The 120,984-nt window shown below is 44.4% G+C and overlaps 3 protein-coding genes across 7 annotated transcripts; 1 reads left to right on the plus strand and 2 right to left on the minus strand.

Annotated features, from left to right (window-relative positions):
• Nucleotides 1-1,202: 1,202 nt before the first annotated feature.
• On the minus strand, nucleotides 1,203-28,233 carry Htr3b (5-hydroxytryptamine receptor 3B). Its single transcript, XM_052728840.1, has 9 exons — nucleotides 28,194-28,233; nucleotides 22,712-22,872; nucleotides 12,811-12,855; nucleotides 12,427-12,536; nucleotides 11,637-11,806; nucleotides 10,861-11,018; nucleotides 2,678-2,888; nucleotides 2,377-2,559; nucleotides 1,203-1,604 (listed from the first exon to the last, which is right to left on the minus strand). The coding sequence occupies exons 1-9, from the start codon at nucleotides 28,231-28,233 to the stop codon at nucleotides 1,372-1,374; spliced, it is 1,311 nt and encodes a 436-aa protein (XP_052584800.1). The 3' UTR covers nucleotides 1,203-1,371.
• An 18,601-nt stretch (nucleotides 28,234-46,834) lies between these two features.
• On the plus strand, nucleotides 46,835-107,698 carry Usp28 (ubiquitin specific peptidase 28). 5 transcript variants are annotated; one of them, XM_052759836.1, is made up of 27 exons: nucleotides 46,903-46,996; nucleotides 55,454-55,597; nucleotides 65,792-65,869; nucleotides 66,846-66,978; nucleotides 68,134-68,239; nucleotides 69,235-69,394; nucleotides 73,698-73,784; nucleotides 74,394-74,531; nucleotides 75,813-75,886; nucleotides 76,816-76,892; nucleotides 82,023-82,171; nucleotides 84,046-84,173; nucleotides 85,735-85,830; nucleotides 90,541-90,720; nucleotides 91,822-92,042; nucleotides 93,048-93,118; nucleotides 94,515-94,743; nucleotides 96,641-96,835; nucleotides 97,571-97,710; nucleotides 97,895-98,080; nucleotides 98,962-99,057; nucleotides 100,514-100,692; nucleotides 100,802-100,880; nucleotides 101,853-101,932; nucleotides 102,447-102,570; nucleotides 103,695-103,890; nucleotides 106,551-107,698. In XM_052759836.1, exons 3-27 carry the CDS (start codon nucleotides 65,801-65,803, stop codon nucleotides 106,724-106,726), a joined length of 3,369 nt encoding a protein of 1,122 aa, XP_052615796.1. In that variant the 5' UTR covers nucleotides 46,903-46,996; nucleotides 55,454-55,597; nucleotides 65,792-65,800; the 3' UTR covers nucleotides 106,727-107,698. The 5 variants fall into 5 exon arrangements, with proteins under 5 accessions (XP_052615786.1, XP_052615806.1, XP_052615816.1 ...); XM_052759826.1 differs by lacking the exon at nucleotides 55,454-55,597 and having other exon boundaries at nucleotides 46,835-46,996; XM_052759846.1 differs by lacking the exons at nucleotides 55,454-55,597; nucleotides 97,895-98,080 and having other exon boundaries at nucleotides 46,835-46,996.
• Nucleotides 107,699-113,345: 5,647 nt separating this feature from the next.
• On the minus strand, nucleotides 113,346-116,003 carry Cldn25 (claudin 25). Its single transcript, XM_052728851.1, has one exon. It carries the CDS (start codon nucleotides 114,109-114,111, stop codon nucleotides 113,422-113,424), a length of 690 nt encoding a protein of 229 aa, XP_052584811.1. The 5' UTR covers nucleotides 114,112-116,003; the 3' UTR covers nucleotides 113,346-113,421.
• Between the last annotated feature and the right edge of the window lie 4,981 nt (nucleotides 116,004-120,984).

Consider the following 120,984-nt stretch of genomic DNA (forward strand, 5'->3'; position numbering starts at 1 on the left):
TTTTTTAAGGCAATTTTAGTCCTGGAATAGGTTCCTAGAAAACAGCTTTGGACTTTCATGGCCTGTGCTGGCAGCATCCGGGTGGATGACCGTCTCTAAGCCTTGCTCTGTCTTTCTGCCCACCAGCCTCCTGAAGATGACTACCCTCAGTGAGGGATAGAGATGGGAATGACTACCCTCAGTGAGGGATAGAGATGGGAATGACTACCCTCAGTGAGGGATAGAGATGGGAATGCCCGGGGACTGGATAGTTGACCTTGGGTAGAATTTTGTCCCTCTGACTTGGGAAAGCACATCAGATATGAGTCCATCAAGCGGTGAGCTAGAATGAAGTGCTTTGCAATTATTACTGCAGAACCCCGACACATAGAACTCTATGGACTGGGGTGGGCTAGCTATGGGAGAAAAGAGAAAGATCAAACAGAAAGCCAGAAGCCCACATTCACACTAAAGTTCAGACCAGAATCCATCTCTGTCAATTGATAGCAGGCAAGTCTCAGATTTATTTTTGTCGTTGATGATTTACTTTTCAAAATGTTGTTGAGTTATTTTGCTCTCATTATTCTATGATATGAAGAGAGTAAATATTAACAGCCCCTACTTTAAATAAGGCAAAATGAAGTCTGAGAAGTGAAGTTTAAGGTCTCCTGGGTGAACAGTGACAGAACCAGGCTCATCGTCAGGTCTGGAAGCATGTGGTCTATTGGGTAATCTCTGTCTGTCTGTCTGTCTGTACCTCTTCCTCCTCACATATACACATGCATTAAAGAGGCTATCAAATATTTAAAGGGAGAAGGACATAAGGTAATATGAGACCAAAGATAGAATGGAGGAGACAGAGCCATAGGTTGATGATCCTGGAGGAAGGAAGCTGTTTTTAGCAGGGCTCGAGGTTAAGTTGACACATAGACTGTTAAAGCAGAATATATCAAATGGAGCTGGGCATGGTGGCACAGTATGTACAATCTCAGCACTTGGAAGGTAGAGGCAGGAGTATCAAGAGTCATCCTTGGCTGCATAGTGTTCAAGGTTAGCCTAGACTACAAGAGGCGTCGCTTCAAAAATCTAAAACCGAACTTTTTTGCTTAAGCCTAAGTATGAATGGTCACTAATGGTGGTTCAGGGAAAGTGATAGCTTGCTTGTTACTGTATACTCTATTCTCTTTATACATCTTTATTATGAATATGTATGTTTACTGGTTCTGTCAATAACCAATAAGATGCTCCTCTGTGTAGTCACTGAAAAGAGACAATGGAGTCTGGGAGACATTTTTTAAACCAACTCACTCTTTCCCTTTCAATCCCTCTCCAAACACTGTTCAGCTTGCCCTAAGTGTTGTGACCCCATAGTGAGACCAGCAGTCTCCATTGTCATATGCTCCACAATGCCCAGAGAGTGCACAAGGTGACAGTATAGAGCCCCAGCACAGCAAGGTAGATTCGGAAGAGCAGCTGATCGAAGTGGTACAGGATGGCCAGCCACTCCACCTCCTTCTGGTAAACCTGATCCCGAGTTCGGAGGGAGTTGTTGATGGATTGGAGCTGGAGCCAAACTTCCTTCAGGGTATCTGGCTGAACCTGGTGCTCCTGACGGACTGGGGGCTCTGTGAGATGGAGGAAAATGCTCTAGATGAACTGGGAGCTACTTGTTCTTACTCTTTAAGGAAGGGTCTTTGCTAGAGTTGGGGACTCTCATCCTACCTGCTTAGGAGAGGCACAGCTGTGCTGAGGGAAGGCCCAGATAACATGGCAGAGCTGTACTGTGTTGAGAGGGGTGGGTGTAGGCTAAATCTATCTAGGAGATTTCCTGAGCTAGGATGGTTCTTAAACTCCTTTATATAAAGCAGACAGAACCCAACTCTTCATACTCCTCCCCACTTTTGTATTTGTAGCGTGTGTGTAATGTGATGTGTGTGTATAGTGGAATGTGTGGGATGTGGGGTGTATGTGGTGTGATGTGTGTAGTATAGTTGGATGTGTGGAATGTGTAGTGTGTGTGTGGTGTGATGTGTGTGTGTATATAGTGGGATGTGTGGTGTGTGTGTATAGTGGGAATTGTGGGATGTGGTTTGTGTGAGTGTGAGTGTGTGCACATTTGCTTATATGCCAGAATTCTACAATTTTGGAGTTCATAGCTCAGTCACTATGGTAGAAATGAAGCAAACTAGAGGTGACTGAAGACCTGACCTTCAAGCTAAAATGATCTCCAGCAGGAAGTTGCCTTCACTGTGCAAAAGAAATATCAAACATAGAACAGGGGCTGAAAAGCAGGTGTTTCCTTTTATCCACACAGTCCAGCCATGGCCTGCTGCTGCCCCAGTGGACCCAGGTGCCGACAAAGCAAACAGGATGGGGATCTCAAGGCTTCTCACAAACCTGTTGTCTCAGCACTCGGAGCCCTGGGGTACAATCCAGGCTCATCAGCATCAGCGTCTCCTCGAAGGCAAAGAAGAGGCCGTTCGTGCCCACTGTGTCGCTCCTCGTGGAGGAATTTGATCAACAAGATGGACTTGGATAAGCTGAGAACCAAAAGGGCCATGCAGACTGTAAAGAAGACCCCTGGGAAAGGACCGGAGCAGAGAAAAGGGATTTAGCAATAGTCTACCATCTACGGGCAGCATCAGATCTTGGCCAGGAGTGGTCTAGGAGGGTGTCCGGTGGCACTGGGGCTGTTTACCAATGAGAGACGTGCACCCTGCGCTCCTTGGCACCTCATCAGACATGTTGACCCTGAAGACTGTGTAGCCCACCAGCACATTGGTCTTGAACACAATTCTTGCACGGCAGTTGGGGGGCAGGTAGAAGCTCCCCAGGTCCACAAGCATCAGGAAGATGCTGGGAATCAAGAGGCTCACAACATAGGCCAATGGGCATCTGCGAATCACCACCTGGCAGAAGACAGGGAAAATGATCAGTCTAAGCAAACGGTCTAACACTTGGCTGAGTCCATAGTCCTGAAGTCCCAGCCCTGTGTGTAATGCAAAATGGCTACACAGTTTATAGTAGAAATGTATTTGAGGCAGCTGGGTGTGCTGGTAAATGCCTGTAATCTCAGAATGTGGGGAGCTGAAACAGGAGGATTGCTATGAGTGGGAAGCCAGCTTGGACTACATAACAAGACCTGTCTCCAACAACACACACACACACACACACACACACACACACACACACACATGAGGCTATTTTGTGGTTCAAAAAGATGAAAAGTTTTCACATAGACTAATAATGTTTTTTGTGTGTGTGTGTGTGTGTGTGTGGTTGTACAAAGTTGTAGATATATTAAAAGACAGGAAGAGTGCTCTAAGACCAAGGATTTCTGGCCCAAGTACAGAGTGTGTCTGTATGACTTTTGCGCACAGGCGCATGTCCATTTATACGCATGCAAAAACCAGAGCAGGATGCCAGGTGTCTTCCTTTCTCATTCTTTGCCTCATTGCCTGCTACAGGGTATCTCTCTAAACCAGAAGCTCAGTGCTTTGGCTAGGTTGGCTTGCTTGATTCTCTGGATCTGCCCATCTTTGTCCACCAATGCTGGGCTTATAACTTGGAGTTGTAGCTCAGTTGATAAAGTACCTGCCTAACATGTACAAAGCCCTGGATTCTATCCCCAAAACTGCATAAACTGGGTGTGCTGGTACACACCTGTAATCCCAGCATTTGGGAGGTAGAGGCAAGATCAAGGTCCCATCTCCAAAGTGGTGATTTCCCCTCAGAGTTGATAGTAAGACCTCTCTTGTGGTGTACATTCAATAAAGCCTGACGGGGCAAACTGGTATCCTGCTCCCTTTACTGTTGGATTTACACCAGCACACTGCTTAACAGCTCCCATTCCTTGGATTTGCCAGACAATGTGACACTTGACTACTTGCTATGTGTTAGACCCTGTGCTGGATGCTTTTACATCTATCATACCATTTATCTTATTCTCATTATCAACTTGTTGGATAGATAACATCCTCCATCTCATAGATTTTTCAAAGCACTGCACCTTTAAGTAAGTTGAGTCAGTGGCCGAGCTGTGATGTAGCCCCACATCTTCTGATCCCTGGTGCTCTTCTGCTACAGCCTAACTACAAGTCTGGATCTGCCTAGATGTGAGAGAGGAGACATGTATTTTTTTTTCTTTTTCACCTCCATGTCTTGCTCTGGGAGAAAAGTACAAAGAAATGAGCACACAGAGGAGGTATAGAGGCCAGTGATGGAGTGGGGCGGGGCAGCTTGGCTGGGGAAAATCACACACCTTGTTGATGAGAGCTGAAGCTCCCTAGGCATCAGATCTGGGAACTTGTCCCGACTCAGTGGAGCTTGGCACACCAGAGCTGTTTGGTGGATTGTAGTATGGCTGTTGTCTTCCACATTAAACAAAATTGGCTGCAAATATCTACACCAGTGCAACACACGTTGCTTTGCAATAATTCGGTTAGAACACATTTCTACCAAAGTGCAGCCAACAAGAGAAAAAAACAACACAGTGAACTATCATCAACCTGCATCGCTGTTGGGCTGTGATGGAGATAGTTGTGGGAGGTGGTGGTAGGAGGAAGGGCATTGAGTGGCCAGAGCCCCTGGGAGGTTTATGTTGTGATCCAGCTTGGGATGCTGGTGATCTGGTTTCTTAGAGTAGAGGTTGGAGGGATCATCCATCCTGATCAGGTGGGAGGAAGAAATGGGATCACCCTTGGAGACTTCATAACAGAAATTGTATGAGATAGGGTTATGGAGGAGTCTATGAGAATCACCCTAAAGAAAAGCACAAGGCATGTTGGTTAAGGGGGAAGGGCCCAGATCTGTAGTCAAGGAAATAGAGCCTATGTATGTAAATCTATGTGATCCTGTGTGGGGCAGCCAACCTCTCCCTGCCTCAATTCCTTCTTCCTTTCTTTTGTATGTGTGTGTGTAATGCATGTATATATGTGTGTTTAAGGGGGGGTTGTGTGTACATATGAATGTGTGCATGTGGAGGCCAGAGAGAAACTTTACGTGTCATTCCAGAGGAACCATCCTCATTTTTTTTAGACAGTGTCTGTCATTGGCTTGAAACTTACTAAGTAGACTAAGCTGACTAGCTAGGGAGCCCCAGGGCTCTGCCTGTCTGTACCTCCCCCGTGATGGGATTACAAGCACATGGCCACACCAGCTTTTCATGTTCTGGGGACTGAACTCAGATCCTTCTGTTTGCAAGTCAAGCACTCTACCAACCGAACTATCTCCCCAGCTCCTCTCCACTTCTTTTAAAGAAGCAGTATGCTTGTGCTTTGCCAAACATCCCAGGTACAATCAAGCTGTTGTGCTTCAAAATAGAGTTCTGATGTAACAGCACAGGTAGAGATGATTCCTCTCCACCCAGATGCAGACCTGAAACATAAATCTAGGCTGAAACCAAAGGTGAGTGGTGTGGTTCCTCAATGATCCTGATTTCCAAGGAAGTATAGATTTATCAGGTCAAAGGTTCCCAAGGTTTCAGGGGTTGAAAGAGGTCTAAGAAGAATTATGAGGTTCATTGGCTTTTGACCTGTGCATCTATACATGGTCCTGAACTTGGAAGGACCTTCACTGGATCTCAGTAGATGCTGCAAGCAGAAGGCAAAGACACAGGTAGCCCGTTAGGTAGTTAGCTTCTGCTGTGACATAAAACACAGAAACTCCCCTAGTCCATCTGTCTTACAAAACTGGAAAGCTGACTACGCCTTCTAAAACTACCTCACGTATATTCTCCTGTCTTTAGTAAGGATGTTACCATTCTTAAGAGACGCCAAGTAGTAGCACAGTTTGGGGTTTCTTCTAGAATAAAGGACCCACCTTTTTCTTTGTTTTAGAGGCAATGCCTTCTAAGGATTAAATTAATGTTCTCTACAAGCCTGGCACAGCCAAAAACAAAGACAACAACAACAACAAATGAGCTAAAAACAAAACAAACCTCTAATTTTATTTTTGCTTTCTGAAACTTTTATTGTTATCTCAGCCAATCTTCAGCTTTCTTTTTCTTTGTTCAACAGACATGGAGCAGGAAGAGGCTGCTGACACACTACTGTAAATACTAGGGGCCTAGTGCCATGAGTAGGGCAAGTCCCTGTCCTTGCCTGGTCTTAGGAGTTCAGGAGCCAGACTCTGGTGGCTGATGTTTGATAAGTCTATGGGGCAGAAAGAAACCTTGCTCCAGAATGAACCAAAACCAGAGTCCCTATCTCATTTGCATGATGCCACTAAAGACTTCCTAAGCTTAGCTGCTGCTATTCTATGCAGAGATTGAACCTAGGGCTTCCTGTATGCTAGAGAAATGCTCTACCAACTGAGCTATAGCTCCTTGGGCAGATCGTGATATCTATGACAGATACCAAGAGCCTTTCTTTCTTTTTTTTTTGTTTTTTGTTTTGTTTTTCAAGACAGAAGCCAGCCTGGTCTACAGAGCGAGATCCAAGAGCCTTTCTTATTCATCTTTGTACTTTATATGTCTGTCATTGTCCTTGTTAGCTTAAATAGTCAATTTGACACAGCCTAGAGTCATCTGAGTGTAAAACCTTGACTGAGGAAATGTCTAGATCAGGTTGGTCTATGGGAATGTCTGTGGGAGATTGTCTTGATTATTGCTTGATGCAGGAGGGCCCTGTCCATTGTGGGTGGCACCATCCCTAGGCAGGTGGTCCTGGGCTGTATAAGAAAACTAAGCATGAGCCTGGGATTAAACAAACTAGAGAGCAAGCCAGCAAGCAGAGTTCCTCTATGGTTTCTGCTTTAGTTTCCTGCCTTGAGTTCCTACCCTGACTTCCTTTGATGATAGATTGCAACCTGGAAGTATGAGCCAAATAAACCCTTTCCTTCCCAGGAGGCTTTTGGTCGCAGTACTTTGCCCCAGCAACAGAGATCAAACTCTAACAATCATTGATGCTTAGAAGATGTTCACTGAGCTACATCAGAATCTGCTAATAATGCGACTTTTAGCTTCAATAGACTGGAGATATGAGATTAGCCCAAATTGGGGAGAGGCATGCCATTGGGTCAGTCTTCATATGGGCCTCCTCTCATAGATCACATGAGAGCTAATGACTCCTGCTTCTGCTCAGAGGAATGTGTCACCTGCTCAGTGTGACACTGTTCTCTGTAAGCCTGCCCTACCCAGAGCCCATCATTCCTAATGGACTAGAGGAGCTGGTGCCTTTAAATTCCACAGAAAAGGAAGAAAAAGCACTTTAGTTTCAGCCCGTGTTCTCCATTAGACACCCTTCAGGTGTTAGCAATATTATGCCACAATTTCATTATCCATTAAAGCCAGGTAATAATAAGTACACAAAGGTATTTGGAGCCTATTGATGTTAATGAAAGAGATCAATCTAATTCAGAATGTGTGTGTGGAGAGCTCCTTGGAGATGGAATAGGCCCCAAGGTTAGCCTCTAATTGCCTCCTTGATGGTAGACCCCACCAGTACTCAATTTTGCATGACCGTCTTTATGACATACTTGGAATTTTGACGCCCAGACTCATGCTCCATACAGAAGCCCATTTTCCTCCCCTCCCAAGTCCCTCCTAACACCCCTGGTTCAGAAGGAATGGGAAAGTTGTTGCCATTTAAGTGAGAGCCTTATACCAGAGTGAGGGCTTTGGGGATGTAGATTGTGGGTTGGGCTGGATTAACAGAAAGTTTGTGATTCCTGTATTCCTTGAGCAACCTTAGGATGATTCTAGAGTTTAAGATTTTCCCCCTCCCTCCCTCCCTCCTTCCCTCTCCTTCCCTTCTCCTCCTTGGAAGGCTATCCTGTCAAGTATGAGCTGCATTCACATTATTGATCAAGAGTTTTTGAAGGACATCAGAATGGATTCAATGGAAACCTCAATAAATTGCCCTAATCTAGAAAAGACATAAGAATCATGATAGAAAAGAGATTGAGCAAGGCGTCTCTCTTTCTCAAATCTCCTTTTCATTTCCTCAGTACTCTGTGAGTTTCCAGTGCCTGGTGAGTCCCTCACTCATTGTCAGTGTATCTTGATTGGCCCTTTCCATTCAAAATGACTTGTAGATTTTCTCCCTACCTCTGCCCACTCCTGCAAGGTCATACAGAAACTGAATGTCCATCCTGCTGTTTTCTGGGAACCAGCACCTCCAATAATGTATTGGAAGAAATCTCCCCTCCTATGGCTGTTGGATTGGGTCCCAGGCTGTACACAAACATCCTTGCAGAGAGAAGAGCTTTGTCTAGGCCCCCTATGGAATGTAGTTGGATTGTAAACCATCAGTGGTACCCTGTGATAAGCAGCATGTGTCCAAGCACCAGTGACTGTGATTGTGTTAGCTGGAGCTAATGGTATCCCAAACATTTGATGCCAGATAAATGGTAGCCGTTTGTGTTAGCATGGGATGATGCTGTGTTTTGAAGAGGATGTTGTCTCTCTTGCCTGCTCCAACTATCCCAGCTTTGGTCTGGGACACAGCAGGTGATTAGATTAAGAGGAAGATGGTCCTTTACCATCAGGACACCAGCAAGCACACTGTTGGCACAGAGTTGGACTCCAAATGATACAACACTGACCAAGGGCTTTTGAATGACACCAGGATACCTTGGGTGCTAAATGCTGAATGTCTCCTATGGTATGAAAACAATGAAGCCAGGAATGGGGCACGTGGCAGCCATGGGGAAGGTGTGGAGGTTGGGAGATGGAAACCAGTGAGTGTTCTGGAACATGAGAGTCTTTCCAGCGTGCCTCTGTAGAAACACCATAACAGAGAGGAATGTGGTGATGAAGAGGGCAAAGGAACTGGACCATGGTTCCTACATGGAGGGATGCCTCCCATGAAGCAGTGCTTACCTTCTCTCCTATTCCAAATGGACCCAGCTGCTCTCAAGAAGACAAGCTACTATATAGGAGAAGGGATGACACGTAATTGCAGAGGGAGAGAGAGAGAGAGAGAGAGAGCGCACACAGGGATATAGCCATGCTCACACCTCACACTAACGTTTCCCGCCACCTCTTGCCTTTGTCTGTCTCCGTGCAGTGTAGGTAATGATGTGTGCAGCACTCTGTGGAGCGCTTGGTAGGTGACTGGTTCCACCTTGCGCGTGCCGTTCCCTCACGTTTCCCTTTAATGCTCTCCATTATTTGGGCTGCATTAATAATGTTTGCAGGCTGATATCTTTAAAATTAATGAGGTGTTTACTCTTAGCCAAGAAACTCATTGAAATTTAAAAAAAAAAAAAAAAAAAAAAAAAAAGCTTTCTTCCCCCCTACTCTCTTTCTCTTACTGAAAACAAGTGGACAAGAACTAGGGATGTGGCTCAAGGGTAGAGTGCCTGCCTAGTGCGAGCAAGGTCCCTGTCTGAGCCCTAGGATCACAAAACAAAGAAGAAAGAGTGGGCAGGCAGGCCACAGGCCACAGTGAACACCTCGTTGAATTCTAAGTTAGAAAGAATTCCAGTCCCAAATCCCCTGCTTCACAGGCATGTTTTTTGATGGGCTGCTAACAAACAGGTAGCTGTGAGGGAGGCTCCAACCCCAGTGCTTAAGGCTCTGGTTTAATGGGAGTTCTTCTAGAAAACATACACCTTTCAGCCAATGGAGGCCACTCATGCCCCTCAGGAACAGCTAATCTCACTCTGCACCAGCCCTCAATCTTGTCTGCAGGCACCTCATTCCCAAGGCCTGATTCTGGAGGAATCCATGTCACCTGCACTCCTGACCTGTTTGCAGTTTCTAATTTTCAACTGGATTCATTCTTTGTCATGAATACCACCCTCTCACCCTGTCACCAATACCACCTTCACGTTGTGGAGTGAAGCAGGGCTCTCTGCCGAATTCTAGCACTGAGAGTCTATTGCTGATGTGAACCTTCCCGTGACCACGGCAGAGTGGTTTGCCAGGAAAGCCAGAGGAGCAGAAGCTTGGCAGGAAAAGTGGTGAGCACCACTGTCCTTCTCCCAGAGCCCCTCAAGCCAGATAAATTTCTCTGGGCTCCGTTTGGCCAAGAGCACTCCCAGGGGTGTATCAGGGCATCATGGGTTCCACCATGCCCTGGTTAGCAGCTGTTCCCTCTGACCCTGAAGCCACAAGTACCTTGCTTGTTCTGTGTCTGTCAGTTTGTCTGTCTTCCTTCCTTCCTTCTTTCCTTCCTTCCTACCTCCCTCCCTTCCTCTCCTCTTTCTTTCTCATTTTTCTCCCTCCTTACCTCCCTCCCTCTCCTTTCCTTTTTTTTTGTCTTTTTATGAAATAGGATCTCATGCAGCCCAGACAGGCCTCCATCCCCCTAGTGCTGGTATCACAGGTGTGAGGCGCCATGCTTGGTGTATGTGTGCCAGTGATCCGCCCCAGGGATCCATGTAAGTTACCAACTCAGCTACATCCCCGGGCCTACTCGTTGTTTCTGTGGGTCATGCAGATGACTATCGGGTCATCCTTTCAGATATTCCAGTTAGTGATATGATCATTTTATGCATCTGCATCTGAAATTAATTGATAATTTTCTCAATTAAAAATGGGACAATTATGCTGATGAGACATTTTTTTGTTTTGTTTTGTTTCCAATTCATTGTAATGCTGATGGTGTGTACATCGCTTTGGGCTTTATTCTCAGTGGCAATTAGAAGTGATAACGTTTGTGTAAGCCAAAAGGTTTGAAGACTTCTGCTGTGAGGTGAGCCAGATCTCTGGAGTTCTGGACACCACTCTATCTGATTGCCTTGTAAATTATGGTGGTAGCTCGGTAGCTCAGGATCTCTGCTCTCAAATACTGCAGCACAGGGGAATGGGCAGAGCCATCTCCACACACTGTTCTCAGGTGACAATGACAATATGCAATAGAGCAGATTCCACGGCTCAATAGTGAAGGCCACGGACTGCAGAGCCGTGGGTAACAGGTAGGAAGGAGAACCTACGTTAAACCGAATCTGAGCGAAGTTTCCAACGCTGCTCCGCAGGATGTGGTATGTGGAGGACACTGACAGAAGTTGCCACTCACTGTCATTCAGAAACACCCGTTTGTCATTCTCGATGTCTTCTCTATTTCTCAGGAAGCCCAGGTCTATGTCTTCCACTAAAAAATAACAGTAACAATGGACTTCTAGGGGGAGAAACAGGAGCCAGCATCCCCCCACTTTCCCAACCCCAATTTGAGCCCTTCCTTTTATCCTGACTCACATACAGTATTATCAGTATTTGAGTTAGAGAGTAGAGGTGGGGGACAAAAATATTCCTAATCTTTTATTAGACTATCAATTTAGAATTGGAGCCTGCTCTCCACAGTGTATGAAGAGTGTCCTGTAGCTTTTAGAACATTCTCAGTGGTGATAGAATCCTGATATCATAATGACAAATTAACAGCTCTGGTGGGTTATAGCATTGTACCTTGTCTGAGTTCTAGAAACACCCACTACCACAAGACATTTTTCTTTTGAGGCAGAGTCTCATGTGTTCCAGCTAAACTAAAGCTCTCTCTATAACCAAGAATGATCTTGAATTTCTGATCCTCCTGCCTCCACCTCCAAAGTGATGCTGGGATTTCAAGCATGTACTACCACATCCATCTAAAGTTTAGATTTTTAAACAATCATGTGTAAGAGTAAAATAGATCTGAAGTTAATATCATTTCACCTATGTATGCCCACACAGCATAGGTATTCCCAGCAGACTGTGTCTCTTGTGGTTTATTTACCTGTATGCAGCATGCTATTGAAGGTGAGACTGCAATTCTGGATATCAAAGGGAAAAGCATACGTCTGCAAACTGCATGCAGAGACCACCTGGATGGGCTTGTGGTTACTAATGGTTCCAGAGGAGTTCACATATACATAGGGAAGGTCAGGAGATCTTTCAAGGTCCACACTATATGAAACATAAGAAAACCTGTTATGGAGAGGACCTTAGTTATTTCCAAACACACACAGAACTGACTATGAGGTGGTAATGGCCATGAGACTCAAAGCTAGACTTAAGAAAAAAAGGATAGAGTATTTACCATGAGATGACTCTCCTTGACACACACTCTCAGAAATGACAAGTCTCATCAACTAACTCACCTGCTACAGCTACAACATAAACAGTAACTCCAAGCACCAGTAATCAAATATGTATCTTTTTCTAAAGTATTTTATCTTAAATTATATGTATATAGGGATAGTGTGCTCACATGAGTGCAGGTGCCCACAGAGACTAGAAAGGGGTACCAGATCCCCAGGAGCTGAGTTATAAGAGGTTATGAGCTACCCAATGTAGGTGCTGGGAACTGAACCCCTGGTCCTCTGGAAAAGCAGTCTCTCCAGCCTTCAAATCTGTATCTTAAATGGTGTCAACTCATGGCAATCCCATCCTGAATATTCCCAGTAGTATGACCCCAGTAACCAGAGAAAATGAAAAGTATAACAACAACGACTGGAATTAAATGGCGTTTGGCCTGAACAGGTGAACAATCCAAAGATCACAGAAATACACCCCAGAACACTCACAACTCATTGATGATGATATCAGGGGCCCAGATGGCACTGAGAGGGAGAGAGATTTCTTGAATCTCATCAAACAGGCTAGAGTTCCAGGACAAAAACTCATCATTCCAAACCTGTTAGGAGTAGCCAAGTGGGAAACAACATGAGAAAGCTTAAGTGCACTGATGTAACTGAGTACTGATCCAATTCATCAGCCTCATGATGTACTCTACTGGGGGAAGGAAATCCTGTCTATGGTTCCGTCCTTGCATGGATTCTGATAAACTAGGCCTGCTCTGAGCTAAAGGACTATGCCTAAAGGCAGTACCTCCACCTTAGAATATCCACGTTTTGCCGTAGATCCCCATCAGGAACCCAGCATGCACAGAGGGAAGGAGAATCAGTTACCTCTCGGTACCACACACTTGTCTTTAATTTTTGATTCTGTACATCCTGCAGAGAGAAAAAAAATAGAACATCCACACAGAATCTGAGCACATGAGCAAGCAAAGGCAAGTTCAAGAGCATCCCCGCGAAATCTCAGCACATCAATTATCAGAGGCAAGCGCAACCATCTGACAATTTAAGAGGGAGGAAAATCAAACGCAACCAACAAATGCTGATTTTAAAAACATTGCCTAGCTTCCTTGATACCCGAGTATTCTCAGTTCCCGCTTATCATGCACACCTGTGGCTTTGAATGTTGCTCTATTATCCAGGACAAAATAGCACTCTAACTGCACTTAACATTTTGAGTGATTTTCTAATCTCTTTTCCTGCTCTAATTAGTTACTCTGTCATTAATCAAACTAAAAAAAAAAAAAATGATATGTAAGTCTTAGCCAATATTGAGCTGAAAAGATGAGACCAAACTTCTACTTCTAATCAAGATATTATTCATAATCTTTCAATGAAATCTATCTGCACTGACACATGCAGCCATTTCTGTTAAGTTACTTTGTGTTTAAATTTATCTGCTTATGAAACAGACTGATGAGCTCAATATAGGTGAGGTGTACTTCCTTGGCAACAGATGTGATTTTCCACGTCCGCAATAACTCGGTGAATTTTTTTTTAATTAAAGAACGTATTTTATGCGTATGAGACTTACACCTTCATGTATATCTGTGCACCATGTTCATGCCTGATGCCCGTGGAAGCCAGAAAAGGACATTGGACTCCCTGAAATTGAAGCTACAGACGACTGTGACCTACCATGTGGGTGATGGAAATCGAACCCAGATCCTTTGGAAGAGCAGCCAGTGTTCTTAACCATTGAGTCACCTCCCAAGCCCCTTGGTGATTTTTTTTGTTAAGGATCCTCCCCAAACACCAGATGATGTGGAATATTAGTTGAAGATGTGTTATATTTGTTTTTGCTGTGGAACAGTTGTTTAATGATAAAAAGATGTGTTACATTCTTTTATGTCATATTTGTTTAACTCTGTGAAGCTGTGTTACTTTGCGTCTCTAAAACACCTTATTGGTCTGATAAAGAGCTAACTGGCCAATAACTAGGTAGAGTGGAATAGGCAGGGCTGTATACAGAGAGAATAAATAGGAGGAGAAATCTGGAAAGAGGGTTTGGTTCAAGAAACAAGAAAAGGAGGAGAGGAGAATTCCAGGGGCCAGCCACTCAGCTACACAGCAAGTCATGGAGAAAGAAGTAAAGAAAGGTGTATAGACTAGAGAGAGAAAAATAAAAGTCTAGAGGCAAAAGATAGATGGGATAACTTAAGTTAAGAGAAGCTGATTAGAAATAAGTCAAGCTCAGGCTGGGCATTCATAAGAAAGAATAAGACTCTGTGTGGTTATTTGGGAGCTGGGTGGTGGGCCCCTCAAAGAGTAAAGAGTAAAAATAACCAACGACAAGCAACAGCAGTAACAACAAAACTGTTTTTACCAAGACTTTTCATATCTAACCTAGTAGAGGACATTCCAAAAATAAGATGTTCTTGGGGATTAAAAGAGAAGGATTATTTCATCCATATAGTATCTAACAACTATTAACTATAAAAATGAATCCCTGCTGTGGATATCGCTCTGTATAAATAAAATGCTGATTGGCTAGTAGCCAGGCAGGAAGTATAGGCAGGACAAGCAGAGAAGAGAATTCTGGGAAGTGGAAGGATGAGGCGGAGAGACGCTGCCAGCTGCCACCATGAGTACCAACATGTAAGATACTGGTAATCCACGAGCCATGTGGCAAGGTATAGATTTATAGAAATGGGTTAATTTAAGATATAAGAACAGCTAGCTAGAAGCCTGAGCCATTAGGCCAAACAGTTTAAATAATATAAGCGTCTGTGTATTTATTTTATAAGTGGGCTGCAGGACTGCAGGGGCTTGGCAGGACCTGGAGAGAGGCTCTCCATCTACAAATCACAAGCCTGAATGTTGGAGCTAAGACTAAAAACCGCAGACTCTTGGGGCTTTGAATTAAGCAATGTTTTCTTAGATATGAGAGCAGAAGCAACAAATGAAAAAAGTGAGATTTTTATCAAAATTAAAAACTTTTGTGTGGGATAGAGAGATGGTTCAGCAGTTAAGAGCACTTGCTGTTCTTGCAGAGGACCTGAGTTTGGTTCCCATATCTACATCTGGCAGCTCACAACCACATGTGACTACAGTTTCTAGAGCTCTGATGGCCTTTTCTGGCCTGCATAAACACCTGCACACATGCAGACGTGCAGGCACACACACATACATAAAAATAAAAATAAATACTCTAGGACTGGAGGGATGGATCAACAGTTAAGAGAGCTTGTTGCTCTTCCAGAGGACCCAGTTCCAGGATCTAACACCCACTTCTGGATTCTGAGGGCATCGTGTACATGTGGTGCGTGGACATATGTGCAGGCAAATACCTGTACACTTTAAATAAGATTAAAATTTTTTTAAATTTATAAAGGCAAACAAAGTTGACAAAATGAGGCATTATAACATTTAAATATCATTATCATCATCATTTTTATTATTGTGTGTGTTGTGTGGGCATGCATATACCATGGCACACGTGTTGAAGTCAAAGAACAACTTTCCATAGTCAGTTCTTGTCTTCCACTGTGAGTTCTGGGGGTGGAACAAGTGCTCTGACCCACTGAGCCCATCTCACCAGCCCCAAGATGTTACAACACATACCAAAGAAACACAAACACAAACACTCCTAAGAGACTCTATGAACAACTGCATACCACAGTATAGGAACACCTAGGGCAGATGGGTGCATTGCCAAACAAAGTATCAAAGGTGAACCACAAGCTCACCAAAACCTAATTAGAGTAGCGCTTGGCGATCCACTCCTTGTGGTCCCATCACTTGCAAGGCAGAGATAGGAGGACCCAGTATTCAAAGTCCTCCTCAGCTGTGTAAGTAGCTTAAGGCTTGCCTAAAGTATGTGAGACCATACTCAGGCTTTAAAACTTAATCAGGGAGCTGGAGAAATAGCTTAGTGGTTGAAAGCACTCTTGCAGAGGACCTGAGTTCAGTTCCTTCTGCCCCATCTCCACAGTGCTGGGATTACAGGCATGCACCACCATGCCCAGTTTAAGCCAGGGTGAGAAAAAGAACAACCCAGGGCTTCCTGCACACTAAGTAAGCATTCCTCAGCTGAGCCACCTCCCAAGCCCTAAAGGAAACACAATGAACTTTTGGGATCTAAGTTTCCCCTTTTACAGTCAAGAAAGTGGGTTGTTACCGAATATGCATCTCTAGGTACAGTGGGAAAGAAGAAAGTGAGCAGACAAGGAGCCCTGTCTCCAGGCTCCACAAAGGCTGTTTTGAACTCACTGGTTCTACAGATTTTTATGGACTTTAAATAGATACTTGAGAGAGGCAGGTTTTTAAAGTGGTATGCAAAGTGAAAAGATTGAATTCACAAATATTTCCCCAAGGAACAGCTTGTAGAAGGACCAGTGGGGACCCCCAGCCAAGATTGGCTCAGCGGGGGGTTCTGGAAGTTTGGTTGTTTTTGTTTTTTGTTTTTAAGTCTTCTATTGAGAGCACAAGATTAGAGGATACCACTTACTTCACTTCTTTGGGAAACGTATGAGCCAAGTGATTATAGAATAGGTCATGCCTTACTCACCCAAGTAATGCTAGGCTTAGTTACAATCAATGAGGATTCCCTACAAATACTATTTTTAAAACATCCAACATGCAGTTTATACTAAGGGAAACAAAGCCGTTAACTATGCTCACGGGAATACTTTTTTTTTTATTTTAAAATTACATTTATGTTTCTGTGTCTATGTACACCCACGCATGTGCCGTAGTGTGAGTGCGGAGGTCAGAGGGCAACCTCAGGACTGGGTTTTCTCCTTTGTAGATTCTGAGGCTGGAACTCAGTTCCTCAGGCTTGGAGGCAAGCTCCTTTACCTGCTGAGGATCTCGCAGGAATATGATCTTCGTTTCAGCAACTCCTTTGTTGTTCCTGACTTCTCCGTCACTGTCTTAGCACCCTATAAACGTCTCATTGATCCGGATAGCTGGGAAGAGGGTCTCTCTGTTCCGATGCCTCCTTTGATCCAGCTGACCATGATTGCCAGCCATATTGATACTTTCTCTCGTTTCTCTCTTCCTGCCTATTGCTTTGTTGTTTTATACCTACAAATGATGTTTACACAATTCTTTTTGTCCTAGAATTTTATGGGGGTGGCTAGGAAGATTCATCATTCAGTCCTAAAGAATGCAATGTCAAAAAGTAGTTTGAGGCTAAAACTAACAATCTTTTTTTTTTTCCAAAGAAACAAGTTTCCCAATGCCAGCTGGTGAGTGTAATTGGTTCTCTGGTGGCATTATTCACAGCTTTTCCCTCTGCGTGCCTCTCTTTTTTTTCTTTCGATACCTTCCATCTTGCTTGTTAAAGCAAAGGATATTTCCGAGAATTGGAATTCATTAGTCTTCCTAACAGAGGGAGTCTATTTAGATCTAAATTGGTGGTTAGCAAATATACAGATAATTCCCTCACATTCTTATTTATCTTTCCTAGTTCCGGAGACTATGGAAACAGATGCCTGAACGTCTGGCTGGGAGGCTCCAGTCAATGGACTGGAATACAAAGGTATCCGGGATTCAGAATTGACAAAACTCAATAGAAACAAATTGAAACTCTTCCCTGTTGAGTAGATTATCTCTATAATCAGATTTCCCTAAGGTACTCATAATACTCAGAAATTCGAAGACAAGACTGTAGGCTTTTCCATAAACAAAACAGGAGGCAAAACATGAGAAGGGAGACGAGGGGCTGTGATGGGAGCCGGGCTGGGAGTTCTTCATTCAAACACAAGTTGCTAGCAGTACAGCTGCTGGCAGAGGCAGCCGACAAGCTCGCTGTTCACAGTGGGAGCATCCTAGTCTGGACAGAAGCTGAGCGATTTTATCAGATCCTTCAGAACTGTTCCTAGGGTTGCAACTCACTTCGTCTGGCTCTTCTAAATATAATAGTGAGATTTGTAAAGTGCCTCTGGAATAACCTGGTCATCCATAGAGATAAACTTAGAATTAGTGTTTTTTAATTCACTAGCTATTTTACAGTATTGATCGAGCATCTTGGAAGTAAAATATACTGCAATGCATGTGGTGGGAAATAAGAATACAAGCAGCAAAGACCTTCTGTCAAGAAACTTATAACAAATTAGAGAATGTATAGATGTAGTGACCCATGCTATAACCCTAGAACTCAAAGGGGTGGGTGTTGGAACAGCTCAGTTCAGGAAAGTGCTTGTCTGGTTGTCATATAATTTCTGTCAACTTGACACAAACCTGGGCATGAGAAGGGGGGAATTTCAGCTGAGGAAATGCCTCCATCAGATTGGTCTGTGGACATATCTGGGGGAGTGTTTTCTTAATTGCTAATTGATAAAGGAGGGTCCAACCCACTTTGGGTGGTACCATCCCTGGACAGGTGGGCCTGGGCTGTGTAAGAAAGATAACTGAGCTAGGCATGATGGAGCATGCCTTTAAACTCAGCACCAGGAGTCAGAACCCGTTCTACATAGTGAGTTCCAGGACAGCTAGAGCTGTGCAGTGAGATCTTGTCTAAAAAAAAAAAAAAACAAGTAGAAGAAGAAGAGAGAAGACAAGAGAAGAAAAGAAAGAGGAGAAAAGGGAGAAAAGGAAGAGGAGAAGGAAAACTGAGCAAGCCAGGCAAAGCAATCTAGTAAGCCTCGGCTCCTGCCTCCATGCTCCGGCCTCCATGCTCCTGCCTCCATGTTCCTGCCTCCATGTTCCTGCCTTGACTTCCCTTCTTGTTGGGCTATAATCTATAAGCCCAACAAACTCTTTCCTCCCCAAGTTGTCTTTGGTCAATGTTTTATCACAGCAACAAAAAGGATGCTTGTGAACATAAAGACCTGAGTTCGATCCCCCAGAACCTATGTTTGAAAAAAAAAATGCGGGCTGGAGAGTTGGCTCAGGGCTTAAGAGCACTGGCTGCTCTTCCAGAGGAACCAGGTTCAGTTCCCAGCATCCACATGGCAGCTCACAACTGTCTGTAACTTCAGTTCCAGGGAATCTGACACCTTTATACCAATGCACATAAAATAAATTTAAATAAATTATATTAAAAAAATGCTAGAAGCAATGGCTTGCACTTATAATCCAAGAGCTATGGAGGCAGAGGCAGGTGGGTTCCTAGGGCTTATCGGTGAGCCAACCTAGCCTACTTGATGAGTTCCAGATCAGAGAGACTCTGCTTTAAAAAGAAAGCAGATAAAGTGACGGCATTTGAGGAATGATAGACAGCTGGGCACCTGTGAGATGATGCCTGCCACAAAGCTGGGACCCACATAACAGAGAGAACTGACTTACACTTGCACATTGTGGCTCAAACACACACACACACACACACACACACACACACACACACACACACGCGCACGCACACGCACACGCACACAGAGAGAGAGAGAATGAATAAATAAAAACATAATTCTTACATAAGGAATGGCAGTGAGGTTGCTACCTGGCTTCCACAGGCATCCACAGCACCCACACACAGATTTGCATGCATGAACATGCTTGAACATACACATGCAAAAGAAAATTTACTCTATCTAATCATGAGATACACGTAACCTAGTCTAGTAACAAGCAAGTATGTGTTACAACATGGGGCGGGGGACCCGTATCTTCAGTGTTTTCCTTACCTACAATAATAATAGGACTTTGCTTGCTTTTACCAAGGCAGGAAGAGTTAGACTTTAAAAGTTCGACTTGACATGCTGGTTCCAAGGGAGAATATTAATCTAAAGACTTTATTTCTTTTCTATATTTATCTCTGAGTAAGTCTCTGAAGTCAAAGCTGAGCAGTTCTACTTTATCTTAATCAATAAAAAAAAATCAGAAGAAGAAGGTGAAGGAAGCAGCTGAGAGCCGTCCTAACCCCTTCTCAGGGCTCATTATCCCCCTGCTCTGGGGGCCCATAGCATAGCATAGCTCTTGTTGTGTGCCATTTATTTATTTGTTTGTATCTGTTGAGATAGAATTTCTTGCCATCTCTCAGGTTGGCTTCACACTCACAGAAATCCTCCTGCTTCAGCCTCCTGAGTGCTGAGATCACGGGTGTACACTACCCTGGCACTCATATCGTGTGTCTTTATTAGGATCATGTTTAACACTAGACTTTAGGAAGCAGGATGGCTATAGTAGCCCACCGATGACTACAGGGTGAGAAACTCAATCTCTCCTAGCCAGGAAGTGTCAGCCACAAGAAATTAAGTCTCCAAAATTCTAGTTCAATATCCAATTAAAAAGAGACTTTAAAAAAGAGACCTTAAAGGGGTTATCTATTAGAAGTGTGTGACACTAGGCCTTTTATGTGGCCTAACTCCTGGCATAAAATTAAACAGTCCCAGCTAAGATCATAGGCTGGTACTTCTGCTATCTTATGGGAAAGTCAAACTGAGAAAAATGAAATTTGAGGGCTGGAGGGATGGCTCAGAGGGTTAGTGCAGGTGTTGCTCTTCCAGAGGACTTGGGTTCGATTTCCCTCACCCACATGGTGGCTCATAAGTGTCTATAACTCTGGTTCCAGAGGATCAGATGCCCTCTTCTGGCCTCCATAGGCACCAGGTTTATGCCTGTAATCTCAATACTTGGGAGGCTGAGGCAGGAGGATTTGTTAAGAACTGGAGCCCAGCTTGGGCTACATATTGAGACCCTGTCTCTAAAACAAACAAAAACAAACAAAAAACCAAATCAAACAAACAAAAGGTATCAAAGGTCAAAGGTCATGTATATGTGGTTCCATGTTTATGATTTTCTTGAAGTATAAAGGCTGAGTTGGGTTGGGGACACAGTTCAATTACAGAAGAGTAAGGATCTGACTTGGGATCCTAGAACCCACATAAAGCTAAATACATTAGCAAGAATTGTAATCCCAGTTTTCCTGTGGTGCGATGGGGCCAGAGAGAGGGGAATCCCCAGAAGCCCAAGGGCCAGTCTGGCATATGCAGAAATGAACAACAGAGAGACCCTGTCTCAAACATGGTGGAAGGTAAGGACCAATACGCAAGGTTGTCCCTGGACCTCTATACACGAGCTGTGGCATGTATGCATTTATACACACACACATACACACACACACACACACACACACACACACACACACACACACACTCACATGCACACAGGAAGTTTGTAGACAGCTCAGTGGGTGGCATTTGTAGGATTTACTGGGAAAAGAGATAGGGATACCAAAAACACCACCAGAGAGCCCTGGGATGATGGTACACCGGTACAGCTTTGATATGGTGGTGTCTGCACAAAGAGGACAGCTGAGGTTTAGACATCCGGTGTCCTCTCAAGGACAGTGTGTGTGCTGGATAGTGTTATGCCAACTTGGAACAAGCTAGAGTCCTCTGGGAAGAAGGAATCTTAACTGAGAATATGCCTCCATAGTATTGGCCTGTAGGCAAAATTGTAGGATTTTTTTTTTTATTGATGATTGATGTGGGAGGGCTCAGCCTACTGTGAGTGGTGCCAACCCTAGACAGGTGGTCCCGAATGTTTAAGAAAGCAGGCTGAAAGAGTCATGAGGAGCAAGCCAATAAGCCGTATTCCTTCGAAACTTCTGCATCGGTTCCTACCTCCAGGTTCCTGCCTGCTTGAGTCCCTGCCCTAACTTCATTTGGTGTTGGGATGACCTGGCAGTTGCAAGATGAAATAAACCCTTTCCTCTCCAACTTGCTTTTGGTCATGGTGTTTTTATCACAGCAATAGAAACTCCAACTAAGCATGTTGAAGACTGGGTCAGCAGTGTGGTGCTATTGAAAGGTCATGGTGGGGCCTGGGAAGAGGTCTCTTCCTCACTGGGATATGCCACTGAAGAGGACCTGGACCCCTCCTGCTCTTCTCCACGTGAGGTTAGTGCCTTTGTTCTGTGGTGTGCTCCTGTGGTATGTGCTGCTGAAGGCCCCAAAGTAATGAAGCCCACTAGCTGAGGAACACAACATCTGAAAACATGAATTGAAGGAAATCTTTCTCTTTGTAAGGTTTTGTTTTTGTCTGTTTGTTTTTTAAAGATTTATTTACTTATTATGGATACAGTATTCTGCCTGCATGTATGCCTGCATGTCAGAAGAGGGCACTAGATCTCATTATAGATGGCTGTGAGCCACCATGCGGTTGCTGGGAATTGAACTCAGGACTTCAGGAAGAGCAGCCAATGCTCTTAACCTCTGAGCCATTGTTCCAGCCCCCTGTTTTTGTTTTTGTTTTTGTTTTGTTTTGTTGTTATTTTTGTTATTATTGAAGAAGGTCTCAAATGAGTCCTTCTTCCCATCCTCAGCAAACAGTCTAGAAAAGCCCTTTATACGTTCACGATAACCAGGGCAGAGATTTTTCTTTTTTCCTTTTTCAGATTTCAGACAGTAAGTAGTGGATCTAGCAAGCAAACCCTTTCTCAACAGGCAAGTACTCAACCACTGAGCTGCAACCCCAGAGCTGGATGTCTACTTTAATATGCCATTACCACTAACAATGGAAAAGATAAGTAAATCCACCCCATCTCCAAAAATGCAGACTCTGCCTAGTGCCAGCAGTTCAACCAGCATCTCAGGAATAGAACTCTGGACAGGTTTCTGCATAAAGCACAGAGCTCCACAAGAGGTTGGCTGTGGAGGTCTACACCATCGGTCCCAGTGCTCAGGAAGCAAAGGCAGAAATATCAGAAGTTGAGTGTCATCCTTAGCCACATAACGAGTTTAGGGCCAACCTGGGCTACATGAGACCTGTCTCAATCAATCAATTATTCAATCAGTCAATTGATCAGAACAACACGAGCAAGCAAGGGTAGGGTAGTCCTTACCACATCCAATACAGCATGAACACAAAAGTCCAGGTAGACAGTGGTGGCCTCAGCCCAGTTGTAAACTGGCCTGACATCCTTGTGATACTGCTGTAAGAGCTGCCTGGTGAGACGATGCAGAGAGGAAGCCTTCGGATGAGGTGTCGCGGTGCCTGGGACACCTAGAAAAGAAAGCTGTCACTGTGAAGACGAAGATAATGAGCTTCTTTAGGGAGCTGTAGACTGTCTGGGACATGGTGGCTTTTTGTGAGCTAGTCAGCTGACTCCAGTCTGTGTAAAATCACAGCCAGCTGGTGGGCTCTCTAGCAGACATTTATTTAACATAAGCTGCCAGCCCAAGTACCCTGTGGTGGCTAATCTTGGTTGTTGGTTTGAACTTACAACTGAGGAATTGCCTCTGCCAGACTGGCTTGTAAGCATGTCTGCGGGGGGTTGTCTTGACTATTAATTGATGCAGGAGGGTACAGTTCATTGTGTGGGGGGTGGGGGGTAGGGAGGGAACTAGGCCATATAAGAAAGGCAACTGATCCAGACCCTGGGAGCAAGCCAGTAAACAGTGTGCCTCCATGGTATCTGCTCCAGTTCCTGTCTTAAGTTCTTGCCTTGACTTTCCTTGATAGTGGACTGTAACCTGTAAGATGAACAAGCTGTTTTTGGTCATGGTGTTTATCACAGCGACAGGAAAACAACCCAGGACAAGCCCTCAAAAGAGACTGAATTGTAAAGATACATAAGGCAACTTCATCTTCAGGAATGCACACTGTACCAAGAGCTCCATTTCACACTGCTCCTGTAATGTGCTCTGCTGGTATGATGAAAAACTCACCCACACCCTTGGCCCAAACTTAACCCCCACGTTGGTTTGTGTATGTGAGTGTGGGCAGGTGCATGTACCCACATGGAGGGCACTGGGTGTCCCAATCTATCACTCTTTGACTTACTCTCCTGAGAGAAGATCTCCCACTGAGCATGGGGCCAGGCTAGCAACCAGCAAGCCCCTGGGATGCTCATTTTTTGTCCCCTACAGTGCTGAAGCATACACAGCCATGCCCAGCTTTTTTCATGGATACTGGGGATTCAAACTCAGGTCCTCATGCTTTTGAAACAAAACACTCTTACTCACTGAGCTACCTCCCCAGGCCTGTGTTTTATTTTTCCTTTCTTTCCTTTGATTTCCCATGTGTAATGGACAATCCATTGATCCCAGAGATCTGCATGGATTTCCACATAATGAAATTAATGAGAGTTCAATTCATGCTCTTTTGTTTCCATTGAAAAAAATCTATTTTCTCACACCATCTGTCTTTGAATAAAATGTGCTTGTCAGAAAATGAGATCTTTGCTTTGGGAAAATTCTCCCTGGTTTCAGGAAACAATCATTTCCTCTGATCCAGGCATCTTGATTTGTTAGAGGAGTCATGATTGGTGTCGAGGCAGGAGAAAGCAAACAAGAGAAACCAACACCAGGGATTGGAAGTGACAGATTTGTGAGGGCGCTCCCTGAATTGCAAAAAGATATTTTGTTCGGAAGCTTTGCCAACCCTTGGGGGACTTGAAGCTTCGATAAGTCATTGGACTGTGGCAAATTGCACACCTCCTGACACAGTGCAGAATGAAAGTGTCGCCAGTGTCCTTCGTCTGGATTGGCCCTGTTTTGATGAGCCCATTTAGGTCTGAGAAATCCAGTAGGAAACTGAATGACATCACTCCTCCTTGTGCAACAATCCTGTTTGGACCCCTTTCTTTATGAATGAGGTCGTGTCACCTGTCACCACAAGCAGCAATTTCTATGATTTGTCAATGTCGGGGGGGGGGGGGGGGGGGGGGAGGGGACCCAAAACGGCTAATGACGACGATGCTAGAGTTGTCATCCCAGGCTGGTAGCGGGCAGCGGAACATTTGCTTTCATTGCCGTCAGAACTGCGAACGTAATGAGCATTTTAACTCCCTGACTCTTCACCCATGGAGAAGCCTGGGATGGGATCAGCTATTTGTGCGTGCAGGACGAAGGTGGGTGGCTTGCACGGGACATCGTTTTTTTAAGGTTTGTGTGAATTGTTATTGTCAAAACATGCAGTGTGACTCTCTGTCTGAGAACATGTCTCACTGTTGTACCCCAGGGAGGGAAGTCGGGAATATCAAACCAGGCTGGTCCCATGATCTCCCTACAAAGTTTGCTTTGGGCAGCAGCTTTTTTTAGCCTCTCTTGGGAATTCCCAATTCAAGTCTCAGTTGGAGAAATCCTGAAATGGGCACGATTCAACCCAGGAAATCAAGATGGACTTAAAATACAATGCCGAAAGGTGAAGGTGCGTTCCTTGTACCCTCTGCTCATAAGAAGTCAAATCTTTCTCTGTCTCTGTCTCTCTCTCTCTCTGTCTCTGTCTCTGCTATCTTATCGAGGAAATAGTCCATAGATCTCCTGCGAATAGACCCATGCTTTCCACAATGTGTCAAAAGCCTAGGTAAAAAGAGAAAGTTTTGGAGGCTAGGACTAGGAACAAAGAGAAAAAGCAAAAGGAAATGGAAGTAAGCTTACATGTACGCAAGAAGAACAGAGTTCTGGCATGAGCTGGGAGGAAATAATAAATTGCATTTCAACTATGAATGCAAATTTGCCCAAGGAGAAAGATCAATTACAGGAGAGAGATTAAGGATTTAAGTGACCATTAATTAGCAGCAAATGATGCCCCCTTGAAAGCTAATGTGACATTCACACAGCACTAAATGACTCAAAGTTCAGGGCTGTTTCCATAGACACTGATGGAAGCTATCGTCGGGCTCAGGAGAGATTCCTGGTCAACCCTGCCTCCTCAGAGCCGGATAACCAGCTTCTGTTAAGTCACTTGTACTGTTTCTGAAGAGTAGAATGTGTTAGGGACTGAGCGATGAAGGATTTGGAAGGGAAGAGATTTAAAAAGACAGTAAGACTATGAAGGCAGGCGTGGTGGCTCAGGTCTGGAATCCCAGCCCTCGGAGACTGAGGTGGCGAATCACAAATCTGAGGCCAGCCTGGACTACATACTGAGTCCCTACTCAATAAATGAAAACAGAAAAGCGTTCTTTCTTTTTCACTTGTTCTTTTCTGTTTGTTTGTTTGTTTGTTTGTTTGGATTTGGGGTGTGCGTGTGCGTGTGTGTGTGTGTGTGTGTGTGTGTGTGTGTGTGTGTGTGTAAGATGGCACAATTACTACAGATTCAGTGAAGGTCTAGATGCCCAGGGCCATAGCTTACAAATTAAAGGCTGGAGCTGAAGCACAACTGGTCTGCATTCAGAGAACAACCTCGTAGGCATGACACTACAGTGACCTGGTTGTCTAAAACTATTAGGACCAGCAACTGAGTAAGCCATCAGAAGGAAAACCGATACACCCAGCACAGTGTCTATTACTGAGCAGAAGCAGCCAGGGGTGTTTTCGGAGCCTGCGCTTCCGGGTTGATAATGTCTTACATTTGTGTTGCACATTACACTTCCACATTCTGATCTTCATGAATACCCAAAATAAAAATCAACTTAAGGGTCTGAGGGTGAGGATCAGTGAATAGGGTTCTTGCCTAGCATACATGAAGGCCTGGGTCCCTCCCTCAGCACCATATACACAGGGAGAGATGATGCACAGCTGTAATCTGGAATTTGAGAGGTGGATGCAGGAGGATCAGAGTTGGGCGGTTAGTTACACAGTAAGTTTGAGGCTAGCCCAGCCTACCTAAGGCTCTGAAACACTGCCTAAAGAATGAATGGACTTATTTGGGTCTTGTGGCTAGTGACTAGTGAGGCTGGGGTGGACTCATCCCTAGCACACTCTCAGCACAAAGGAAAAAAATAAATCAGTTCTGCTATTTACAAGTTCACTTCGTATTACCTTAGCAAAATGTCAGATTTCTTTGGCACGAGCGCCCTCAGTGTGATTTATGAGGAGGCCTCGGTCATTAGACCCTGTTAAAACATTGTTCCTACCCCACTGAGAACCCAAATCAACATGAGTACAAAACATCAGAGGGAAAGCTGGTGAGAAAACTCTCCCAAGTTTTCTGGATGGCAGTTTTCTATTTTTCTTAGTTTCATGTTGATAGTTATTTTCTGCAAAGAAATCCACTTAGCATTAATGAAATTTCCTCTATTTTACTCTTAGAGTTAAGATAGGCTTTTATCTTTGACGTTAAATGTCCAGGACATCCATGGCTATTTTTCTTCTCTACCGAGTAGAAAAACCATTTCTGGTGTTTTCTTCCTTTCTCTGTAAATTCCCAGCTTTCTAGTTACCAAATTTCTTTCTTTCCTCTTCATAACTGACTCATCCCACTTCCAGTCATATTTTAAATTTTGAGAATCCAGACCCAAGTTCTAGGAGAACCCTTGAAGAGGTAAGGTATAAAGAGAAAAGAAAGTAGTGTGTTAGGAATCACCAACAGAAATAGAACTTTTCTCTCTCTTTTTAAGCACGGTTGGAGTGTAGGAAAAGACATTTTTAACAGATTGGTCCCGATAGTTGTTAATCTTCCTAGAACTGCAACCCTTTAATGCACTTCCTCATGTTGTGGTGACCCCCAACATAAAATTATTTTTGTTGCTACTTCATAACTGTAATTTTGCTACTGTTATGAATCGTAATATAACTATCTGATATGCAAGATGGTCTTAGGTGACCCCTGTGAAAGGGTTGTTTGACACCCCCCCCCAAAGGGGTCACAGCCCATGTGTTGAGAACCACTGGATTAGAGAATTGGATTTAAGAAAAAGAGAATGATACATACCCACGTGTAGGTATGGGCCAACCATAGATTCTTGATTTATATACTTTTTAAAAAATCAGTTGCATCCTAAGTAAAACAGTTTAATTCTGTATAGTTAATGTTACCATGGAAATATCATTTCATACATTAAAACACATATAATCTCTAAAGTATTTTAAGAGAAATCATATACTCAAAACTTGCATGTTTTTGCACCTGCCGTTCGAAATGTACTAGCCACGTCTACAGTCTCTGTAAAGCTAGATTTAAACACAGTGATATCAAAATGGTATACAGGAATCTACAGCTGAGACAAATCCATGGCACTCTTCCTCTGCTCTGCCAAAGGCTTATAATAATGCCAAGGCTATCGGGGATCCTAAAACACCTTATTCGTACATATCTGAAAGAGATTACCCCATACTTAATTGCCACAGTGAGCTGGATTTCCTCAGAAGTGAAGATTTTCCCACCAATCATAATGTTTTGGAATGAATTTTCACCTGTATAAAAAGCTCCAGTGCATGACGCTGTACAGGTATGTATGATTGTGTGTGTATGTATTAGGGGGGTGGGTGGGAGCGGGGGCGTGTCAGAAACATATCACCAGTCTCTGCAAATCTTCATAGGACTAGCATTAAACAGATTATGAATAAAAAAGAACGAACCTGAGATGTTCCCGCACAGTGTGGACACCACACTGTGAGAGCTAAGACACAATGCCCAGCCTAACCATTGACAGGACTTACCTACAGCAGCCACCAGGAGGCAGGACCACAGAAGAATCATTGCACTTTCCAATTGTTCTGGGGCAGGCACCAGAGAAGAGCAGTAACTACTGGGTGTGCTGCTGCTCAGTTTTGCATCACTCAGCACCCCTCCACCCTGTTCTTCTCCTTGCTTTCTTGTGGTAACCTTGGTGCTATTTTGTAAACATCCCACTGGACCAAGGCGTACAAGCACCACTTGGAGGTTTGGAGACTGATGCCTTCGTGAGCCCTACTAGCTTCTCCATTTGGCTCTGCCCTAGGATGATGGCCGACAGTCCATCTCCCTTACAGGAGACGGCTAAGTGAATAATGCAATATAAGAGGAGCCCCTGAGGAGAGGAAATTCCTTGCTAATATGATTTCCTTTACAGCCTTTACCTAAGGCAATGTTCTTGCTGGCGTTCAGGACCCTAATTTCATTAATAATTGAGGTCCAGATAGCTGTCTTAAATCAGACTCAGGCAGTAACGTCTCCAGTCTTTGGGAACAGTCACTGGGCTCTTGAGTTACAAGCAGCTAATGGGAACCTGGTATTGTCTAATGAACATCAACTATAAACAATACAGCGGAGAGAGTGCTTTTTGTTTCTGCTAGGCCCCTTTAATTAAGAGAAACATTGATTTTTGATAAATAGGAATGCTTTTTAAATTTTCACCAAGCACGGTCCACAAAGTAACTAAGATGCTTCTAGGCTTCTTGAAGATGAGAACTATTAATGTTTAACATCATTCGATAAAAGACTTTTTTAATGTCCCTTTTAAAAGATATTTTTATTTATTTATTTTGTATGCAGGGGTGGGGTGGGCATTGCTGCAGGGTACATGTAGGGGTCAGAGGACAACTTTTGGGAGTTAGTTCTCTCCTTCCACTGCATAGGTCCTAGGGATCCAACTTGGATCTGTCTCAAGGGAGGAAGTCATGGAGTGATAGAGCAGGCGTCCTCTGGCATCTACATACCTGTGCACACAAGTGTGCAGACATCATTTGCATATACTCAAACAAATAAATTTTTAAAAAAAGTCCTTGTCGGGCCCAGTGTAGCAGCTCACAATTATAACCCCAGCATTTGAGAGGAGGAGGCGGGACCAGGAGTTCAAGTCCAGCCTTAGCTATGCACCCAGTTTCTGGGCCAGCCTGAGCTAGATGAGACCTTGTCTCAAAAAATAAGAAATGAGACAAAGAAAGCAAACACCCCTGCCCCACTAACAAGCAGACTGCCATCTTTGCTGTGATATCCACACCTGAGCTAGTCCAAGGTGCAGTCAACTGGTTAAGAGTTGTGTCGGTGGGGGTGGGAGAAGAGGGCTGTCTCCACCATCCTTCTGGGCTTTGTCATACATGTGAAAACATTTCAGCAGAAAAGCAGAATTCAACCTGCTGGAGGTTAAATCTAGGAGGTTTGTTTTCCTTGGTTTTGTGTTTGAGAAGTACCTGTTACAGACGTTGGTACTCTGGGCTTCAAGAGATTAGCTCCCCTCCCTCCCCTCTTGTGCCAGTTCTAAGAATCCGCTTTTGCCTCTGAGGAGAATCTGAATGAGAGGGAGCACATCTGTGGGTAGCACCTCCCTTTGTGCAGAGGTTTGAACTGAGATGGTGATCCGCATGGTATCCTGCCACACGTTCTCGTGAGCCATGACTCTGTCGGACCCTTCTGGAACGTTCTTCCCTCCCTTTTCTTCGCGCTGTCTCATGTGCCCATCTGTTACTGCAAGGCCGTTGCTAATGATGTGTAATGTAGGCACATTATGACCTTCATTAGCTGATTTAATGGCAGTCTGGTGCTGCTACCTGGTACGGCTCTTGGCTGCTGCCTCCTGCCAGGAGTTTGTGTGAGCTCCGTGTCTTTAGGGGAGTGTGTGGCCACGTACTAGCTCAGCTCTCTTCTCCATGTCACCCTCCTACTAGGGTTTAGTTTATTTACTCAGTGGTTTTAGATTGCTATCATCTTACCGTATAGTTCCGGCTGGCTTGGAACTCATTATGTAGACCAAGCTGGCCTCCAGCTCACAGAGATCTGTTTGCCTCTGCCTCTGCCTTCTGAATGCTAAGGTAAAAAGTGTGCACAGCCACACCCAGCTCAACGTTTCATTTTTTTTTTGTGTGGAAATTGTCTCCTCTTACTCTCCTTAAAGCTCTCCCTTCGAAGCCACATAGCTTTTTACTACCAAGGGCTTTTATGAGTCCTCTTAGAACACTTCCTAGGAAGGATAAATACGGGCTTGAATTGCAGTGAGGTCTTTCAAGCAGATTCGGTAGATTTAATTTTTTTCCGGTTATTTTTATTTTCTGTGTATGAATGTCTTGCCTGTATGTATGTATGTATGTATGTATGTATGTATGTATGTACACTACAGGCATGCCTAGTGCCCACAGACGCCAGAAAAGGTGTTGCATCCCTGGAACTGGATGGTTGTAAACTACTTTGTTGGTACTGGGAATTGAACCTGGGTCCTCTGCAAGAACAACAGGTTCTCTTAACCACTGAGCCATCTCTCCATCCCCCCAAATCAGTATATTTATGATGCAAAGCTGGAGTCATGAGTGGCTAAACATCATGTTTCATGTGTGTTGTTGTAGACGAATTTCTAAATAGTCTTATTAAATAAAAAAACATGGAGCCAAATATAGGGGTGAAAGCCTTAGATCAGGGAAATAGGAAAAGCCACCAGCCAACCTTACCTCACCAACTCTGCAGCTTCCAAATGCGAGTTACTTCTTGTCTATCCACGCCTTTATTGCCTTGCTGTTCTGCCCTCTCATTGGCTATCTTAGCCCAGCTACCTCACTTCCTTTTCCTACGCAACTCTGTCACTTTTCTGTCTGTCTGTACAGACCTCCAGGTCTCTACGGTTGGTACTGGGATTAAAGGCGTGTGTCACCACACTTGGCTCTGTTCCCTAGTATGGCCTTGAACACACAGAAATCCTGCCTGCTAAGGGATTGAGGGCATGTGCTGCCTGACTTCTTGTTTGCTTAAAATGGCTGGCCTTTTCCCCTTGATCTCCAGGTAAGCTTTATTTATTAACACACAAATAAAATATCACCACATTTCAGCACAAATAAAATATCACCACGTATGTGTTGTGTGTGGTGTATGTGTGCATGGTGTGTTGTGTTGTGTGTGTGCTGTATGTATTGCATGTGTGTATTGTGATGTGTTGTGTGTATATTTTGTGTGGTGTGTGTGTGTGTGTCCGTACCTCCTGCCTCAGCCTCTGCTGATGTTACAGGCCTGTGCCACTGTGTTCTTCTCCGGATCCTCAGTTTTCGGGAATAACACCTGGGCAAAGTGAACCAAAATGTCCAGTGAGGTTTGTGTGTACCATTCTCTAACCGCAACTCAGGCCAGGCCCACCTTAAGAGAGTTGCTAGGAGAATATTTTTTTCAGAAGCCCCTCTCCACCACCCCAGAAAATCCAGTTCCATGCTCTTCCATTTCCAAGTAAGATGTGGCACCTTTTAGATGGACCAACGTCTTCTGGAAGAAGCAGGGGTAGAGGGCTTATTATGCAAACATAATAAGGAAGTGTTTATTATGCAAACGGCAACTGAGTTATGTGTCCTTTAAGACTACTAAATAGTTTTTAATTACTGCTATATCAGTAAATCCCATAAATATGCAAATGCAATTAGTTCACAAAATAGGCCTTAAATATCTTTATTCCTCTCCAACAAAGTTCTTTGAAGTTAATCGCTAACTCTCTTTGTTCAGTCCCTTGGCAGTTGTGCTCAAATTGACAGGAATTTTGACAGATGTACATATTCAAGGAGAACCAAGGTTCCTGAACACATCTGGTCAGGCTGGATGGAGGAGGAGAGCAGATCAATGCTCTAACCAAGTCAGTGTCCACTGAGTACACCCCCTCCGGCAGTTTGTTTTCTGAGCTGTTGCTTTGGGAGACAGAGTCTCAGCCTGTAGGCACTGACCTCATAGGGATCCTCCTGCTTCAGCGTCCCTGAGATTATAGACATGTACTACCTTTCCATTTGTGATTCGTTGACTTGTTCATTTTATTTTTGACAAGATCTTGTGGAGCTCAAGCTGGCCTGAGGATGGCATTGATCTTCTGGTCCTCTTGACTCTGTTTCCTGAGTGCTGAGATTACAGGTGTGCTGTGCCACATCTGTTTGTTTTTTGATGGTGCTGGTGACTGAACTAGTGATTTGTGTCTGCTAGGCAAGCACTCCACCAACTGACTTACCCCCAGCCTCCAGCCCATATGTACTTCTCATTACTCCAATGTAATAAATATCAACCCAAGTACTGAGGCAGCTCTTCCAATCCAAGCTCACACTCTGATTTCCCTTTAAATTGGGACTTGCATTTGATAATGCATATTTTCTGGTCATTAATTAATCAGTTAATTAACATGGGCAGTCATGATGGCTCGTGTGGATAGTCACAGTCCTTGGGATACTAATGCGGGAGATTAGAGTGAGTTCAAGGCCAACCTAGGCTACAGTGCCTCTTAGGACAATACCCACAGGCCAAATCAATATAGACAACCCCCTACTGAATTGAATCTCTCTTCCCAAGTGAAGCTAGATTATGTCAAGTTGAGAAGTGGAGCTAACCATCACACCATGGATATTGTGAAGGTGGTCTTGTTTGTCTCTGTGACTCCAGTACAGAGCTAGTGAATGCTTAGCAAATGTTCAGAAGGATGGAAGGAAGGAAGAGTGAACAAATGAACAGAAAGGATTTTTTTTTTTTTTTTTGGCTTACACAAGAAAGAGCATCCTTAGAGGGGTCCAGCTTTCTCAGGCCCACACTCAAGATGATATCTTTTTGCCACCATCTCCTAAAGCACAGTGAGGAGGATGGCTTGGATTTGAGCCAGACTGCTGCTATTTACTAGGCTCAGTAAGCAAGTAGTACACAGGGTAATAGGCGCAGGTGCAGGTGGATACTGCTTCTCTTGGGTCTCTGAGATTGCCCACAGTCCAAGATCTTGTAAGCCCTTGGGAGTAAGATAGACTCCACGACGCAGAAGGAACAGAGCCAAGTGTGGTAACTCACATCATTAATCCCTGCTGCTTGGGAATGTAAGGCAGGAGGATTGGCATGAATTTGAGGCCAGACTGGGCTATGTAGGGAATTCATGGCAAACCAGAGCTATCCAGAAAGACTGTCTTAAAAGGTGACATGGGGGAGAGGCTGAAGAGTGGTCTGTAGTGTGAATTTTAATTGGTCTTAATAATAAAAACCTGGAGTCAGATATCAGTGTGAAAGCTGAAAGATCAGAGAAGCAGAGCAACCAGCCACTCGAAAGACTTCTTCTTCTTTTTTTTTTTTTCTTTTCTTAGAAAGACTTCTTACCTCTAGGAATCCTCAGACCAAAAGGGCCGAGCTCCTGTCTCCATCCGCCTTATATTCCTGTCTCCACTTCCCTAGTAATAGGATTAAAGGCATGAGCTTCCACTCACTGGATCTGTTTCTCTTTTAGACTGGATCAATCTCATGTAGCCCAGGGTGGCCTTGAACTCCCAATCTTCTTGCTTCCTCCTCCCAAATGCTAGGATTAAAGTGTGTGCCACCACTGCCTGGCCTCTATGGTTAACTAGTGGCTAGCTCCACCCTCTGGTCTTCAGGCCAGCTTTATTTGTTAGAGCACAAACAAAATATCACCACAGTGGTCAGTAAAGTGCTTACCAGATGTGGTGGTTTGAACAGGATTGGCCCCACAGGCTCATCTGTTTGAATGCTTAGTCAGCAGGAAGAGGCACTATTTGAAAATGATTAGGGGGATGTGGCCTTGTTGGAGAAAGTGTGTCACTGGGGGTGGGCTTTGAGGTTTCAAAACCCCATGTCAGGTCCAGTCTCTTTCTCTGCTTATGGGTCAGGATGTAGCTCCAGTGCCTGCCTGCATGCTGCCATGGTCCCCACCATAATGATAATGGACTAAACCTCTGAAATTGTAAGCAAGTCCCCAGTTAAATGCTTTCTCTTATGTAAGAGTTGCTGTGGGGGTTGGAGAGATAGCTCAGAGGTTAAGAGCACTGGCTACTCTTCCAGAAGTCCTGAGTTCAATTCGAAGCAACCACATGGTGGCTCACAAACATCTGTAATGATATCTGGTACCCTCTTCTGGCATATAGGCATACATGCAGGCAGAACACTGTATTTCAAAAAAAAAAAAAGAGTTGCTGTGGTCATAGTGTCTCTTCTCAGCAACAGAACAATGACCACTGCAACTATCCAGGCCCAGAACCAGGGTTATGAGCTGGCCCACCCCAACATCCACCCCATCTGTGATCTGCTGGAGCATGAGAAGGGACCGGTCCTGCAGACCCAAAGTTACAGGATCTCCATGACACAGAGCAACAACATGGATAGCCAAGAAGAGTCCCAGTGAGGGCCCAGCATCGATAGTGTAGCAGAAACCAGGGGCCTCGAACCAGGCCAATGACTCTTTGCAATGAACACTTTCACATAAAGATATAGGGAGCCACTGCTGACTCCCCATAGGAGGCCTTACCTTGTTGGAGAGGGAATAAGGGGTCGGTTGGGGAGGAAGGCTGGGGAGCGGGAGCTGTGGTTGGTGTGTAAAATGAGTAAAAATTTCTTAATAAAAGAAAAAGATATATGGAGCCAGGCAGTGGTGGTGCATGCCTTTAATCCCAGCACTTGGGAGGCAGAGGATCTCTGTGAGTTCGAGGACAGCCTGGTCTACAGAGTGAATTCCTGGTCAGCCAAGACTACACAGAGAAACCCTGTCTTGAAAAACAAAACAAAACAAAAATGTATAGATAAAAGGGTTTACTTTGTGACTTGCTATGTCACACTACAGCCTCCATGAGGAGATTTTTCCCTCATATTTTATTTCATTTTATTTTGAGGGGGACGTTGCGAGGGCAGAGGGTGGACACAAAGGAACAGGAAATGAATGGGATTGAAATGCATGATGTGAAAGACAGAAAGAATAAATAAAAAGAAAGTCAGGGGGAAAAAAAGAAAGAAAAAGCAGGTTGAGCGAGCCATATGGGGCAAGCCAGTAAGCAGCATCCCTCCATGGCCTCTGCACCAGCTCCTGGCTACAGGTTCTTGCCCTGCTTGAGATCTTGTCCTGACTTCCTTTGATGATGAACAGTGACATGAAAGTAAGCCAAACAAACCCTTTCTTCTCCAAGTTGCTTTTGGTGATCCTAAGACAGTAGTCCAGGCTGTCTTCAAACTCATGGCAATCCTCCTGCTGCTGTGGGATTTGTGTTGTTCTGATTGATTGATAAATAAAGCTGTATTTGCCTATGGCAAGGCAGCTTTGAGGCAGGCAGGAAATTCAAGCAGATAGACAGGAAGAAGAAAGGAGCAGCAGAGAGGAGATGCCAGCCGCCACCAGAAGAAGCAAGATGTAGAAATACCAGTAAGCCACAGCCACATGGCAACTTACAGATTAATAGAAATGGGTTAAGTTATAAGAGCTAGCTAACGAGAAGCCTGAGCCATTAGGCCATACAGTTTGTAAATAATATAAGCCTCTGTGTGTTTAATTGGGTCCGAGTGGCTGTGGGACCAGGCGGGACACAGGAAAACATGCATCCTGCCTTAGCTGCCTGAGTGCTAGGATTGAAGGCATGAGCTGTGACACCCAATTCAGAAGCTGTTTTATTTACTTGTCTATTTCTATATCCTTACTGTGTGAGGAAGTGTGCTGGACATCAGAAATGGAAAGATAAGAAAGCACCAGGGCCCTGGGGTGGAAGTTGAAGATAAATTTTGAGGGCTTTTTCTCAACCAACAGAGCAGAGGCAGCCACCCTCCTGGATTCTTCCCTAGCCAAGCAGTAGTGGCACACATCTTTAATCCCAGTACTTGGGAGGCAGAGGCAGGAGGATCTCTGAGATCAAGGCCAGCCTGGTCTACAGAGTGAGTTCCAGGACAGCCAGGGCTACACAGAAAAACCCTGTCTTGAACCAACTCCCCCATCCCCACCCCATCCCCCACCCCTGCCAAGAAAAAAAAAAGACCAAAAGATGGAGAAAGCAGATAGGATGAAGCCAGACAGGGCAGAGGAAAGTGGCCTTTGTAGCCAGGCTTGGTGGATCAGCGCCCCCCCCCCCCTTTTCCAGGGTTCCTATGAGGAGGAGAGAGGAATAAGGAATATTAGGTAGAATGATAGACCTAGCCAAGAGGAAGAAAGACAGAAACCAAGAAATAGCTTCAGGAGGACCTGGGTCGATACCCAAGGGCCCAGAACTTTATTCAAAGGGGCTTTCTATAACAATGCCAAGGGGTGGTGCAAAAGGCCTCCCCCTTCTTAGATACAACCAAGTGTAGACCCTTCCAAACACCTGGGACCCAGGCCCGTGGTCCAATCATCCTCTTATGCCGTCCTGCTGGGTAAAGCAAGCTCAGATCTCACTAGGAAACCTCTGTGGGCTCCCACATCTAATCCCAGCCTTTGGGAGACAAACGCAGAAGGATCAGTGAAAGTTTGAAGCTAGTTTAGTCTATAAAGCAAGTTCAAGGGCAGCCTGGGCTACATAGAGAACATAAGGCAAGACCTTATCTTGGGTGGGGCAGTGGCCAGGAAGCTAGAGATATAGTTCAGTTGGTAGAGTGATTGCCTAGCACATACAAGCCCTGGGGTCCCTCCAGGACACTACAGAAACTAAGAACTGTTTATAGCGCATGCCTATAATTCCAGCATTGGGTGGTAGAGGATGGAGGCTCGAGAACTCAAGGCCACCTACAGCTGCATAGAAAGTCGGAGGCCAGTGCAGGCTAAACAAGACCTTGGGCTTTTTGTCTTTTTTAGTTTTTGTTTTGTTTTGTTTTTGTTTTTGTTGTTTTGAGAGCGACCTTTGTCCTTAGTACAGGTGACATAGCCATAGAGAGCAGGGCAGAAAGATGAGCTCCTGGTGCCTTCCATGGGCCACAAGCACACTGGGAAATTGTGGGCAGATAATTCCACACTCACACGAGTTGAATAGATTCACAAGTTCATGACACAGAATGCTAACGGGGCTTAAAATAGGAAACCGAAATATTGTATAAGTCTGTATAAGCTCTGTGATTATAATGCTGTCTCCAAATGGCCTGTAGCAATTATTCTAAAAGGCACAACAGCTGTATTTGTCCCCTCCTTGCCATTGCTGAAATTGACACTGTCATTGCTTCAGGAGGAAGGCTTGGCACTAATGATAGGGGGGCTGACTATGGCTGGAGTGTGACAGACCTCTAGTTAGGGCCCTTAAAGACTGAGCAAGGAGTAAAAGAATAAAGCTCCCAGGAAGCAAGTCTTGGGCGATGGATGTAGTCAGAGCGCCACCGTGTGGCAGCCCTTCTGCTTGCTGTAACAAATTCTGTGTAGTGAGAAAACTATAACCAACCTATTTTGAATTATTCATTCATTCATTCATTTATGTATTTATTTGCTTATCTTGGCTTTTTGAAAAAAAAGTCTCACTGTGCAGCCCCTGTGTGGCTGCGAACTTGTGGACTCTCTTGCCTCTGCCTCCCAAGTGCAACAACACACCACTCTTTAAATGATGCCTGTTGTTTATTGAAGGGAGGTAGGTCTCTTGTTGCCCAAGGTGGTCTCAGTAAAGGAGGATGACCTTGAGCTCCTGATCCTCCTATGTGTACCTTCTCAGACTGGGAATACCGGCAATGCCCACACTCAGCATTAAACTATTGAATTTTTCACATTTATGTGTTTATTTGGGGTGTGTGTGTGTGTGTGTGTGTGTGTGTGTGTGTGTGTGTGTGTGTATGTGTGTGTGTGTGTGTCTGAGCACATGCCATAATGTTCATGTGAAGATCAGAGGACAACCTTCAGGAATTGACTACCCCTTCACTGGGTGGGTCCAGGGGATCAGGTTGTCAGGCCCCTTGGCAGGTGGGTGTCTATAAATGATGAGGCATCCTGCCCACCCTAAACTTTATTCTTTATTTTTTTAACATAATTTCTTTATGGATTCTTTGGGAACTTCACATTATGCACCCCAATTCTGCTCCTTACCCAGTCCTCCTATATCCACCCAGTCCTCCCATATCCCCCCTTCACCCTTGCTGTGTTCCCTGCCCCACCCCCTGCAATTTTAAAAGAAAAATTAAAACCAAACAAAATCAAACCAACCAACCAAACAACAGCAATAAAAACAAAATAAAGCCCTCTTGGCTCCTCCATCCTTCCCTCCTCTCCCACACCTCTTCATTCCTTCTGGTGACATTGGGAGCCGAGGTGTGTCACACAGTGTACTTTGGTTCAGTCAACTTTATTTGCAAACATTCATGGCAATGAGTCATTGGTCTGGTTTAAGGCCTCTGGTTTCTCCTCCACCAGCATCACTGGACCCTCAACTTTCTTATACACTGAATTTTTAGATGATTTGAAAGTCATGCCACTCTTCAATTTGTTCATCACTCTTTCTTTGCTCTGAATTTCCCTCTTGGAGTTTCCTAACACCAACCCACACCCACCCGTCCACTCTGCTCCCTCTCAATGGACAACTGTCAACTAGATACCCACCCCACACTAACCCCTTCACTCCTGCTCCTTCAAATCTTGATTCAAAGGAGCCTTCCAGTTTCCTTAAGCGACTTCTTCAGAGCAGAACTCCTAAGAAGAGGAATAAATAAAGCCTTGGTTTCCCACCCCTGAAAAATTTTGAAACAGAGCTCAGAGTACAAGCCTGTAATCCCAGCATCCTGGAGGCTGGGGCAGGAGGACTGCCAAGAGTTTGAGGCCAGCATAGGCTACACAGCAAGACCGTCTCAAAACAAGCATAAAAGTTACAATATTATTGAACAATATTATTAAATTCATATTGAGTTTTAGCATATGTTATGAGAGATCAAATTCTATAAGGTCTTAGAAGTTCCATGCCATCAGGACCTGGCTACAACTGATTTATTTCATTTACACAATAGAAATCCGGAAATGGAAGGGATTGAGGGGAATCCAGCCATGAAAGCTGGACAAGGGGGCTGCCTTGCACACTGCCACTTACCCCACTGGTGTAAGGGATCTTTGTGGTCTAGGATCACAGGAAGGAGGGGACTCCCAGCGGTTTCCCACTTTTTTCCTGGGCAGACAAAGCTTTATTGGTCCAAGAGAGGTTTCTGGCAAAAGTCAGCTGTAGGCCTTGGCAGTCAGAGCGCACAGAAGCCCAGTGGAAGCATAGAAACTGTACCAGGGGTGCAAAAAAGACCTGCAGATATTGTGAAAGGTGCTCCATTGCAGAGAACAGCAAGATGTACTGGAGGTGCAGAGTTCCTAAGTGTTCGACACTATGTGTCGAAGATGAACTTCTGTGATCCTCCTATCTCTAACCTCTGGAGTGCTGGGATTACAGGAGTGACATCATGCCCGGTTTATTGGTCCTGGGATTGGAACCAGGGCTTCCTCCATGCTGGGCAAACACTCTTCCAGCTGAGCTACATCCCAACACCCAGAAGACAGTTAAGTTCTAAGGAACCTAAGGCCTAGCTTTTTCAGAACTCAATCATGCAGAAATGCATTTAACTATTTGCAAATCAGCATTACCCCCACCAGAGGATGCTCTTCTCTCTCCCAACAGCTTTGAAGATTTTTCTATAAATTTTACCATAGGCACATGGTCCATGACCTGATCACATTTTTTTTTTTATTGTGGGTCACTATTTCAGAGTTACAGTTCACTGAGGCTGAGAAGGCACAGTGAGAACATAAAACAGAAGCAGACATTCCCAAAGAAGATTTTCATATGCATTAAAGCAGAAGTTAATCATTAGATGGAAATTCATCCTGGCAATATACCAGTGAGTCTGTTTGCTTTTGTTTGAGCTTCTTGTTTGTAGATATGGCCACACATGACAGTCACCATGGAGTTTCAAACACATACTAGTGTCTGTTCCCATAGCCCATGACTTCAGAGGCGGTCAAGGTAAGCCTCGGTCATTTTGTGTCTGTGTATGTGCATGTGTGCATGCATGCAGGTACAAGTGTGTTTGAGTGTATGTGTGCAAATATGTGTGTTCACATGTGTGTGGAAGCCAGAGATCAACATCAGGTCATTCTTGACTTTTTCTTTCCTTTTCTTCTTTTTTCTTGTTTTTAGTCAATGTCTTTCACTGAACCTGAGGCTCACTGACTACATAGGCTGGACAGCCAGTAAGTCCCTGGAGTCTTCCTGCTGCCACCATTGGGAATCACACACACACACACAAACACACACACACACACACACACACACACACACACACACACACACACACACACACACACAGAGTATTGCTATGTTGCCCAGGCTGACCTCAAAATCTCCAGCGATCTTTTTGCCTGAGGCTCTCAAGTGGCATGTGCCACCACATCCAGCTAATCTCCTCCTCTCTTCATTCTCCTCTTTTCCCTCCCCACTCTCCTCCTCTTCTTCTTGAGACTCAGTTTCATGTAGCCCAGGCTGGCCTCACATTCTGTATTTAGCAGGAGATAACCTTAAACTCTCAATCTTCATGCTGGGAATACAGGCATGCACTGTCAAACACTGATTCATATTTTGCTCTTAAATGATATGGTTAGAAAAGCTGACATGATAGTTATACCTGTAATATCTATATCAGGGAAGCTGAGGCAGGGGGATTGCTTTGAATGTGAGGTCAACCCAGGCTACATAGCAAGATCTTGTCTCAAAAATCAAAACCAAAAAGGACTTCCAAAAACCCTCAGCAACCAGAGCCATGTCCCTAGTTCTGGTGATCAATGGTGATTACCTTGTCTGTAGACCCGGGGATACGGACTTCACCTAGAAAACTGAATGGCACACAACTTTGGCTGTGGCCATCACTTCAACCCTGAGGCCAGTGTAGAAGGTGCTTGCACATACTACCCAGGTGTTCCAGTCTTTTATGATGCACTGAGGGTTGGCTCAGTGACTGCGTGTTTACCTTCCATATACAAAGCCGTCCTTAACATCACAAAAATAGAAGATATGTCTCATCCTCCTCCCATCCCCAAATACATCACCTGAGTGGGTAAAAGTCCTTGCTAGCAAGCCTGACTAGCTGGGTTTTGAGGCCTGGAACCATTGGTGAGAGGAGAGAACTAACTTCTGAAGGTTGTTTTCTAATCTCCACAAATGTGCTTGTACACACACTAATAGTAGTAATAATAATAATAATAATAATAATAATAATAATTTGTAAAGAATAGTGTATGTCCTGGTTAAATGGAAATACTTTCTCCAAGGCCATATCCTATCCTGGGGTGGCTTACTTCCTGTGGGTATTGTTATGGCCAGCTCTCTCTCTCTTCCCACTTAGGGCTAATCCAACACCAACAAGGTTCCGCTGAGGTCGTTACCCTATCTTGCAATTCAATGTCTCCTTTTCAGTCTTGCTTCTCTTCCTTCTCTCTTGACCCCCAAAACACTCCTCAACAGGATTTCCTTACACACGGCCCTTTGTTTACTATTGATGTAAATTGATGCCAATAGTGATCCATGATAACAGATGTCACGATGGGACTCTGCAGGTGGACAGCCGGAGGTCTAGCTAGCAGGAGGACACCATCATTGTTAATAGTGCTCACACCAAGAAGAAGCAGAACTCTGCCAACGTTGCCTGGTGTTGCATTTGAATGGCATACCGAAGGAAAGAACTGGGTTGCTAGCTAAGTGCAATGCCTCAGATATCTGAGGTTTGTTTGTTGCACTGGTTTTTGTTCCTTTGTTCATCCATTTCTGCCATTTTGTTTTATTTTAGATAGTCCAGCTTCAAAATTAATAACTGAGGATGACCTTGAACTTCATTTTTTTTTTAATTTATTTATTTATTTATTTACTTTGGTTTTTCGAGACAGGGCTCCTCTATGTAGTCCTGGATGTTATGGAACTCATTCTGTAGACCAAGCTGGCCTTGGACTCAATGAGATCCGCCCGCCTCTGCCTCCCAAGTGCTGGGACTAAAGGCTTGCACCACCACTGCCCCATTGGCCTTGAACTTCAGATCTTCCTTCCTCCACTTCCTGAGTACTGGGATTACAGGAGTGGTCTTTAAAAGACATCGAGTGTCCTGGTTTAACCTAACTAAAGCTCTGGGAAAAAATAAGGAAAAACGGAAAACAATTAACCAGCAGTTAAAAGCTTTGTGTGAATGTAGAGAGCCTCTAAGGTGGTGGGTTAAAGATCATTATCTTCTGTGGTCAAAGGTAAATAAAACTGAGAATCAGGACTTAACCAGCAGACTAGCCGTGTTCCCAAGAAGTCAATTTCCCAGCAAAAAAAACTGTTGTAAGTTCTTGCTTTTTAAATGCCAATTCATTAAGCTCTTCCTTTTAATTAGAATGTTTGATTCATTAATATTTAAAGTAATTATTGTCATTAACAGATTAAGATCTCTCATCTTATCTGCTTTCCAGCTTGCTGTTTGTTTTTTGTTTTTGCTTTTTTGATTTTTCCAGACAGGGTTTCTCTGTGTAGCCCTGGCTGTCCTAGTACTTGATCTGTAGACCAGGCTAGGCTTGAACTCACAGAGATCTGCCTGCCTCTGCCTCCCGAGTGCTGGGATTAAAACATCACCACCACCAGGCTCAAGCTTGCTTCTTAGTGCTTTTGTTTTTTCTTCTTCTTTTGATTTTTTTTTTTTTAAGTAGGCTGACATCAAACTCAGTACACAGCTGAGGATGACCTTGAACTTCTGATCTTCCTTCTTCCACTTCCTCAGTGTTGGATTACAGGCACAGCACACCATCATGCCTGGTTTAGGAGGTGCTGGAGTTTGAACCCAGGGCATCCTGCCTACTAAGCAAGCACTCCAGCTAACCGAGGTACATTGTATATCTGCACTGTTTATAGCGTGCTAAGAATCAAGCCTAGGACCTCCTACTTGCTAGGCAAGCCTACTAAGGGAGCTATATCCCTAAACTCCTGCCTTTGATTTGTCTACATTTCTCTCTTTATTACCTATTAGCTTTATAGTTACAGGTTTTGCTTTTTTACTTAGTAGTTATTGGGATTTATACATATACTCTTTTTCTTTTCCTTTCTTTCTTTTTTTGTTTTGAAACAGGGTCTTAATAAAGTTCGGGATGATCAGGTATCACTATTTAGCCCATCCACACTAGCTTGAAATTTGCAGGAATCTTCATGCCTCTGCTTCCCCAGTGCTAGGACTGCAGGGTGATGGCACCATGGTCAGCCATTCTTCTCATAGTCTATAGCATCGGTGGATCTGGTTTGTAGTTTTCTGTCTTTCTCATTGGCTTACATACCTCCCTCACTTGTGTGTGTGTCTGTTTTTAAGCCTTGGTTCACAGTTCCTAAAGCTAGAGGGCTGGATGCTTTTTCAACCACTAGTGATACTGAGACTGTGGCCTGCTGTTTTTGAGTAAAGCTACAAAGAGGGCACGCGCCCTTTGTAGAACTTTGGTTTCTGTTTTGATTTCCTTTTCAAAACTGTGGTTGATCTCTGGAGCCTTTGTTAGCCTGTAGGCAGGTACTTTTAGAGGTAAATACCCATGCTTCAAGGGTAGGGTATGGGGAGAGGGAAGGCTGCTGCCCCTGTAAAGGACTGATTACGGAGTCTTCAAAAGTGTTCACTGTTGTTATTTCAGATAACGGCCTCCTGAGAAACAAGGAGCCAACTAAAAATAGCTGGTTCATTTGGATTTACTCTTTTTATGAGTCCTAGGATAAACTTTGCTCATTATAATACTAAATTCTCTACCCAGAGGCTTTCCTGTCTGCCTGTGTGTGTGTTTGGGGTGGGGGAGGGTTTTGTGCACTCCCCTATGTGTGTGAGAGAGACAGAGAATTTTTATTATTACATTTATTCATTTTTGTGGATGTGTGTGGGATTATGTGCTGTGTGCCATAACAAGTGTGTGGAGCTCAGAGGGCAGCTTGCAGGGGTCTGTTCTCTCCTTCCATCATGAAGGTCTTGGGACTCTAACTCATGTCCTCAGGCTTGGCAGTAAGAGCCTCTACACAACTGAGCCATCTCTCAGACCTCTGCCATTGTTTTGAACATGTTGTATGAGCTCAAATTGAGCACACTCAGGAATGTGCTCAATTCTGAAGGTGATGTATTTTTTCAATCTGAGTATGTGTATTTTTTTCCAACAAAAGCCTGTTTCTGCCAGGGCTGATGGCAGAGGCCTGTAATCTCAGCAGTGGGAGGCTGGGGCAGTAGGATCAAGAGTTGAAGGCCAGCCTAGGAAACACAGTGACACGTTATCTTAATAAAAACTGTTCATAGAGGCCTTACTTTGAACTCCAGTGCATATCTTTCTTGTTTGTTGCCATCTGTCCATTCTTTGTCGAGATTGGCTTTTGTTTATGTATCCCAGGCTAGCCTTGGGCTCACTATATAGTTAGTTCTAGTCCAGTCTCAAATGCATATCAATTCTTGCCTCAGTTTCCGAAGTGCTAGGATTATAGGTATGCACCACCACACCCAGCCCTCCTTTCAATCTCAACCCAACTCCCCTGTTTTTGGTTTTTGAGACAAGAGTCTCACTGTGTAGCTTTGGCTGTCCTGGAACTCACTATGTAGACCAGGCTGGCCTTGAACTCACAGAGATCCACTTGCCTTTGCCTCCTGAGTGCTGGGATTAAAAGCATGGGTCATTTATGCTCAGCCTTCCCCAGCTCTAACACTATCATTGATGTATACTATGTGTTTTGACCATAGTCACCCTATTACCCTCTCTTCTCCCACTCTCACTGAACCCCCCCCTTTTTTTTTTACAACAAGCCCTCCTCCTAATTTCATGTCTTACCATTCTTTCAGTGGTACTGTGTGTCACTATTTCTAGGGAGATGTAAACAGACATGCCACACAGAGAACTGATGACAGACCATAGCAAGAATACCAAAGTCACACTTGGCAAACCTCTGAGTTTTATTGGGGTTACTTACAGGAGTGTGAGTGAGGGGCACTTATAGGAGCAGAAATAACTCACCAATAAAGCCCATGCCAGCATGGGTGACCGTCCAATAAAGCTGGAAACCTGAAGCACACTGTACACCTTGCAGGCAGCTTGACAGTTGGAGTGGGTCTCTTTCCAGGCAGCTCAGCTTACCTGAGAGCATCTCTTAGCAGTTCTGTTTATACATGCTTGGGGAGGGTGGGACCTAGCCAATCTGGTCAGTTTCAGGTAGCTTCTGAAGCTATCCGAAGCCTTTGAGTTGTTTACTTCCTGAACTTAAGGAGCTACCCTCCAAAGTAGGTTTCCTTCTGAAGGAAATGGCTCCACAACAGTGACCCACAGAGCTCTGTCAGGGCTGCTTACATGGGAATGAGTAAGGGGTTACTTAAAGGCACAAGAACAACTTACTGACTACATCACCGAAGAAAATGGCTCTTCTGGGGGCTGGAGAGATGATTCAGTCGTTAAAAGCATATAATGCTCTTGCAGAGGCCCTGGGTTTGAGTCCCAGCACCCATACAGTAGATGGCTTACACCTGCCAAGGCAGCTTCTGTTTTGGGATTTGGCTCTCCCATGTGTGCAGACACTGGAAACACCTCATCTTTGATTGTGTAAGTCAACCTAACCAATCCCTTTGTAACTTTATAAAGCGTAATGGTTCTCTTCCTCAGAGAATCCTGACAAAGATGGACCTGGTAAGCACAGTTCCCAATTCCCAGGCACATAGGAGACTAAGGCGGAAGCACAGAAAGTTCAAAGTCACCCGGGGCAACTTAATGAGACTGTCTCAAAGTAAAACATCGTTGAGCATGACAGTACAGACTTCCCATCATACACGACCAGGTGGAGACAGAGGATCAAGAGTTCAAGGTCAGCCTTGGCTACTACTGAGGCTACTATTATTAGCCACGTGAGGTCCTGTCTCAAAACTCCAAACCTAAACCACCAACAATAAAACCCTCCTCCCAAACATTAAGAGGGGTGGGGTGTGGCTTAGTGCACTAGGCTCCACACAGCTTACACACACAGGGCCTGAAAACGGGCAATTAGCACATTTGGCAACCCTGTTTAAGATCAAAGATACCATGCTGAGCTCTGTGAGTGTCCTGGCCCGCTCAGGCTCAGTTGTCTTTACAGAGATCACTGGAGTCAGCCTATGTCTCTCCTCGCGTCCCCAGACTAAGAAATGGCTCGAAGGCCTGGTTGAAAAGTCTGTCAGCACAGGGAACCCAGCAGCCAGCCTCGCAGGGCCTATGGAGACCTGGGGCCGGGCCGGACGCGGATGCGAGGCTCGGCCATCGTAGGATGGAGAAAGAGGGAGTCCTGGAGACCGAGAGGCCTCGCCGCCCACTTCCTGGGCACCAAATGCGGAAGTGGCAACTGCGGGCGACGCGACGCTGACCCGCTAGTCAGTGCCCGGCTGCGGTCACGTGGGCCGAAGCACGCGGAGAAGCTCCGCCCTGGGCTCACGCAAGCCGGGGGCGGGCCTCTGGCGCACGCTGCGGGCGTGACAGAGTGTGTGGGCGGGGCCTCAGGGGGGACCTCGGGTGTGAGGGTGGGGCGTGTGGGCGGGGCCACCGGCGCCAGCGGCTGGAGGGATGGGAGCCAGCGGGCGGGGGTGTGGGTGTGGGGCCTCCCGCGCGCGCCGTGGGCGGAGCCTGTGCCGCGTGCTGCGGGTGTGGGGGGGGGAGTGTTGGGAGCGGGCTGGTGTGGGCGGGGCCTCCAGCGCGCGCCGCGGGCGGGGGCGGGACGTGTGGGCGGCGCCTCCCGGTACTCCGGGGCTTCGGGGGCTGCGGCGGCGGCGGCGGCGGCGGCGACGACGACGAAGAAGACGACGAGAGTAGGGCTACGCGCAGAGGGGCGCCACGGCCATGACTGCGGAGCTGCAGCAGGACGACGCGGCAGGGGCGGCGGACGGCCATGGCTCGGTGAGCGGCGGGTGAGGGTAGCGGGGCCCGAGCTCCGGCCGAGAGGGGCGCGGCGGGCCAAGCGGGCGCGGGCCGGCGGAGGCCGGGGCCTGTGGGCTGAGGGCGGGAGCACCCCCGGGTCGCCGGGGACTTGCGAGGCCGGGGTCGCGTGCCGATGTGAGGTTGCCTGGTTGTATGGGCCAACTCAGGTTCCGAGCGGGATCGAGTGCGGGACCCGGTTGCTGGGGACCCTACCGAGAGGGGTTGCACGTGAGGTCGTGGGCATCGGGGTCACCCCGAAGTGTGCGCCCGGCCCTACCTAGGAGCTACAAACTTCCAAAAAGCTCGGTTGCAGTGCCTTGTTCTGACTCTCAAATCAGTTTTATGGCAGTGGCTTCCCAGAGGCTTAAGCAGACTCAAGTTATCTCACTTAAAGCCGGCGTTTATCAACAAAGTGCAAACAAGACCTGGAGCCCCACTCCTCCCTCTTCCCGCCCGGCTTTTCGTTCAGTTCTTCCTTTTCTTTCGGAAACAAATCAGCTTCCCCAATTACCTCATTGATCACTATAGATTTTGAAGGAGGGGAGAGGAACAGCACAATGAATAAAAAGGCACACCGATTAGGTTCCTAATATTTAAGAAGGTTGAAAAACATTACAAGGATCTTTGGGCTGAGATGGTGAGGGTTCACAAACGCTGGCTTGGAGAACATTAATAAAAGGCTAATAATGTCTCTTGAAGAAACTTGGAAGGTGGGCAATTTGAGACTGTCATCTTGGGTTACAAAGTAACACTACATCCTCACCCCTCAGGAACTGCACTTTTTAAAAGACAGAATGGAAAATCTGTACCAAGTATTCAAATACCGTGCTTTTAAGCGAGAAAGTTCATAAAATATTTAGAATACGAAAGTCAGTTACTGCTAAGAAACCCCTTATATCTTCTTAGTTTTAATTAATTTGACGTGATGGGGGTCAAGCCTGGAGCCTATCACATGAAGTGGGACAAGTACTACACTCCCAGACTAGGAATTTAAAACATAGGAAGCTCTTTAAAATTTGTGCAGAAAAAAAAAAAGATATCTCTAAGACTTGGGCTGGGAAATGAAAGTAGGTGGATGGTTTTTTTCTGTGATCAGATAAAATTGCATTGTTAGATACTCACCAATGTCTTTTGGATGGTAGGGTTCATATTTTTCTGTTTTTTCTTTTTTCTTTTTTTTTCAGAGAATAAATCTTACTTGTTTGGGGGACAGTGACTTAAAAACAGGTGGTGAGATTTGGTTTTGAGACAGTCGTATTGATACTATTTTAAGGGAGAGCAAGTCATATTTAAATTTGTTCCGGGCTCCGTCATTTAAGACCACATGGCTTTTAATCAGTGGCATCTTCGTTTACCTCTGCCACAGTCTGAGTAGTGACCCCTCTTTCAGCACTCCCTATTGGAGGGTTTGTATGTGAGGTGTTTGATGAGCATTGTGTATAAAGTCATAGCTATTTTGGGAAGGCTTGGCACTCCCAGGCTGTGGCTGGCTGCAGTAGCATGATTCCTGACGGACGGACGACCTGCAGAGTGATGACATTTACTGGTATTCCCAGAGATTTTGCCCCAGGCTGACAGATGATAAGCTCTGAATGCTTGATAACTGTTGCCCTTTTTGCTCAGGCTAGGTAGGATGAAATGCTTGAAGGCACACACTGGTTGGGTTGAAGGAACTTAATATGTGGAGCATAACTTTTACATTTCGGGAGAGTATTAATAACTTCTTCCTCTTGGTGAGTTCAATGTAGGATGGCTTCTTTTCTTTTGAATTCGTGGAGGCATTCTGCCTTCCCTTAAAAGATGTTTAATGTAGTTGAGAGGCGCTATCCTCCCCCGACACTCGGGAGCTATTTAAAACCTACCATGCTTTCCCTGCCTTCCCCAGTTGGTCATCTGTACAAAGGACAGACCAAACTATGTATAGGCTCTCCAGGGTTTTAGTGAGTGAAAAATACAGTCTCTGCAAACATGCTCTGGAATCGGAGTGGACCCTGAGTTATCTCTAAACCCCTTAGACTGGTGAGTTAAGGACAGCTTCTTGTGTTTTAATCACAAGATTAGCTTAGATAAAAACCAGCAGGAAAGTTTACTGTTAGGGTGGGATAAGCAGCTTGATGTCAGTTTGCTTCTTAGGAACCTGTCGCCCTTGGCAGCAGCACTGAGGATTCACATCACACGTTCCCCTCCCCTTCTCTCCTACTTGGAACCCAGGGCCTTGTGCATTCTGGGCCAGCACTTCACACCACTGAGCTGTATGCCTTGTTCGCTTGCTGTCTTTTGGTTTATTGACTCCTTATTTTCCTTTCCTCCATGGTGTCTTTGTATTTTTTTTTTGAGACCAAGGCTGGCCTAGAACTTGAAGCAGTCCTACTGCCTCGGTCTCCCTGGTGCTGAGGTTAGAGATGTGAGCCTCTGCACTCAGCTCCTATTATGCTGTGATTTTTGGAGTGTTAGAAAGGTGTGACTTGGCTCCATCATTCTCCTGCTCTTTCAGCTGAAGTTATTGCTCACACTGAGAGTTCAGTATCTTGAACTCGTTAACAGATAAGCTCTTATCAGGTGGGCGCTCTGTGTTCTGTTTTCATCAAAATGACTTTGTGTGTGTGTGTTTTTGAGACTGGTTTTCTTGAAGCCCAGACTGACCTCCCAATTTGTAAGGGAGGATGACCTTGAACTCTTGACACTCCTGTGTCTGTTTTCTAACTAGTGGGATTATAGGCTTGTGTGACAGTGTCTTGTAGTCAAAGAAAATTTAAAAAAAGATGCTAACAATACAAGTAATAGCTAACTCACACTCTTTCTCTATCCACCGCTCCCCTTCCTCCCTGTAGCCCAGGCTGGCCTAGAACTCTTAACTCCCCTCCTGTCCTCCTGAGATCAGGGATTCCAAACTTGTGCCTTCATACCCAGGTCAAAGTTCCAGCCTCCCCTAGCCCCCTGCCTTGGCTTGTTAGTCCTCACTTCCCACCTTGTTTGAGACAGGGTCTGTCTTCTTTTTCCTCGGAATATGGCAGGCTAGCTGGTCCTGCACCGGGAGGGATTCTTGGCCTCCCATCCTTCTGTAGGTAGGAGTGCTGGGACGACGGGTGCTCCTGTTGTGTGTCCAGCTTTTATGTGGATTCTTGGGAATCAAACTCAGGCCCTTATGCTTGTGTGGCGAGTATTTTTACCACTGAGCCATCTCACACACCCTTTTAGAAAAAGGTTTACTTGTCTATTTTTACTTACGTGTGTGTGTGTGTGTGTGTGTGTGTGTGTGTGTGTGTGTGCGCGCGCGCGCGCACATTTATGTGTACCATGTGTGCAGAGACCAGAAGAGGGCATCAGATCTCCTAGAACTGGAGTTAGAGGTGGTTGTGAGCTGCCTGATTGTGAGGTGCTGAGAACTGAACCCAGATCCGAAATCTGCAAGAGCAGTAAGTGCTCTTAACTTCAAAGCCATCTCTCCAGCCTTCACCTCCATTTTGAGGACATGACAGGGTTTTGGTTTTTGTTTTTAGCCCAAGCTGGATGGAGCTCAGTATCTTCATGCCTCCTCTTCTGAATTACTGGTGTCTCAGCTGTGTCACCGTATTTCTCCCAACCCCCTTTTTTTTTTGAGAGAGGGCATAGGGTCTCACTATATATCCCTGGCTGGCCTTGAACTTGTTAAAGACCAGTCTAGTCTGGATTCACTGAGATCTTGGCCTTCTTACCCTGGGAGTATGCTACCACACCCAGCCTCTTTTTATATTCTTGTTTTGTTTTCCCAGACAGGGTTTCTCTGTGTAACAGTCATGGCTGTCCTGGAACTTTGTAGACCAGGCTGGCCTAGAACTCACTGAGATCCCTCTGCCTCTGCCTCTGCCTCCCAAGTGCTGGGATTAAAGGTGTGCACCCCCACCCAACCACCACCTGGCTCTTTTTATATTCTTACACTTGATGGCTTTCACTGTTGTTTGGTCTTCCCATGCAACCCAGGCCAGCCTTGAACTCGGAATAATTCTCCTGCTTCAGTTTCCTGAGTGCTGGAAATATCTTGTGTCTTTACTTTGCAGCAACTGAGCATTTTCTGTCAGGGCAGCTGTACTCCAAACTGGGGCTTTTGTTTTTTGTTTTTGTTTTTGTTTTTGTTTTTGTTTTTGTTTTTTTTTTTTGGTTTTTTCGAGACAGGGTTTCTCTGTGTAGCTTTGCTCCTTTCCTGGAACTCGCTTGGTAGCCCAGGCTGGCCTCGAACTCACAGAGATCCGCCTGGCTCTGCCTCCCGAGTGCTGGGATTAAAGGCGTGCGCCACCACTGCCCGGCTGGGGCTTTTGTTTTTGTTTGAGGTAGTCTTTTAGTGTAGTCCTTGGCTGGCCTGGAACTGGCGTAGGCCAAAGTGGCCTTGAACTTACAGAGATCTGCTTGCATTTGCCTCCCAAATGCATTATTGCAGGACTGTGCCACTTTGCTTGACTCAAATTGAGTATCTTTACTTTGTTGGTGTGTTTGTGGTGCTGGGGATCAAACCCCAGGCTTCCAGCATGCTAGGCCAGCCTTTTACCCCCTGCTCTGTCCCCATTCTCATTGGTTTTTCTCCCCCCTGCTTTTGTTGTTTTGTGTTTTGTTTTATTTTGAGACAGGTTCTTGGTATATAGCTTTTGAACCTTTGGTGATCTTCCTACCTCAGCCTCCCGGATCCCAGCACTGCGGGTGTGCCCCACCACACTCAGACCTGCCCCCACAACTTTGCTTTCCCTCCCCTTTTCTCTCTTCCCTTCCCCCTCTCTCCCCTCCCCCCTCTCTTTCTTTCTATTTGCTGTTTGTTTGGTTTGGGTTTTTTTTGGGGGTGTGTGTGATGCTTTTCTTCATTGAAATAGGCTATCATGTAGCCCAGTCTGACCTTAATCTTACTACCTAGTTGAGGATGCTGAGGATGACATTGAACTCCTGATCCTCTTGCCTCTACCTCCCAAGACTTGAATCATAGGTGTGCACCACACTTGGGTTCCGTAGTTCTCTTAAAGCCTTTTCTAGAACTCTTCTAGTGGTTTAAACTTTGAAAAGATTAATATAATTTTTTAACATATTTTTATGGGGGTAGGGCAGGGAGGGGCACAGGCATCCACATGGAGGTCAGAAGGTAACTTGTAGGAGGTGGTTCTCTTTTTCCTGCGTGGGTGCTGGGATTGGGCTAGGGTAGTCGGGCTTTGCAGCAGGTGGTGGTACTTGTTTTCCCAGCCCTACGTCTGTCCCAGTATTTAGTTTTCTCCAGTCTAAGAGCTGTCTGACATTTTGTTCACGCCATTCCCCAGCATCTCATCTCTTTATTTCCACGGAAAATTATACCTTCTTTCATCCCCCTTGTTCTTAGAGGCAAACCTCCATTAGGGGGCCTCACCAGGGATAGTTTGCACTCCAGGAGACATTTGGCAATACCTGGAGGATTTTCTTTTTTGGTTTTTTGAGACAGGGTTTCTCTGGATCTCACTCTGTAGACCAGGCTGGCCTCAAAGAGGATTTTCTTTTTAATTGGTTTATTTTTAATTTATGTATATGGGTGTCTCGCCTATACGGATGTCTGCTCCATGTGCATGGGTTGTCCACAGAGGCTGGAAGAGAGTATCAGATCCTCTGGAATTGGAGTTGTAGATAGTTGTAAGCGGCATCGTGGGTGCTGGGAATCAAACTTAGCTGCTCTTAACCACTGAGCCATCTCTCCAGCCCTGGAGATGTTTTTGATTGTGACTGTAGGGAAGGGTACTGCTGGGGTGTAGTGGGTACAGTATCTTACCTGGTACAGTTTAAGCCCCCAAAGAGTATTAGGTGGCCTGTTACGTGAACAGTGTAGAAACTGTAGTCTTAAGTGATGCCAACATTTTAGCTCACCCCTGAATGATAAAAAGGAAAGAAAAGGACACGACTACTCCTAGATATGGTGGAAGAGAAAGTTTATTATAGATATGTGGGAGAGCATGGTCAGAGGTAGGGATATCTAGAAGAGTCCAGAGTAGACATGACCTGACTGAGTTGGACTATATGGGAGAAGGGGAGGAGAAGGGAGAGGGGAGAGAGGGGAGCCAGGTGCAGCAGCCAGGAGGTCAAAGGTCCAAAAGGGAAGGGTAGCCAAAATGTCTGGATTATATAGGGAAGAGCCTTTGGGGGAAGGGCAGTCCAGCCCCTGGACTGGAGAGTTCAGGGTAGAGGGCAGGGTATGCAAGTCATACCCCGTAACAGGTAGGGACTGAGGGATGCCGGAAGAACCTGGTGGCCAGGTCCAACTTTGACATGTTAAGTAGGCACCTGGGCTGTTTGTCCCAGACCACCCCCACAAACCTTCACTGACTTCACTGTTACCTAGGAGGACCAGCAGCTTCTGCCTACTGGGAATTTAAACACGTAGAAGTCGGTGTGTGAGCTGGCCAGTCCTGCTTTCCAGCTATTGTCTGTCCAGCTCTGCCCAGCTCTGTTCAGTGGCCGTTGTTGATAGGTCAGAATACCAGGATGGAGTGTTGATTCCCGTGGAATCAGGTGTATTGAAGGTCAGGACCGGCATCCGGACCTCCGCCTTAGACCTTCTAAATCAAAGTCGGCTGTGTTTTGTTTTGTTTTAGAAAGGGATTTACTCTTATCCCAGCACTGCCTGGAACACATTATGTAGCTCAGGCTGTCCTCAAACTCACAGCAGTCCTCCTGCCTCAGTCTTCCAAGTGCTGGGATTACAGGTGTGGGCTACCACACCTGGTTTGAACAGTGCTAGAGATCAAACCCAAGGCTTCATGCAAGGCCAGCACTCTACCTTCTGAGCTACATCCTAGCCCAAATTCTGCCTTTTGATTCCGTCCCCAGGGAACTAACTCATTTGCACATTAAACTTTTAGAAGCTTAAGGATAGAATTCCCATTCTGCTGTGCATAGGAGCCCTTAATCCTGAGCACAGCAGCAGCAAACCCTCCAAACACCATGTCAACAACATTTTCTGCGGCTCCCACTGTCCTGAAAGCACACCCACCCACCCCCCACCCCACCCCACCCCGTGCAGGTGGAGTCTCCTTCACTTAGATTCCAGATCAACCTGTTGTCGTTTTCTTTTTCAAATGAATAGAACCTCATGGTTTTATTGTCTTCTTTTCTCATCTTAGAGCAGAACCCTTCCTCCTCTTCTCTCTCCTCCTCTCCTCCCCCCTCCCCCGGCTCTCTTCCAAGCCAGGTCTCTCTGCCTTAGCTCTGCTGACAGGCTCAAAACAGTCACCCCTCAGCAGTCTTCTTACACTTGTAGTCTTTTTCTAGAAAATAGGCTTAGTCTGCCCACTTGCTGCCAGAATTCCACTTTCCTGGTCACACAGAGAGGCACTGTGTCACTGTGGTGCTTGCCACAGTCTTACAGAAAGTTGGGAGAGTTTTAGAAATGGTCACCATTTTTGCCAGAGTGCCATCGACATTAAAAACCCTTTTCTAAAAGCTTTGCTGAAGCAGGAGGATTGCTGTGAGTTTGATTCAAGCCTGGGCTACATGGTGAGTTCCAAGCCAGTATTGGTGACAAAGTGAGACCCTGTTTCAAAAACCAAGCCTCCCCCCTGCCCCCCCAGTGACAGTATGATTAAGAGTTAGTGTAAAAAACTTGGAAAATACGGGTAAGCAGGATTAACTAAAGCTAAGAGGAGACAGGCAGGTGGTTTCCTAGATCCTAAGCAAGGATGGAAGTGGCAAGTGCAGCTTCTTAACACTTGTCATGTGGACTGGTCTGGGCTCCAGCAAGCCCAGAGCTGTTTAACGGGCCAGGGGCTTGCAGAGAGCCTGACCTGGGAGCAGCAGTTTGCAGGCAGTTAGTGGTTTACCTAATCAGCATCTGCTCGGTGCCTGATGGTGAGGCTTGCCAGAAAGCCTTTAAAAACAGAGACTATCCTTGTGTGCATGCTTGGTGGGTGTGGGTGGCGGTCAGAGGGCAGCTTCGTGGGGTTGGTTCTCTCCTTCTCCCTTTATGTGGGTTCCAGGGATCGAACTTGGGCTGTCGGGGTTGCTCAGCAAACACTTCACCCGCCAAGCCCTCTTGTTGGCCCAAGTGAGGCTTTCAAGGAGAATTTGATTTGTTACTTCTTTGAAGCAGGGGCTCTCTGTACCCCAGGCTAGCCTTCACTTCACAGCAGTCCCTCTGCCTCAGCTTCCCTAGTGCTGGGATTACAGGCATGGGCCACCACACTTGGTCTGCCACTGTTAGTTGTTTTATTTCTTTATGCCCCCTCATTATCATGTTTTAAACTGATACTTGTTGTGGAGTTTGAGTTTATTGTTTTCATGAGTTATTCTACTTTTTTTTCTAAAAACTCCCACTATATATTTAAATCACTTGCTGTAGTCTCTTCACAGACAGAACTCTTAAAAAATAAATATTAGACCTGGAAAATTAAGTTTGGATTCAACACATTATGTATTCTTGTTTTGTTTTTTGCTTTGTTTTTTGAAACTGTATCTTTTTAGCCCAGGCTGGCCTCACTTGCAGCAGCCCTCTTGTTCCCACTGCCAAGTGCTCGGATTGCAGGAGTTCTCCACCAGGCCTGCCTGCCTAAGGCTGTTTCTTCTGTTCCTGGGGGTTGACCCTAAGGCCTCCTGCATGCTAGGCAAGTAAGTAGTGGTCCAGTGAGCTACATTCTCAGTCCTTTGCCCTTGAAAATACAGTGCCTGGTTTAGGGAGTTGATTGGCTCCCTATTGCACAGTGAGACAGAGAAAAGCCTGGCCCCTCTATCTATGCATCTGTGTGGTCTTAGCAAGCTTACTTCTTCTCTGCTCTCTTGAATCATTGGGCCCTGCGTATTATTCTGGTCGACACTTTTCTAGGGACTGTTTATTAACTGAGTCTAAATCTGTGTGTTTCTAATCCTTAGTTGCAGTTAAGTCTACTCCATTTACAGATCTGAGGTACCAACCTCTTTTACTGTGTACCTATTCTCCTGAGGGTTATTATAGTAGGCATGGAATGCTTACTAGTGTGTGCTACCTGCCACTTACTACTGTAAGCACATTTCTGTATAGCTTTTCGTGTGTGTGTGTGTGTGTGTGTGTGTGTGTGTGTGTGTGTGGTGTAGGTGTGTAGGTGTAGTGGTGGTGGTGAGGTGATTGTGCTTGTGTATATACATTCTCACCTGTGTATGGGTGCACATGGAAGCCAGAGCAATGTTGGGGATCTCCCTTAAACTTTTCCCAGCTTATTCATTGAGGCAGGGTCTCTCAGTTGACTGATGGCTAAATTGGCTAGCCAACTTGCTCCAGAGATGCCATCTCTGCCTTCTGAGTAACTGCAGTTAGGTGGGGTTTCTATTGCTGTGAAGAGACACCATGACCACGGCAACTCTTTTTTTTTTTTTTTTTTTTTTGGCTTTTTGAGACAGGGTTTCTCTGTGTAGCTTTGCACCTTTCCTGGAGCTCACTCTGTAGACCAGGCTGGCCTCGAACTCACAAAGATCTGCCTGCCTCTGCCTCCCGTGTGCTGAGATTAAAGGCGTGTGCCACCACCGCCCGGCCAACTCTTATAAAGGAAAACATTTAATGGGGTAGCTTATAGTTCAGAGGTTTAGTCTATTATCACCCCAATGGAAAACATAGCAGCATGGAGGAAGACATGGTACTTGAGAGGTAGCTGAGAGTTCATCTTGACCTGTAGGCAGCAGAAGGAAACTGTGTGCCACTCTTTAATGGAGTGGCTTACTTACAGTTCAGAGATTTAGTCCATTATTATCATGGAGGGAAGCAAGGTAGCATGCAGGTAGACATGGTGCTGGAGAGAGGAAGCTGAGAGTTCTTACATCGTGACTCATGGGCAACAGGAAGTGGTCTGTCTTATTGGGCATGGCTTGAGCATATATGAGACCTCAAAGCCCACCTCCACAGTGACATACTTCCTCTAACAAGACCACAACTCCTCCAACAAGGCCACACCTCCTAATAGTGCCACTCCCTTTGGAGGCCATTTTCTTTCAAACCACCACCACCTGGGAAATTTTAAACTGATTCCTTTACCTACATACTGCACATGACTGACATAGCCTAGCCTAAGTTCTGAGTTGCAGAGCTCTAATGTCAAAGAGTTTCCCCCACTGTACCATAAGCCCCTCTAAAAACAAACTTCTTGATGCCCACTTGGTCATAAAACACTTGAACTTAAATTCTCATTTGAACCTGCTTCATACCTATGAAGTCAAGTATGTCTAGAAAATAGAGTTTTCAGAGTGACACGTCTAGTGAGTAGTAATGCTGGGCCTGTAACGGGCCCTGTTTTCTAGGGTATCAGTGTTCTTACTACACACAGGAGAAGACTGTAGTTGGACAAAGGGGTCACATGGCAGGTTGTCATTTTACTGACCATGGCTGTGGGTGTTTCTTTATTGACATCTTGCCAGTGCTGTCAGAGTGGGTGCTGTGGACCTCATTTTCCAGGTGCAAAAATCCAGTGAATGCGTGGGAAGGTTGAGATTGAGAGGTGAGTCTGTAGCAGTCTGGGCTGCCTTTCCACATGGAAAGGAAGGTCAGAGTATCAGTCAACCCAGCCTAAAGGAATTTAGGAGTGGTACCAGCATTAGGCAGTTTAAATTTGAGTCTGCTGAGCAATGGTGGTGTACACTGTCATTCCAGCACTCAGGCAAAGCCACCCTGTGTCCCAGAGCAGGACTCTGTCTTATTTATCTTTTTTTCCCCCAAAGTCTCCAAAATTTGATTATCCTAAAAAAATTCCGTATCCATTATGCTGTCACTCTGTTTACCCTGCCCTTAATATCTGGCAGTGCCAGCTGCTTTCTGTTTGAGATGTATCTGTTCTGGGTGTTTCATGGCAGTGGACTCAGGCAGCGTTTAGCGTTGTGTGTATGGCATCATTGGTGTTGGGCAGTGCATTTGTGTGTATACGCGCAGGTGTTTAGGAGTGTGCATGTGGAAGTTCAGGGTGGGCATGTCTTTCCTTGGTCACACTCTACTTTTATGTTTTCCTGTTAGTATTATTGTGTGTATGTGTGTGTGGGGTGTGTGTGTATCTGCACACCACAGTGCACCTGTGAAGGTCAGAGGACTACTTTGTGGAGTCCGGCTGCCAACATTTGACTTAGCTTTGTCCCCATTCTCTGAGCTGTTCAAGGTATGTTCTACCTCCTCATTGCTCCTACCAGCATCCTGTCCCTCTCCTCACTCCAGTTTGCTCAGAAGCCCTGGGACTCAGCGATAAGGCCTTCTTTCCCTAGTCTCACCCCACTTTGACCATTTGTTGACATGGGCTGTTTAAATACCTTTCCCAAGGGCTGGAGAGATGGTTTGGTTAAGAGCACTGGTTCCTCTTCCCAAGGACCTACGTTCAATTCCCAGCACTTACAAGACAGTTTACAACCATCTTGAACTCCAGTTGCAGGGGATCGTATGCCTTCTTCAGTCCTCATACATGCAGCCAAAACACCAGTACATATAAAAATAATAAATAATCAAAATATTTTTTAAAAATTTGCCTTATCTGAGCTGCTGAGATGGCACAGCGAATACAGGTGCTTGCTGCCACACCTGACAGCCTGACCTGAGTTTCATCCTGTGACCCACACAGGAGAGAGCCAACTTCCACAGCTTGTGCTCCTACCTCCATGCATATGTAACAGAGCATTTACACACACACATCCAAACACTTGTGCACACACAGCGTCTTCACCCCATCTGTTCCCTGCCCTTCTGTCATCACAGCAAGTCTGAACTCATCCTGACTTTAAGCCTTCGGGACCCAGCACCATACCAAGGGACACCTAAGAATCACATTTTACTGTGCCTAGATTTCTAAAACTGGGCAAAGAAACCTGATGGCTCAGCTTCCTCTCCTATTTTGCCCTCACAGTACATTGTTGAATGGTGTTTTTCTTAGGTTTTGTAGGTGCGTCCACACAGCTGAGTGATGGCTTTGTGCTCGTCTTTCTCATATTTGTTTGGATGTGTACTGAAAGAATGGAGTGTTTTCTCAGGTCTTGTAGAGTAAGAAAGAAGCAAGGTGTGTAGTATGATAAATACTCATGCTCACAGGGTCCATAGAGATCATCAGGGTAACCCCCAGGGGTTGGGTGGGGAGGAAGAGGAGGGCAGCTCCTTTTTATTTTAGGTTCTCTTGTGCTTTTGGGACTTCTTACTCCAGGGTTGTGGGGAAAAGTAAGCTGTTTAATAAGTAATAAGTTCTTTTTGTTTTGGGCTGTAAGCTAAATTATTAAAAAAAACCTTAATTATAAATGCTTTAAATTGTAATTTATTTGTTATTGTTGTGGAGGTGATCCATGTGGGGTGGTGCATGTCACAGTCTGTGGCTATCAGAGGACAACTTGTGAAGTAAGTTCTTCCTTCCAGTTGTTGTGTGTGTTCTGGGGGCCAAACTCTTACCAGATTTGCAAGACAGACACTACCAGTTGACATCCCTGGGCCTCGGATGTCTTTCAGTTGTTCCCTCCCTCCCTCCCTCCCTCCCTCCCTCCCTCCCTCCCTCCCTCCTTCCTTTCTTTTTTTTAGTGCAAGCCAGATAATTTCCAAAACAGGTATATTTCATCCCATTTTGACTTTTTGTTATCCCTGTATGACCTAGCCGAAATTTTCTTTCTTTATTTCTTTTGTTTGTTTTTTTGAGACAGGGTTTCTCTCTGTAGCCCTGGTTGTCCTGACACTCACTCTGTAGTCCAGACTGATCTCGAACTCACAGAGATCTGCCTGCCTCTGCCTCTACCACCACTGCCCAGCTGAAATTTTCATTTCATTTTTTGAGACAGTGTTTTATAGTCCAGCCTGGCTTTGACTTTAGCTAAAGCTATTCTTGAGTGCCTGATCCTCTTGCCTCAACCTCAAGTATTGCTGTTACACGTAGGTACCCCTACACACCATTGTAAAGTTTTGTGTGTTTGGCTGTTTGGCCTACGTGTATGTTTGTGTATCATGTGTGTGCAGTGCCTAAGGAGGCCAGATGAGGGCATTAGATTCCCCGGAATTAATAGATGGTCCAAAGCTGCTATGTGGGTACTGGGAATTGAACCTCAGATCCCCTGGAAGAGCAGTCAGTATTCTTAGCTGCTAAGCTGTATCTCCTGCCCCAACTTAAAAAAATTTTCATTATTCTATATTAATTGTATGCAACAATGGGTTTCATATGCATATATGTTTGATCATATTCATCCCCTTTATCCCCCCTTGTTTCCTTCTGACTCCTGCTGATCCCCCTTCTACTTAGCAACTAGTCCTACTTTGATGTCTTTTTGGGGACCCCGTGGGTTTAATTACAATTACAGGAGCATGGCTTAGGGGTTATTTACTGGTGTGTGGACAACTTACCTGTGGCTATACAACTGAAGGAAATGTCTTCCTCTCCCAGCAACCATTATCTGTACATAGGTTTTGGGGGAGGTAGGCCTTGAGCCCTTCCCCTTGTTTGTATTTTAAGACTAGGTCCCAGCAGGTAGCGGCGCACGCCTTTAATCTCAGCACTTGGGAGGCAGAGGCAGGCAGATCTCTGTGAGTTTGAGGCCAGCCTGGTCTACAGAGCAAGTTCCAAGACGGCCAGGAATGTTACACAGAGAAACCCTGTCTTGAAAAACAAACAAATGAACAAATAAAAAGACCAGGTCCCTTCTCTGTGGTTAGCCTAGAACTCATTATGTAGCCCAGACTGGTCTGGAACTCACTATGTAGCTCAGGCTAGTCCCAAATCCTCAGTGATCTTCCTGAGCAAGCAGTTACTGGCTTGCTCCAACATGCCTGCCCACTTAACTCCACTTCTACTACCCACTCTTAATGTTTGCACATTGGATGTCTGTAGGCCAAGGTGGGCTGGTCCAAACTAATTGGCCCTAACATGACTGCCAGAATGAGCATCAGACAACTTCTAATGCATTATGTTCCTGTCTGCATGCTGAATGATACTCCAGCTCTGTGGAGTAGCTAGATGGCAAAGAATTATGAAAGGAGGGAAGCGTTAGTCCCCAGTTCCCAGAGGGTCTCTCCAGTCTCAGAAAAGCCACGAGTTTCTCTTTATTATCATCCTTTGTTAGGTTTTTGTACCCCAATAATAGGTTTCTCCCCTGACACAGTAATAAGCCAGATCAAGCCAAATTAAAAAGACCAAGTTTTTTGAGACAAGCACTCTCGGTGACCTTTCCAGCCCCCAGAAGTGAGGCAGGGAAAGGGAGCAGGAGAAATCACAAGGCAGTTCCTGAGGAAGGGCCTTAAATACCCCGTAGGTACAGTCTTGAGCAGGTAGCAGCTTTGGGGGAGGAGCCTGGACTTCCATAAGGGTCAGGGTTTGGAATGGGGCCGAACTAGAAACTCCAGCTGAACACCCTTCCCATTCATTCCTTTAATTCTGTGTCGGTACGCTTCTGACTCCCAGCACATAGGTCCAAAATTCATGTGAAGACTGTCTCCTACATTAAGACTGCCTGTACTGCTTAACTGATATTGCCTTGTTATTGACTACAATCTCCCAGAGGAAGAAAGACTCAGTTTTGGGTTTAAACATTGGTAGTATTTTACATAATTTATATAAACGATCAATTAGCTCATATCAAGATATCATGTCATAATGACTATGTTAGGTTTCTTCCCATGAATAAATTGAAATGCTATGGAAGTGTTGCTGGAAGAAAAACAAAAGTAAGTTGCTGGTAAGTTTTTGTGGAGATTAGAGAGTTAATAGCAGTTTCAGTGCACTGTTAATAAACTTGGGTACAGAGGTTTAGGGGTACTGCTTTTGCAGAGGATCTGTGTTCAGTGCCTAGTACTTACTCATGTGGGGCAACTAAAAACTATCTGTAATTTCAGTGCCAGAGGTTGTGACACCCTCTTCTGGCCTCCAAAGGTACTGCACACATATGCACAAACTTCTACACATGTGTACATAATTAAAAATAAAAGCAAAATTAGTCAAAAGAAACTCTTGTTAAGACAACTGTTCACTATATCTACTATTTCAGTAAGAACTGTTGACACACACACACTGTTTTCTTCAGTACTGTTATTTTTTATTATTACCTTTTATTTATTAAGTATACATGTGTGGGTGTGGGTAGATGTGCACAAGCTTGTTATTGCTGGTGCTTTTTGATACAGTCTCTCCATTAACGCTAACTGGCCTCAAACATAGCATTCTTTCTGCCTCAGCCTCCTCATGCTGAAGTTGTATATGAACCAACACTTCAGCTTACTTAGTTGTAAATTAAGGTTCTCGTACTGGACAAGGTCGACCCCACTCCTGTGACATGCGTGTGTGCTGGCACTTAGACACATGAGGTGGGGAGGAACTGGGAGGACTTGGAAGGGCAAAGAATATGATCAGAGTATGTTGTATGAAAAAAAAATTAAAATGGTTGGCTCTCAAGTCACTGTGTGGCTGAGGTCTGCAATTTGCTTTCCCCGGAGATGGGTGGGTCTGTCTCTCTCTGCCTCTGGGCAGGAAAAGAGAAGGCGTTGTTTGTGAAAACAATGGGAATTTAGTCAAGGAAATGCAAACCTGTTGGTTCTTGCCATCATTTGACTGCATCAGGACAGAGCCCAGACTTTGTCTTGTCTGTACTCCAGTGTGTACTTTCTGTGGTGTGGTGTAGAGTGAGTGAGTTAATATTCAAATCTACTTTCTGTGAAGTGCCAGAGAGGCTTGAGTTGGGGATACTGTGGGAGCAGCATGATGACTTTGGTTTGCCATTGTCAAAATAAAGTCTTGTTCAAAGGTGGTGGAGCATGCCTTTGATCCCAGCAGCACTCAGGAGGCAGACAGACAGAAATCTTCTGCCTCTGTCTCCCAAGTGCTGGGATTCGAGTTAAGAGCCATCACACCTGGCCTTGTAAAATTAACATTGAAGGAGCTGGAGAGACGGCTCAGTGGTTAAGAGCACTGGCTTCTCTTTCAGAGAGCCTAGGTTTGATTCCCAGAACCCAAATAGCAGCTCACACTGTAATTTCAGTTCTAAGTGATGTAATCCTTCTTCTGACCTCCCCAGGCACCAGGCATGGACATATAGACATGTAGGCAAAACACCTGTACATATAAAGTAAAACATTTACAAAATTAACACTTAATTGAATTTTGTTAATGTTTTGGGGTTAGAAATGAACCTTGGTTGGTAGACTGCTTGTCTAGTTTTCATGAAGCTCTGGGCTCAATCCCACTATCATATTGTTATGAATAACAGTCAAGTTGTACCCACTGTTATTCCCTACATCATTTACCAGCTGTTTAAAATGTCTTTTAGAAGATTGCACTGTGATTTAGCATAAAAGCAAAAGAGAAAAACAAAACTTGTGTGTGAAGGAATGAGTGGGAAGCAGGCCCACTTGTGTGTGTGTTGGACTTCCTGTGAGACAGAACACTTAAAACACTAGAGGAGCGACCTGCAGTGTGAATTCTCGTGCAACACTGCAATCAAATGCTTTATGTTCCGGAAAATAGAAAGGTGCCAGGAGTGGGTTCAGCCATGTGTAGTTTTGTTGCTGAGAAACATGCAAAAAATTGCCTGTTGAATGCCAGGAAGTACACCTGGAATTGCTGGGTTCTTCAGCATATGGGAGAAAGTTTCAGCTGCAAGAAGCTGGGGTAAGCGACTGGGACTGTCAATAGGTCCTGGCATAATTCCAGTGGTAGCAGGGTTTCCTCTGGGAGTAACTGATGGCACCTTTGAGTCAGTCAAATGCCACAGTATTGATCCTCCTAACGTCCTGATGATAGATTTTTAGAACATACTGTACTTACTACGTAATCAACTATTGATAGGATAAAGGGTGGCAAAATTTTAAAAATAGAAGTTTATTACCATGCAAAGTTCAAGGTCACAATACGGGAAAAATGTTTTTTGAGGGCCTTTGCTCCTGTCTTTGTCTCCTTAGAGGCCCTTCGAGCACACCCACCTCAGCAATAACTTTGTGTAAGTTATTTCTTACACGGGTTTCTTAGGAGGGTTTGCTGTGATAGTTGGGTGAAATCAGCATCATTTAGTGCTTGCAGACCCTTGAGAACAGCACAAGGCTATAAGTAAGTGGTTATGTTAGCAAACACTTCTTGCTGAGACTGTTACTGTCTCTATGCATCATGGTGGTTGATGGCGCTCAGCAATTCCAGATTAAGTTGTGATTGTTGGGATCTGTTTTTCATTTCTGCCTTTGTTCTAGTTTGATATTATCAGGCTCCTCCTGTCCCCTCCCTTCTTCCGTGACTTTGGGGGTATGCTTGTTTTTCTTTTTTTTTTTTAATCTTTTTTTTTTGGTTTTTTTGAGACTGGGTTTCTCTGTGTAGTTTTGGTGCCTGTTCTGGATCTCGAACTCACAGAGGTCTGCCTGGCTCTGCCTTCCGAGTGCTGGGATTAAAGGTGTGCACCACCGATGCCCGGCGTGAGTATGTTTGTTGATTTTTGTTTTCCAGAAAATTTTGTAGACTCTAGATTCATAGATTCACACACTTTTTTTTTTGTTTGTTTTTCGAGACAGGGTTTCTCTGTGTAGTTTTGCGCCTTTCCTGGAACTCACTTGGTAGTCCAGGCTGGCCTCGAACTCACAGAGATCCGCCTGGCTCTGCCTCCCGAGTGCTAGGATTAAAGGCGTGCGCCACCACCGCCCGGCCAAACACTTTTTTTAAACATGGTGAAATCAATGGAATTAGAATTCATCTGGAAGGAAATTAATGCCTTATTTAAAAAAAAAAAAAAAGCTTACATTTTCTGTTTTTTACCAAGCCTGAACCTCAGCCCCTCTGGCCTGATAACCAGCCCATTTTTGGCGGCTGGGATTGTCAGGACCCATAGTATTGAAGACTGCTGCCTGAGTGGGAAGAGTCATTTCTAGCTTCTGACCGGAGAATTTGTGACCAGAGAAAGGCTCTGAGCCCCTTTCCAGTCCAGTCAGTTGTTTCTAGTTGTGGTACTTAAGTGTTGCCAGCGGGCCCTCAGCTGTTGGAGACCGCAGGACACTGTTTCGGTTACAGCTGGCAGTAAATGGAGCCATGACTGAGTGACCTTCCTGGTGAGGCCTGCAGTGTTGTTCTGGCACAACCGTAGTGCGGAATAAATGAGATTGTTGCTTACTGGCATAACCTATAACTGTTCCGTTTCAGTGTTGACTGAAAGACCATCGTGTCTCATGTTGGCCAGCCCGTTGTCTCTGTTGAGCTGTCCCTGTCCGTAGGTGCTTTGTATTGGCTCTGACTGCTAAACAGGATGGAAGTGTGAGCACTTAAGGCCGAGAAAGGGTTTTAAGATATTCTGTGTGGCTGGATGTTAGTTAGGTTTCTCCGTGGTTCAGACTAATGGAAGCATTCATTCCATAGCTCATTCTTCTGGAATTATACGTCTTACTTGATAATTCAGAAAGTGCTAGCTTTAGCTACACTTCCTTTTTAAGGTAGTGGTACCAGCCATTTGTTAATTACATGGTTAGAAGCTTATTGTCAGTGAAAAATGACACACACACACAAATGGCATCCACAGTAAAGCTTAAAATAGCTCATCCGCACATCCATGCAGATTCCCTGGACTCCTTATCTGACCTACTGACGCACTGTCCCAGGGAGGAGAGCCCAAGGCTCCTCAAGGCTGCCCAATTTCGACTGTCCCGTCGGTATTTGGAGTTTTCTGTGGAGTCATATTTCTCTTGTAACTGCTCAGAGTATTTTCTGTGACAGAATGATAGAGTCTGCATTTTAGAACGTGTCTGACCATCAGTAACTGGCTTGTGGAGCTTGTCAGCGCTTTAAAGTGTAAAACGCAAGACTCGGGCTTGTCTGTCCGAGAGGTACCCAGGTCTGCTTTCTGACTGATATGATTTTATTTGTTTCTCAAAAACAGAGCTGCCAGATGCTGTTAAATCAGCTGCGAGAAATCACAGGCATCCAGGATCCTTCCTTCCTTCATGAAGCATTAAAGGTTGGTTTCCAGTCCCAGCTTAGCCGACAGGCTCTGAAACAGCTTTCCACCTCACAGGTGTGTCAGTTCAAGCTATTTTTATACCAGGCCAGAACGTAGGAACAGAAACCCTACAGGTCAGATGGTTAGTTTCCTCAATAGAGAAATGTTAAGAAGATGGTGGGAACTTAAAGTTGGGGAAGCCTATGGGAATCTCGTCATCATGTGCTTCGTGTGTGTAGACCTTATATGGATCCTCAGTGCAAACAAAAAACTAAAAAATATTCCAGCAGAGAAGTTGACTGCTCTTCAGGTGTGATGTTGTTATTCGTAAGCATTGCTGGTTATAATTTGAAAAGATACATTCTAACTGTTACCCAAGGAAATGGTAAGACACTTAGCTTCAGAATAGCCAGCAGGTGTAGGCAGTGTAGATAAAGCATGACTGGCTGTGACTGGAGAATGTTGAGGGCAAGCAGTGGGTGTAAGAGGTTCGGTTCTTCATTCTATTGTTGTACCTTTTCGAATATTTTCCTGGTAAGAAGTTTGAAACGGATATGCCTCCTTTATAAAATACAGTGCCTACTCATGACTCTCCTGTCCAGGCTGACTTGTCACCTGTGTTGGCTCCCAGTCCCCTTTTGTGACTCACTGTGCCATAACTGGTCTGTGAAGTTAGGCTCCTGGAGCCGTGACTGCACCATCCATGGAGGCTGTGGTTTGCTTTCCTTGTTGTGAAAATGCGAGCACCTTGAGTCCTGTCCTGTCACTTGATGGAGCTCCAGGTGCCTCAGGCTTCCTGCCCTCACTGTCTTCCTGCCCTCACTGTCTTCCTGCCCTCACTGTCTTCCTCTGCTCTCTGCCCCGGAGCCATGCCTAGGCTGACTCACTGTGTCACCATGGTAGTAAAAGAGTAAGAGTAACACCCCAATGCTGCTCACTGCCAGTTCTGCCATGCTTTCCTTTTGGATTTTGTGATTATTTTTCTTCCTCTTAGGCCAGTAATGGTGACATCACCCAGGCTGTCAGCCTTCTCACTGACCAGAGAGTTAAGGAGCCCGGTCATGACCCAGCTGCTACCGAATCACCTGAAGGTGAAGGGAGCGCTACCAACAAAGAACTGCTAGCAAGTAGGTCTCGCCTGTCCTGGTCCTTCTTTGTACTAGCAGAAGATAGTGACTGTGATTCCTCATTTATCACACTGACCCTTTGACTAGTCACTGAGCCCTTGCTGAGAGCCAGGCCTGAGTTCAAGCTTTGAAATGGTTTCTCTCTTGTTGTTTCACTGTGTAACCCAGGCTGACTTTACATGGTTTTTCCTTCTTGACTAGTTTTATAGTTTTAGTATGCTTACTAGGTCATAGGTCAACTTCATAAAGCGTGTCCTCCGTTCACTATAGAAAGCAGTTGACTATCCTTTGCTAGGATATTTTATATGTAGCTGATGATGTTTTAAAATGGTAAAAGTTATTAACCTCGAGATACAGAAAGTATTTTTGAGTTTGTGGAATGTTAGTGAATTTTATTTAGTACGTGCGTGCGTGCGTGCGTGCGTGTGTGTGTGTGTGTGTGTGTGTGTGTCTGTGTGTGTCTGTGTGTGTCTGTGTGTGTTTGTAGGCCAGAGGTTTACTTCAGATGTCTTTGTTTATCACATTCTACCTTATTTATTTTTAAAGTTCTACTTATTTTTATGTATATGAATGTTTTGCTTGTGTGTACATGCTGAGTGCTCCTCAGAGGCCAAAAGAGGGTATTGGATCCCTAGAACTGGAGTTACGGATGGTTGTGAGCCACCATGTGGGTGCTGGGTCCTGTGCAAAAGCAATAGGTGCTAGTAATTGCTGAGCTCCAGCACCTCGACATTATTTATTTTTTGAGACAGGGCTGCTCACTGAACCTGGACTCATCAGTTGGCTAGGCAAGTCCTTTTGGAATCCTACTTTCCTTGCCTCCCAGGACTGAGATTGTAGGCATGTACTTAGCATGCCTATCCTTTTCCGTAGATGCTGGGATCTGAGCTCTTTCTTTATGCTTAAGCAGCATGCACTAAGCAGAGATCCATTTCCCAGTCCCTGATGCATTGTATTAGTCGCTTACTTCTGAACTGTTGGGGAGAGTAAGATTACAGTTCAATGATAAGTTGTTTGTTTGACTTTAGACAGTTACAGGATTGTGTTCAGAGGAGCCCCTGTGGTGAGACCTAGGGAATATGTATGATTTAGAAAATGTTTGTATCTTTTCTTACTTCCTATACACAAACTAATCACATTTCTATTTCCTAACAGAAGTGATAGACCTTACTCATGACAACAAAGATGACCTTCAGGCAGCCATTGCATTGAGTCTACTGGAGTCTCCTAAGATTCAAACTGATGGCAGAGAACTTAATAGGTTGTTGCTTTAATTTATGCTTTTTGTTCCCTGTGGTTTGTTGCTTTGTTGTATTATGTTCTGGGAAAGCTACTCACTCAGGGGTCATTCTGTTCCTTTATTGCACCAAGATCAAGTTTCTTTAAGGAGCAATTTTAGCTTATTATTCAGTTGTCATCATCGTTGTCGTCCCCCCCCCCCCCCAACAATCCGTCTATCTGCCTGTCTTTGTTTATTTGTTTTTGATTTTGAGTTTCAGAGTGACCTGGAACTTATGACCCTTCTCCCTGATCCTCCAGTGTGCTGGGATTCCAGATGTGTGCCACCACTCTGGCTTTTAGTTCACTTTGAAAAGCCAAGCATGGAGGATTTTGAGTAGAAGCCTACAAAATTTTGTTTTTTCCAATTACTAAGGAAAAACAACAGCCTAGCCTAAGTGCCTGATAAATATAGCCACTGACAGGCTGAGGGCTATACCGTTGTCTCAGGTGAGCAGAGGATATGATGTTAGCATTGGCACTGATATGGTACTTGTCTTGTGTGGTTCACAGACATCCAACTGTAAACTTGCTTTGATTTCTGGACTTGTTTCCTTATACCTCTTGAATTTCTTTTTCAGAGAAACATAGAACAGAGTATTTTGTGCTAGGCAGTTTGGAGGCTCTTAGCTTTTGCACAGTGCCTCTTTCCCCCTTTCACTGGCAAGCCCTTTTATAGGATATCATGGTTGAATGAAAACCTTTAATGTGGGAGGCTTGAATAGCCTTGAATCTCAACTCATTTTCATTGAGGATCTTACTAGAAATAGTCTCTGTTAAGGAAGGGCTTCAGTTTGAATTTAAACCTCGATTTTTATGTACATGAGGAACTGTTATATAGCCAGTGGTTGTCCACTGGATGGTTTTTCTGGCATTTGAATCATCTGCAACATTACCAATATCATCCTCTGTGCAGTAAATCACTCTTTAAACTGTTTTTTTTTTTTTCTTTTGATATGTGGTGTGGGCATACTACAGAATGCATGAGACAAACTCTGCAGAAACTAAACGCTCAAAGCGAAAACGCTGTGAAGTTTGGGGAGAAAACCACAATCCCAATAACTGGAGGAGAGTGGATGGTTGGCCAGTTGGGCTGAAAAATGTTGGCAACACATGTTGGTTCAGTGCTGTTATTCAGGTATGGTGTTTTTAAGAGCTATTTTCTTCTGGATATAATTTAGTAACTTGCTGAAATGAAAGATATGAAGTATGACTTCAGAAAGTTAAAACAAGGCTAGCCAGATGGTTCAGTGGATAGAGGCACTTGCTGTCAAGCTCGGTGACATGAGTTTGATCAAGACCCCACATAGTGGGAGAAAAGTACTGACTCTTGCAAATTGTCTGATCTCTACTTGGCATACATGTATAAGAACACACTGTAGTTACTTTTGTGTGTTTTGGATTGCGAATTTATGATGTCTAAACTGGGAAGTTCTGAAATACAAATATATTAAGTGTTTAGGGTCAGCAGTTAATGAGTACTGTTGAGGGTAGCCTGGAGTAGAGGCATAGCAGATAGGTATCCTGGAAAGAGAGAAGTAAAAAGACTCTGTCATTATGTAGCCCAGGCTGGCCTTAAATATGTGATTCTTTGCCTGTGTCTGCCAAATGCTGGTATTACAGGGATGTACTACCATTATAGGAATGTACCACTATGCCAGCTATCTGCATGAATTCAGTATAAATACAGGTATAGACACATCCATCTATCTACTCCAGGGTGTTGTGTGTGCTAGACAAGCACTCTATTACCGAGCCACATCCTCAGCCATGTGAAAACACTCTTTTGGGGGATAAAATCCTGCAAGAGAAGAATGAGAAAGATTGCAGGGTCTCGCTGGAATAACCAGGTGGTTGAGTGCTGTTTGACATAAGAGGAGTAGTTTGTGTGTGCTGGAAGCTGCCAGTAAGGCTGTGGATGTACTCAGTTCACGATGCCTGTGTTTTACATCCTTGTATGAGATGCTACATAGGAGTTAATTTAACTGTATGCATTTCTAGGTCAGAAAAGAATACTATAAGAGTTGAAGTAAAGCCAAGCAGGTAGGTGAATTTCCTTAGAGAGAACTAGCTATCAAGAAGTATTTCCCATGGCTGGAGAGATGGCTCAGCAGTTAAGAGCACTTGTTAGTCTTGCAGAGGACCTTGGGTTTGGTTCCCAGTACCCTCATGGTGTCTCATAGCTATCCCTAACTCCAGTTGCAGGGGTACAGTACCCTCTTCTGAACTCCATGGGCACCAGGCATACACATGGTACACATATATTATATGCAAGCAAGACACTAATGCAATAAAACAAAATGCACTTAAAGTATTTCCCAAGCACCATAAGCTTCATGTGACCACAATATCATTCCTTCTCCCTGACTGCAGCCTTGTTCATTAAATGGTTCTGTGGCATCCAACCCACTGCTCAAAAGCCAAAACACTTCAAACATAGTTTACTGTGTGCCTGGCTCTGATTAGGACCTGGGAAACAGAAGTGACTAAAACAAAGCCCATGCTCTCCTGGAGTTTACTTAAAACAGTGGGTTGATCAGTCAACAGAATCAGGCAGTGATAAGTGCTACAAAGGCATTGTGAAGGAGAGTAAGGGTGCCTCAGCTAGAGAGTCAGCTGCTTCTGTGGCTTGGTCAGGGATGGCTTGACCAATAAGGAGACTTTTAAGCAGAGGTGTGACGATGGCTAGGGTTTGGGTCATATAGTTAGAGAACATTTGTGAGTAAAAAAGTAGAAAATAAATAACCCATGTGAGAGAGCAAGACTGCTAGAACTGGCTGGTTAAGAATGGAGAGTGGGGGTGGGTTGGGAGAACGGACTCCTGCAAGTCATCCTCTGACTTCACACACATTACCTGATGTGTGCGGACTGCTTCCCTAGCCCCCAGTAAATACGCACTTGAACTCAAAAGCCAAGTGTGTGTCATGGGGAGCAAAGCAGGTGAGGTGGTACAAATCTAATCAGCACGTTTGAGGCTGAGGCAGGAGGATTGCTGCAAGTCTAAGGATCAGCCAAGACCTATGCGACCCTGTCATTTCAAACAGACAGACAAACAAACAAAAAGGTAGAATTAGGACTCTCATCAGTCAGTTACTTCCTGCATCTATCTTATGTATGTGTGGAGACAGACACACACTAGATTCATAATGCCATTAACCTTTACTCATGTGAGAGATGCTGAACAAGCTTATGTTTTCTTTATGAACTGATTTCGGCCATATTTTTTTCTTTTGAGAAGTTGGTGAAATGACAGATGGATTTTGGAATAGTTGTTGAAGGTTATAGGAAAACCAGTTGACAGTAGGTTATCATATACAAAACCCCCAAGTGTTTCAGACTTTGGAATTAGGGACATTGAACTGACAGTTTATGTAAGCATTCTAAAGTAGGAAAGACTGCAGTCTAATCCTGACCTATGAGTTACTGGGGTGCGAAATCAAAGAATAGAGGGCCAGTTTAAGGTTTAAGGTGGGTGACTGAGAGCCATGCATGGTGGTACACACCTACAGTTCTAGGACTCAGGAAGCTAAAGCAGACACACACACACACACACACCCCAGAATAAAACTGCTGTACTTACAACTTGGATAATAAGTGAGTATTACAAGGACTAGAGAAATGGTTCAGCAGTTAAATACACTTTACTGTGCAATTATGAGCATCAAAGTTTGGATCCCTTGTAACAGGCCAGACATCTAGCACATGACTATAACCCCAGCTTCAAGTGGGTGGAGATAGGAGATCATTGGGCTGGCTGGCTCCAGCCGAGCTTAGAAACCATGCTAGGTTCCAGAGGAGACCCAGACTCTGGGGACTATGTAGAGAATGGTAGAGGGGAACACCTAACACTTTTTATGGCCTCTGAGTGTGCACTGGGACACACATGTGCAGGTCATTTTAAAATGAGTATTATAAGATCCTTGTGCTATTGATTGAATCCTGTCTGTTAGCACCTTCTGCCCCCACAGACCTAATCATACATGTGTATAGCCTTAAACAAGGTATAGTTTTATGTTCTTAAGCTTAAATGGAATTATACTTTTTCTGTAACATTTATGGATTGATTGATTGAGGCAGAGTCTTGCTATGCAGCCCAGGTTGGCCCTAAAACTCACTGTATAGTCCAGGCTAGCTTTGAACATGAGGCAGTCCTTCTGATTTAGTGTCCTGGGTGCTGAGATGATAGGCCTGAGCTTGCATGCCCAGCTTCTGTCACCTGCAAGAAAATGTATTTCTGAGATTATTCATATTGATGCACATATTTTTGTCAGCTTAATTTCCTGCAGCTTAGTAAGTAAATTATGGATGCATTTCTACATCTTTTTTTTTTAAGGATTTGTTTTTATTTGTGTCCATGTCTACATATGCATACCATGTGCATGCAGGTGCCCAAGGAACCAGAAAAAGGATGTTGCATTCTCTGTAGCTGTAGTTCCAGGTGGATATGCAACATCCTTTGTGGGTGCTAGGAACCAAACTTCAATCCTCTGCAGGATTCAAGTGCTCTTAACTCCAGCTTCTGCAATATCTGTTTTGGGGGGGGGGGGGGTTGGTTTGGGGGAGGGGATATTTGAGACAGGGTTTCTCTGTGTAACAGTTCTGACTGTCCTGGAACTCATGCTGTAGACCAGGCTGGCCTGGGATTCACAGAGATCCTCTTGTCTCTGTCTCCTGAGTGCTGGGATTAAAGGCATGTGCCACCACTGCCCACCTACAGTATCATTTTAATGACATAATTTTCTTTCTTTTTTTTTTTTTTAGTTTTTTGAGATAGGATTTCTCTGTGTAGTTTTGGTGCCTGTCCTGGATCTCACTGTAGACCAGGCTGACCTCGAACTCACAAGATCCGCCTGCCTCTGCCTCCCAAATGCTGAGATTAAAGGCGTGAGCCATCACCGCCTGGCATAATTTTCTGTTACTAATGTTTATATCTATATGTATTAATCTAGTATTGTTTATTCCTCTTTTTAGGCTTTGTTTTGTTTTTTCACCTAAAAGAATTAATGTTTATATTATTTTTTGTGTATAATCATTTTCTTAAAGAAAATTGCTGGGTTGACAGTTATGCATACTTTTAAAAATGAAAGAAAATGTTTATTTATTTAGAAACAGGATTTCACAGTATAGTGATTGGCTTGAAATTCAGTATCGCAGGATGGTCTTGAACTCGCTGTATTCCTTTTGCCTCAGCTTCCTGAGTACTGGGGTTATGGACTGAGCTACCTGCCTGGCTTTGACATCTGCACTTCTAATTATACATGCTATAGTCTCAGCAGTCAGAAGGCTGAGGAAGGAGAATCAGGAGTTTAAGGCCAGCCTAAATTATCTAATAAGATCCTGTTAGTTAATTTAAAAACAACAACAACAACAAAAAAAACCACAACAAAACAAAAAACTATAATTGTTTTAGAAGAGGCTGAAAATGAATTTCTTTCTTTTAGTCTCTCTTTCAGTTGCCTGAATTCCGAAGACTTGTTCTCAGCTATAGTCTACCACAGAACATACTTGAAAACTGTCGAAGTCACACTGTAAGTTGGCTCTGAGGCAGATTCTATGTTGCTGGACTGAATGTGCTGACTGTGATAGACTTTGGCTTGTGCTGATACTCATGTCATTGTTAAGTCTCTCTTCCCTCCTTTGTGTAAGGATAAGGGTTTAGGAAGGTGACCAGTTAGTAGGAATACAATTAGGAAAACAGTCCCAACAGCAGTGAGGTACTGTGCTGATCTTAGTGCTGTGCTGTGTCCTGGGGACACTCAGAACCTCTGTTCCAGATGCTACCCTCTCTTCCGCCATTGGCTGCTGAGGTAAAGGGATACAGAGCAGAGGCCTGGCCCTTCTTAGAGACTTCAGTGTGCTCTGATTGCATTCCTCTTACCACCTTGCTGTAGTGCATTCTCTTAAGGTGGTGGACAGCTCAAATATCAGAGTATTCTGTCTGCTCCACAGCATGTCCCCTGGCTTCTTCCTCTTTGCTCTAGAGTAACACCTTGCTGTCCTTATCTGGCCCCTCTTTGTTAGTCTAACTGACCTAGAGCTTGGTAAATGTGAATTAGAGAGTGGTTATTGATAACTGTTCTCTTTATTTGTTCAAACTTTCCAAATGAGATCTTATAAGGTGACTGTGTTTTCTATAGGAAAAGAGAAATATCATGTTTATGCAAGAGCTTCAGTATTTGTTTGCTCTGTTGTTGGGATCAAATCGAAAATTTGTAGATCCTTCTGCAGCCCTGGATCTGCTGAAGGGAGCCTTCCGGTCATCAGAGGAGCAGCAGGTACTTGGTAGTTTTGTTCTCTTGTTTTATTTCAAGCCTGAGTATTTGAAGTCACCCTTTGCTAATGTGATACTGCTGTTTTCATTATTATTGTGTGACAGGCTCTGAACAAATCTAGGCAGGATGCTGCAAGTACCTCATTTGCCCTTTATTTTACTCTCAGAAAATGTGCTGAGAGAGAGTGAGTGCATGCTGTGTGTCCGTGGGCATGAGTGAGAGGTAACACGGGGTTCTGGCAGTCCATGGCATGAATGAGAATTACACAGGATACTGGCACTGCCGAAGGAGGAAGAAATGGTGGGAGAAAGAGTAGCAGCCTAGCTGGGCTTGATGGGTCATGCCTGAATCCCAGTCCACGGGTGTCAGAGGCAGGAGGAGATTACTGCACTTTGGCAGCTAACTTGGCCTACACAGTGAGCTCTAAGCCATCTAAGGCTACTTAGAAAGATATCTCCAATAACCAGGGGGATTAAAAAAAAAACAAACCAGAGTTAACAGAGGCTGTTGAAGCAGGAAGAAATTTGAAAAGTAATTCAGTGAACCATAGCAAAGGATAATTGAGAAAAGTCAAGTCCTTTGTCTGATGGCCCAGGTAGAAATCTTAATTTGGTTTGGATTTTGAGACAAATCTCAGTATTGAACCCAGGTGGACTTTGAACTCCTGATCCTCCATCAAGTCTCAGCCTTCTGAATATGGAATTACAGGCTTGCAACATCACTCTGGGATAGAAATCCTTTTTCAAACCACCTAAAGCTGAATTCTGCAGCTTTTCTGAGCAATCTTCTCCTTTAGTCATGGAATCTTTACTTTCTCCACCTGCCACTAAACTCCAAGCTGTTGCACTGGCCTCTTTCTGCATATAGTGTTAACCTGCTCTCCAGTTAATGGCCACGTAGTGAACCAGCGTTCTCAAGACAGTGTGTAAAGCTGCCTTTCTCCATCAGTTTTCATAGCATTCTAGAGGACTCTCGTCTGCTCTTTGGGTCTTTTTAAAAAATACCTAATAGGAGATGGTGTTTATTTTTCTGTCACACACAGATGTGGCCAGCCCTACAGAGTTCCACTTCCTTCTTGACCTAGCTTAGTCAGATCTCACTAATGCCCTGCAGTTTGTCTCTAGTCACTGGGCTCCCCTGTTCCTGTGTCTTATGCAAGTTTGGCCCCTAAAAAGGAAATTATGTCATAGGAGTAGAATCTTTATTGTGGGCTTAAGGGCAAACCTTCGTTTCCCTGAGTACAGTATTGCATCTAACTTACTGCAATTTGTGCCTCTCTTATAGCAAGATGTGAGTGAATTCACACACAAGCTCCTGGATTGGCTGGAGGATGCGTTCCAGCTAGCTGTTAATGTTAAGTGAGTGTTGAGGGTTTGTCTGCACATCCTTCCGACTCACATTGACCACTGAGAATTATGGTGGGGGAAAGTCACTCTTCTCAAGTAGAAATTGCTGGTGTTTTCCAAACCTCTTGGTGGCCACTGAGCTATTCCTCATTGTGTAGTCCTGTTTTGGCTTTCCCTCCAGTGATCTAGATTGTCCCCTTAACCTGCAGCCTTTTCTTCCTTTCTCGTGAAAGATCCCCAACTAACTGAGTGGTTATAAGATGTGATTAAAAGCAGGTAAATGAGTCCTAGATGTGGATGTGGTGTATGATATGGAACCATTAGATTTAATGTCACTCACCTGTGGCATCTCCTTAGTATTCACGGAGAATTGGGGTCATTCACCCCAGACAGGGCCACAAGGACATGTATCATTCTGATGTGGCTGCCAAGAACCTGCTTTTGAAAATAGTTTGAAGTCTGAGGTTGGAGAATAAAAGTATCATGAAATAGTTTGCAGCTGGGAACTTGCAGAGTCACTACAATGTAAGATAGGCTTTAGGAAAAGAAAATTTGCATCCTAATTCTATTGTACAACTCTGGGGAGTCCATTCCTTACTACTCAGCTATTATCTACCTTATATATACATATCATCAGGCATGGGTGTCTATCTCAAATGTCTATAAACATTTGTATAGATACATTTGTCACCATGTGTGACTCCCTAACATCCTAAAGACGAATACTTTGAAGGTCAGGGTTCACACATTGCATTTCCAGCACAGTGCCAGGCATCTTCTTGTCAGTTAGTGTCTACACTGAACTAAGTAAGCCCTTGCTTCCTTAGCTGCCATGTGGCAGCCTGTGGTTAATGAAAGTAGACTACTGTTGTTTCTGAATACACTTGGGTTTTGTGAACATGTATTTATTCAGCTGACACAGAATTGTCTCTCTCTCCCAGCAATCCCAGGAATAAATCTGAAAATCCCATGGTGCAGCTGTTCTATGGTACTTTCCTGACAGAAGGGGTTCGAGAAGGTAAAGTCTGTCCTGTGGGTTGGTTCTTATCTGTGACTGGTCCTTACTGCTGTGTCCTTTCAGGGAGACAGGATAGATCTGAAAGTCCCGCAAACCCTGGCCTGAACAGTGGCTCTGCTTTTCTCTATGTGACTATGGACACACAGTCTGGAGCTCCAGCATCCTTAGTCTCATCTGTGCAGTGGACACAGTCTTTGTCCTAGAACTGTCATGTTAAATTGTGTGACATCTGTGTTGATGGCAGTGATGCTACTTAATTTCTTCTGTTGCTTTTCCTGATGGAACATCTAATCTCAGATTTTATGGAGTCAAACTGCCAGAAATGCTTGTCTGCACTGAATATTTAGGTAAACTGTTGGCTGGGCACATAACTTTTATTTATTTGTTTGTTTATTTACTTATTTGGTTTTTCGAGACAGGGTTTCTCTGTGTAGTTTTGGTGCCTGTCCTGGCTCCTGCTCTGTAGACCAGGCTGGCCTCGAACTCACAGAGATCCACCTGGCTCTGCCTCCGGAGTACTGGGATTAAAGGAGTGCGCCACCATTGCCTGGCAACTTTTATTTTATTTATTTCTTTATTTGTTATTTATTTATTTATTTTTTAGTTGCAGGATTTTGACTATGTACAAATTGAATGGTATCAAAATCTCTGAATTCAGCAGCTTGTGAACCCACAGCCAACCATTCCCTGCATAACCTCTGTCTGCTCTTCTCCCTCATTTTTATTCATTTTTGATGTTTGGTGTTTTGATGTGGTTTGTTAAGAGTGTGTGAGGTGTTTTGTTGCTGTTGTTTTTATTTCTTGAGACAAGATCTCATACATAATGTAGGCTAGCCTAAAATTTACGTGCACCCTAGGGTGAGACTTCAGATCCACACCAGTCCTCCTGCATCAGCCTCCCATGGGATTCCCGGCCTGCACCACCACTGAGGCTTAGTTTTTAAATGTATTGTTTGTGTTTATTTTTGTTACTGGGACTTGAACCCAGAATTTATGCTGCATTCTTACTGCTACACCGACGGCCCCTGATAATATTAGAAACATAACCCAGTACTGCCATATATTAGCATTACTCTATTGCTGTGATAAAAATACCATGACCATGGAAACTTACAGAAGAAAATGTTTTGGCCTATGGTTCTGGAGGGTTAGAATCCATAATAGTGGGGACAACATGGCAGCAGGAAGCTAAGAGATTACACCTTTTTTTTTTTTTTTTTTTTTTTTTTGGTTTTTCGAGACAGGGTTTCTCTGTGTAGCTTTGCGCCTTTCCTGGAACTCACTTGGTAGTCCAGGCTGGCCTCGAACTCACAGAGATCCGCCTGGCTCTGCCTCCCGAGTGCTGGGATTAAAGGCTTGCGCCACCACCGCCCGGCTGAGATTACACCTTTAACTGCAAGGCTGAAGCAGCCAAAGCAGCTGGAAGCAGGGAAAAAACTGTGACCTCTTAAAGCCAACCTCCAGTGACGTACTTCTAACAAGGCTATCTCCTCGGCCTCCCCAAACAGCACTACTAACTAGAGTCCAAGTGTTCAAATGCCTGAACCTGTTGGAGACATTTCTCATTTAAACTACATTCTACTCCCTGGCTCCTAGAGGTTCATGGCCATATCATAATGCAAAATGTATTTAGTCTGACTTCAAAGTCTTCTATAGTCTTTCACAGTCTTCAACACTATTTAAAAGTCCATAGTCTCTTCTGAGACTCAAGACAGTCTCTTAATTGTAACCCCTTATAAAATCAAAGGACAAATTACATACTTTCAACATATAATGGCACTGAATACTCATTCTCATACCAAAAGGGAGGAATGGGGGCATAGTGAGGAAATACTGGATCAAAACAAGACCAAAACCCATCAGGACAAATGCCAAATCCTGTAGCTCAATGTCTGGTGTCTGAGACTTCAGCTTTAAAGGGCTTAATGTCTTTCAAGTCAGCACCACATGTACAACAGCTATCGCCAAGTTCGGCTTTCAGATTGGGATGGATCCTTGCCTCCTTGAATCACCTTAGCAGAGCTTTCGTTCTTTTTGCTTTCTGGGAGCTCTCTGTTACAAGTTGGAAGCTTGCTGGGCAAGGTCTTGCCCTGAAGAAGCCCTTCTCTTTGTCCTAGCACAGAGCAGGCATCTCCTTAAAGGCATTGATCTCCTAACAATTACAGCCTTTCTTCCAGCATGTACCTTGACTGTAATTCTCCAAACTAAACATTTTGTATTCTTTCTGCCCCACTTTTTTTTTTCACAGTAGACCTGTGCAAGCATTAACAATAATAAGCATGCCATAAATTCAGCATTATGCAGTCTTGAAATTTTTTTCTGCCAAAGAAATCAGTTCATTACGCTTTAATTTTGCCTTGGGCAAGTTCCTAGGACAAGGGCAGAAGGCAGCCTAGATTCTTGCCAAAATATCACAGGACTGGCCTCTGGGTGCTGTTCGTCCTGGCTTCCCTCTGAAACCTCTAGAGCCAAGCCTCCATAGTCCTCATTACTCTTAGTACTATAGTACTAAGCTCTGCCTGTAACATTCAACACTTTTTAGTTCAGAGTTCCAGAGTCTTCCACATTCCTTCCCAAAACAGCATGGTCAGGTTCTTATAGCAATAAGCCAACAAGATAGCAACTTTCTGGTACCAAGTTCTGCATTAGTTACTTCTCTGTTGTGATAAAATTACATGACCAAAGCAAATTATGAAGTTTAATTTTGACTACTGTTCCAGAAGGATAAGTGTCCATCATGGTGGGAAGGCTTGGCAGCAGTCAGCAGCAGGGTGGCAGGAACAGGAAGCTGAGATAATATTTTTAACTGCAGGCTTGAAGCAGAGAAAGCAAACTGGGAGTAAGATGAGGCTATGAACTCCATAAGGCCACCTTGGATGATGTGCTTCCTCCATCAAGTCCTAAACCTACAATAAACAGTGCACAAACTGGGGAGGAAGTTCAGATTCCTGAGCCTGTAAGGGACAGTCCTCATTAAATCTCCACATTCGAGTTCTCCAAAAGTGAGCATTTTAAATGTCAAATATCTAGTTATTACTCAAATTCTCAATTTATATACATAATTTTAAAATGTCCTTGTCGGGCTGGAGAGATGGCTATGTGCACAGGCTGCTCTTCCAGAGATCCTGAGTTCAATTCCCAGCAACCACATGGTGGCTCACAACCATCTATAATGAGATCTGGTGCCCTCTTCTGGCATAGAGGCATATATGCAGGCAAAACATTATACATAATAAATAAATAAATCTTTAATTTAAAAAAAAAAAAAGCCCTTAGCTAGGGTTACTATTGCTGTGAAAAAAAAACACCATGACCAAAAGCAAAAAGTTGGAGAGGAAAGGGTTTATTTTGCTTTACACTTCTACATTGGCAGTCTGTTACTGAAGAAAGTCAGGACAGGGCTGGAACTTGGAGGCAAGAGTTGATGCAGAAGCCAAGGAGGGATGCTGCTTACTGTCTTGCTCCTCATGGCTTGCTCAGCCTGATTGCTTGCTTGCTTTTTTTGGATATATTTATTTGGGGGCTGGAGAGATGGCTCAACTGTTAAGAGCACTGACGGTTCTTCTAGAGGACCCAGGTTCAATTCCCAGAACCCACTTGGCAGCTTATACCTGTCTGTAACTCCAGTTTCAGGGGACTCAACACCCATGGCAAACACCAATGCACATAAAAATATCTTTAAAAAAAAGATTTGTTTATTTTTATGTATATGGTGCTCTATCTGCATGTACACCTCCTTGCAGAAGAGGGCATCAGATCCCATTATAGATGTCTGTGAGCCATCATGTAGTTGCTGAGAATTGAACTCAGGACCTCTGGAAGAGCTGCCAGTACTCTTTACTGCTGAGCCATCTCTCAAGCCCCTGCCTGTTTTCTTATAGAACCCAGGACCACCAGTGTAAGGATGGCACCATCTGAAATGCACTGGGCCTCTCTCCCTCATCAGTCACTAAGAAAATTTTCTACAACAGGATCTTATGGAGGCATTTTCTCAATTGAGTTTCCCTCCTTTCTGATATCTCTAGCTTGTGTCAAGTTTTCATAAAACTAACCAACACAGTCATATTTTTTGTGAGACTACCCCCATTTGAGGAAGATGCCCCAAGTCAACTTGATAACACATGTGCCTGCATGGGTTAGTAAATCCACCCCCCCACACACACATACTCCCATTCCCCCACACAAAGGAGCAAGGGCTGACCTGGAACTCTCATCTTAACCTCTGAGTCTGTTCTAATCGATACTGAAATTCCCTCCCTTTGGGAATGCAACCCAGGACTGGCCATATTGAGTCAGTGGTGTCCACTCAGCTACATCCTCATCCTCCAAGTGTGATTCATGTATGACTGGTTGGCAAGTGTCATTTCAGTATATGTGGGCTCCATTTAAACCCTTTTTTAATTTATGCATTTTATGTATATGGCTACTTTGTATGTGCATCTGCACACCAGAAGATGGCATCAGACAGTTGTGAGCTGCCATGTGGGTGCTGGGAATTGAACTCAGGACCTTCAGATCAGTAAGTGCTCCTTACCACTGAACCATCTCTTCAGCCCCATCCTTTTTTTTTTTTTTTTTTTTTACTTGAAATATTTTGTGTTAGTGTTTCTTTGAGGCAGAGACTTATTATGTAGTTCAGGATGTCCTTGAAGCCTCAATACTCAGCCTTTCAAATTCCAGGATTGCAGGTGTGTACCGCTATGTCCATATTGAAACACATTTTTTAAAGAAACATTTGTTTGTAATAACCCCAGAGCTCCCCCAGTCTGAAATTTACTGTTTACACTTCTAGCTTACATACTTCACATTTGACGTAGGCCTCTCTGCCCCTCTTGTAAAGTGGTTGAATCTTCTACAGTCTTATTCCAGCCCAGCTAAGACTCTCTTGATGAAGGCCTTTGATTGGGAGGTGTGTGTGCATTGGGTGGCTTTACTTTTTGCAGAATTAGTGGTTGCTCATTGTTCATGCCTGGGTCCATTGGGTCGTTGGTGGTTACCACTCTGGCTTAAGTGTATTTCTAACCAGTTCTCAGGAGACTACTGAATTCTAGAAGGTGCTGTCTTAGTGGAGCCAGAGAAGTAGACTTTAAGTGGTGTAGTGACACTTTAACACCCACCTTCTTTGCCTAGGAAAGCCATTTTGTAACAACGAGACCTTCGGCCAGTATCCTCTCCAGGTAAACGGTTATCGCAACTTAGACGAATGTTTGGAAGGGGCCATGGTGGAAGGTGACATTGCGCTGCTTCCTTCCGATCATTCGGTGAAGTATGGACAAGAGGTAAGGTGTATATTTTTGCTTGTTCTGCCAGAGACAAAGCCACTTAAGTAGGATTGAACTTTTAGGCAAACAGGTTTGAAATACAAATTAGGTAACGTGAACAGAACTTGAATCTGTCTTTTCTCTTTCACCAGTTGATGTGAATCAGTGAGTCTTCATGTTTTGATAAAGATCTTTGCTGAAACTGAATTTAGGTTACTCATGTAAAGGTTTATGCTGCTTCTGATATTTCCAGTATGATCAAGTTTCTCTCTTTCTGTTGAAGCCTACCTGTACCTGAGTAGGGAGAACGCACTGCCTCCATATTTTTGGAGGGTAAAAGTGATTAACTCCTATGGTATGCCATTTAGAATATTTTCCCCATTATAGTATTTATTGTTCTCAGTTGTAAATTCTACCTTTGCTTTTACATTTTTAAAATTTAATTCATTTATTTATGTGGGGTTCTTGTTTTTTGATGGATTGGAAAGTGTGGTTAACACACAGATAATTAATATTTGTTAGGATAGTTAGTAATTAGTTCAGTTAGGCAGGAATTAGCGAACAGCGTTGTAGCATAATTGTCATTATTGCCTCGTTTGGTTTATTCCCCTCTCATACATTTTGAGGCAAAATTGTGGCTTGTGGAACTGTCCAACTCAAGATTTATGGTAGGAGAAATTGACTTGAACTAAAATAGGGTGCGTGACATGAGCTTGTGGAGGTGTGTTAGCTCTAGAAGGTGCTGGGATATGGAGAGCTTCCTCCTCAGCTTCTCCAGGAAAGAATGGATTCCTGGTGCTTCCTAGCAGGAGTCATACCATGTGGCCAGTTGATGCTTTCTCTCCTATTGTTTACTACTTACGCAGTATCCAAGGATGGGAAGTCTGTAAAAATAAAACCCTAGCAGAAGTCATTATGCCTTGTTTAGTTAGATTTAACCCAGAAGAGCCAAGCAAGGTGGTTCATGCTTGTATTCCACCACTTAAGAGACTGATTAATCAGGATTGTTGCAAGTTCAAGGCCAGCTTTGGCTGCTTAGTGAGTTCCAGAGTGCGACTGTCTCAAGAAGCAAAGAAGGAAGATAAAAGATTCAGGTGTGAGGTAGTCAGTCTATTCACCTGGTACCATCAGGGTCCCTGAAGGGAGCACCACTGAACCCTTGGTAAAGGAATGTTTAAAACCACCCTCGGAACCTCTGGCATGTGAGTGAACTGAGCGAACTTCCTCTGCTGGTGCAGCTTTTCCTGAGCTGTGGTCAGTGTGTTAAAATGGGTTCTTTTCATTCTATGAAGCCAGTCGTTTGCTACTCTGGAACTCTGGGTACCATTGTAGGTTCACTTGACTGGCTTTCTTCTCAGAACTCTGTACTGGAAGACATTATTTTCCTCAGAAACACGGGGAATTACAACTTCCTGAGACTATTATAAATTTCCCTTTTATACATAAACAGGATTTAAACAGTAGTTAGCTGTGAAGAAATAGTACATGATATATTTATAGTATTTGTCTTTTTAGATGATTATTGGCTGCAATTATCTAATTATATGCTTTTGGGATTGTAGTTTCTAGTTCTTTGGTTAGGCTGTTAATGTTGAATGGCTGGTGTTTATGGAGTGATTTGTGTTGGTGCTTGGTTAGTTCTTCTGTTCCTCAGTGGTTATTTCTAAGGATGATGGTTGAATGCAATACTGGTGACTAGGTAGTAAATTTGGAGGCTGAGGAATGTTTAACCTTACTCGCCAAATATGATTCTAAGTATTTAAGGTTAGTATGTGAGATAAAATGCTGTATATTAATTTGACTTAAATATAAATTCCATATCAAAAAAAGTTTGGTGAAGAATATTTCCTGAAATTAATTTTTTTTTCTCCATGTTTCTACCTTGGATATAGCGTTGGTTTACCAAACTACCTCCAGTGTTGACCTTTGAACTCTCAAGATTTGAGTTTAACCAATCTCTTGGGCAGCCAGAGAAAATTCATAATAAGCTGGAATTTCCTCAGATTATTTATATGGATAGGTGAGTCTTGGTTCGATTGACTTTGTGATGTACAGTGCAACAGTAGAAATGACTCTATTTGTGTATGGAGATCACCTGGACATCAGGATAATGTGCACAGTTCGATTCTGTGAATCCAGGTTTGAGTTTTATATTTCTGAGAATCTCCTAGAATAATGTGATTGAGTAGCTAGGCATAAGTCTGGGTTCAAAACATTTATCTTATTTCCATGGATGCTGTAAACCAATAGCGTAAAGAATGCAAAACACGGGCTGGAGAGATGGCTCAGAGGTTAAGAGCACTGTCTGCTCTTCCAGAGGTCCTGAGTTCAATTCCCAGCACCCACATGGTGGCTCACAACCATCTGGAATGAGATCTGGTGCCCTCTTCTGGTGTGTAGGCATACATGCAGGCAAAACTCTGTATACATAATAAATAAAAAAAAGAATGCAAAACAGGTGCTAGTTTATATTATCAAGGTAAAACTGTATATAGACAAACCCATAGGACTATCAACTAAATTTTGTTTGGTTTTGTTTTTTGAGACAGGGTCTCTATAGCTCTGACTGTCCTGGAACTCGCTCTATAAACCAAGCTGGCCTTGAACTCACAGAGATTAAATGCTTACACCACCACCTCCCGGCTCAACTAAGTTTCTAGTTATACTTAGGTTTCTGTTTCATCCAAATGGGGAACAAAATTTCCTTTAGCTTTGACATAAAAAAGAAGGCTGTCATTCTCCAGCCACCATGTGGAAAATGGATTTTCTGAAGCTTTTCTAATGAGGACCCACTTGTGTTGAGAGAGAGAGAGAGAGAGAGAGAGAGAGAGAGAGAGAGAGAGAGCGCCCAATATTATCCACGAAGCAAATTGATCTCAGATCTCATTCTCATACCCCCTGAAACTTTAGGCATTTTTTGTTGGTTTAGCGCGAAAGAGAATCTGCATACTGTCAGTGGCTTCAGCTTCAAAACTGATTTGGCTTTTTGGCTCCTTGCATTTCCATAGAAATTTTACTGACTTGCTAGATCAGGGATTCTCATTTGGTTGGATAGTACTTCACGTGTAAGTCAGTGACGTCTTAATGCTGTAGAGCCCTTCTGTATGTATGATTAAGTTCATCATTAAATAAATCATGCCTTTGATATTAGGAGTTTTTGAAACTGTACTCTCTGTTCTCTTTGAGCAGATAGAAATAAAGTTGGTTGTATTGATCACTCAATGGACACTGTATCTTCTGGCTGTGCTAAAGCTCACTGATCTGCTGTGGTCTTGTGGAGAACAGCTCCGCTTCCTGTGCTGTCTCTGTCCCTTTGTTTCTTTGTCTTACCACACCACATCAGCTTCCCCTTCAGTCCAGCGTTCAGTAACAGTGATGAGAGGGTGGGCAGCCTCGCCTCATTGCTCAGAGGGGTTGGAGACCAGTGTGAGCTGTGAGATTCTGTCTCAGGTCAAAAACCAAAGTAAAAACAATATATACTATTGGTTATTCTGTGACTGCCTGTTTGAGGAAGTCTTCTTCACTGAGAATTGTCATTAATATTTGCTAATATTTCTATCCATGGGTTATCATTTGCTTAGGTACATGTACAAGAGCAAAGAGCTTATTCGAAATAAGAGAGAGAGTGTTCGAAAGTTGAAGGAGGAAATACAGGTTCTGCAACAAAAATTGGAAAGGTGAGTCCGTGGGTAGTTTTATGCTTAGAAACATAAAGCAAATAAGAGTAAGATCAGAGATTGTGTTTATATTTAAAGTTCAGAGCTAATAACTAGTGTTTCATGAAATAGCCAAGACCTTCATTTTAAGTGTAAAGGAGTCTTCAAGGCCAGCTAATAAGATCTGTGGGTAGGTGGTACCGAGGACTTCAGGGACTCAGGCATACCATAAATGAAGGGAACCCCATCTTTGCAATGTCTGGCGTTTTGATCTTCTCTGCTCCTCCTGCTCTCTGACTAAACAGACTTGAGAGGCAGTGCTCTCCATATTCCAGTCACTTGTCCTTTTTGTTTTTTTGGAGACAGAGTCTAAACTCAAAGAGAGTGACTTTGAACTTTTGATTCTCCTGCCTCTACCTCCCCAGGCTTGGGATGGCAATGGCCACTGTGCCTGGTCATTTCACTTGTGAAAATGGGCTTGGGAAGTGTTGAGATGGTGTGGTGCTGACTGAGTACATGTGCTAAAGCTTCTGATGTGTGCTGAGTTCTTCTGGAGGACTCTGCTTTCTTTGTTTTGCAAAATCATCCAGATCTCCTTGGGCAAGGTCAGCCTGATTTCTTCTCTTTTTTTTTTTCTCAATAAGCAACCTTTATTGATTCTTTGCAGATTTCCCATCATGTATCCCAATCCCACTTATCTCAGTTGATCTCTTCCTAGTCTAGGTAGATCCATTGGTCTAACATTTACAAAGGAAATCCACACACTGTTGGTGGCTTCCCCTCCCGCTTCGTCTATTAGCAGTCTCCCTCCTACCGCCATCCCATCTGACCCACCACGCTGCTGGGTCATTAATTTCTCCAAGGTGCACAAGTTCCACCCAGATCCAAGATTAACACTTAACATTATTTACTCTGGGTGGGATGTGGGGTGAGAGAATGAGAGAAAAAGAATGAACATGTGCCAGATGACAGCTTGCAGAATCGATTCTCTCCTTCCACTGTTGTGTGGATTCTGGACCTCAAACGTAGGTCACCAGGCTTGCAAGACAAGTGCCTTTTTCTGCTGAGCCATGTCACTGGCCCAGTTATCATTAGAGAACTTAAACCAAGAATCCGTGAGACGATGGGAGTATTTTCCTTAGTGTAATATTACTTTCGATTTTTTTTAAAGATTTATTTTTAATTGTGTGTGTCTCTGTGTGATTATGTGCACCTGTGAGTGCTGGTACCTGTGGAGGCCAAAAGAGAACCTCAGCTCTGGAGGTAGAGTTACAGACTGTGAGCCTACTCACACTGCTGGGAGTGTAATTGGGTCCTCTGTAAGAACAGTATGTTCTTTAACTACTCAGCCCCTACTCTGGCTTGAAAATCAAAAGGTTTTGCGTTTTGGATAACTTAAAATTTTTTGGTTTTACATTTATTTACTTACTTATTTTGTGTGTACGTGTGTGAGCACATGTAGAGGTCAGAGGACACTTCTGGAGGTGATTCTCCTTCTGCCATGTGGATCCTAGAGACCAAACTCAGAGTATCAGGCTTGGCAGCAAGCAGCTTTCTCCACTAAGCCATCTCACTGGCCAAAGTTTAACTTTCTGGATAGGATTTTAAGACTAAGGAGGGAGAAATGATTCAGCAATCAAGAGCATTTACTGCTCTTTCAGAGGACCTGGCTTTGATTCCTAGCACCCATGGAGCAGCTCACAACTACCTATGGCTTCACTTCCAAAGAATCTGATCCCCTCTCTGACCTCTAGAGGTTCCCACACACAAACATGCAGGCAAAACACTCCTACACATGCAATAAATGAATAGATTTTTTTTTAACTTACACAGACATACTTGTATGTTTGTATGTGATACACTGCAAGGAAAATATCCAAGAACTTATAAATATACTGTGAGATGCAGAACTGAGGTGGAGTAGGTAACTTTCATGGTTTTTTATATAATTTGTATTTGAATTTTCTTAACACACCCATACATCACTTTCAGTGTATAAGTCTAAAAATAATTCAAGGCTTTGTAACCAGTAATCTCTATATTTCGGAGGCCAAGGCAAAAGAATTGAATGAGTTTGAGGCTGATCTGGCCAGCCTGGATGGACTGCAGCATAAACTTGACCTCAGAAAACCAAAAAGGTGGGGTGTGATAGTGCATGGGTATGGTCCCAGGATTTAGGAAGTAGAGACAGTAGGATCAAGAGGTCTAGGCCAACTTTGATTGCAAGTGACCTTGTCTCAGAAAACAAACGACACGTTTACTTTTTCTCGTCTCAAATAGCTGTAGTAGGATATTGCAAGTATGGTTTCTTCTATACAGAATAGGCAGACAATACTTCTGAAATCACCTTTGCTGTGTTGTGTTTTGTTTTTCCCTGTGCTGAGACTTGAGTGCCTGTGCACAGTAGGCAGATGCTCTGCTCCTGGACTACATCCCATCCTATCTCTTGCTCTGATCTGAGTTGTCAAAACAGGTGCTACCTTGTATGCAGTAGTTGGCTCTAAGAGCTGGAACTCAGAAGTGATTGCCACAAATACACACAAGTTTCTTAGAGGAAAAACTTCTCTGGGGTTTCATATAAGTATTCTATTAAAAAGTATGTTAGGTGGAAGCTGGTGCCTTATTTCCTGTGCCAGGTTATCAGTTCTGCTCTATGAAGTGTGGATTGACAGAGTCTGATAAGCTTGTAATGGAAGAGCACGTCAAAGTGCGGGCTAGGGATTGAACAGCTAGCTAAAGCTCTTCCACCCTGGCTGGCATCTGTCACTTCTCCATTAGTGACTTCGAGGGGACACATAGTTGGTACCAAGCCTCTGCCTCGCCTAGAGCAGCCTTTGCTGTCCGCCTCTGTCATTTGTCTGGCTGAGTTGCAGTGCCCTTTAGTTTCTACTCATATTTTCATTTTCCTCTTTGTTGTTGTTGTTAGTTTGAGTTTTTGAGACAACATATCACTACATAAGCCTAAACTTGCTATGTAGACCAGGCTGGTATTAAAATCATGACGATTTGCCTGCCTCTGCCTCTCAAGTGCTGGTGGAATTACAGATGTATGCTACCATACCCTGCTCATTTAACTAACACTGTCATTGTGGTTGTTGAGATAGGGTCTGCTGTATCCCAGGGTGTCCTCAGATAGTATGTAGCTGAGGAGGACCTTGATTTCCTCTCCTCCTGCCTGCACCTCCTGAGTGCTGGATTTAGTGTTAGCTCTCCTGGTCTGTGTAGCGCTGTGAAGCAAACTAGGGTTTCATGCATGCAAGGCAGGCAGTCTCCCCACAGCCGTAGCCCTAGTATGTTTTTGTGATGTCGCTTTGGCTACAGAACTAGATGGTTTTCTTAATCCCATGTGTGAGTGCGTTTCTTTTTGCGGTGTTTAGGGAGAAGAGTGGTGAAACGCCTGTTTTCTTTTGTAAGATGGAAGTCCAGAGCAGTGGAGTTACCTGTGGGAGCCGGTTAGGTTGACTGTCCTGCCTTTAGATTCTACTGTAGTGAACTGTAGACTGCATTGAACCACATCTTCATAGTGAGTTGAAAGTGATGTGCTACTAGTGACAATATGAGGTGTTGTTAAAATAGTTTGTTTAGAGGCTGGAGAGAAGGCTTAGGGGTCAACAGTATGTGCTGTGCTTGCAAAAGACCAGAGTTCAGTTCCTGGCACTCGTGTCCTTGTGACTTACAACCACCTGTTACTCAAGATCCAGGGAATCCAATGCCCTCTTCTGGACTCTGAGCACCTGTGTGCACACATGCACACACGCAAACAAACACACGCGCACACCAGTGTAATTAAAAATAAAACCTTAAGGAGCTGGAGAGATGGCTCAGCAGTTAAGAGCACTTGCTGTTCTTGTGAAGGATCCAGGTTCAGTTCCCTGGATCCACATAGCAGCTCATAATAGCTCATAACTCCCATTTCTAGGGGGTCCTACACCTTTTTATGGCCACCTAGGGCACCAGACATTCATGTGTACAGGCATTAATGCAAGCAGAATACCCACACACATATCTTTCAGTCACATATTTGAGAATATTATTTACTCTTCCTGGAGAAATCATAAATTATTTATGCCTGGCCTATGCTGTCAAACACATTCATGAATAATAAGAGTATGTGAGACTCTACAAAAGGAAGATTGGCCAGTTTTCCTAGGCTCTGGCCTTCTTTAATGTCTAATTTCGATTTCTGGATTTCTCTCACTCTCAGTTATGAAGCAGTTTGTCCAAAAAGGCCAAAGAAAATAGTCCTGAGTACTAACCACCAGATGCTTTTTCAGTTGTAGTGTGGAACATGTCTTTTCCTTTAAGAAAGAACTAGGTTTATGAGCACAGCCTGACTGGGGCTGACAGCAGAACAGAGCAGGGGCTGTCTGAAATGGTCCCATGTGGTATGAGGCGTCAGACTTCTAGCAGTTTTTATTGTTAGAGCCTTTTTTTTAACCTTATAGATCCAGTAACCAACTAAATACTATATATCTTAGGGATAATGTAGATTTTCATGATGTAAGATTGAGATACGCTCTCACTAGGTTGCCCCAAACTTACTCTGTAACCTAGGTGGGTCTCAAACTCTTGGTGATCTTTCTGCCTCAGCCTCCTGAGTGTTAGGATTACAGGTGGATATTAGCACACCTGAGTCTTCCATTGACTGCATGATAAGGTTTTTGTTAGCAGTTCTTACCATGCATGTACAGTAAACTTGGGCAGTAGTGTTCCAGTGTCTTTGTCTCTTAGGTATGTGAAGTATGGCTCTGGCCCAGCTCGGTTCCCACTCCCTGACATGCTGAAATACGTTATTGAATTTGCCAGTACAAAGCCTGCCTCGGAAAGCTGTCAATCTCCACGTGCTGAGCATATGACATTACCACTTTCTTCAGTGCACTGCCCTGTTTCTGACCTCACATCCAAGGAAAGGTAATGGAAGAAGATTTCTTCAATGGTTTGTGGTGTTTTTCCAGTTTTATTTTTATTTCAACCATTTCCCATCTTTCACACATGCTGAGCGCTCACCCCAGATAGCTCAAGGGGTGAGCTTTGTCTTCAGGGAAGGGTTTTGTCACTACCCCAAGTGGCTGTGTTCTGAGTACTTGTCTCCAGGAAGCATGCTCCTGTTGCAGAGGCGTCTCACTGTCCACTGCCTGAATCAAACTCTTCAGAACTGCTTCGCTCTGAGCTAACTGCCCCAAAAGGCCTTTCTCAGAGCCCTGTCAGGCCCTGGTCTTCCAGGCATCTCGATCTATGCTTCATCTGTGGTGAAGGAGACATGGCTGAAGTAAACAGCAAGGAAAAAACCCTACTCATTAGCACAGAGTTACCCAAGGAGGAAATGGCTAGAATGCTGAGGACAAACCTAGAGGAGCTGGGCTCGTGAAGGCACAGGGAGGCCAACCAGGATCCTCTGACTATGCCCATTCAGCCAGCAGTCTTTATAAAAGCCTGAAGGTGCCAGCAGGTCATGGTACATTTGTCCCCCACAGAGAAAAGCTTATGTTAAAAACCCTTTTGTTAGCCAGGAGGTAATGGTGCATGACTTTAATCCCAGCACTTGGGAGGCAGAGGCAGGCGGATCTCTGAGTTTGAGGCCAGCCTGGTCTACATCGAGTTCCAGGACAGACAGAGCCACACACAGAAACCCTGCCTCAAAAACAAAAAAAAAAAACCAAAAAAACGAAAGAAAGAAAGAAAGAAAGAAAACAAACAAACAAAAAAAACCCGAGTTGTTGAGACTAGAAAGAATGCTCAGCCATTAGGAATGCATACTGTAATTACTGCTTTCACTAAATAGTAGCTGTACCTGTCATAGAGTGGCTGGTTTTCTGAAATGCAGTAGTTTAGGTCAAGTTGATTTCTTCCTTCTCTTTTGAGAAAGGCTCTTCACTATACCACGTGGACTCAGAGTCACAGCAGTCCTGTGTTAGCCTCCAAGGGGTGACAGTACAGGTTTCTGCCCCCATGTCCAGCCCAACTTGCGTTTTCGGTATGACAGAATGAGTGTCGTCTTTTGTCTTCCCTTAGTTCAAGTCAAGAAAGCTGTTCTCAAGATGCTGAAGGCACTTTTTCCTCTCCTGAAGATGCTCTGCCCAAGTCTGATGTAATGAATGGGCTGTTTACCTCTCCCCACTCCTCTGTGGGAATGCCTGCACCCCCGGCTCCTCGGACAGTCACAGATGAGGAGATGAACTTTGTTAAGACCTGTCTTCAGAGGTGGCGGAGTGAGATTGAACAGGATATACAAGGTTGGTGCTCTGAGAACTTGTCAGGTACTCCCTGTTTTCCTGGCTGTTTGGAAGCTAGGCACCCTGGGTATTCATGCTGTCAGGCCTGGCGACTGACTTGCATTTCACCTGCCTTGTAGGCTTGGTCCTGTGGAATTCTGCCTCTCAAATTGCCCCCCCCCTCCCCCCAAAAAAAAAAATTTCTGGCCATTCTAAAAGTTTTACAATCATGGGAACCTTTGCTGAGATCAAGCAGTATGTGTTCCTCCCCTCCCTTCTCTCCTGCTCTTGCCCTGCCCCTCTGAGGCAGGGTCTCAGTACTGACCTTGAGTTCATACGCTCTTTCTGCTTCCAGCTCTGGAATGTTGGAATAATCAACGTGTACTTCTATGCTGGCTTAGTCTGTTTAAATGTGAAGTTCGTAATTGATAGTAAAGGGGATAGTAACAGTGTTCGCCTCATAACCAGGCTTTGTTAAATGAAAGTTTGCTCTAATATCTTTCTTGCTATTTTTAAAGATATGGTCTCTCTTTTATCACCCAGGCTTGTCTCAAACTCACGATCCTCCTGCTTCAGCTTCCCCAGTGTGGGGACAGTGCCCACAGCTGTGGGCATCTTGACAAGACTGCTGCTTCCTAAACAGCAGCTGCCCATGCTCTGCTCTTGCTTGCCCTACCTCCAGGGCTCAGACAAGATAGGCATGTCCTCTGCTGCTGAGCCCAGGTTTCTCCTCTGATTGCTGTTGTACTTCCTCTGAACTCTTGCTTCAGGTCATGCAACTTTTTCCTAAATCGAGACAATTTCTTTAAGAAATTTCAGTGTTAGACCTCAGTATAATTACATGGAATTAAAAGCCTTTATAACTGGAAGCACTTGTCACTTCCGCCTGTACCACGTGCTGCCTTGTGCTTCCTGGCAGGAAGTAGAGGTCTTTAGAATGGGACGCAGAGAAGCAGTGTGCACATGGCTGGTTATGGCTGGTAGGCCCTGCACGCAGGTGCACTAACAGTTTTTCTTTCTTAACAGATTTAAAGAATTGTATCTCGAGCACCACCCAGGCTATTGAGCAGATGTACTGTGATCCTCTTCTTCATCAGGTAGAATTAAAAGTCATGGAAAACAGGCTGGTGCTAATGACAGAACATAATACCACAAGGAAAGAACTATATGGGTATCTCCCTAAGACAAAAGCATATTGTTCTCTTACATCAAGTTGAAGAATTCAGAGTGTCTTCTATGTACATTGAAACCTAAAACATCCTTTTTTGGATTCTGCCATGTGGTATTTTTCCATATAATGGAAAGATTTGCTGTGAGTGGCTGGAGAGATGGCTCGGCAGTTAGGAGCACATGCTGTTCTTGCAGAGGACCCAAGTTCAGTTCCCAAAACCACCTATAAGTCCCAATTCTAGGGAGATTCAATACCTCTGACCTCTGTGGGCACCTGAACTCACATGTGCACACTCACATGCATGTGCACACACATAATTTAAAAAAAAAGACAGGCCGGGCGGTGGTGGCGCACGCCTTTAATCCCAGCACTCGGGAGGCAGAGCCAGGCGGATCTCTGTGAGTTCGAGGCCAGTCTGGGCTACCAAGTGAGTTCCAGGAGAGGTGCAAAGCTACACAGAGAAACCCTGTCTCGAAAAACCAAAAAAAAAAAAAAAAGACAATCTTAAAAACAAGGTTGCTTTTAAATATTAATAAAAATGGTGTCCAAGTGATAACCAAAGCAGTGCAGGGGAAACTGATTAAAGACCAATTCTGCATCTCCAGAATACTGTGAGGCACTCTTAGTAGGGTCCTACTGCTTGATTGCTCTAGTAACTGGAAACTCCAAAAGGGAGCCATTCAGACAGAAATCTTACCGTCGGCACTGCCATGGACATGGCAGTACAGAGACAACTCTGTGACCGACTCATGGCACAATGGCACAGCTCTGCTCCCAGCAGGGCAGTAAGCATGGTTGTGGTGTGGAATAGGAACAGACCGTGCGACTCTTGGCTTTCCTTCTTGTCTCTTGTGCTGTTTCAAAAACAATCTGCACCTGAATGAAAGCATAGTAGGGTACTGAGCAGAACTCAAGACTGAAATGAAAGAGCCTGCAGACGGGTCTGGTTTAACTCTCTTATTTTTTAAGATTTATTTACTTACTGTGTATACGGTGTTCTACCTGCATGTATGCCTGTACACCAGAAGAGGGCACCAGATCTCATTATAGATGGTTGTGAACCACCATGTGGTTGCTGGGAATTGAACTCAGGACCTCTGAGCCATCTCTTCAGTCCTTAACTCTCTTATTTTAAGAGCTGTGGGATTGATAGCTTCCAAGGCTGTATTTTTATTGGTCTATCCTGAAGTAGTAAAATGCTTAATGTGAATTAGTGTGTCATTTCCCTTCTACCTGGTAGCTGGGGATGTTTTGAATTCTCGTAACATAAACATCATCAGATTTCTTCACTCAGCCTGAGAACCTTCCTTTCTGTTTTGCAGGTGCCTTATCGTTTACATGCAGTTCTTGTTCACGAAGGACAAGCCAATGCTGGACACTACTGGGCTTATATCTATAACCAGCCTCGGCAAATCTGGCTCAAATATAATGATATCTCTGTCACTGAGTCTTCCTGGGAGGAACTTGAAAGAGATTCTTATGGGGGCCTGAGAAATGTCAGTGCGTACTGCTTGATGTATATAAATGACAAGCTACCCCACTTCAATGCAGGTAAAAATGGCTGAATAGAATCCACAGTTGAGGGGAAATCTAGTCCCTGGGGGAAAAACAGTCTCATACTTACGTTGAAAACATTTAAACTACAGTTTATTTTTATGTAAAATGTTTTCAAAACATAAAAATTGTAAGGAATAAAAAGAGAAGATAGGTTTACTTTTTTCTACTTCTGCTTTGACCATCAACCCGACTCCCCAGCAAGTCCACACTGTGATGTTTCTATGTCATCCTCAAGACATGGTCTGTGTGTATGTAGATTTTATGTGTCTATTTTCCTTCCCCATTTTTTCCTCTCACTGAGGTATTTTTCTATTCACTTCTACCCATTTTTTTATTAATTGAGAATTTAGCAAACTTACTTTTTCATAAATAGAACTTCCTTAAGTGGGTGTGCTGGCTCGGGCCTGTAATCTCAGCATCCAAGAGGTAAGGCGGGAGGATTACAGGGCCAGCCTGGGCTTTAAAGTAGGACCTGCCTCAAAAAGTCAGAAAACAACCGCATATATTGATGGTGTAAAGCCATAAACAGTGGCTGTGGGGACTGTGGGGGATTGTGATGGCTCTTGGTTGGCTGTGAGTTCTTTGTTACTGCCTACCTTTCTCGTTCGTGGAGTACATGGAGGGCGGGGCTCTTGATTGTGTAGAGTGCTTGCCTGGTGTGCGTGAAGCCCTGGGTTTGATCCCCAGCACTTTGTAAAAAAAGTGTGGTTGTGCATGCTTGTAATCTAGCACTCAGGTGGGAGTGACAGGATCAGGTGTTCAAGGCCAGCCTAGGCTATAAAAGAGCCTGACTCAGAAGGAGCAAGTGGACTTTTCACTTGCTTCATGAAAAGGCTAATTAGTGGCAACTAACAAGGATTTTGCTCTTCTGTTGTAGAGTCTTTATTGATTTTGATGACAGAGTTAGAATTTAATGTGTCCTTGGTATTTCTGCCATTTTTTTATTAAAGTTCTTAATGATTCTTAATTATGCACCATTTATCCAATATTGCATCTTGATTTCTGATAGCACGTAATTGTGTGGAATTTGAGGAAGTATAAGTACTTGACTCTTTTCTTTTTTTCATTTCTTTTTCTTACTGAGATGGGCCTTCCATTGCCTCCAAAGTGCACTCAGATCAGTACCTTGAAATTCTTACTCAACTGATTAAAATAGGTGAAAGTTCTTTGGTCTTTCTAGATAGTGACTCATCTAGCCTGTTCTGCCTCCCTGGCTCCTGCGCCTCCTGCCTTCCCTCTCTGGTGCTGTGCTGAGATTATAGTTGGGTGCCACCATGCTCAGCTGGGACGAAGGCTCAGATGCAGTAGTTAAATTGATACAACTGTTACTTTAAAATTTCTTTTTCTTTTCACTTTTTTTAAAAGATTAAAAAAAATACTTCTGTGTATGTGCCCGTGATTATGTGTGTTTGTCTACCTCTGCATGCAGGTACCTGTAACTCCAGGTACCCTGGAACTGGAGGTACAGGTGGTTATGAGCCATCCTACATGGATGCTGAGAACTGGACTTGGTTCTTCACAAGAGCAGCACACACTCTGAACCACTGAACCGTCTCTCCAACCCCCTAGCTTAAGATTCTATCACATCCAAACCTGGGTCCTGTGCAGGAGCAGCCAGTACTGTGAGCTGCTGAGCTGTCTCTGCAGCCCCAGCAGACACATACCCAGCACCTGCCTCCTGCTGCTTCCTCAGGGTTCCTGATGGGTTGTGCTTGTTAGCCTCATTGTCTGAGTTTTGATAGAATTACATGTGTAAGTAGGAGTGTACATGTTTGTATGTATGTCTATTTAGAGAGAAACAAGAGAAAAGCTGAAGTGTGCTGCCCTTCCTTCTGTGAAGGGCTTTTTGGTTTCTTTCTGGATGGCACTCCATTTTAACTGCTTTCCTCAGAGGCAACTCCTAACGAAGCTGATCAAATGGCAGGAGAAGTAGAAGCCCTGTCTGTGGAACTCAGGCAGTACATTCAGGAGGATAACTGGAGGTTTGAGCAAGAGGTGGAGGAGTGGGAAGAAGAGCAGTCCTGTAAGATCCCACAGATGGAGTCCTCCCCAAACTCCTCATCACAGGATTTCTCCACATCTCAAGGTATGCAAGGAAGGAAGGCACTCTCCCAGGTCTAGTCAGGTCCTTGTGGACTCCAGCCAACCCCAGATACTCAGGGACATGGTGATGCCTCTCTTCACAGCGGGTTTCTTTTATTTTTAATTTTTAATTTTTCTTTAATGGAAGGGGTGGGAAAGCACATGCCATACATAGCACATGAGTTAAAATCAGGGGACAACTTGTGGGAGCCAGTTCTCTTGTGGGTCGCAAGGATCAAACTCAGGCCATCAGGCTCAGCCATAAGCACCTTTACCCAGTGAGCCGTTTCTGGCCCAGCAGTGGGCTTCATTTATAGTTGTTATCGCACAATGTGATAGAATCATTGTGCCTTTAGAAGGTGCTTTCTGACAAGCAGAAATAATGCAAGAAAGGCTTATCCCCCAGGTTGTAGGAGAAATGACAGGATTAAAAGTTAGACTTCGTGAAATCTCTTCTCTGTAAGAGATCTTCCTAAGAAATGGTTGATGGAAGGAAACATCTGTGGTGTGCACAAGTGGGAAAAGTCAAGCACAGTAATTTTAGTAGACCTTCAAGGGTCCTTAATGTGGAGTCGCTGTTTGTTGTCACAGTTTCTAGGGACGTGTACATGGGCTTTGAGAAGGGTGTGCTGGGACTGTCTGTGGAACCGTGTGCTCCTCCTGCTTCCCTCTTTGCAGAGTGTTGAGAGCATTATTCATCAGATGTGACACCTGTGTGGTTCTTTGTCTGTTTGGTCAGAGTCTCCAGCAGCCTCCTCCCATGGCGTTCGATGCTTGTCCTCTGAACATGCTGTAATTGCAAAGGAGCAGACTGCCCAAGCTATTGCAAACACAGCCCATGCCTACGAGAAGAGCGGTGTGGAAGCAGCCTTGAGTGAGGTGAGACTGAGTGGGGTGAGACAGAGGAAGTGGCCTTCCTGCAAGAGGGTCTGGCTTTTGATACCAACTGCCAGCTTCCTGCCCTTTCTGTTATTCCGTGTCTGCCGATTTTAACGCCCCCCTCTTTATTTCTTCCTGTTCCCCATTGTTGTTCTTACTCTTTCTCTCCATTCTGCTGCCACAGCTTAAGGAAGCTGAACCCGAGAAGCCCAAACCCCAGGAAACAAACCTTGCAGAGCAGTCAGAGCAGACCCCAGAGGCCAGTGACACAGAGGCTGCTACCCCACCTAACTCTGAGGTCTCTGAAGTCGAGATTCCCAGTGTGGGAAGGATTCTGGTTAGATCTGATGCAGATGGATATGATGAGGAGGTACAGAGACGAGTGCAGGGTAGCTGTGTGTTGTCTTTCAGAAGGTGTCTGTCACGAGCTAATGTTTTCTCACTGAAACGAGTAACAGGCATGGAGGCCTATCTGCTTTCGACCTTAGTTGCCGTTTTTGAGGAGGCACCAGAGACCCATTCCTGCTGTGCACTGTTGGCATGCGTGTGTGCATGTGTGTGTGTGTACACCCAGGCTTTTGTTGAGGAGGGACTGCCGCAAAGCCTAGGTGGCCTGGGGAGATTATTTCCATTTGGTATTGTTGACAAAAATATGTTTACCTTCTAGAGACAGTTTGTTTTTGATGGTAGTCCATTATTTTGCCTTCCAAGTAGAATTTTTCCAGTTGCTCAGTGAGTAAAACAAATGTGGATTAAAGTTCTGAGTTCAGCAAGCAGCTGTTTCTCATGGTCTGTCTCCCTTTTTGTTGCACTGCACACAAATAGTCATTAATCCTGTCTCAGGTTTCTGTCTTTGGCTGTGGGTATATATTTTTTATTTATGGAAATTTGCAGCTATTTAATATATACCTTTACCTTTATACCTTCATTTAGGGAGCTAAGTTGGAATGCGGACCATATAGCTGAGCTTACTCTTCAGCAGTGCCCCAGTGGAAGTGTTTTTGGACATCTTTGTTTGTCTTGCAGAATTAGAATGTGCATGTAGAGGGACAGCTTGTCATAGGCATCATCACAAGAATAGCCAAGGCTGTGCATGCGTCTAGAATGGGCTGTGAAATTTGATCCGCAGCCTGTGCTGGCCAAGGAGACAGTACTCTGCTTCTCATCAGCAACCTGTTCACCTCTCTTCATGCAGTCTCCTTTTGAACCTGTCTGCTCTCCTTTTTTCCCTGTCTGTGCCCTCTGTGGTAGGTGATGCTGAGCCCTGCCATGCAAGGGGTCATCTTGGCCATAGCTAAAGCACGCCAGACCTTTGACCGAGACGGGTCTGAAGCAGGGCTTATTAAGGTACTCTCGTTTTAACATTTTAATCCTCATGACCCGGGAATATTTCCATAAGACAGTGGGAAATGGTGTTAAGTTGGTCTGTGCTGGGGAGATTGCTCACTTAGAAGGATCTAAACTTGATCTCCAGAACCTACATTAACAAAAAATTCTACAAGGCTGGTGAGATGTCCCAGCACATACTGCATTTGCAGAAAACCCAAGTTTGGTTCCCAGTATCCCACACTGAGCAGCCCACACTCTCCATCGCTCTGGCTTTAGAGGGTCTGACACTCCTCTGGCTTCTATGGGTACCAGACATATATGCTCCCTGCCCCATACATATACACACGTAACTAGGCGTGGTATAGTGCATGTTTATAATCTCGGTACTGCAAAGGTAGAAAGAGGAGGATCCCTGAGGCTTGCTGGCCAGTCAACACAGCTTACTTGGTCATTCTAAGGCCAGTAAGAGATCTTGTTCCCCCAAAATATGGTGGAGCAGCACATGGTGGCATGGGCCTTCAATCCCAGCATTTGGAGACAGAGGCAGGCAGATCTCTGAGTTCAAGACTCATCTGGGCTGCATAGTAAGTCACCAGCCAGCCAGGGCTATACAGTGAGACCCTGTTTCAACCTCCCATTCCCCCTCCCCAAAATGTGTGTTGGTTAGAATCTGAAGAATGATACTCAAGGTTGCCCTTTGTTCTCCACACATGTGCAGTCTAGTACATAGAAGGAAATACAGTATCCTGTGTTAAAATGAAACATGACACTGTCCTTCCTGTCCAGCTGGTGAGCAAGCCGTCCCACAAAGCTAATGGCTCATCTTCACCTGGCTAGCCAGCGGTTAGCAGTGCCTCTGTGCTAACCGCTGAATCCAACCCACAGGGATGATGAGGTTGTTAAACGTTCACTGATGTCACAAACTCTGAGAGACTGCCTTTGTAATCTGGGAACCTTCATTTTAAAAAAAAAAAAAAAAGGTCATACTATTTAAAATATTTTAAATTTGAATAAAATTACATTTGGGTGGATTTTCAAAAAATTTAAACTAAATACTTGTGTTTTTAAGAACTTGATGAGAGCCAGGCATGGTGGCACATACCTGTAATCCTAGCACTTGGGAGACACAACCAAGAGGATGGCCACAAGTTCAAGGCCAGCCCGGTCTATATAATGAAGTCTAGGGTAGCTTGGACTACAGAATGAGACCCTGTCTTCACAAAAACAACCAAAACTTGATGAGGAAAATTAGTTTATTTTTTGAGTATAGTATTTCTCTAGTGCCAGGATTTGAAGGAGTTGTGATATGCCAACAATTCACATATTGCATAGTTGCTTATGTAATTTCTCCACAAGACTTCTTGAACCTAATATGGATTAATGAGAGGGCCTCTGGCATTTTGGAGTCAGTTTCTGTGTGTGTGCTCAAGTCCACAGTGTTCCCTTCTCCACTCCCCCATTCTCTTTCTAACAGGCATTTCATGAAGAATACTCCAGACTCTATCAGCTTGCCAAAGAGACCCCCACCTCTCACAGTGACCCTCGCCTTCAGCATGTTCTTGTCTACTTTTTCCAAAATGAAGCACCCAAAAGGGTAGTAGAACGGACCCTTCTGGAACAGTTTGCGGATAGAAACCTTAGCTATGATGAGAGGTGAGAATGCCATGTCTGTTCCTGCACGGGGTGTCACTAGGCAAGTTCCTCCAATTTGGAGGTGCTGCCCTGCACACTGCCAATGCTTTCTGAACTCTGTCCCACACAGATCTATCAGTATCATGAAGGTGGCTCAGGCCAAACTGATGGAAATTGGTCCAGATGATATGAACATGGAAGAGTATAAGGTAAGTTTGCTTGCTTTGATTTTTTAATTCTTCCCAAAACTTTAATTCTGGAGCCCAGTGGTACTGGAGGTAAAACGAACAATTTCTGTTACCAGACTAGATCCCTAATAACAAAACTTGCAGAGGGGGGAAAAAGAAGCTGAGTGTGGTGGGGCACACCTTTAATCCCAGCACTAAGGAGACAGCAGCAGTGGTTCTCTGAGTTCAAGGACAGCCAAGGCTACAGAGTGAGAGGCAGAATATGAATAAAGATCGTGTCTTAGCGTCAGAATCCCAGTCTGTCTGTTGTCAGTCTTCTGTTAGATTGTCTGCACTTATCTTCTAAGGGCCTTTTGATCCTTGTCCTCGGCAATGCTGTTCTGGTCATCGTGGTTGTGTGTGTGTTGATATGGGTGTGTAAGGGAGTCATTTCCAAGTGTGCAGTAAAATACGTGGAACTACAGATTAAATTCAAAAACAAAAACAAGAAACCTCTTCCGTGTACAAAAGCACACTGTGCCAGAGTTGTGTTGTCTACACTTGCTGAGCTGGCAGTGGTTTGTGTGGCTTGGGTAGTCTTGTGCTCTCTTCTTCCCCTGTCTAGTGTTCATGTCCCTACTCAGAAGTGTCATTTGTATAAGTCAGAGCTGAATGACTTTGAGGGTTGTGTTAGGATTAGGAGGGTTTACAAACTACTTAGGTGAAGTAAAATGGTCTACTGATCCTCAGCAGAAGGAATGGGACACGGAAAGTATTCTGCAGTCTAGGTGAGGCTCGGGTTTGTCATGTAGCTGAGGGTGACTCTGGCCTTCGCCTTCTTGACTCTTGTGCCTCCATCTTTCCTGGGCTGGGTTTACAGGCATGCATGCACGTCCATGCTCAGCTTTCAATCCCCCACCGCCCCCAAAGTTTGTGTGTTTTTGTAGTTGGCCACATTTGCTGAATAAATGCTTGTACTGAGATAAGTCATTAATGGTGGTCTTTCCTTTGCAGAGGTGGCATGAAGATTACAGCTTGTTCCGAAAGGTGTCTGTCTACCTCCTAACAGGCCTAGAACTCTTTCAAAAAGGAAAGTATGTTGGCCTTTTCTTTTGCTGACATTGCTAGTGAGAACACTGATGCCCACCAGGGATAATCAGAAGTCACCACAAGTCCCCCCCTCTGTCATATACCACAGCCCACCTCCATGCTCAGCCTTGCTCTACACATCCATCACCCCCCCCCCCGCCTTTTTTTTTTTTTTTGGTCCTTCACGTAGTAACGGGTTTATTATTGAGGAGATGATGTTATACTGGGTTCTTTTTGTGACTGGCAAGTGAAGTTTTGATTGACATGGGCCACAGTGAATAGCTAGTCCCTTTCTTTGTATTAGAGGTGGAGAAAACCTGAGGCCTGAAGATGTTTCCTCTTTTGCCTTCCCTTTCTTGGCCAGTGTACAGAAGGCTGAGGTTGCATGTGGTCTTTGATCCCCAGGCTTTTCCCAGTACACCATATTATAGCCGAATATATTCTCATTGCAGAAAAGTGAGAGCTAAGCCCTAGGTTTTGGTGAGAGAGCTTAGCTGTGGCTTTTCTCCCGTTTTCTAGGTACCAGGAAGCACTGTCCTATCTGGTGTATGCCTACCAGAGCAATGCTGCCCTGCTGATGAAGGGGCCCCGCAGGGGTGTGAAGGAGTCTGTGATCGCGTTGTACCGCAGAAAATGCCTTCTGGTTTGTACCACCTACAAAACCTTCATCTCTCCTCCCTCCCTCCCTGCCTCCCTCCTCTTGTCTTGCTCTCTCACTGTATCGTTCCTTTCCCACCCCTGACAAGTTGAACAAGCCATGCCATCTCTCTGCCCTTCCTATGTACCTGCAGTAAAGCTTTTAGCGTATTTCCCCCACTAGGTATGAGTTTATTAAGCACAGAGCCTTCTTCTGGTCAGCTGTTTCCTCTAAGCCCACCACATACTGAGCCACAGTGAATGCATGGAAAGAATGGGATGTTTCCCAGGGTCACCTAGCAGATGAGTTTTCGGGACAGATACTCCAGTCGTATGAAGGGTCACAGAATGTAAGAGTAGTCTTGCCAACCTTGTCGCCTTCCCTCCTTGGCATTGGGCACTGTAGGGAAAGGCAGGTGCAATCCTGTCAGCCTGCCCGGGGGAGTGTCTGCCATGCTAGTTCTTCATGGAAGTGTCAAGAGACGGCTGGTTTATAGATCGTCCCTGTATGTGCATTCCCAGATGTCCTTGGTGGGTTTACCCTTCTCAGCATCCTCATTTTCTGATCATTCTTGCTGTGGCAGGGCTGGCTACTTTGCTGAGAAGAGGAGCACTAAAGGGCTTTGTGCTGTTCGCTTCTAAGTCACCAGAACAGATTGTCACCTTGACTGTCCTCGCCCCTTCCTTGCTGCTGCCGTACTAGGGATGATTTAGGCTTCTTGTCCCCGGCTCTCAACCTCTGTGTATCAGAGTCCCATAGCCAGGGCCTTCAGACCAGTTTGGGGAACAGTCTGGGTTTCAGTCTTCTGTGTGTGGGTCTAGTAGTCAGTGAAAGTTGAGGACCACTAAAAAAATAGGTCTTTGGGTAGAAACAGATGTCAGATATGACCTTGACTTGTAAGTTTAGGCCAGCGAGTCACAAGTTTGGGTGCGTTTGAATCTTTACAGGAGTTGCTATAAAGTCCCAGGGCCCAGGTCACCTACATCCTAATCCTAACTATGTCAGCACATCTAGGGTGGGAACCAGTGTCCTCCACGTCAGTTAGGTGATTTGGTGTGACCATTGGCTTAGGTTCCTACTAAGTTGCCACTTTCCCAAGCGTTCTCCCCTTCTCTGCCATTTATCTGTAGGAGCTGAATGCCAAGGCTGCTTCTCTGTTTGAAACAAATGATGACCACTCTGTAACAGAGGGCATTAATGTGATGAACGAGTTGATCATTCCCTGTATCCACCTGATCATTAATAATGACATCTCCAAGGATGACTTGGATGCCATTGAGGTCATGAGGAACCACTGGTGCTCTTACCTGGGGAAGGACATCGCAGGTATGTCCCTGTCATGTCTGTGACTTGGTGTATCTGAGAACGCAGTGCTCTCACTCTTTAGTGTCACTGGTTGTTGAAGCCTTTTAGGGGATCAGAAGCCCCAACATCTTCAGTAAGATACATGGATGTGCTCCTTGGAAAGAGAGTCTGTGAGTTTGGCCTCTACTTCTTTCCACCTCCTTGTCTCAGCCAGTTAGTTAATTGCTGAAGCCACTCCAGGGTCAGCTAGCAAGTCCTGTAGAGTTGTGACTGACTTTGTCGTCACTTTTTAATTTTTTGCAGTACTTGGAACTAAACCCAGGGACATGCCGAGCAAGCACCTTGCTGCCTTGCTATACTTCAGCCAAAGCAAGCCCTGTTTTAAAACAGTCAGCGCTCTGTAGGAACGGTAGTCTTCTGTTATTTTTCCAACTGCTAAATTCTGTATTTTCATAGTTTAAAAATTTTATTTTTTATATATATATATAAAATGTTTTTGTTTTGTTTTGTGACAGGGTTTCTCTCTGTTGTTTTGGTGCCTGCCTGGGTCTCACTCTGTAGACCAGGCTGGCCTCGAAACTCAACAGAGATCCTCCTGGCTATGCCTCCCAAGTGCTAGGAATAAAGGCGTGCACCACCACTGCCCGGCCAAAAATCAAAATATATTTATGCAGAATATGATTATCTGATGGCTCTTTAAATTTCTTGAGGTTTGAAGTTATAGTATATAAGAATATTGTTAACTGATTACTTCAGTATCTTGAGAGATACTAAAGCTAGTATATCTTGAGAGATACTAAAGCTAGTATTTTGTAGGTGGGTTCAGTTGACTTGAAAGGTGTATACTCTGATAGGAATCCTTCTTGTTCATTTTCCACTCGTGTAAAGAGAGCCTAATGACTTGTAGTATACAGGATTTATTGCTAAATCTTGTAATAAACGATTGCTGTTACCTTTTGTCTGTTTTTCTTTAGACCACATGTGATCTATAGTTTTGCTTAATTCTCTATGGACACTAGTATATTTAAGCACTTGAAAGACAATAGCATCATTGTGTTTGTGGTTCAGAGCATGACATCCACTTTCTCAAGTTTTAAGGTGATGATTATTAAGAAGACACAACCGTGATGGCAAAATAGCTTTACTACTTGGACAGTAGGTCTTTGCTTCTGACTGGCCTGACCTAAAGCAGGGCTTTTAGGTCACTCGCACCTCCTTTTTACCCATGGAACTGTCGTTTGTTTGGTTTTGTTCTGAGTCAGCATCTCACTATGTTGTTCTAGCTGGCATGAAGCTCACTTTTTTTTTGTTTTTTAATTTTATTTATTTATTTGGTGTTTCAAGACAGGGTTTCTCTGTGTAGCTTTGTGCCTGTCCTGGATCTCGTTCTGTAGACCAGGCTGGCCTCGAACTCACAAAGATCTGCCTGCCTCTGCCTCCCGAGTGCTGGGATTAAAGGCGTGCACCATCACCGCCTGGCGAAACTCACTTTGTAAACCAGACTGGCCTCAAACTCAAAAGAGATCTGCCTACCTCTGCCTCCTGAAACCTGGGATTAAAGGCATACCAAGCTACTTAAAAAACATTTTCATTTATTATTATTATTATTGGGTGTATATGGGGGGTGCGTGTGCCCTAGCACAAGTGTGTAACTCAGAACAGCTTTGTGGAGTTTGTCCTCTCTTTTCATCTTGACCTGGGTTCTGGGTACTGAACTCAAGGCTCTAGGCTTGTGCAGCAAGCACTTTATTTACTCTCTGAGCTGTCTCACTGGTCCCACTCAGGAAGTTTTATGCACCTCAGGTATATAGGCATGCCAAAATAGGCACACAAATTAAACCTTTACCGTTTATAAAGATGATAACAAATTTGCATGCTCATGAGATACATTGCTTTATTTTTACAGAAAAGGTTAAATCTTGGTTGAATATTTGATACTTTAGGATTTAGAACATCTGAACAACCTGGTTTTAATTCTATAAATGTCAGTGCTAAGCACCTCTTTACACAAATAATGTATGTAGTATAAAATGATAGAGGTACATTGAGGGCCGTTTCAAAAGTGATGGAAATTCTGATCTGATCCCAAGCCAAAGTTCACTTAATGCTTTCTTTTTAAATGAAACAAATCAGCAACTCAAAATTTTTAAAATCAAACACCTTACTACAAACAATCCAATCCAAAGATAACCCTAATTTGATGCTTGCATGCATCAAATAATGGTAGGAAAATGTTTAAAAAGTCTTTTCTGTGATTAAATTACTAATGTTTCTATAAGAATGGCAAGCTGGCAGCGTGTATTGGCATTGACTGTACGCACAATGTGTGTTTGGAACCAAGGTTGCAGTGAAGTCATGATTACATGTTTGCTTTTGAACTGCTTTTTTTTATTGATGTGTTCATATACCTTTTACTGCTGCCAAATTGTTCATGACAACCTTCCCCACCCAACATAAACAGACATGGACATAAACTCAGTTATGCAGCCCTGTGTGAGCTTTCAGCTACAGTGGGAGGGGCTGAGCCCCAAAGGCATCCTCATCTGTTAGCTGCAGGAGGATGCATGCTGTTGGAGCTAGAATGTTGGGTGCTTGAAAGCCCTCCTATATAGCTGCAGGCTTCTGAGTTTCCACTAAGATCTTTTTAGCTGTGGATGTAACCATTCATTTTCCCTCTACAGAAAATCTGCAGCTGTGCTTAGGGGAGTTCCTACCCAGACTTCTAGATCCTTCTGCGGAAATCATCATCTTGAAAGAGCCTCCAACTATTCGACCTAATTCTCCTTATGACCTTTGCAGCCGGTTTGCAGCTGTCATGGAGTCCATTCAAGGAGTTTCGACAGTAACAGTGAAATAAGCCCCTCACCGTCAAGACTCAGCCTGGTCTCTGGTCACCTGCCTGTTCCAGCAGCCTGTTATTGCAGATTATCCTGGAGAAGGGGACTGGGTGGCTGAGCAGAGTCAGACCCTTACCCCTCTCATGATGTGTGTTCAAAGGATTAAGGATAAAGTTGCACATTGTAGGTACAGAATCATGAGAGCTATTTCCCTGAAGGCCAGTGCAGTGTAGTTTTGAATTGTCCCAGAAGACCTGAATTGCCTTTTTAATCTCCCATAATACTTGGGTTTGTGTAAGCCTCATGCCATTTTTAAATTGCCCTTCAGGCCCCGGTATTTGTGACAGCAGAAGGGTGACTCACCAGAACTGAACTGGAGGAGCAGTTATTAGTCATTTTGTCAAGTTCAGATGACACTGAAATCCTTAACTACCAGAAATTCGAGATAGAAGTCTTGCGCGGCTCTTGACAGTGATGAAAGGGAGTACTGACGAGCCCTTCCTTCCACGTGTGGGTGGAACCTGAGGCTGCGCCGCCAAGCCAGGGAAAGCTGCCTCACCTTTAGGTCTGTTTATGTTTATATAAACCAGAAAACCTCACGTTCAGTCCTGAGTGAAAGAAAAGAAAGCTTCATGGGCTTTCGGCGCAGTGGTATTGTGAAGCTGCCCAAGGAATGTTGTAATAGTTATTAATCATTTAAGCAAAACTCTGAAAATTATCAGAAGCAGGTGTCTAAGGCTACCCTGGCCTAACAGAACATTTTGATCCTCCTTTTCCCCCCACTTTTAGAAAGTAAGGGATGTGAATTTGTATAAAGAAAAGAACATTTATCTGTATGTATATGTAGAGAGAAATCCATTTTTAAAGAACTTCTAATTGGAAAGTCATGTTTTAACCAAATTTTAAGGATTAGTGGAAAAATCATGGGAGGGAAGAACAATACAACTATGCAGATTTTATAAATGTGCAATAAAAGTATTTGTTTTACCTTTGGAATGTAGTATGGCCTTTTTTTGAAATCTGTGTTTCCCATTTTGGATGAGTGAACTCCATAGAATTCATGATATCAGCCTTTCTGTTTCCTTCACTCTTTTTTCAGAAGTTTATTTTTATTTATGTGGATGCGTATCCCATGAGTGCAAGTGCCCACAGAGACCAGAAGACGGCATTAGATTCTTTGGAGCGGAGTTGTGAGCTACCTGTTACATGCTGGGAACCAAACTCCAGTTAGCGCAGCGGTTCTCAGCCTGTGAGTCACAACCCTTTTGAGAGTTGGGTGACCCTTTCACAGAGGTCACCTAAGACCATCAGAAAACATAGGTTTACGTTATGATTCATAACTAGCAAAACTGGTTATGAAGGAGCAACGAAATGATGGTTGGGATCACCACAACCTGAGGAACTGTATTCAAGGGTTGAAGCGTCAGGAAGCTTGAAAAACACTGGGTTAGCAAGTGCTCCTAACCACTCAGCCCTGCCTTGCCCTGTCTCTCTCTCCCTACCCACCCCACCCACACTACCCAATGACTGAGTAGTCTGCATTATTTAGATGCAGCCTGATCACCAGGTGAGTGCTGACACAGTTTCTCAATCTTCTGTAGCTGGCTACCTTTTCTACTTCCCTGTTTCTTACTGGGCTTCACAAACTAAGATTTTGCTGTTGATGTTTGTTTTTGAGAGACTCACGTAGCCTAGACTGTGTTCAAACTCTTTGTAGCAGAGGCTGGCTTCTAACTGCTGATCTTTACTGTATTTATCCCCCCGATACTGAGATTACAGGCATGTATCCCCATGTAACTTTCTAACAGCTCTCAGGCTATGACTTAGAATGTTTCTGTGTTTTGTTGGACTCTTATTGGCTTTCAAGTTTAAAAAAAATTTTTTGACACTGGGTCTTATTCTGTAGCCCGGGCCAGGGTGGCCTGGAACATACTATGTAGCCCAGGCTTGCCCTGAACTTGCAATAGTCCCCCCTCACTTCTCACATGTTGAGATTACAGTATAAGCTACTGCTCCTAGCCTAAAATCCTTCTAATATAAGTAAACTTCTTTATTGTATTTATTGTGCTAGTGTGTACATGCCATAACATGCCCATGGAGGTCAGAGGACACCCTGTGAGAGCTGGGGCTTTCCATTCCATTTTGCAGGTTTTCAGGATTGAGCTCAGGCTGTGTAGCGTCTTTACCCACTAGAGCATCTCACTGGCTCTTAACTCTGAGATAGAATCTGTGATCTGTGTTCACCTCAGAGTTGGGTCTTCTAGCTTCAGCTTCCAGAGCAGCCAGCTTAGAAGCATGTGACATCTCAGTTTAGTGTTTTAAAGATTTGGGGATAATGCTGAGGGTGAAAGTGAGGAGGAGGAAGCCAACACTGGAAGGACGGAAGTGTTTGCAGTGTTTTACCTCGGTTTGTGCCATGGAGATATGGTCAACTGGAAATTTGTTAGATCCCTGTAGAACTGTTAGTTGCCAGGTGGTGGTGGCGCACGCCTTTAATCCCGGCACTTGGGAAGCAGAGGCAGGTGGCTACCTTGAGCTCCGCAACAGCCAGAGCTACACAGAGAAACCCTGTCTCAAAAACAAACAAAAAGCGGACCAAACAAAAGTCTACTGAAAACAAAAGGAGACTTAATTGATGGTTTGACTTAGTTTTAGAGCACTTGACAGGCTTTCTTAGGGTCCTCCTGTGTTCAAGTCCTAGCACTTCAAATAATTAAGGGGAAAAGAGTTGAGTCATTAAAGCTCATTTTTTACCCCATGTATTTCAAGAAAGGTGGATACATTAAACAGATGAAGAAGCAATTAGCAAGGGCTATATAATGAAAGACAGACCATCTTTCAGACCCTTGGCCTTTGCTATCTTCTTAGCCACAAGAAGTATATCCTAGAAGCTGAGCCTCCAGGGTCCTGAGACCACCGTGGCTCTGTAGTTGATCCAGAGTGCTAAATATGCGTGAGGTGGGATGAGTTCCATCCCCAGCAGCATGTAAATCTGGTTTCAAGCCTGAAAACACCGGAGGTGCTGGAAGGAGGCTCAGTTCAAAGTCATCTCAGCTACATAGGGAGTTTCATTCAGATCAGCCTCCCCAAACAGCTTTAGACATGAAACGTGGACTTTTATCTTTCTGTGTGATACTGAATAGTTTTTTTTTTGGGGGGGGGGGAGCCATACTGGGTATTGAACCCAAGGCCTCAGCAATGTCAGGCAAGTGGTTTGCCACAGAGCTACATTAGTAGCCCAAGAAGTGTTTTCAATTAGATCAATTTACAGGCCTGTGAGAAAAGTCCTTTCTAAAGATTTAATTAGTTCTGTTTCTAATTCTCACTTGGCCCTCAAAACGGATAAAAATCACAGTGTGTTTGGTGAACAGTCTCCACGGAGGCAGGCCGTTGAGCAGCTCGAGTCCCTCCTGGGAATAATAATGTGCTGTTCATGTCAAGCAGCAGCCCCTCTCCTTAGCCCATGCCTATCAGCCTGTGCCGTGTGTTCTTCAAAAGGAGAGTTGAGAAGGCGGGCTATTTTCCTCACAACTTTTAGTTGGTGTCCATTTCTCTGTAGAGAAAGCCGTAGTTGAATGCTGACGACAAAGGTCATCAACACCGCAAACATGGGATTAAGATGAGGGACCAGGAGCCACAGCAGGCACAGGTGAACCAGCTGTCTGCAAAGACCCTGATGGGGCTAAACAGTGTAAAGGAGGATTTTCAGTGTGAGTCCTCGGGTGTGGTGGGCCGTGTAGGTGCCCATGTGTTGGCAACACAGGATGGGTTTCAGAGAGGCATCCTTAATGTCAAATCTTGACTTAGCTCCTCGCTGCCGAAGGTCTGCTGCCTCATTTCTCCCATGTTAACAAAATGGATAGTTAGGTCCACATCTGCTCTTCTAGTCGGAAGAACCGTTCAAGACCTCCCCAGAACGCAAAAGCTCTTAAGCCCCAGCCAGTTGTGTGACAGGGACAAGCCTTTATGAAAGGCTGTGCAAGAGACTGCTGCAGTCGGAGGGCTGAGTTCTCTGCGGGCCTGAGGCCCGATGGGTCGGCTTCCTATGATGCTGAGAAAGGAGGTGACAGCATCTTTACCATGCCCCCGAGGATGCTGCAAGGTCTAACTCCTTTCTGCATTGTCAGCCCTGTCATCCTCTTCTCCCTCTTCAGCTTGAACTCCACCCCTACTTTTCAACGGTTGCACTTCTTCCGGGTGCCCAGCTGTGGCTCTGAAGACTTCACTCTCCTGCTGGGTGCTCTTGGACTGTGTGGTGGTACATTGATTTGAGTGGCTTTACTTTTTTTTTTTTTTCTTCCAGTTTTTCAAGACAGGGTTTCTCTGTGTAGCCCTGGCTGTCCTGGAGCTCACTCTGTAGACCAGGCTGGCTTTGAACTCAGAGATCCTCCTGCCTGTGCCTCTTGAGTGCTGGGATTAGAGATGTGTGCCACCACCACCTGGCGATTTGAGTGGTTTTATTTTAACATCTGTGTTCTTTGAACGAGGACCCTGAATACAGTTTGTCTTGTTTTGCATTTGGTTCCCAGCACAACACCTGGAACATGGTAAGTGCTTATAAATATTTGTTAAAGGAAAGAATAAATGATCAGATGGATGAGTGGTAGTTCTATGAAGCAGATACTCTAGGGACCAGGAAATCCTTGGATATTTGAGCCTCACCTCTTACTGATACTTGACCCACCAAACTTTGAACCTATTGAGAAAAATAGTCATCAGAAATAGTTTTCTGATTGACCAGAGGACAGAACAAGCTGTGGTGTACACACTCTAATTGGAGGTTTTTTTCCTCCTGATGTTTGCCTCTGTATATATCAGTGTTGGTTCACAGATGAGCACACACTAAAGGAAAAGAACCTGTCCAGAGAGTCCAGATTCCCAGAGACCTGCTTCCCACAGGAAGGGAGAAGTTGTTGAAATGAAGTTAGAGTTGTGCAGACGCCTTAGGGGAGGGAGTGTTGGTCCGTCCTTCCTTCCTTCCTTTCTTTTTTTTCTAAGGCAAGGTGTCTTTATGTAGCCCTGGCTAGCCTTGAACTGACAGAGACCACCTTCATTCAAGGAATGCATCACCACACCCATTTCTTTTTTAAACATCTTTTTTCTTAATTTTATTATTATTATTGTGTGTGTATGATGTTGGAGGAGTGGTGCATGCATATGGCACAGCGCGTGTGTGGAGGCCAACTTTGTGGAGTCGGTTCTCTCTTACTTTTATGTGTGTTCTGGCATCAAACTCAAGTTACCAGGCTTGGTGGCAAGTGCCTTTAGTCACTGAACCATCTTGTCAGCCTGGGAAGATAGCTTTTTGAAAAAGGATACTGGCTTGGGCTGCTTTGACAAATGTGTTCATTTTATAGTGTTGGGGATCAAATCCAAGGTCTTACATGTTAGGCAGATGCTCTAACAACTAGACTATCTCCCCAGCCCCAAATAATACAATAGCAATAAAGTCTCTCACTCTGTCTCTTTTTCTGTGTGTCTCTGTCTCTGTCTTTCTCCTTCTCCCCTTTACCCCTCCTCTCTCTCTTTAACAGGGTCTCAAGTAGCCTGGGCTGGCCTTGAACTTGCTTCCACCTCCCAAATGCTAGGTAGAATCACAGGCATGCACCATCACATCCACTCTAATGTAGTTCTGGCGATGGAACCCAGGACTTCCTGTATGCTAGGCAAGCAAGTACTCTGCCAACTGAGCCAAATCCTCTTCCCTAATAAAAGATTTGTGCTTTTTTTTTTTTTTTTTTTTTACATATGGTAGAAAACATTTTTGTGGCGTTGAGAATTCTTTGCACACACAAGTCCACCTTGGGTGGTAATAGGCACAACCATCCTAGAGTGACCAGTTTGACCCCAATGTGCCTGTGAATTTGCTAGTTTTCACGGTGGAAAAACCGAGTCCTGGACAAATGGGAAAGCTTGGGCACCTTACTACTCACTTGCAGGGACCATTACTTTTAGTGAGAAACCTGGGACCATTCACAGCCTCATGATGTAGCAGAAACAAAGCAAAGCAGTGCCCTTCAGGAACACTGGCGATCTAAAAGCAGCAGAGATTTTTGATTGGAATCTCACACCTGAGGAGTGCCATGCTAGCTAGAGGCCATTGTGGGCCAATAATAATTTTTCTTTGCCAACACATCATCAACATTTCTAGCTAAACATATGCTATCTCTTATCTCTGGTGACTCCAACTTTATATAAAGTATCTTCCTAAACAATAAAACAATCAAAGTGATTATATAATTAATACTATGAGGGTTTTTTTTGTTTTGTTTCTTTTTTTTTCTTTCCAACACAGTAACCTAGACTGGCTTTGAGCTTCGGGCAATTCTCTTGACTCAGTTTCCTGAGTGTTAGCATTACAAGTGAGAGCCACCATGATCAACTTTTTTTTTTTTCCTAAAAGTTTGAGACAGGATCTCACTATGCACTGAGGTTAGCCTTAATTCTCATTTCTTTCAGCTTCCTGTGTGCTGAAATTACAAGCACATAGCACTACCCTCAGCTGAAAACGTTTCTGTATAAATAAAATTTCAAGTGAGATAAACATGTGTGTAAGGAACTGTCCTGATTTTTATTTCTTAATCCAGATCACCAAGATAATCAGATCTTTGACAAATCAGATAGTGACCACTCCTTTCCAACAAATCGATGAAGGGTAAGGAAAAGAGCCTCCTGACATTCCTTTCTTGTAGAGATTTCCGGACAGACTCTAGTTCTAGATGACCTGGTTCACCGGTCTTGGTGTGAGGTGGAGGGAACCATCAAATTCCTCTATTGAAGCACACGCTGGTGGAGCTGTGGCTGCAGCCGTCCAGGGAGAAGGTCTGTCTTCATTTCCCAGGCAAGCAGAGATGATGAGGAGAAGCCCTCCCAGAGCTAAGAAAAGCCCAGCAGCCCAGCCCAGGAACAAGGCATCTCCGAACTCCCACCTCGGCACAATCTCAGGGATACTGTCATCCCAGAAGTCTTGGAATGTTGCATAGGCCACCCAGGAGACTGGAAAGAGGGTGGTGGCTGAAGCTGATACCTCCAAAGCCCCTCCCAGGAGGCACAGCCGTGTCTTCAAAACTCCTCTGGGCCTGTGAAACTGGAAGCATTCCAACCCCCAGCCAGAGAGCAGAAGTCCCACCAGTCCCAGCCCATGAGAAGCCACCATGAGGATGCGGGCTACCTGTAGCTCCTGGGGCAGAGACAGAAAGGACTCGAAGGCTTTGCAAACAGTGCCAGCTTCCTCCTGACTCACACATGCTTCCCAGAGTCCCGAGATCCAGGTTTCCATTTCACTCAGGTCCAGATTGAGAGTCTTCCACTGGGGAAGAACGGTGGTGACACAAGAGGATACCCAGCCAAGAAGAGAGAGGAGCACACCTCCAAGCCGGACTCCCCCACGGGAACTCCAGGCCATGGCTGTGCCCTCTGCAGAAGGGGATGTAAGCCCGGGGACTGCTGAGCCCGGATGACTTCCTGGGAGGCTGGAGTGGACGGTCTCAGGGTTCCAGAGGACTCCAGTGTCAGTTTTCAATGCAGCAGCTGAGACGGGTGTCGGGGATTTGTCAATGTTTGGGACTAGAGGCGTGGCCAAGATCAGAAGTGGGGAGGATTCTGAAGGAGGGTCCCATGAGGGAAGCCAATCGCCATAGAGTAAGCGGTCACTGTATTTGATGAATACATCTGTAAAGTCAAAGTCCCTCCCGGCCCCTGGGATTACCCAAATGGTGTTCTGGAGAATACCTTGACACTATCTTTCCCGAGGACCAGGTGACTTCATTTGTGTACTTTTAAATATATGGGGCAAGTAAGATGGCTCAGTGGGTAAAGGTGCCTGCTGCCAAGTGTGACAACCCGAGTTCAAGCCCAAGGACTCACATTGTAAGAGGAGAGAACTGACTGCCACAAGTTGTCCTCTGACCTCTACGCATGTGCACACACATAGGAATAAATGTAACTAAAAATTTAAGATGTGTATAGACTTTGACCCAGATCTCACTAGAATTTATATATTTTTAAGGTGGCTATATAGAAAGATTTGTTTTAGGAAATCCATTGAAACTTATTAATAATTATACGTTTTGGTTACTATAAGACAGTCATTTTAAAGTGGTCTTGATGACTCAGCAGTTAAGAGAGCAGGCTGCTCTTCCAGGGGATCTGGGCTCAATTCCCAGCACCCACATGGCAGTTGACAACTGTCTGTAACTACAGTTCCAGGGGATCCCAACACCGTCTTCTGGCCTCCATAGGCACCAGGCACACACGTGATGCACAGACACATACACAGGCAAAACACCTGTGGTGGTTTGAATAAAAATGGTCCCCATAGGCCCATAGGGAGTGGCACTGTTAGGAGGTATATGTTAGAGGAAGTATGTCACTGGGTGTAACTAGAGTTTTCCTGCCTAACCCACAGTCAGGACAAATCTCTGTCACCCACCAGTCCCACAGCCACTCAGACCCAACCAAGTAAACACAGACTTATATTGCTTACAAACTGTATGGCTGTGGCAGACTTCTTGCTAACTGTTCTTATAACTTAAATTAATCCATTTCTATAAATCTATACCTTGCCACGTGGCTCGTGGCTTATGGGCATCTTCACATGCTGCTTGTCAGGGCGGTGGCTGGCAGTGTCTCTCACTCAGCCTTCCACTTCCCAGAATTCTTCTCTTCCTTGTCCCACCTATACTTCCTCCTGCCTGACTACTGACCAATCAGTGTTTTATTTACTAACCAATCAGAGCAACACGTTTGCCATACAGAACATCCCACAGCAACCGGGAGTGGGTTTTGAGGTTTCAGATGCTCAAACCAGGCCCACTGTCAGTCTCTCTTCCTGCTGCCTGTCAATCTAGATGTAGAACTCTCAGCTACCTCTCCAGCACCATGTCTGCCTCCATGCTTCCCACTATGAAGATAATGGACTAAACCTCTGAACTATAAGCCAGCCCCAATTTTATGTTTTTCTTTATCAGAGTTGCCATAGTCTTAGAGCCTTATTATACCACCATACTGTTTCTTTTCTGCCTTAGTTTGGTGTAAGCAAGAGTTCTTCCTGCAGGTATTCTTGTAAGTGGAAACATTGAAGGTATCCTGAGGATATCGCTTGCACCGATGATTAGAAAATACCATCATGGCCACAGTGTCCATTATAGTCATTTAATGAGCATTTGAGATCTCCAAAGTAAATCTTAGTTGTTTATATATCTTATATTTCGGGTCACTGGGAAGTTTTGGAAAGTAGAGTTTTCATATTCATCTTTTGCTTAATTTTCTTTTTCTGTGACATGGAGAGTGTCAGCTAGTCCCACATTATGTTTGAAAGAAAGCTTCAGATATTTGGCTTTAATACTGTAACTATATAAAATTTCTGTGTTTCCTGTGTAGCGTTGGAGGTATTGCATAGAGTGGCTAATTACAGCATGTAACTTGACATTATAAGTGAAAATGGTTGCTAGGATAGTAGACTAATATTTTCAATAAAAATATGACATACTTAAAAAAAAGAGTTGCCATAGTCATGGTGTCTCTTCACAGCAATAGAAACCCTAACTAAGACAACACCCATGCACAGAACAATTTTAAGTGATATTGTCGGGGGTTGGGAACTTAGCTGGGTAGAATGCTTCTGGGTACAAAGCCTTTGGTTGCATAACGAGCAACACATAATAGGTGTGGTTGAGCTTAGCATTCAGGAGACAGAGACAAGGAGGAAGTTCAAGGGCAGTCTTCACTATATTAAACCCCGTCTTTTAAAAAAAAAATCTATAGAAAAAAGATTTAGTTTAGCGGGGTGGTGATGGTACAAGTCTTTAGTCCCAGCACTCGGGAGGCAGAGGCAGGCGGATCTCTGTGAGTTCCAGGATAGCCAGGGCTACACAGAGAAACCCTGTCTTGAAAAACCAGAGGGGAAAAAAAAGATTTATCTGTGTATGTTTTGCCTGCACGTATGTAGGTGCACCCCAGGAGGCAATAAGAGGTCATTGAATCCCCTAGAACTGGAGACCTGGGTCTTGTGTAAGAACAAGTGTTCTTAACCACGGAGCCCTCTCTTCAGCCTGCAGAGGAAATTTTCATGACATAACGTGGTGGTTGGGGGTGAGAAAAGTGCTGTTCCCTCTCATAGTAGACAAGAAGCAGAGTGGAGCCTGAAGTCCTTAACTGAGAAAGGAGGGGGCCAGGTCGTGCAACTCATAGAGAACGCAATTTAATTGTCTTCAAAAACTCTCTTTTGTGGCTGGAGACATGGTTTAGTGGTTATGAACATGAATTGGCTGCTCTTCCAGAGAACCGGGGTTTGAGTCTCACCACCCACGTGGCAGTTCACAACTGTTTATTGTGACTCCAGGTGCAGGGGGTCTGCCACCCTCTCTGTCTGCCTTGAGCAGCAGGCGTGCAGGCGGTGCACAGACATACAATCTTGCAAAACACCCGTACGTGTAAAATAAATTTCAGCTCCCCCAATCTCTGTTTTTTAAATAACATGTTAATCATTTGTTATATTGATGTTAGGTTTGTGGGTAGCTTTTAATTCTTTCATTTGTGTCTTTACACATTTAATACATTTGTCATATGATATTTGGTGAACAAAAAAACCCAGAAATATTAATTTCAGAATTAATGTTCCTCAGTCCATGTGAATGTCCCTGATGGCTTACCCTGACTCAGAGCATTCCTGGAGGGAAGTGCTCCCTCTGCTGTGCTGTAGCTGCTAAGGAGGCAGCTGCAAATACATCCCCACCCTATCAGCGTCCAGTTCTGTCTCCTGCTGCCTCCAAGCCACAGGACCTGATGGGAAGGGAAATGGTTTGCACTTCCTGAGTGCGGCTAAATGCCAGGCTTTGGGTTGGGTGCTTTGCACTGAATTTTCACCCCACACTGTAGAGCACGTTAGGGAACTTACCAGGGTCTCCTGGCTGGCTGGTGGACGACAGATGGAGCACCTGAGCCAAGGGACTTGGACTTGGACACTTCATGTTCCTGTCCCCAGCCACAGCAGTGATACAGCATGTGGCTGAGAGCTTGTCTTCATGGCAGGACACAGAAGAAACCTGGGACTGGTCATGTTAAAGTCATAAGTGTCTGACCAATGTGGTCTCTTTTCACGTTTTTGTGTGTCTATGTGGGCATAGCATATGCATGTATGTGCATGTGTATATGGAGGCCAGAAGTTGATGTCTGGTGTCATCTTCTATTGTTCTGCATCCTATTTATTTATATGTTTAACTTAAAATTTTATTTATTTATAGAGGACACCATTATATTAGGCACATCCAATAGAGGGTTAATATCTAAAATATAAAAAGAACTTAAAAAAAAAAAGGAAAAGAAAAAGAAAAAAAAAAACCTGGGCACCAAGAAAACAAATTTAAAAATGGGATGTAGAACTAAGCAGAGAGTTCTCGAAAAATGAAACACAAATGGATGAGAAATACTTAAAAGAAATGTTCGGCCAGGTGGTGGTGGTGGTGGTGGTGGTGGTGGTGGTGGTGGTGGTGCACACTTTTAATCCCAGCACTCCACAGACAGAGGCAGGTGTATCTCTCTGAGTTCAAGGACAAGCTGTTCTACAGAGCAAGTTCCAGGACAGCCTGAGCTACACAGAGAAGCCCTGTTTCAAAAACCTAAAACCAAAACCAAAACAAACAAACAAAAGAAATGTTTAACATCTTTAGTCATCAGGGAAATGCAAATCAAAACTAATCATTTCTTTTTTCTTTCTTTCTTTTTTTTTTTTTTTGATTTTTCAAGACAGGGTTTCTCTGTGTAGTTTGGTGCCTATCCTGGATCTCGCTCTGTAGACCAGGCTGGCCTCGAACTCACAGAGATTCACCTGGCTCTGCCTCCCGAGTGCTGGGATTAAAGGCATGTGCCACCGCCGCCTGGCTTCATTTATTTTTTCAGACAGGATCTCACTATGTAACCCTTGCCCGGCCTGAAACTCATTACACAAACCAGGCTGGCCATGAACTATAGAGATTAGGCCTCTGCCTGCCTCTGAGCCAGGCTATTTATTTTGATGTGTATGGGTATAGTGCCCATGGAACCAGAAGGGGGTATCATGTCTCCTGGGACTGGAGTTAGGACAGTTGTGAACTGCCATGTGGGCGCTGAGAATTGAATGCAGGTCCTCTGGAAGAGCCGCCAGTGCTGCCAAGCCATCTCTCCAACCCCATATTTCCTGGCTCTTTGCATTTTCTCAAGAAGTAATTAAGCATCGGGGCTCGTTACTTGTACAAGCCTCCTCCAAAAGCAGAACTTAATTTTGTATTTGTAATTTTGTTATATTCTCTGAAGAATTTTCCCCACTATGCCCTTCCTATCTCTCATTTACTTTGAAAATAATAATTACTATGTTTTCTTGTGAGCATTTAATTTGCATTTTGGGGTCTCCAAACCTAGCACAGACTTGCCACATAGTATTCCTCAGTAAGTGTTATTAATACAGAATTTCATCTGTAGGTCTTTTTTTTTTTTTTGTCACTGGGCATTTATTGTTAGCAACATTTAGAATTCAAAGTAAGGCTGAGAGGGCCACTACGGTGGCTGGTTTAGTTTTGTAGTGAGAAATACTTTCCAAGGACAATATGGCCACCCTCGAGTACTTGCTTTCTCAGCCTGGGTTTCCTTCTCTTTCCTCATGGAGCATGAACTAGTACTAGCTGACTGTTGTACAGACACGTCGTTGCCATGGACCTTGGGGGTCAGCACCTACTTAACATCAGGTCTCACATGATAACTTATAAAGAATGAAAGATGCTTTAATCAAAGCAGTACATGTTTATTGCAGAACAACAGAAGACAGAGAAAAAGACATGAATGAACAGCCTAAGCCACTAAAGTCCACCCAAAGAATTCAGTGCATTCACACACACACACTTCTGTTTTTGAGACAAGGTCTCACTTTGTAGCTCTGCTGGCTTGGAGCTCACTATGTAGACCAGGCTGGCCTCAAACTCACGGATATTCACCTGTCTTTGCCTCCTCAGTGATGAGTGCTGGGATTAAAGGTGTGTGGCACCATACATGGACTATACCTCTATTTTATTATTATTTTTTAGAAAAAGAATCATATGATACATTATGAATATCTTCTAGTATGCAATAGATTTCAATATTGAAACAAGTTTATTATTTTTAATATTTCTTTTATTTTATGTGTATGTGTCTCAGTGTATATATGTGCATCATGTATGGGGCAGGAGCCCTCAGGGGTCAAAAGAAGACATCAAATTCCCTAGAACTGGAATTACAGGTGGTTCTGAGCCACCTGATGTAGGACCCGAAGATGAGTCCTCCACAAGGCTAGTACTCTACTGAGCCATCTTTCCAGACCCTCAATAGTGAAACAATTTTTTAAAAGCTCCTGATATCTGGACATAGTGGAGCAAGTGTATAATCCCTGTATGCAGGAGGCTGAGGCAGGAGGAGAGACGTGAATTTGTTGCCCTCCTGGGCTAGAGACCATATCTCAAATCAAAACCAATAAATCCCCAAAAACTTTAAACCTAAACAACAATAAAAAAAAAAAAAAAAACTCCCCCTACCCTGCCCCCAGACAGGGTTTCTCTGTGTAGTTTTGGAGCCTGTCCTGGATCTCGTTCTGTAGACCAGGCTGGCCTCGAACTCACAGAGATCTGCCTGCCTCTGCCTGCAGAGTGCTGGGATTAAAGGCACACACCACTACCACCTGGCAAAAAGCTTTTGCTGTGCCGGGTGGTGGTGGTGCACTTCTTTAATCCCAGCACTCGGGAGGCAGCGGCAGGCGGATCTCTGTGAGTTCGAGGCCGGCGCAAAGCTACACAGAGCCGGGCGGTGGTGGCGCACGCCTTTAATCCCAGCACTCGGGAGGCAGAGCCAGGCGGATCTCTGTGAGTTCGAGGCCAGCCTGGTCTCCAAAGCGAGTTCCAGGAAAGGCGCAAAGCTACACAGAGAAACCCTGTCTCAAAAAAACCAAAAAAAAAAAAAAAAAAAAAAAAAAGAAACCCTGTATTTAAAAAAAAAACAAAAAAAAACTTTTGCTGTAATTTGTTTGTAATCTCTGATAGGAAGTGCTAAGAGAATCTTGTTTTAGGGGCTGGAGAGATGGCTTAGTCAGTGGTTAAAAGCACTGGTTGCTCTTATGGAGGATCTGGGTTCAACTCCCACCATCCACATGGTGACTCATAACCATCTATAAGTCCAGTTTCAGGGTATCTGTTTCCTCCTTCTGACTTTCGTGGGCACAGTCAAACCATTCATACATATAAGTCTTTTGGTTTGTTTGTTTGGTTTTGGTTTTTCG

Source organism: Peromyscus californicus, unplaced genomic scaffold, assembly GCF_007827085.1.
Source record: "Peromyscus californicus insignis strain IS unplaced genomic scaffold, ASM782708v3 Scaffold_11__1_contigs__length_118956290, whole genome shotgun sequence".
Taxonomy (NCBI): domain Eukaryota; kingdom Metazoa; phylum Chordata; class Mammalia; order Rodentia; family Cricetidae; genus Peromyscus; species Peromyscus californicus.

Bases quoted from the DNA above. Each gene is read 5' to 3' on its own strand.
- Cldn25 (XM_052728851.1), bottom strand. From the start codon at position 114,111: ATGGCCTGGAGTTCCCGTGGGGGAGTCCGGCTTGGAGGTGTGCTCCTC.
- Usp28 (XM_052759826.1), top strand. From the start codon at position 46,940: ATGACTGCGGAGCTGCAGCAGGACGACGCGGCAGGGGCGGCGGACGGC. The intron at 69,395-73,697 runs GTATGGTGTTTT...TCTTTCTTTTAG, and splicing joins GGTTCAGTGCTGTTATTCAG to TCTCTCTTTCAGTTGCCTGA. The intron at 98,081-98,961 runs GTACAGAGACGA...CCTCTGTGGTAG, and splicing joins CAGATGGATATGATGAGGAG to GTGATGCTGAGCCCTGCCAT.
- Htr3b (XM_052728840.1), bottom strand. From the start codon at position 28,233: ATGATTCTTCTGTGGTCCTGCCTCCTGGTGGCTGCTGTAG. The intron at 12,537-12,810 runs GTAACTGATTCT...TACTCCTAACAG, and splicing joins CAAGTGTGTGGTACCGAGAG to GTTTGGAATGATGAGTTTTT. The intron at 2,560-2,677 runs GTAAACAGCCCC...GTCCTTTCCCAG, and splicing joins AGGGTGCACGTCTCTCATTG to GGGTCTTCTTTACAGTCTGC.